This window comes from Malaya genurostris, chromosome 1 (genome assembly GCF_030247185.1).
Source record: "Malaya genurostris strain Urasoe2022 chromosome 1, Malgen_1.1, whole genome shotgun sequence".
Lineage (NCBI taxonomy): Eukaryota > Metazoa > Arthropoda > Insecta > Diptera > Culicidae > Malaya > Malaya genurostris.
In genome coordinates, this window is record NC_080570.1 from 27,652,708 (window position 1) to 27,796,886 (window position 144,179).

Genomic DNA, 144,179 nt, shown 5'->3' on the forward strand with positions numbered 1-144,179 from the left:
TCCATCTACATTCCCCCAAGAGCCTCGGTTGGGCATCGGCGGCTCAATGATATCATAGAGCTTCTTCCCGCACCGACGTTGGTTTTAGGAGACTTTAACTCACACGGTACGGGATGGGGCTGTCTTCACGACGATAACAGATCAACTATGATCCATGATATCTGCGACAACTTCAATATGACAATCTTGAATACGGGAGAAATGACACGAATTCCTGCACCACCAGCAAGACCAAGTGCGCTAGACTTATCCCTTTGCTCGACATCGCTACGGTTGGATTGCACGTGGAAGGTAATCCCTGATCCCCACGGTAGCGATCATCTGCCTATCGTAATTTCAATCGCCACCGGATTAAGACCATCGGAAACAATCAATGTTTCGTATGACCTCACACGAAACATTGATTGGAAATGCTACGCAAATTTGATATCTGAGAATCTAGAAACAACACAAGAACTTCCTCCGGAGGAAGAGTACACGTTTTTGGCTGGCTTGATTCTCGACACCGCGACTCAAGCTCAGACGAAACGTGTACCCGGCGCGAAAACTAACATCCGTCCCCCCAACCCGTGGTGGGACAAAGAGTGCTCAGAATTAAACGCGGAGAGAACTTTATCATTTGTCGAGTTTAGGAAAAACGGAACACCTGATAATTTTAGAAACTACGCGGCATTAGACGCTAAAATGAAAAGCTTGATTAAAGCGAAGAAAAGCGGTTATTGGCGTCGATTCGTAGACGGATTATCGAGAGAAACATCAATGAGCACTCTTTGGAATACAGCCCGACGAATGCGCAACAAAAACACCACAAACGAAAGCGAGGAATATTCTAACCGCTGGATATTCGATTTCGCTAAAAAAGTATGTCCTGACTCTGCTCCGGAACAGGCAATCATGCGCGTCGCTTCATCAAACAGAAACAAAACACCTTTTTCGATGGTCGAGTTCTCACTTGCGCTTTTATCGTGTAACAATAAATCTCCGGGGTTAGACAAAATCAAATTCAACTTGTTGAAAAATTTGCCTGACTCTGCCAAAAGGCGCTTATTGAATTTATTCAATAGGCTTCTTGAGGATAATATTGTCCCACATGACTGGAGACAAGTAAGAGTTATTGCCATTCAAAAACCAGGGAAACCAGCCTCCGATCACAATTCGTATCGGCCGATTGCTATGCTTTCCTGTATCCGGAAATTGTTCGAAAAAATGATTCTGTTTCGTCTAGACAATTGGGTCGAGACTAATGGCTTACTTTCAGATACACAATTCGGCTTCCGCAGGGGCAAAGGAACGAACGATTGTCTTGCGTTGCTCTCAACCGAAATTCAAATGGCATTTGCTCGTAAAGAACAAATGGCGTCAGTTTTCCTAGACATCAAGGGGGCTTTTGATTCAGTTTCCATAAACATCCTATCTGAGAAGTTGCATCAGCATGGTCTTTCACCAATTTTGAATAACTTTTTGTATAATCTGTTGTCCGAGAAATACATGTATTTCGCGCATGGTGATTTGTCGACAATACGATTCAGTTACATGGGTCTTCCTCAGGGCTCATGCTTAAGCCCCCTTTTATACAACTTTTACGTGAACAACATTGATGAATGTATCAACACATCTTGCACGCTAAGACAACTTGCCGACGACAGCGTTGTGTCTATTATAGGACCCAAAGCTGCCGATCTCCAAGGACCATTGCAAGATACCCTCGACAACTTGTCGACATGGGCTCTTCAAATGGGTATCGAGTTCTCCACGGAGAAAACTGAGCTGGTTGTATTTTCAAGGAAGCGAGAACCAGCACAATTAAAGCTTCAACTAGGGGGTGAAACCATAGCTCAGGTCTTCACATTTAAATATCTCGGGGTCTGGTTCGACTCCAAAGGCACCTGGGGATGTCACATTAGGTATCTGAAACAAAAATGCCAACAGAGAATCAATTTTCTTCGTACAATAACCGGATCATGGTGGGGTGCCCACCCAGGAGACCTGATCAGGTTATACCAAACAACGATATTGTCCGTGATGGAATACGGATGCTTTTGCTTCCGATCCGCGGCGAACACTCATTTCATCAAGCTGGAAAGAATTCAGTATCGTTGTTTGCGTATTGCCTTAGGTTGCATGCAGTCGACTCATACGATGAGTCTCGAAGTGCTCGCGGGCGTCTTACCGTTGAAAAACCGATTCTGGGATCTCTCATATCGATTGCTAATCCGATGCGACATCTTGAATCCGATGGTGATTGAAAACTTCGAAAGGCTTGTCGAGCTCAATTCTCAGACCCGTTTTATGTCCTTGTATTTTGATTACATGGCTCAGAATATTAATCCTTCTTCGTTTGTTTCCAATCGTGCTCATTTCTTGGATACTTCTGATTCTACTGTGTTTTTCGACACATCCATGAGAGAAGAAATTCGTGGAATCCCGGATCACGTGCGCCCTCAAGTGGCCCCAAATATTTTTTATAATAAATTTAGAACAGTCAACTGTGAAAAGGTGTTTTACACTGACGGTTCAAACATCAACAGGTCCACAGGCTTCGGCATCTTCAATCAAAACAGCACCGCTTCTCACAAACTCAATGATCCGGCTTCAGTTTACGTCGCAGAATTAGCTGCTATTCAGTACACCCTTGAGATCATTGAAACCTTGCCCAAAGACCATTACTACATTGTCACGGACAGTCTAAGCTCAATAGAATCTCTCCGGCAATGAAGCCAGGAAAGTATCCCCCATATTTCCTGGGGAAAATACGGGAACACTTGCGAACTTTATCTGAACGGTCTTATTTAATATCGTTAGTCTGGGTCCCTTCGCATTGTTCCATTCCAGGCAATGAAAAGGCAGACTCATTGGCTAAGGTGGGCGCATTAGAAGGTGATATTTATGAAAGACCAATCTGCTTCAATGAATTTTTCAGTATCTCTCGTCAGAAAACTCTCGAAAGTTGGCAAACTTCATGGAGCAATGGCGAACTGGGACGATGGCTACATTCCATTATCCCTAGGGTATCGACGAAACCTTGGTTCAGGGGGATGAACGTGAGTCGCGATTTCATTCGTGTTATGTCGCGGCTCATGTCAAATCACTACACTTTCAACGCACATCTCCGGCGTATTGGGCTTGCGGAGAGCGGTCTCTGCACCTGTGGCGACGGTTATCAGGACATCGAGCATGTCGTGTGGTCGTGCGTAGAGTATCGTGACGCCAGGTCGAAGCTACTGGAATCCCTTAGGGCCCGAGGTAGACCGCCTGAGGTTCCGGTTCGGGATGTGTTGGCGAGTCGGGATAGTTTATATATGCTTCTCATATACCAGTACCTTAAACACATTGATATACAAGTGTAATGTGTTATCCCTCGCTCAGAAAGTATAAACTCCACCTACAGGTTCGACACTAACATCCGCCCGATTCTCTCGATCCCCGTCCCTGTCCACCATCTTCATTGGAACTAACAAGATCTTTTTTTGTCACTAACTTTTTCGTTACCCCTTCCCTGTCTCTTCACCATCTCGATGGCAACTAATTAGATCTTTATCGTTTTCAAACATTTTGTTCCCACATCCCCTTTTTACCCCGTTTCCACAATATTTACTTTTTTTTTTCATTCTCTTCCGTAACATCACCATCATCGTCCACGGAAGGCCGCCCCAGTCGAAAACCAGCACGCGGGCCACCCGCCGGGCCTTCGTAGCCTGGGGGTGTTTCCCGCGGACCCACACGGACCGAATGATGCGGCCAACATGGATCTTCGCCAACGGCATATGGAAGACCCTCATGCAATATTCAATTCACCGGCCACTACCGATCGCTTCTCGAGAATCCGCTACCGCTACATTACATAATGATACTATTCTAGTTTTAAGTTAGTCGTAATTAAGATTAGTAAATACCCTTGGCATCTTAGAGCTTAAGCAGTGTGCCTTAAAATTATATTATAATATTGAATAAAAAAAAACTGAAAAAACATGTATTAGTCAATGATATTCAAACTTATAATGAAATGACCTCTCGTAGCGTGTCAAACACTGCGCGCGCTTGTAGCTTCTACGCACTGTTCGAGGTACTACACGGTGTCATAAAATATTTAATAACTATTTAATAAATAGCGGGCCATTTTTTTTCAGCGCAAAGTTGTTTGTTAGTGTTCTTTTCATTTATGGGAATTTTGTTCATTTTTTAAATTACTTGAGAACGCTACTTTTTTAAATGTTCAATAAATAAACATTGATTTAACATTGAAAAAAACTTTCAAAAAAATCCAAAAAATTCTTATTAATAGTGAAATTTAATGCAAACAAAATGGCGTTGGATTTATTAAAATTGAATAATTTGTTCGAAAGTTATGAAGTTAAAACAAAAATTTGTATGAAAAGCTTAATTTTTCATAACAGCAACAAAAAAATTTGTAGATCAAAATTGTTTGATATTTTATGTTTTTACGTAAACCGCTATCAAAATAACAACATTTCACTGCAATTCACAATGCTGAGGTTCAAAGGTGGCCCACTTGAGAAATTCTTACCCAGAGGGCAGAGATGGCATTTCACCAGAGTGATACACGCTGGAGTCAGATTCTTGTCCACACCGAGGATGCAAAAAACGAAGCACCGCACAAAGAGGAAAGCGCACTTCTTCTCAGTGTCGAATAGACAGCATTTGAGTGTGTGCTTGTGGTTAAAGCATCTGGCGCGAGTGAAACACATTCTCTTCGCATGAATCGCTCACACGCGCTCTCGTCTAAATACACCCAAGTGACCACTGGCGCGTGATGGTGAACGAACACTTCTGTGAACTTCAATTAATAGAGAGTAGATCTGGCCTTGCTATGAAAAATTTGCTTGGAAAACCGAAAATTTTACGATAAGTTGTTTTATTTTGCTGATTTTGCGTGTCCACGCTTCTTCTACGCAAACCATACAGCAAAGTGCTCACCGGCGTGTACACCTCTGTGAAAGTATCTGCATCCACCTCAGAGAATTTATTAGCTAATGCTCTAGCACTTTGGTGCGATTCAGTGGAAGAGGTAAAAGGAAATAAACAAACGCACTCATGATGCGTGCACACTTTATACAACAGTGGTGTATAAATGTGAAAGAGAAGAGCTCTCGTTGAAGTTGTCAGTGCGAGGGGAGAAATTTTGCTTGCTCTTCGTCACACAGAGGAGATAGACATCTCTGCCAGAGGGTAAATTTTGAAAGTAAAGTAAGACGTATTCATGTCAAAATGGGAAACCCATGAGCCGTGCAAAGTTGATCATGTACGGAAGCTCTGCGCAATTGAGTTGCTTTGATCCTGAGTAGATCCTTTGGTCGGAAAAATGGACTTTCCCGAATAGGAGAAAGCGAATTTCTTTTTCTGACCTTTTCTCCTTTGGATACTGATTAAAAGTTAAACGGCATTATATTGATTTCAATAGAAATATTCAGCAAATTTTCATATATCCGATTCCTCGAGGATACAGATTTTTTTTTCATATATAACAAAAATGTTACACAAATACACCGAAACGAACTTGATTTCTTCCTGCTGTCTAGGACATTCTACAATCCTTCGACACGCCCTTCAGTTTGCTACGTTTATTGGTTTGATTTGCTAGTATTAATTCGTGTCAGTTCCCGGAAACAACTTCCAACGGGAGTGAAAAGATCGAAACAAAAACGGAACTCGGAAAAGCACTACGTAAACCGGTTTACTTCTGGATACTATAGAAATGGGTAGGTAATTTCATTGCGAAAATATATTGCACCGGTGAGAATGCCGTGGTGTCGTCGATGCGGAATGGAGTGAAAACCAAACAGTATCATGAAAATTGAAGGTAGGAGCTATCCACCGAAAAGGCGGCAAAATGCTTTCCGTGCAAAGCTTTTATTTCTACCAACTAATGTGGATAGGTATTATTGTCTTAGTTCAAATTTTGTAGTGGAATCAACAATCCGATCAAAGCCAAAAATTATTCGACAAGATTGCAATACCTAACCGAAAACTAGAACTGTCCTATTTTTGGAGTACTTTGTCGAACGTCTAACTTTTGCTATGACGAGCAGCCAATTTTTAGTTAATTAAAAACTGTTCGCAGCTTGTTTGCCTGGTACGCGCCCGGTACAATCGACAACGCCAACGTCGAGCGCGCGCGAGTTGAATCTCGGCATCAGTTGGACAGTTCCCTGGTGTATGTCAGCAAGTCGATGATGGAAACTAAAATAGAAAAAAAAACAAAAGCGAAACTACTGGCCCGGGTGAAAAAACCACTCACTATCGGTTATTGAACGCTCTGAAGGCCCGGTCCATGCACCATGCACCGAAAAAGCCGTTTCTGATGAGTTTCCATTTGAAAACGTTTGCCAATGTCCTACAGGTTAGGTTAGGTTCTCTTCATGCCTCCGTACCTTTACACTGCGTTAAACTATGATTAAATGGAGTTCGCCGAAACGAAAAATTCACTCCATTATGACGATTATTATCCTCCAACCAGTTCTGCAGTCGAAGGTTTTTTTTTTTGATTATGTTTCAGCATCCAGCTGACTGCTGCAAGTGTAGATGTTCGCGTGGTACGTTTTCGTGATCGTTATCATCAAACTGAAACAAGAATTATGAAACAACATCAGAGCAGCAATATTTTAGCAATCGTCTGGTAGTGCTCCAACACCAACATTAGGTTAAAATCACAATTATACCTTTCACTCGTTGTAATTCGATTTCAATCAATTTCAGATCGACTAAGAATAAATTCAATACAGCCATGGTTTACTTATCTTGAGGTGTTTCGTTAAATCTAATCACTCTAACGATAAAAGTCAAAAGCTGAGTCAGCTGAGTTTGGATCTGGGATGATTACAGAGTAATCTCTTCAAGCTGTTTTGTTTCTTGTTTTTCAATTTTTCACTTTCCCAGTGTTCAGTCATGCCATACAAATCAAGATTGATTTCGATTTTGTCAGTCGGCGGACGTCGCTGACGAACATTGCTTCACGAGAGTTGTACTCAAATTCAATGGCACACTCTTGGAAAAAATGAAATTTACGCTCGATGTAAATTCAAGCATGCCGTAACTTCTTTGGTGATGACAGAATATTAAAGGGTGATTTTTTAAGAGCTTGAGAACTTTTTTAAACAATAAAACGCATAAAATTTGCAAAATCTCATCGGTTCTTTATTTTAAACGTTAGATTGGTACATGACATTTACTTTTTGAAGATAATTTCATTTAAATGTTGACCGCGGCTGCGTCTTAGGTGGTCCATTCGGAAACTCCGCTTTTTTATCGACAAATTTTGTTCAGCGATGAGGCTCATTTCTGGTTGAATGGCTACGTAAATAAGCAAAATTGCCGCATTTGGAGTGAAGAGCAACCAGAAGCCGTTCAAGAACTGCCCATGCATCCCGAAAAATGCACTGTTTGGTGTGGTTTGTACGCTGGTGGAATCATTGGACCGTATTTTTTCAAAGATGCTGTTGGACGCAACGTTACAGTGAATGGCGATCGCTATCGTTCGATGCTAACAAACTTTTTGTTGCCAAAAATGGAAGAACTGAACTTGGTTGACATGTGGTTTCAACAAGATGGCGCTACATGCCACACAGCTCGCGATTCTATGGCCATTTTGAGGGAAAACTTCGGAGAACAATTCATCTCAAGAAATGGACCGGTAAGTTGGCCACCAAGATCATGCGATTTGACGCCTTTAGACTATTTTTTGTGGGGCTACGTCAAGTCTAAAGTCTACAGAAATAAGCCAGTAACTATTCCAGCTTTGGAAGACAACATTTCCGAAGAAATTCGAGCTATTCCGGCAAAGATACGCTCGAAAAAGTTGCTCAAAATTGGACTTTCCGAATGGACCACCTAAGACGCAGCCGCGGTCAACATTTAAATGAAATTATCTTCAAAAAGTAAATGTCATGTACCAATCTAACGTTTAAAATAAAGAACCGATGAGATTTTGCAAATTTTATGCGTTTTATTGTTTAAAAAAGTTCTCAAGCTCTTAAAAAATCACCCTTTATATCTATCAACATGTAAAAACGATTTCGGCGTCTGTATCGATGTAAACTTCTACAAAATTAATTGTTAAGGTAAAGATATGACTTATCTTTACATGATTTAAATTTTAAATTTAGGTGAATTACCTTTTACCTTTTATGTGCATCTATAAAGACGTAAATTTACATGATTTTTTTTTTAGTATAATGTATACGCTCTAATAAATAATGAAATTTGCGCGTGACATAAATTTAAGTATGTTATGATTTCTTCGGTGATGATACTAACATGTAAAATTAAATTTTGCGTCTGTATCGATGTAAGCTTCAGCTAAATTAACTGTGAAGTTTTATTTATCTTTACATGCTTTGAATTGTGAATGTAAAGACTGTCCCAGAAAGTATGGACGCACTTTGATTTCGCTGTAAATAATTCACAAGTGTTAGATATTCAAATTTTATTTGATGTACTGATAATATTAGACTACAACAACAGAATATTATTCTCAACATTTGCTAACACATGGATCAATAAGTCCCGAGACTAAAGCAGAGATGGCGCTCGTAGTAAACCAGTAACCGCGTCTTTCTAGAGTACTAATCTTTGCTTGAAATGGGTCGAAATTTTAAATCGATCCGACCAGAAACAGCTGAGTAATCGAGGTTGGTGTAAAGTCGTTTTGTAGTTTGTTTAAAAAATGGAAAAACCGAGTTTTGTGTTTTGATAAAACATTGTTTTTTAATGGGTAAAAACACCGTGCAAGCGAAACAATGGATTGAAAAATGTTATCCGGACTCTTGTCCATCAAAATCAACGATTTGTCGGTGGTTCGCCGAGTTTAAACGTGGTCGTACCGACACAAATGACGCGGAACGCTCGGGTAGACCTGTGGAAGCCGTTACACCGGAAAATGTGAGTGAAGTGACAAAAATTATAATGAGAGATCGTAAAGTGAAGCTCCGTGAGATTGCTGAGATGACACAGATATCATATGCAGGTGTATTTACTATACTTCATGAAAAATTGAGCATGAAAAAGGTTTTTTCCAAGTGGGTGCCGCGATTGCTTTCGATGGAACAAAAACAGCAACGAGTCGATGATTCAGAAAGCAGCTTAAATTGAACGAATTGGGCTTTGATCTGCTTCCCCACCCCCCATACTCGCAAGATTTTGCCCCCAGTGACTACTGGCTCTTTGCTGATCTTAAAAAAATGCTCCAGGGAAAAATATTTGGCTCAAATGAGGAGGTCATCGCTGAAACTGAAGCTTGTTTTGAAGCGAAAGATAAATTTTTTTATAAACATGGTATTGAAAAATTGGAAAATCGTTGGAACGAGCTTCACGTAGGTTTCGTCGTCCATGATTATGCAGTTCAAATTTACTGCAAGAATCGGATTGTACAGCTTTCGAATCCTCGGCCTGATCGATGCTTCTTGTTTCGGACTACGTTTTGGTTGTTTCTGCTTCTCATAGGTTCGAAGATTCAAACGTGCTTTAGCACGAAGAACATTTGACTTCGAAGTGCCCACTTTTTTGGCCACATCCCGAACTGAAACCTCCTTCTTTTGCTTGAACGCCTTCAGTATACGTTTATCCAACAGATTGTTAGTAGGACCTTTTTTTCGACCCGTTTTCGGTTTATCCTCACCGAACTTCCTGATTGCATTTCGCACGGATTTTTCACTTACTCCTTCCATTTTTGCTATCTTTCTCAGTGACAGTCCGCGTTCTGTGCACCATTTGTACACAATTTTACGACGTTGTTCTGCTGAAGGTCCACGCATTTTGAAACAAACTAATGAAAACGAATAAACAACTGCACAAGTGGTTGCGAAATGGCAGCGGTTTGTTTCCATGTGCATCTATTGAGACGTAATTTTAAATGACTTTTTCGTTGTGTGTGACCTCTCTTCTACCGATCATTGGATTTCAGCGTTACGTATTGAATTTGAAAAACCAACGTTACACATGGAAAAATTATAAAATTCAAAGTTATCAAACATACACTCTTAGAAAAAATGAAACTTACACTTGACGTGAATTCAAGCACGCCGTAATTTCCTAGGCGATGACTGAGTATTACATCTTTTAACATGTAAAAATACATACATATTACTTGCTTTGAGATGTAAAATGAAGTAAATTGCGACGCTCCTTTTCTGTGCATCTATAGGGACGTAAATTTACAGGATTTTTTCTAAGTGTGTACCAAACCTGCACATGAAACATTACATGTTTCAACATGTAAATATAAATCAAAATGCTTGAAAACCTAAACTGACCCAAAGTAGTTTCATCAAATGAACACTTTTCACGAAACCGTGTTGGATTCGCACTTAGATTCGAAACTGGCTGGAAACGCACTAGATTCGAGTCTGGCACCAGGTTGCAATCTCATCCTTCTGAACAGAGCCTCAAAGAAGTCTCTTGGGGTCTCTAATATTTGTTTTATTTATCAACGATCCCGGAGATTGGAAGTAAATAAATAAATATCTTAAAATAAGACGGAATCGGTGCGATATAATTTTTCAATTCGAGGACAATAAACAAACAAATATATTATGTAATCTGTTAATCTGTCCTACATCGACAACACATGTGACGTGCACGAATTGATAGTGCTTTGCCATCAACAAGTATCGATGACAAACAATTTTCGTATGCAACAATTGCATGTCGCTGAAGCACGAGGAAAGGATACCGTCTGGTTGAATCGAGTTCAATAGGTGCAATAGGAAAATTCAATCTGGTAGGGCACCCTGTTTTCTTCTACCAAATTCATTAACAAAGGCATATAGCCATCATCAAAGGAAGGCGCTGAAATCAATGAAAACTGCTGAACCTTTCGTTGTTTCGCAATTGGCTCATTTGCTTTCTTGCGTTTATTCACTGCAGCTCGTACCGATCGCTGCAGTACCGGCAGTAACTAATATCTGTTTTCTTTTCCCTTTAATATAAATGTTTCGTTCAATGAAATGCAGTAGTTTACTTGACGATCAAACGCCGGTTCGACAACAGGTGCCTGTCCGTGGTGTACAATAACAGTGATGGTGATGGACTGATTCTGTCAGTCAAAGGCATGCTAGTAGAGAACCAATAAAGTGTGGGCGTCACGGTCCGTGGTAATTCAGTTTTGTTTTATGGGAAGTGTCTGCTGAAATAGTGCTCTACACGAAAACAAAAAAAAAAAACGCAAATACCGATGTGATACAAAAATGAAATTTGAATTGAGTGCAGCTGGTGTCAGGTCTTTTTGTGCAAGTGATATGCAGTTCCGTTTGATTTTAGTTTTTATTGCTTTCGGTGCACTGGTGGCCCGAGCCGATCCAAATCCCAATCCCAATCCCGTTCCAGAACCAGATCCGGCCCGAGTGATCGGAAAGTATTTGTTCTCGTACAACCCGGGCGATGGCGAGTATCAGTTGTCGAAACAACCGCTGGATTTGACAAACATTCCAAACAGTGAATATTTCGATGCTGATACAGCCGCCAGTCAAATCTCGGAATACTCATCATCTTCTGGGCCCGGTTCGACTGGGCACATGACAAGTTATATCACTTCAACAAGACATGGGAGTTTCAATACTGATTCTGAAGATAGCGACGAAAAACCAACCTACTACCACCGCAAGCGGAAGCCGATCATTCCGATTCTGCACCAGTACAGTGTTATTCATACTAGCAACGGCAACTCCGAGCTGACCAACGGTGGCAACAACGCCAGTGATGATGATGACGATGAAGAAGACTACTACGAAAACAGTTACAAGCCACCCAAAGTGATTCACACCAAAGCGAAAGCTATCCCGATTAGTCAGCACATCGAGGTGGAAAGCCCATTTCCGGTTCCATTTATTAAAAAGATTCACGTGCCCGTACCGAAAGGAGTAAAAATCAAGATTCCGCATCCCGTTCTAGTTCCTGTTCCGCAACCGTATCCGGTGCATGTTCCCGTATCACAACCAGTGGCGGTAGGTTAAAGTGCGGTGGTTTGGTTTATTTGTTTGTTAAAAGTGCATGCAATTTGAAGGAAAATTGAGATATTTTAAAAACATTACCGTGCTAGTGGAGTAAATTGAAAACTTATATCTTATTCAACTTTATGCTAATTCCAATGCACATAAATTGTCGGCCAAAAATTTAGGCACTAGGCTATTGAATGGAAACCATCGTTCCATCAACCGGTTTCGCCGCAAAACGATGGGTACATCTGATGTATTTGATCAATTTCAAAAAGTTGCATGTGTGTGTTTCGTCTATCCCAAGCCCTATTATTTGGCAGCGGTGTACAGAAAACAAAAGTGATGTTTCGAATGTGTTGACTCATTTCGTACACAGAGCAAATTGAGTCCCGAGGTCACCATTACATCGACCAGCCCTGCCTCAATGCAAAGTTTGTATCAAATAGTTTCAAACGCTACGGAAAGACTTCTTTTAGTTTAAGTTATTCTGTTTTGTTGAAAAAATTGACATTTTTCGATCTTACCAATACTCAAATTTGCATTCCATGTTACATTTATTTTCAATAGTATTCAAACATTCAGTTTTCGGAACCATCCAATTAGGACATAGTATCTTGAGATATATTGAGCTAGAGCTTGAGCAACCCGTCCATGCTGGCTACTCCGTTACTGATCCGGAACAGCTGAAATTGTACAAAGAAATCACAGATGATCAGATCTGAGACTGCCAAATCATCCTTTAACGTACAGCTTCTGGTAACCACAGAGTTTCTTGTTTATTCAGTACTAAGGACTGGGAAGAGATGTTAGTCCAACACTTGTTGTTACTAGATATACTACTGCGCACTCCACAAATGTCACGGGACAAGGATATTTGTTAGTATAAATTTCAGAAATGCTAGTATTCGCATGCGACTTGGTATGTTCCGATTTCAAGATGCACGAATGCACCACCAAATGCATGGACTTTCAGAGTGAAAAATTTACAATATCCGATTCTGAAGTCCCGGGAAGTCTTGACTATTCCTGGAAACTGAAGGAATATTTTAGATACTATCGCTTAACGAATAAAAACTTCCCTAGATTTACCTTTTTTGTATAAATATAAAATTATTATTATTATTCGTTTATTTAGAGCCTCGGCTTTAACCGTTTGGTCATTCGCCGAGGTGAATATATATATAATATATATATATAATATAAAAATATAACTATAGAACTCGTTTAAACTTCGCCTAATCATTTCTGAGATTCGAGGTCGAGATCTCCGAGATGAAGTTTTATGTCAACGTTTTTTGACAATATCTTTCACAATTGACTTGAAAACAGAATATGTGTTTAGACTTAGATTCCGCATGGTAATAGCTATTCAACAAGCCAAAGATTGTTAAAATCCGTCTTTCATTATCGCAGATATCGATATTTTTGTATAATCAATTTTTTGCCTTGACGATAAAGTGACGTTTCGGAGCAGGCCCGTACCCAGGATTTCGTTTCGGGAGGGGCCCAAAGATAAAAAATAATGTTACTGAAGATTGCTTATGTACCTAATTCTCGGTGTGCCTTTTACGGGTTCTTTTAACAGACACTTTAAACTTTTCCACTGGAACTGTTATTGTATTACATTTCTTTACGTTTACTGTCTTGTTATTTCTGCAACACATGTCTTAGACCTTCTAAATAATTATATATCTGATTTTGATTTCGGGAGGGGCCCGCGCCCCTCGGGCCCCCCCTCTGGGTACGTGACTGTTTCGGAGCAAAGTTAAACACGATTTTCATTACTGTTTTATGCAATTGTTTCTTAGCACCTAAAAGACTATGCACATCCTCCTTTTTCAAGACGTTTCGATTTTAGCACGGTTCTTTTTTAGCAACTTAAAAGGTCTTATGGCATGTTTAATTATACAATTTTCTTGAATTTCATTTATATCCGGCTTGCGGTTCCGGAATTATAAGGAAATATGTGCAAATTTATGAAAAAACGCGCATTTAGACATTTATTTATCGATTTAGACAAAATAGTGGATCCATTGTAGTGACATATTCTATAAATTATATCAAATTTTTAATATTCTATAAATTATATCAAACATTTTAAATAGTCAAACAAAGGTCAACAGATTTCACGCGCATCTTGATTGTCTATTGTTTTCACTTTATTATTTACCGCGAAGAAAAATGATGAGATGAATATTTTTGAAAATGAAACGTTAAAGAAAAGCGGATTTTTTTAGAATAAAGTAATCAGAAAGAAAGGAAGGAAAAAAGAAACCGCTGCAATTGTCGCCTTTTACGACATGAAAGCAAGATCCCAGTGGACCTATTTTTGGTTAAGTTTTTTTCTCCGCCGGATTCCACACGGCATCTTCTAGGCTGGTCCTGTTCGGAGAAAAATAATAGGTACTTTCAATCTCCTAGTGGACCCAGCCCCCATGGTATATCATTTCACACATCTGAATATTTAATTATAGACACACCTACATAAAACACTAATAAAGCTTGCTTCATTTAGAATTGGAACAAACTTTTGCTCATATTGTGGCGCTCCTGGTGGACGGATTTGGAAGTTCTTGGCGCCCACGTGTCGGGAATTTTGTCAGCTTCACGTATGATTTTTTAAAATTCCGCAAATCTACTGTACTTTGTTAACAATCAACAAGGAAGCCGAAAGAAGGGAAAAAATTGTGCACAGTTATTTGCAAAATCCATTGTGGTCTGCAACTAGGCTAGCTAAACAGCTGAAATTGCCCAGAAATACCGTATGGCGCGTTATCAAACGGTAGAAGGAAACATTGACGACGATTCGGAAGCCTTAAGCTAATCGTCGGAGTAGAACTGTCGACCGGAAACTGCGTGGTAAGATTTTGAAGACGATTAAGAGGAATCCTAATCTGTCGGACCGTGATTTGGCCAGAAAATTCGGTGCTACTCATAGTACCGTGAGAAGAACTTGACTCCGGGAAGGAATCAAGTCGTATCGAGCTAGCAAATAGCCAAATGGGACCAAAAAAAAAATAGTGTGGTCAAAATTCGTGCTCCGAAACTATATGACCAGGTGCTGACCAAGTTCGACGGGTGTCTTCTGATGGACGATGAAACCTATGTCAAGGCTGACTTCGGACAAATCCCAGGTCAAAAATTTTACTTGGCAACGGCTCGGGGGGATCTTTCAGCCAAATTTTAATTTGTTTTTGCCGACAAATTTTCAATAAAATTTATGATTTGGCAGGGCATTTGCAGCTGTGGCAAAAAAAAACGAAAGTTTTCGTTACAAATAAGTCAATGACTTCGGAACTATACCAAAAACGAGTTTTGCCATTCATTCGATCCCACAACCATCCCGTAATGCAAAGTCGTTCAAGAATGGTATGCAGAGAAAGGGGTCCAGTTTGTTCCGAAAAACCTTAACCCACCCAACTGCCCCCAGTTTCGCCATATTGAGAAATACCGGGCAATCATGATTAGGAGACTCAAGGCAAAGGGAAAGGTTGTCAAAGACATCAATCAGATGACGACCAGCTGGAATAAGATAACTAAAACGATGGACGAAGATAGTGTGCGCTCCTAATTAGTTTCCCGAATCTATTCCTTAATTTATTAATCAAACTTTGCGATTAAAGTCAAGAGCAAACTTAACACACTAAATGCTAAGGTTCGCTTTCCAAATAGTCACTACCTGCTTCGCGCGCGAGACTCAAACGTTTGTAGACTGCTCATTAATTTTAACCCTCAAGCAAACTAAAAATCCATCATCATCATACCGAACATAGTAATTTAATACGTCTCACAATAATATATATAAACAAAAAAAATACAATCTTCGTAATACGTAAAAAAAAATAAAAAATCTATAAAAATTTGAACTAACTAACTAAATATTTGCTTACAAAGCGTACTTTATGTGTGAAATACATAACTTTTTGAACTCCACCAATGTCGTTGCGCTTTTGATCTGTCTTGGCATCGAATTGAAAACCCTTATTTCCCTGTACAATAATGAGTTTTGCATTTTGGCTAACAGAAAGTTTGGTGTTCTAGCATCAGATGCGTTTCCAGTATTGTACCTATGCAAACCAGTTCCTCTTACAATTGGATCACACAAATATCGAGGCAGTATGCCATTTAATATCATGAAAATAAATACCATGGTTAAGTAGTAAATTCTCTGTTTCCTTGAAAGCCATTGTAATGCGTTCAACAGAAAATCTGAGGAGGTAACGCCTATAACTCACGAAAAAATAACGCATGTAACGCTTCGTAACGCCTATAAAACATGAAAAAGTAACGCATGTAACGTTTCGTAACGCCTATAACTTACAAAAACATGCATGTAACACTTCGTAGCGCCTGTAAGTTACAAGAAGTAACGCTTCGTAACGGTCCGTAAAAAGAGCGACGTATATAACACTTTGTAACACCTGTAACTTCCTTAAACGTGACGCATTGTAACTCGTTTATCGCAAGACAACATTTTCTAACATTCAAAATTTCCACAAAATAACTCATATTAGTTGTAACCATCAATTTAAGAAAATTATAGTATGGAGGTTCTTTAACTTAACGTAACGATTATATCGAGTGAAACACTTTGTCAAATGGAACATTTTTTCATATTGGGGACGGGTATAACGTGGCTGGTAAGTCGATGCCTTCCACGCAACTCGCCTGGGTTCGATTCCCAACCCCGCACATAGGGTCAGAAAGTTTTTCCAGCCCGAAGAAGCGAATAACCGTACATACTTAAAATATATTACAGAGCTCGGTACTTTTTTACCGAATTTTCAACAGCTGAACGTTCTGGTAATGATTTCGGTAAAAATGTGCTTACCGAAATAATTTGTAATCTGAAAATAGCTAAGGTGCCATGATTACCGAACATTTCAGTAAAAGTAAGTGTCATATGAAACGTCAACTGTACAGAAGTGTTTTGTAAATAATACAGTTAAATCTGTAGTTCGAAAAAAGTGAAGCTGTCAATGTTACCGAACATTCCAGTTAAAATTAACGTCAAATTTATCGAATCGCTCTGTAAAATGTATACTGTAAACACTGATTTTTTAAACAGATAAAAAAATCTTTATTGGTTTTGTAAATGCTTCACAAACTAATAACAAAATCAGTAAGCCATAGCGTTTAATTATGAAGTCCATGTAAAAATTTTGTTCCAGTGGTGCCAAGTGCACCTATTCCCAGTACAACACTGAATAAAAATAAAAAATCGGATTTATCGGATGGCGCCGGTGGAATATTGAAAACAATGTATGTTTCCATTAATATTTTGAAGACTGATCTCAACTCTAGCAGAACAGGAATACTGTGCATTCCAATGCATATTGTGCAATCGTTTGAATCCTGCAAACAGGAGCCTCGTACAAACAGTTTAGGGGAAAATTCTTCTTTTGGTAATTCGTCTTCTGTCTGTAAAATAAATAATACAGACTAATTTATATATGTAATTTCATACATAACTAACTTAGATAGTAAAACTCCTGATCTTTCATGCGTTGAATGATGCCATCCATTTGAACGCTTACAGTGAAGTTTACAGAACTCATTGATTCGATAGATGTTTTTAAAAAAATCGCAAACCCTTCGGTGTTTTTCGTATAACTGGTTATATTCGGTAATTTGTTTTACCGAACTCCGTATGATTTTTAAATGTGTAAGGTTAAAGCCTCTATAGTCGGAACAAAAAAAAATCCATAGTTCCTTCACTCAGGCGTAAACTCAGGTAGGCTACGAAAAACAAAATCGCTTTTTCACTTCAAATGAAGTTCTTGCACTGAACCCTTCTATGGTTGGGAAAAACATTAAAGTTGAGGTTTTCCGATTTTCTACACAGAAAGAAATAATGAAATTTACACGAGATGTAAATCAATAGTAACATGGAATAGACATGGGTTGAATCGAAATTTTGATTGAAAACCTTCATCGATGCAAAACTAAATTGAATTGCATTGAATTTTCAATGAATATAACTGTATCTTTCAATTAACGCTTATTTTGCGATTAAATTATATTGAAACGTACAGAATTGTAAAGTAATTTTATGTTTCATTAACTGCTCCAAATATGTGCATGAAAATAGATGTAAATTCACAAAATATTTTTATCTGTGTAAGCTGTCGCAGTTTTGAAGGTGATTCTGTTCGTCAGCAATGCTCAATCATTTATTTCGAACTCAACATTCTGCTATTATCAGTTTGAAAACAAGGAGTTTGTGTGAAGTTTACTGATTCTCAATTTTCTTACTCCATAACTTTTGAATGGTTGCTTATATTGTAAAACTTAGTTGAGATAGCTAGAACAAAATAAGTGAATTTTCAAGAGCCACCCTACTTTTACTTCTAAAACTTGATGTAGCTCGATCATAAGAAAAGCTAGGAAGGTGACTTCTTCAGCAAAACTGCCCAAAATAAAATTTTCTTTAACTTTGCTGTAAAGTGCAATAATTTTTAAATTCAATCAAGAAACTTCCAGATTTAAATCCAAACATGAACATTTACATTAAAAGATAAAAAACTACATAAAAATAATGAATATGATTGTGATATGAAAAAATAGAAACGGATAACATTTTGTCATACATTATTGTGATTCCAAAACGAGCGAAATTTTTAACATTTACAAACCCCTTTCTCCGCAGATTCCCGTAATCAGAGAAATCACCATCCCGATTGAGAAGATTGTGCCCTATCCGGTGGAAAAGAAGGTACCGGTGCCCATCGAAAAACCGGTCCCGTATCCCGTGGAAAAACACATCCCGGTGCACATTCCGCAGCCGTACCCGGTGAAGGTGCCAGTCGTCAAGACCATCGTACACAAGCTGAAACCCCCGCGAACCATCGGCGTTGGCAGTGTTACCTTCTAGTCGAGGAAATTCGCGACCACGTGGGCTCGCTGGAGGGTAAACATTATTATTGTAACTTAGTTTGCATAGCATATCGAAACTAATGTGCTCATTTTCCTCATTGTAACCGTCTGCCGTTGGTTTTATTGTTATTGGTATAACTTTATTACGATCGGTACTCCCTCCAGGTCAGAGGGAGAGTACGAGTACAGAAAATAATAATAATCGATATAAATTATGTATAAAAAAAACGGTAGAAGAAGTGCGACAAACGCAGAAAAACAAAACTTGTTAAACAGATTTATTTGCATGTAAATTCTCCCCCTTGCTAGAGAATCCAGCGTCCGACCGGTTCCGTACAGTGGAACACAAAAAGCAGCGGTTGTTAGAAGTTAGGATAGGGCCTACCAGTTTCCACAAAACCACCACCAAGTTCGGTCGGGAGTTATTAATTTATTGCTTCGCAATTACACACTTTGTACCGTAGCATGAAACCCGACTAAGTGGGGGAGTAAAACGAACGAACAAGACAAGCAAGAGTGCATGTGATGGTCGGTTACATCACAGGTATGTACACGGTGCGAAAGGTACCTTTTCGTAAACCGTGAATATGAGCCAGCGGATTTCCTTCCTTATGCCAACACCGAAAACGAATGCGCAGATAGGTGAGAAAAACAAACTAAATAAAAAAAAATACAACATTACTACAAACAACTTATTTTCCTCGTGTACGGCATTTTTGACGGATACTTTGTATGTGTGTACTCTTGCTACGAACCTCCCCCTTGCCTTGCTACAGATGTTTGGTTGGTTAGTTAACAATTGTGTTAGTGTTACAGGTTGTTTCAGTTCGTACGAGCATAGTACGAGAGATAGTTGTTGTTAGGTTTGTAAAAACTGTTTGTCCAGACTTGTTGAATAAAGTTGTATATTTTTAACAATTGTTTTGTGTGTTGCGTTTTTTTTTCACGAATTTCGAAGCCTTGTAATTGGTCTTGTTTTTCATTGTGCCTCGACAGTTTCTATACGATTTTTGTGATATTTCTATACTAAAGCATAGGCGTTTGAGTCTTGTGGAACTGAGTTGGAGTAGACCGCCAGGAGTTACACGTCACGGAAATCAGCATAAATGGCAGTCTGCTGTATGCGTAAACTTCCAAAGAAAGTATTCAACTTTGTAGCTTTAGGTAACACAATACAAATACCAGGTCAGCTTTTAAAGTCTGCAACATTTGTTAACTTTATAGAAATTTGCAGAATATCTGCGAAAATATTGGAAAATTTTCAGACGGATAAATGTCTGCAACCCTTTATAAGAAATCGATAGTCCCACGACAAAAGGGCCTAACTGAAAATGACAGTTTCTTTTTGTTTACATTCTCTTTCACGATTTACCGCACTGATTCTATATTTGACGCCTCACTCTTCGCAAAACTTTCAAGGTAAAACCGCAAGCTTTCGATTTATTTTGTAAACTTTCGATAAATTGCTGTAATGGCTCCGTAATAATCAAAAGAGAAAGTAAACAAAGAGAGGGTCTCATTTGCAGTTAGGCCCTTTTGTTGTGGGACTATCGAAATCTGCAAATTTACAGAATTCTTCTAAGGGGGAAGCTATAGAGTATCGGGCAACCGTCGTGTCCCTACCCTGTAATTTCGAACATCATTTCCTACCCTGTAAATTAGAACATCCTGCATGAAAGTTCTTGATTGCATTTCGACCAAAAATTAAAGTTAACAAGTGTGTATTACTAGAACAAAAGACTGACTAGATACCAAAGTTTTCCTGGTATGAATGACCTTAAGGTTGAAGCCTCTACAAACGAAACAAAAATACTGTCACGCAGCGACAGATAATATAAGGGTAAAGCTTTTTCAGGTTGGCGCGGTTGATGCGAATGGTGCAGAATTGTCCGATGACGGTCCGATTTCAGCGCTACGATTGGACCGATATCGTGCTCAATCGGTCCGATAATCGGGCCGATGATCGGAGCGAAGCGGGTCGATTAAATTCACTGGGTATCTTCTCCACACACCGAAAATAAATTGCACGCTAGCATCATGTGTAAAGCATTCGATCTGTCACTGCTTGTAGAATACATGAAATTCATGAAAATAAACACTTAACTCTTGAAATGAGTGTAAAAACTGTTGATATTTAGTGGAAATCATGCTAAGTTTATATGAAAGGCACTCAAAAACGATCAGATATATCGTTACTCTTTAGATTCTATATGTATTTCATAAGGATGTCACATAGTTTTCCACATAGATTTCAATTGAAACAGAGTTGATTGATTCAAATGCTTTCCACGTACATTTGTGCTGTACTCATTCCCACTAGAAAATGAAGTTTTTAACTCATGTAGTTCGATTCAATAGCAAAAGACATCACATCCAAAGGAAAAACACATCAGAGCTAAGTGAAAAATAGTCTAATTCCGCAACTTGGTGAATTTGCACATAAAATCTTTAAACAAATCGCTTTGGTTATGTATTGATATGAAAAAGCATATTAAATTGAAGTGGTGTTTACATATGAATCGATCGTCCAAATTTTTATCAGTGCACGTCTATCTTCGTGCACGAATCGTCCGATGTTCGAATTTATGTACGATTCAGACGGTCCGTCTCCTTCCGTCACCGTCAACCTCCATCACAGTCACCGTCAAAATTAATAACATGCATTCTCATGGAGACATTCACACATACCGTCTTGACGGACGGAACGTGTGAATGTTCCGGTAAAGAAAGTATCTAACTAATTTTGACAGAAGCTGACGTTCCGTTAACGGTGACGGAAAGAGACGGACCGTCTGAATCGTACATTACTGAGGAGTATCACAGCATTGCCAGGAATATTATTCATATGGAAGAGATGGAAGAGGATCCCGATAAAAATGCGAAATGGAAGAGGATTCGGATGAAAAATCCCAATTTGTATTGCAGTCTAGATCAAGAAGACGTAGTCCTACGTGAACACCAGCAATCGACAACATCGTGGGAGTGGGTTTGTAAGTTTGTTAAAACCGACATAGTTGAAATATGAATATAAATCAGAAAAGCAATTATTTTCGTTTTGTAGTAAAAAATTGTAATCAAAAAATGTTTATCGCTAATTTTCAAACTACCTACACTTCTAGAACTCACTGTTCGCCTTTTTAAAAGTCGAATTTTACACACTGAGAATCAGACAAGGGGCGAGTCGCTTAAGGGCTGAGGACAGTACCGTAAAGTGGTAGGTTTTTTGCTATTTTTCCGTTTCAAATTAAACTTTCTTGGCTAGGGGACGGGTACTGCGTGATGGGTAAGTCGATGCCTTTCACGCAGCCCACCTGGGCTCGATTCCCAACCCCGCACATCGGGTTAGAACATTTTTCTGGCCCGAAGAGGCGAATGTCCTTAAGGTTAAAATCTCTATAATCGAAACAAAAAAAAATCTTTGAAACGGTGCAGAATATAGAAAAACCCACCTGACAATGTCTTCGAAATTTAGTTGAGAATATTTTGTGAAATTTTCAGAATGAAAGCGGTCGTGTTGTACTTTTTTCTGACTAAAGAACTGCTGAAAAATTGGAACGCTCGGAAATGCATACCTCTACTTGTTCATCGAATATCTCGGCTTTGAAGGCTTGTATCATAAATCTACCGTGAATATGTCTAGATAATTTAGTTTAGATGCGATTAGTACATAAAAACATATATGTTATCGCCATAAAAATAGTCTTGTATTTTTCTGTGAAACAAAGTCAGTTTCAATGCATTCGCCATTTTTTTTCGCTTTGGTTTCCTGATAGCATTCTGAAAAAGGAGAGAGAAATAAAATTGGCTCGACAAGGCTGCCAAACACACAGACATTCAATCTTTGTGAAAGTTGAATATTTTTTCATTATTCATTGGAATCCATGAAATGTCCAACCCATACGATAGATTAATGTGATAAAACTTCTCATCAAAATAATAAAATGTATGCTGGCAATCCGGTATAGTTTGCTCATATACGAGAGAGTACAAGATAAATACGATGTGCAAAGGGAAATGAGCGAGCCACGTGGTCGATTTAAAACTCAACACGTGGCCCGCTGTCCTCAGACCTTAACACAAACTATATTGTGCCTCTAAAAAAACACGTGATATACTGTGAGTCTAAGTGTGCCACGCTGTTCCCCATGACACAGCTACTTGTCAAAACTGAGCCGTTTGTTTGCCGCAACTGTGCAACTGTATGGAAACGAAAGTGCCAATATTGATAAGTGCGCCAACGCATTGTGTTAATGTGTGATTGGCACATTGTTCTAAGCGTCCTCCCCTTGGAATCAGAGCTTAAAATTTTTTTCTCAATGAAAGAAACCATTCCAACAGTCTCATTTTCAATGTTTTACTGTCTCATTCGTAAATGGCCGACACCAGAACAAACGAAGAGAGGCGAAGAATTTTCGTTTCTCACAGAAAAAAATGAGAGAGTATAATTGACAACGTCACTTTTTCCTCTATGACAAGACGAAACCAAACTAACGTCTTCAGGGAGCATCAGCAGAATTTCAATTCTCATTCTTTCATCGATGTACTGAAAGTCTGTGACGCTTGGCTATAAAAAATGACTAAAATATGGCAAATCGAGGTAATTACATCGCAGAACCTCTTTGGAAACCACAACTACAACAAAATCGTGCACTAACAGGTGAAAGTTATCGTGAAAACTTTTTCTGTCATTTTAAATTCTCACAGCTTCGGTTGAGTATCGACACTGTATACTATGAAATTTTCACTGAAAACTGCAAATGACTGAAAGGGCAAATGAAAGAAAAAACACAATTTTGAAACTACTGTCCCGCTTATGTCATTGACTGGACATGGATTTCGTTCTCATAGTTTGCAAGTGACAGTAATTTCTCGTCATTTAGGTCTATTTTTAGTAAATGAAAATGACTTTTATGAGCTCTGCTGGGAATTCACGTAGATTGACGTTCAGTCAATTCTCGTAAACCTTATGTGATAATTCTATTCATTTTTTTTTTTCATTTTCGACACTTAGATTAATTCAATTTGACATTTGAAACCATTTTACGTGATTTCGATAAATAGACACTGCTTTTCTTTCGAAGTACCCTTTTTGTAATGCATAGATAATTTTTGAGACAAGGTGTAATTCAAAATCAGAGGTGTTTGGTTCCTTTTAGTAGATTTATTTTTAATCGTTTACTATCGATGTAGAACTCAATTTCGACTTTTTTCAATGTTTTCATTCTAAAATGGGTTGACTTATTATGGCAGTCATTTATAGGCACTTGTAAAATTTATAAAAGTAGTTTGATCCTTTTACAAAAGTTCAAATTTTCCAAATTTCAATTTACATAAAGATCAAATTTAGGATAAACAAAATATGCTAAGGGCCATATTCAGGAGTGTTCTAGTTTTAGATGCACAATTTATGTTACTTTCAAAACCTAAATCTGGAAATTGTAACTTAAAAACTGATTACCCCAGCACCGTATCACTCGTGTATATAAAAAATACCCTTCTTAATCCACCTAATGGTGTGATAATGCCTTTTTATTACCATATTAATACACACTTACAGTTTTTTCCCGAATCTCGGCAAAACAAACAAAAGCTCGGCAAACATTAAAAAAACTGAAATTTTCGGTATTTTTCGGAGATTTTCGGTCTCGAGAAAACTATAAATTACTGAGATCTTCGTCGCTTTTGAAAACAAATTATCGAAATTATCGGTGTTCAAGCATGTGAGCTAATGCCGAGATTATAAGCAATTAAGAAAAATAAAATGTTAAATATAAAATAGACATTCCATTTGTAATTCGTTATCATTGATTTATTTATTCAAACATTATGTTGGCTGTTGCCCTAATAGGCTTGGAAATGTAAAATAAAAAAAGAATATGTAATCGATGCGCTTCCATGTTATTTACAGTATTTTCCGCAGAAAATCCGATTCCGGCTACAACGAAAGTAATGGCTTAATAAAACATTGAATATTTAAAGAAATATAACATACCAGAGTCCGATCAATTTCATGCAGTAGATTAGCGTTGCGAGAATCTTTATCCTGTAAGTACGCTTAGGGGGATTGCTTGTCAAGAATAATCCTCGAACATTGAACAAATTTGTTCCTAACATCAAGGAACATATCGCTATATTCGGATTCAATTTTTATTTGAAACTAATTCCACATATGCACTTATTTACATCACTCAGTTTTGCACTGAAGAAAACTGGTTACTTTGATGAATCACCGAATTTCGGTAGTTTAAAAATTTGTTTACCGAGATTTCGGTAAGTTGATATCATTAATTTGCTGATTTCGGCAAAACGACCAATTGCTGGTAAACACAGTAATTTACAAAACCAAATATCAGTATAACATTTTGAATTGCCGAGAGATCGGAAATAGTAAACCGAGAATTTTGGAAAAAGCTATCTTAGCCGAAATTTCAGTAAAATATCGCTTTGTCGTTTGTTTTCAGTATTTTTTTTCGACGAGATCAAAATTAAGTTTTAAGTGTGTAGTCTCATTAGAACATTTGTAATATTTTGCCCTCGTCCATTGGTATTGTGAGCTTATCAAATAACCTAATAGTAGCTTCCAAATGAGTCTAAGTCTTTCGAAATCGATTCTTTTATCTCCGAGAAATTTTGTTGCATTGAAAAACACTGGGATTTTTTGGTTACGTCACATATAAAATTGCATCTCTCGAACTCGAAATGTTCACCATTACCCTTGCAAATTTGATGGACATTGTTAGCTTTCAAATAAGCCTAAGCTTTAGGGATGTCCGATGCCGAGTCGATACTTTGAGGTATCGATACTTTCTATCAAGAATCGGGTATTTTTGGTATCGATACCACATCAGAGCGATACTGTTAGTATCGATACTTTTGGTCTCGATACTTACAGTATCGCAACAGATTAAAGTCAATTCCCATTACGACGGAATATTTTTTATTGGTTTCAATTACAGAGGCATTAACCAGAAACATTTCAAAAGCCTGTGTGCGGGGTTGGGAATCGAACCCAAATGGGCTGCGTGAAAAGTATCGACTATACCTGGGTGAAGGGTATATATTATACCCGTCCCCAATGGAACATATTTTTTTCTTCGGCTTCGACGAAGTGCCAGGCCCGTGTATGGATTAGTATGACGTGTACTAGCCGTCTTTGAAACTCGTTCTTGACAATCTCGCTTCGTCCCACGAATGCACTGAAAGAGAGTTCAATGAGAGAAAACCATCAACAAAACACGCACATAAAGGCCATATTCTCAGAGGATTCAATAATATAATTTTTAACACTCATATCACTTTCTCTCAGTGCGCCTGTGGGACGACGCGAGATTGTCGAGAACGAATATCAACGACGGCTAGTCCACGTCATACCAATACATGCGCGAGACTGGTGCTTCCGTTCCGTCCGTCCCCGGTCCCGTCGTAGTAGCAAAATTCGGAATTGTTCGGAAATCTTCGCGTGTCGCCTTCAACTCATCAGTGGCTTGCGGAAATTCTTTGACGTGGACCAAAAGTCGTGAGAGGCAATCTATGTGGCAAGAAATATACGTATTGTTCGGATACGCGCGAAAGAGACTAAAAGAAAAAAAAAACTGTTGAAAAGAAATTACATCCTTTCTCGCACGTTGCTTATTTATTCTAATTTTAAGGGCATATTCAGGAGTGTTCTAGTTCTAGATGCATAATTTATGTCAGTTTTAAAATTTAAATCTAACAATAATAACAAAATAAACTGGCAGCCCCAGCAGCTTTTTATCTGTGTTTCAAATATAGAAAAAATAGAACGGCAGTGCATACCAGTTTAAAATTTGGCAGTAGAACTGTTCGAATAAATAAAACCAAAACGGCTTGCTGGGGATACGTTTGTTTTAGTTTCAGTTACATTATAGACCACCCATTTGAATCTTGCAGCTGCTGAATTTGCTCTAAGGGCATGTTCAGGAGTGGTTTAGTTCTAGATGCATAATTTATGTCAGTTACAAAATTTAAATCTGACATTTAAAAAAACAAGAAAAACTGGCAGCCCCAGCCGTGTTTTACTCGTATTTCAAATATACAAAAAAAAAGAACGGCATCGTAGATCAGTTTTAAATTTGACAGAAGAACTGGTCGAATAAATAAAACTAGAACGGCTTGCTGGGGATACATTTGTTCTTGTTTCTGCTCTATTTCAGATCTTCCATATAGAACTTCTAGCTGCTAAATTTGCTCTAAGTTTGCTCTAATAACAGTGTTGGCAACAACAAAAGAAGAAAATATGAATGTATTTTATGTGAAGGTGAGAACATCAGGGGCTCACCGTTGGTCGTAACACGTATACTGGTGATGCAACAAATTTATGGAAAACATTTTTCTGTACATCATTAAATAACTCCACAGTCGACAATTTTATTTTATTCCGAAATGATTGCTGCCCAAGTATCAATTGATACTAATTGGTATCGATACTTTATTGCCTTTTGATACCTTGTGTCGATACCCAAAATTTCGGTATCCCGATACCCTAGGTATCGATACTTTACCTTCCGAATACCATCCCTACTAAGCTTATCGAAATTTGTTGAGTCATCTTCCAGAAAATTCAACCGATGAAAAATGTGCAATTATTCGTATTTGTCCTGTATACTATTATATCTTAAGATCCGGAACAACAACCATTTGTTCTTCGAAATTGTTGCACAATTTAATAATAGCTTTCTAACGAGCGTAAAGTTGTAAAAATCGGCCAAGCCATCTCTGAGAAAATTGAGCGGTAAAAAAAACAATGCATTTTGTCGCTTACGTCACTTATACCATTATATCTTCGGAACCTCAGTGCAGAGCTGCAAATTGTCAGTCATGTCAAATGACCTTGACAGACTGACTAAAATCATCGTCAACTGTAATCGGTACGATCAAAGTGTCTGTCAAATGAGATACTCGATAGTTCAATGACCAAGTAGAAGTATACTCAGTCAAAGACAGATGACGCATTTTGTTCTCTCTCTCTCATTCTCCTATTCCCTGTTGACGTACAAAAATTCCATGAGAGTACTAACATAAACATAAATTGATAAAGTTCATTGTTCTTTGCAAAAAGTCATTGGATTTCGTAGTTTATTGGTGTTCATGAATTTAATTCAATGTTTATGCTGCTCGATTAATATTTAGTCACATCGTAATCAAGCGGTGACAGGAGAAATGAAGATAATATCAATCGCATCGACAATCAATGAGCGTCCTGGTGAGTATAATACCAAGAGAATTTAAGTTATGACAGATCGGCTCTCAGGCACTCAATATATGACGATTGGTAGAGCCTGGTTGGCAGTTTATGTCCAGTGACATAAACTTTCCAATCTTCGTCGTGCAAAGTTGCTCGTTGATAGTGACATTTAGCAGCTCTGCCTCAGTGTTAACAGTTTCACCACAAACGAATATCCAGACATCACAGTCACGATCTTTTTTTGGCGCACATCTTCGTTCCTCCGTGAAACTGGCACCAATTGCGAAAAATTGGTTGCACTGCTGAGTTCCCATCATACATTCATAATGCAAATGTCAAACCGTGAGAACCCTTTCGATTCGGTAGCTCATTTGTATATATTGAGATTTTATGGCACACTTTGGTTGAAATGATAACAATGCAATTAATCTCGCGCTCCACCAAGCGGTGAGTGCGGTCATTTCAGAAGGTACCGGGAACGAACCACATTTTTCAAAAATATTTATAAGCACATACATGTCTTTATTATTTATCTTTGGTTTCACGTTACGTTCACGTTTCGTCTTCGACTCATCAGTGCATTGGCAGATGAAAAAAGTTATTTATTTTTAAGGGGACTTTGAAAAATACGTGAACAATAATTTTTCAGTACTAGTTTTTCAGAAAACTAAATATAAGTAGCTCTTTTTAATGTCCCTTTTGTTTATAAGTGCCACCAATCAAATACCGTTTCCGATGTTCAATTATGATTGCTAGTATACCACAAGCTAAATTGTCGCAATGAAAGTAGGATCCTCGTCGTAATTTATTGAAATTAATCAACAGATCCGGTCAAACGAAATGCTAAGCACATCATTTAGCATAATTCATTCCAAAAGTTTGACAATTAAGTAAATATGTTTCCTCGTTAATCTTCTCAGTGTTTCCAGAAAAAAAACACTCTCCCAATCCATTAGATTTCAATGTATAAACCTAAACTCATATTATGTCAAACGAAATGTCCTCACTGTGAAAAGTAAACGGTGTCAAATTTACACCGTTCTCCGGCGCCGTGCGATTCGTTCCCACTGGGACGTTGTTACAGAGCTGCATAAATAAAGGAATTAAATGTTCTCTAGTTTGCTCGCGCGCGTCTCGCAAATAAAGCGCTTCAAATTCCAAAGCGGTAACTAATCCCTTTAACGGTGTGAAAGCGCATTAGCAAAAAAAAAAATAGAAAAAGATTCTCCGTTCGTTCGTTCGTTTTTTCCCCTTGCACAACTCCTTTCGGGCATTACAATGAAGCGACCAGGGAGAGTGGATAATATATTTTCCACATAATTGTGTGTTGCTTAGCTATTCATTTGCACCTCTTGTTCCGGAAAATGGACGGCCCCGGACCACATTCGTCACTTTTTTCCCCCTGTACGCAGCAATGAATTGTAATGGGCAACAGCGTGAGTGAACCGGCGAATGGTTTTCACCCTCGTTCACTTCAAGTTACCGGTTTGACAGTGTCTCCATTCTCAAGTGCCACTTTTCCCACGGCTTTCGACGACGGCAAAGTGGCTGACGCTGTTCAATCTAGCGAAGTGCATTCGGGTGCTAAATTTAAAACTGACCAACTGCGTCGTCGGGGTTCGATTGGTCCTTCGGTAGTAGGATTGCGTCAAACCAAGCACAATACGTACCTATAGTCACCGTCCCTTTCCGTTGTTGTGGTCCGTCTAACGACGGTTGGTGTGCCTTCCGGCTTCTTAGTTGTCACCTTTTTACCGGTAGCATTATTGGATTACGGTAAAAAGATTCAGTCTCTTGGTCGTCCATTTGATAAGGGCAGGAAAACCAACACATTTGTTTCTTTAAGTGAGTTTCCTTGAATGGAAAGACGAACGGGTTAGGACGAAACCCACGCTCTTGTCCTCCACAGTGAAGTTTTCCTTTCGTGTAGTTTTTGCTACACAAGGAAACTCGTGTTTCGATAAATTTTCAAACTATATCTTAATAATCAGTGCGCATAATTACATTGTACATAGGTTTACAGAGCCTTGTAAACTGTTTTAGTTACGGCTGTTGTTCAAAGTTTTTCAGTCGGCTATCGCTGTGGGGAATGTTGCTTGGATTAGGCCACTAACGAACAAACAACCACCCATCTGACACCGGTATGTGAGCACCAGCCATTTGAAAGTATACCGATTACGTCGAGCCCCAAACATTGCGATGTTTTGATATTCATCGCGACTCTCAAATTGTGAAAATTATCTCCACTTGATGTCCCAAAACACTGTCTGCTGTATTCTAGATAAACCGACCAGTTGTTGTGAGAGAATCGACCCAAAATTTACTAATTTTCGTGCACTAAACAAGGTAAACACGTAAAACAAAAGTATTACTGTTTGTTTGTTTACGTTGCAATCAGCTGATTTTGAAGTTCCGATTTTGATCTCATCAAGATGGCGTCGTGACAGGAGGCCGCAAACAACCGAATCAGACCCGTACATTTCATACGACATAAATCGAAGCATGCCGTATTTTTTAAAGTGATGAATTTACATCACATCCCATAACGTTTAAACGACGACACGACCTGCCACTCGTATATTAAAACTGTATCACAAATTTAACTACCCCTCAGTAACTCGTAATGTCAAAATGAAATCGTTCGAAAAATATGTGTAACTGGCCACCAAGACTAAACAACTGTTGTTTTCGAATAACAGTTACCTTCACCGTGGCTACCGATAAAATGAGATGAGATTGTGTAAATATCGATCTGCACATAATTTTTATTGTAATTTGGAATTCTTTTAACACATACATTCACAGTGAACCTGTATATCGATCGAATCAGAAATTTTCATTTAGTCTTTCGATCGAGTTCGAGTTTTTCATATAAAAATAACACACGATTGAAGTATATGAATTGAACTTCACATTCGATCGAAATGCAGAATCGCAGTAAATGTATGTATTTAAAAATGCCATATTGCGTGAAAAATAATTGACAGGTCGTTATTGTATGTCTGGTAATCATCTCCCGTTTATTAAAGAAATTTATTGTTAAGGAGTTTGTGTCCATATTCCAATTACTGCACATATTTGTTGGTTTTATCATGAACAATTTTGTATGAAACATTTATAATATTACCAGTAATAATAGTATTTTAATTCAATTTCTTAATTTTTATCATTAATCTCTTTCATCCAATATTATTTAAATGTAATATCATGTTATCAATTAATATTTCCGAGTAGATTTCATAATTAATGACGAGTTACCTAAGATGATATTTAAGCTATAAGAGAATATGTTTTAATAAATTCAAAACGTTGTGACTATGTTAGAATTAAATTAGGATAAGAATATTATGTAAAAGTGATGCTACGGCGAAGAAAAACTTATGTAAACTGCCTTAAGAAATAAACGTATTTATGGAAAAAAAAAATCATGTTATCAAGAGAAAAGTTCTCGTATTTCAGTCTCATATGAAAAATCGGTATTATGCGGATATCCATTTCGAACTGATATGCTTTAAAGCTTATTTTGATAAAAGAAATTACGCAAAGCACATAATTTGGATTACTTTAAAATCCGAGATTTTATCAGAAGTTGCCTAGAAAGTTTTAAAAAGAAATTATACGTTTGAATAATGTTGATGTTTGATGCTATTACCTACGGGTAATTTAAGTACCGGATTCTGATTTCTTCTTTTAGAACAGTATGCAAATACACCATACAATAGACCTCTTTTCACAAGGAAACTTGTATCGTGGCTTGGAAATCTGAGAGATAGTGTTAAATTGTCGGTCACTGCTAAAAAATTTATTTACATAGCATATGTTATCAATCCAATGGATGTAAGGCTTGTCTCCAAAAGATCCGTTAATGGAATATTACTGATGCAATAGTCTTCGATAGGATCGAAACTGCTAATTTGTTGAGGTATCCGGCTGGATGACGATCCCTACCGAATTTGAACCATCTTCCGCAATCGAGTAAACAGTCAGTCGAATTTGAATGATTTATGTTAAAGAAGAAAATTGAACATTTCTTCTCTATACTTGTTTATGTTGTTTATGTTTATTTGAACTTTTGAAGCGCCTTGGTAACAAGCTCGTAGCAACCATGGCAGTGTTGCTCCAGAAGATTATTTTTATCATTACCAAGGGGTGGCTCAATTTATGATAACTGAGGTTGAATTGTTAACGGACACTTTTAATACTGATTTTTCTTCGGAGTGCCTGGTCGTGTCGTCGGTTTAAATCTAAATTTTCTTTCTGCTTTGATGTCAAATTCAGTAAAAATAGCTGTGAAACTACTGATATAACACATTGTTGCATCTTTTGGGTTGCAAATTTGAGGCAATTGCGAAGCACCATTTAAGTGCATCTATCGAGACGTTAATTTACACGAATTTTTCGCGCTGAGCATGCTTCATCCACAGCGGCAGTAGGCAAAGAAAGTACTGGTTATATATTTTTGTTCAGGGAATGCATTCAATGCATTGCTTTTAATCGATTCTTGCAAAAATATTGTAATATCAGGTGTACAACTTTGCTTCCACCGTTTTCCGATAGGTGGATGTTCCGGCTGAGGCTGGTTAAAATACATAGATGATAATGCCTTCAAGGTGAGTGTTTACAGTGCCTAACGAATTGTCTTCGCCGTTTCAGTGACAGTTGTTCTTGTTTTCGTATTATTCACGCTCGAAAATGTCTGTTTATGTGCCCAATTCGAAAAAAAATGCAACTGAAGCGCATCGAATGCTTTCAGAAACTTACGGTGATGCTGCTCTGAGTAAAAGAACGTGTCGGGAGTGGTTTCAACGTTTTAAAAATGGTGATTTCGATGTCGAAGACAAACATGATGGTGGAAGTCCAGTTCGGGTTTACATCTCATCCAAGTCAGTCGATAAAACAAAACCGCTTACATTGGGGACAGAAGAAACCAAGTACAGTATTGTGTAGTGAACTATAGAACGATCTCGAAATGATTGAACCAAACGAACAAAAGCTACCGCCGGTACGAAAGAATACAATTATTGTTGACTTCAGACAGTGCAAAATTCGACCTTCGATACGAGAACTTGAAGGTTTGCTTAAGGAGCAAATGCATCTTGACATTAAACGTGTGCATTTACTTCAATGCAATAAGACCAATAATGTTGTTTATATCCAGTTCTATAAAGAGTTGGATGCAATTCAATTCGCTAAAGACAATAATAATGTGCACTATGTGGAGCATGAAAATATCAAGTACAACATTCCAGTATATATGGAAGATAGTGCTGTAGAAGTGCGTGTGCATGATCTTCCCTCAAGCGTCATCGATCCTTATATTCGCAACATTATGTCCCAATACGGAGAGATTCTCTCTATCGAAAAAGAAAAGTGGAAGAACTTTTTCCCCGGTATTCTAAATGGCGTACGTTTGTTACGCATGCGCTTGAAGAGGCCTATACCCTCTTATGTGATTTTCGGTCAAGATACAAGAATTCCGTGCAAATCAATTGTTACCTATGACAATCAGATGGCCACATGTCAATATTGCCAAAACGCTGTTCACTACGGTAAGCCATGTGATGAACCGGACAAGGAGACAACTATACCAAAGGACAACGGTGCTTCCTTCACATCAACCCTAAGCAACCCCAGTACACCTGTGACAGTCACCAACAACAGGGAAGTATCCCCTTCAACAAAACCATCCAGCGTAACCCCTATAGAACAAAGTACACCACCTGCAGTTAACAGCTGACCATCCAACCAACCAGCAACTGCAAACAATGTACAAAAAGGCGCATCTACAGCAACTAGCAACGAAATCAACAACAATACCACGGCAATGGATGACGAGACGAACCACGAACAAACTGCCCCTCAATCCTCGCAGGAGGAAAATGGAAGCTCCTCTCCCCCTAGAATAAGGGTGACAACGAGATCCAATACAAAAAAAAATTATCTAAAACTTCAGCTAAATCGGCCACGTAAAGCTTGTACGCAAATAGGCCTGAATAAAATATCTTTGAAATAAAAAAAAATGATGATGGAAGAGAAAAAACCTTCTAAGATGAATAACAATTTACTACGAGCTCTTAAAACCGGGTGAAACCATCACAGAAGATCACTACCGAACGCCACAGTATCAAGAGCGACATGACAAAGTCATCCTCCAACACGACAATGCTCGGCCTCGGCAAAAGTGGTCAAAAAGTACCTGGAAACGCTGAAATGGGAAGTCTTGCCCCACCCGCCCCACGTCCCGGTTAGGTGGTTCAATGCATAGGACGCTGGTCTTACAAGCCAGTAGTCGTATGTTCGTGCCCCGACCTGGAAGGATTCTTAGCGTCAGTAGGATCCATAGTACTAGCCATACAATGATTCTGTACGCTATATGAATCGGCTGCGAAGTCTGTTGAAACAGAAAGGCCAAATTCCACAAAAGGAATGTAATGCCAAGACTTTGCTTTGCCCCACCCGCCGTATTCCCCAGATGTCGCCCCTTCTGACTTCCACCTATTCCGTTCGATGGCACACGGCCTGGCAGATCAACATTTTCAATCCTTCGAAGAGTTGGAAAAATGGATTGCTTCATGGATAGCGTCAAAAAAGGACTCCATTTTTCGAGCCGGGATCCGAAAATTTCCGGAAAGATGGGAGAAAGTTGTCGCTAGCGACGGACAATACTTTGAATAATACATCTGTAAGCACTTTTTCGCGATAAAGCTTTAAATTTTGGTAAAAAACGGCGGAAGCAAAGTTGTACACCTAATATAAATAACCAAAAAGAAGCAGTCACTTGCTGTTAGACCCTTTTATAGTTATAAGATCCATTATTCGTTGAAAAAAAAACATTTTTGCCTTTTTCATATGCGCACTCAATTTTCTCGAAAATTTCTTTACCGATTTTCACAAACTAACATGCAAATAAGTCTTGAAATCTCAAAAATCTTGATTCAAATGAAAGATCTCATTGTCTTGAAATATATTGTGCAATTCCATCCAGATACGACTTCCGATTCCGAAATTATATGGCGATGTGTGTAAAAACTTGCAACCGTTATACAAAATGACGATGCAAAACCGGCGCGCATTGGTGTTTGCACAGCTTGCTTTGTTAAACTTCATATAGCGTGCAGGGTTGTCACATTTAAATCTGTATTTTTCAGGAGAAAAATTTGTGTCGAGAGATCATAATTCTGTACTGGAAATCTGTAGATGAAATGAAAGTCATTAAATCGAATACGAAAATGACAGCTACTTTTTGCTTAGAGGTAACGTTTATTGTGATGTAATTAACAATCATTTAATTTTGCTAGCTTACATTATGACCAACTCCACCATCTTTCCATATTATCAGAAGAAGATTTAAAAAAGTTCGGGTGTGTAATGTCAGAGATATGACACGATTTCTTTATACTTTCGAATTCGAATTGAGAGTTGATCGATTATGTGAATTGTGAAACTTTCCTCCTTTTCACTACTAGAATTTTAAACGATTTTTGACGTCGATTATATCATTTCGGATTTGCATATTTCATTGAAAGAAACTATCAAGATGCTGTACAGGATTCATTTCTGCCTTTTAGAAGGACCAAATTGTGGAATTCTCTACGATATTTAGCACAGTTCGGAACATTTTTCTCGAACAATCTTCGCACAGCGAAAAGTGCACGAAGCAAATCAAATTATTTTGGATTTTCACTAAACTGATGATTTTTACCTTTGATTTGCAAAGAAGTAATCTTAGTAGTTCTTTAGATAACATTTAGAGACAATAGAAAGGCAGATTTTGTATGTTGTCCACTTTTCGTTTTCTTTCTCTCCAATTCAAACGACCAACAGCTCTGTTGTCTGATGCAATCCCTCTTGCTTGAATTGAAACTAGCTTTGCGAACAAACCGCAACACATCGGCTTGGATTTCCAAATGATGCAAAACTGGTTTAATGCGTCTGTGTGTAAAGGGGTAAAGTGTGTTTAAAATTGCCCACCGTCGTTTAGAGCGACGGTGCGATAGATTTGGCTAAAAACTGATTTAATTTGTAGGCTATACTGGTTACTAACTAAACGAACCAATATCGGCTTTACCGGTTTCCCAGTTATCGGTTCTGAAGGTACCGGAAATAGTGGTCAATAGCTTCTAAATGGAACTCACTTAATTTTCTTAAAGATTTCTGAAGCTTAGGCTCAAATAAAAGGGGATCCCATAAGCTGCAATTTAATTTCACACGGATCCGACTCACAGTTCCGGACCTAGAGCGTTAAGTGTGCTGAAAGTTTATGCCGTTTTTCATTGAAAAACACTGATGGCGTGGATTGCTCTGGTTTTGCACTTTCGAGCAGAAATGCAACATTCTGACGGTGTTTCATTGCGATTTCTGCTCGAAAGTGCAAAACCAGAGCAATCCACGCCACCAGTGTTTTTCAATGAAAAACGGCAATAAACTCGTCGGGAAGTTTCTTCTTCATTTGGCATATTTTTACAAACTTGAAAGGTTATACTACTGTGGGCAAAAGTAGTAAGACTTTTGAATTCTATTTCGCGCGGAAACCTTACTCGTCGAAATGTTTTTTCCTAGGTTGGTATGACTGTCAGTGACATCTGTGCCGATTGTCATGCCAGAATGTTCAATAGTGTTTAGTATACGTCTGTCTTTCTGAAGTATTAAAAGATTTTTACGGTGAGCGAAATTATTCAACAAAGAAGTTCCATTAAATTTTATGTACGGAATCAAATTTCTGGTGCCGAATCGTTCAGATTGTTACAAAAGCTGTTCGGTGATATGTCTATTTCTGAAATTGACTTTAACAACTGTTTCGATGATTGGTAAAAACGTTAGCACAAGTGCATTGTTCCCAGGGAGGATTACTTTGAGGAAGACGAACTAGATTTGGAAGAATAAACAAAGAATTTTGAATTAAACTTTCCAATTTTTATCTAGTTCAAAATATTTTTGTTGGAAGAATCGTATAATGATATTTATGAAAACATAAGTTACTAGTTAACCCACACTCACTTCAGCCCACAAAAAAAAAGAAACATCACCAAAAATTAATGTTAAAATGTGAAATACTTCTGTTAAGTAAAATTTGAGCAAATGAACAAACTGTCATCTCAGGATATAATTACAATTTATGTTTAGCCCAAGTAACCAAAAGTTTGTAAAAAAAGATTTGGATTAAGCTGTGTACAAAGCATTCCGAACAGTCCGTTTTTTGAGGAATTACCCATACTTTAATGTTCACCCGACGCAACAGAACAAACTTTGAAGCACTTCCTTGTACAGTTTTTAAACATCGAGAAAGTTTTCTCAGAACTTGTTCCGTACGTTCAAGTTGCCAAAATGTGCCACGCATACTTTAGAGCTCTAACAAAGTGGATATTTTTAGGTACTAAGGAACTTTTGATGACTTGGAGTAAGTTGATATTGATCTTACTAATTTGAGCATTCTTCTCAGCAAGGATGGCTTTTATCGAATCAAAGAACGCTCACTAGCAACTCTTCACACGATTCAATCAGTACCATCAAAGAGAGACGAACATCATCGCAGCAACAAAAAACCGGCATTACAGGTTAGCACGCTGCTCTGGGGATTCACTCTGAAGCAAAAAAAACGGTCGCTCATTCTCGTTACGGGCAGTTGATAATTGCGATAGAATCATTTTACTATTGCCGCTTATTCTAACTATGTGCATATAACATTTGTATGAGTATGGCCTATGAAAATGTCTGTGAATGCTGCACACAAGGGTTTTGAAATATTGCAACCAAGTATGAGAATCATCAAGTCGAATCATCGATTCGATTTTCAGCGATAATTGTCAGCAATCAAATCAGCGAAAAAACAATTGTGAAACTCATGGGAACTACTACGTAATAAAAACAAGAATTGAATTGATGTTTACCAAAACATAGCAAACATAATTTCTAATGAATAAGTTTCACATTTGATTTTCTATACAACTGCCCGTAACACAAACATGGAGCTTTAAAAATATTCTGCACACAAATAAATGGTAATACTACATATTGTAAAATTGATCTTTTATGTTTTAGTAAATAGAAAATCGACAACGAACTGCATTTTTATGGTGAAACATGTCTTCGTACGCCTTAAATTTTCAAGCGCCTTTGAATGTACGAGTTTTGATGATTGCACATCAATTTCTATGAAAATACCAATCTATTCTTTTCAATGAATATGATCGGGAGAGTGTTTTAAATATGTATAAGAAAATTATCGAACATTCATACACCTTTTCAGACGATTTTAATGATATTGATGTTTCAATTAATCTGAAAAATCTTGAAATGAATTTTCCAATATGGCATCGAGGGTAACAGTGTGTTGAAAAGAAAATGGTTCACCCAACGTAATGATTTATTTTACCTAAATAAAAGGAAATATGAACATGTAAATATTGAAAAGAGAAATTTTCGTTTTTATCAAACTAGTTGACTTAAACAACGATACAGTTTAGTCATTCATCTTAGTGAACCCTACATTTGTGATACGCACTGTAGGTATTATTTTGGTGAGCCCATGTGCTTAAGTTGCAAGAACAAGTTGCTCAAGCGGTAATATATAACTATGAGAGTAACTATGATGAACGTAACTTTTCGTTCAATATCTTTGAAAAGTGATGTCAGGTCTGTTCATTTTTTTCGCGTGATGAAAACCGAATACAAATTAATTGATCGATTTTTGTTTTCATTGAGTATGTAATGCTGTATTTCTGAAACTTTTATGATAATATTCTCATGTCGGCAAGTTTTACGTTCATTTCAAGCAGATAAATCTGGTACAACTTATTTGCAAGTTTCGAATTTTTTTCCAAAAATGAAGAAAACTGCACACACTGACCTAATACTTCATGAGGCAGTCTAGAAAATGCGGACTCGGCAGCAAAATAGTTTTTACAGCGAGGTTTTCAATTCGGTTTATCAGTTTTTGCCTTGCGGAGAGCATAATTACACTATTTTTTTCTTCACAAGAGATATACAACCATTTCGGCATATATTGAGTCCGATACAATTATGACAGCCATTTGGAAAATTTTCGATAAGTTGAAGAATTGTTTTAGTTACTTGGTTTTTACATGACGATGTGAAATTTTTTACCGAGCTTCTATAACTGCTAGTGCAACGTGGGCAAGTTGGTGATTTGCTGCACAATTGTTTAAGATATACTTAAAATTTTTCTATAGTGATTTTTTCGGTATAACCGTAAAACTTAACAGGTATAAGTTGCACAACCGATTTTAATATATTTAAAAATCTTTTTGAACTTATCTAACATAAAAAACAATTCTAAGACAATTGTAGAACCTCTTGAAATTTCAGTAAGTTACATTTACTACTTGGGTCTCTTGGTAAATCCTACACAGCGCCGATCATTGCAAAACTGTATCTATTTTGGTAAGGGCCGTGAAATACTCAGAGTATGAGGTGAAATACTCACGGTTCATGCATTGAGAGGCAGCGAGCTCATGTACCAGATTGACGATGTTGTATACAATATAGAGAAATATGGAGCCGCTCTCTGTCAAATTATCGGCAATCACCAACACTGCTTCTCAGAATATGAAATAGTCTCAATCCATCTTGAAAATTGATATCTAATTGCCACTTATTATGTGCGCTCTGTGTAATCTAAATCATTCGAAAGCAAAATGCAAGAAAATTCTCTTAGTTTGACCTGAGTGCCAATACAGCACAATCTTTTCATTGATTCACAATGCCCAATATTTTTCTCTTGACTCCATTACACACTTGTGTTTACTTGATGAAATTACCCTGAGTCAGTTTCAGTTTTACCGAGCGAAGACGACATTAGTAAAGACTGTCCCAGAAAGTATGGACGCAACCAAAAACCGCTGGCATTTCGCAATGGTTCAGAATCTGTCAATTTTTATGGCTGCGTCCTGTTGTTTACACTCTTCTCTAACCACTTGTGCAGTTGTTTATTCGTTTTCATTAGAGTGTTTCGAAATGCGTGGACTTTCAGCAGAACAACGTCGAAAAATTGCGTACAAATGGTGCACAGAACGCGGACTGTCACTGAGAAAGATAGCAAAACTGGAAGGAGTAAATGAAAAAGCCGTGCGAAATGTGCAATCTGGAAATTCGGTGAGGATAACACCTTTGAGGATAAACCGAAAACGAGTCGAAAAAAAGGTCCTGCTAAACCTCAGTTGGATAAACGTATACTGAAAGCGTTCGAGCAAAAGAAGGAGGTTTCAGTTCGGGATATGGCCATAAAGTGGGGACTTCGAAGTCAAATGTTCTCCGTGCTAAAGCACGTTTGAATTTTCGAACCTATAAGAGCAGAAACAACCAAAACGTAGACCGAGGGTTCGAAAGCGGTACAATACGATTCTTGCTGGATATTTGAACTGCATAATCATGAACAACGAAACCTTCGTGAAACTCGATTACAAATGCTTGCCGGGACCACAATATTATACGGTGCGAGAAGGGCAAGTGTTAAACCAGTCCGAGACATCGATTGAAGTCGAAAAATTTGATAAGAAAGCTATAGTCTGGCAAGCAATTTGTAGCTGCGGTAAGATTTCGAAACCCTTCATCACCACTGCTTCAATGAACAGTGAAATATACATCAAAGAATGTTTACAAAAACGACTTCTATCCATGATTCGAAGCCACAAGGATCCTGTTGTCTTCTAGCTAGATCTTGCTGCTTGCCACTACTCGAAATCAACGGTACAATGGTATACTACAAAAAATGTCACTTTCGTCCCAAAAGACATGAATCCACCAAATTGCTCACAACTTCGACCCATTGAAGAATTTTGGGCATTAACGAAGGCACATTTTAGGAAACAGGTCTCGGCAGCCGAAACCATTCAACAGTTGGAAAAAGATTACAAAAAGTGTCAAAACTTGTCGCCAAGAAGTCTGTACGGAATTTAATGAGGAACGTTTGCAAGAAGGTGTGCCAGCTAGTCTACAATGGCTAAGTAGCAAATGTTGAGTATAACATTCTGTTGTTGTAGTCTAATATTATCAGTATATCGAATAAAATTTGAATATCTAACACTTGTGAATTATTTACAGCGAAATCAAAGTGCGTCCATACTTTCTGGGACAGTCTCTGAACAATAATTTTCATACCCAATGCAAAATTTTAGCTCGATCGGAGAAACTATATTTTCGTGCACGAGGTTTAAAGTTTTTATTGGATTTAGTATGGAGAATTTCACTTTTTACAAAAAAAATGGCTGGAGATCAACCTATGAACTCTAAAAATTAGTGCATCTATTATTATCGTAGGAAATTTAAAGAGGAAGAAAACTTCAGAACACCGCAAAACAATCCGACTTTTGCAGAAAAAGTTATTAAAGGAAAACCGGCACAAGGTCCGAACAGTGGTTCATTCCTTAATACATCTAGCACCACTGCTGCTAGTGGTGGTGATATAATTTTGCTTTCTTTTATTATTCTATAACGGTTTATTTGAGTTGTTTGTTGTCTTCACAACTTCTCAGCTTATTATGATGATTTTTTTAAAGTGACATGTCAGATTAAAAAATCACTGTAAAGACACAAAGATGTCTAACATTTTAATTTGACGAAATAGGTTTTTGAAATCTTCTACATTATTTTAGATAAACTCAAATCCAATAACTTTGCCAAAAATATAAAATCTCTATCTCTACAAATTTGGAAGATATAAACGGTACTATTTTATGCAAACAAAAAAATAATTTACATGACTTTTTTGTGCCTTTACAGTAAAGTTTGGAGCATCGTTTCTCTCTTAAAAATAATTTTCATTTTTTGCTGAGTAAGTATCGTGAAGATATCACACAACTCGGATCAACCGTTATAGAATCACTAATAGTACTGTTGTTGTACCGTTGAATTCCACTATATCACGTCATTACACTCTCACAAAGTCACTATTTTTCCGAAAGTGTATCAAACGGTATAATACAGATACGTATTTCGGAATGCTATTTGCATCCTTCTTCAGTGTATCGGTTTTAAAAGTTTATTGAAAGAATGGTGCAGTGAAGTTCCTTTTATACAAACGTAAGTAGGTAGAAACGTAAGTAGGTAAACCACAAAAGGGACAAAAAATTTGAAAAGGTAAAAACAGGTGATAGAAAACTGGAAGAGTTAAGTGTTTTCTATGTTTGTTTTTATCCCCAGACTTTTTCAAATTCTCTGTAGGATCTTTTGTAAAACCTAGTAGAGTTCTCAATCGGTAGTTCATACTGCTGAACACTAAATCTAAACCAAATTTTCTTAGTTTTGATTTTAGTGAGTGTGAAATGTTTCGATTGAAGTCCACCGATATTCTTTTAAAATTTTCAGAAGGGGGGGTCAAAGTTGTAAGTGATTGTTTTTTCAACAGTCTTAATTTTTTATCGAAGATGGTTTGAATTGTATGCTCTGGATATCCATTGAACTTTCCAATTTCGAAAATAAAGTTTTTCTCTTTTATCGCTGCATCTTTTCTAAGGGGCAAGGATAGCATTCTGTGAATCATATGGTGGAATGCTGCCATTTTGTGTTGATGGGAATGATTAGAAGTATTTGGTATGACACGGTCCGTATTGGTTGGCTTCCTATATATTTCGAAAGTTAAGGATTTTGCCTCCCGGACAATAAGAATGTCCAAGAAAGGTAAACTGATGTCTTTCTCTTCCTCATAGGTGAATTTAATATTTTTATGTAAATTATTAATTATTTCTAAGAAGTTCGATAAATCGTTGCGTTTGACGATGCAAAATATATCATCTACGTATCTCCACCTGCGATTAGGTAATAATCCCTGCTTATTTAAAAGTTCTTCAAGGTTTGCCATGAATAATTCACATAAAAACGGGGAGAGTGGATTGCCCATTGGTGCCCCTTGTAATTGTTTATAAAATTCCCCTCTGAATTTGAAATAATTTACATTCATGCAAAGCCGGGTTAGAGTAAGATAAGACCGTACTTTGCATTTCCATAAACTACTACTATTTTGTTGAAGTAACCAATCTTCCAACAGATTGATTGAGTCCTTCACTGGGACACTTGGGAATAAGGCGGTTACATCGAAAGATACCATCATTTCGTCATCTTCGATTTCGCCTGAATTCTGAAGTTGAGTAACGAATACCTGTGTGTTAGGAACTGATTTACTGAAGAATTTTTTTGGCATAGATTGGAATTCTTTTACTAGCCAATTGGATATTTTTTGAGTTGGGGCCCCTACTGAAGAAATGATGTCCCTTATTTCGTTACCAGGTTTATGAACCTTTGGTAGTCCTTTTATTTTGGATAAAGAGGGCTTAGAAATTTTGAGACTACTGAGATTGATATCGAAGTTTGGGTTGCATTCATGAAGAGTTTTATTTACATTTTTAATAATATCTGGAAGGGGGTCGGCTCTTTGTTTCCTATAAGGGCCATCATTGATTTTTTGGGTTTCCCTTATCAGCCTTAACATAAAATACAGGCTTTTCCCGCAATTGTTTCACTAGTTCTTTATCACCCATATTTTGTTGATTTTTCAGTGAAGTATATTTAATGATATCAGCTACAATAGTTCTGGCATCATTAATTTGAGAAAAAGAAAGATTACAGTTATTTAGGCCTGTTTCTACGTCTATAATAACTTGTTCGAGGTTTACTTTAGAAGAAATTGCATAATTTAACCCAAGATTGAGAAGTTTTGTTTGTTCGATGGTAAAATTCTGAGATGACCGATTGATTAGGAAGTCTTCTGAAAACTGTATTGGAGGTTTTGGGGGGCGGCGTGCGGAATTTTTGAAACGTAAATTTTCGAATTTCTTGTGAAGAAGAATTCGTTTACGCTCAGATTCGCAATGTTCTGCAAATTTAACTTTGCTTAGGAAAATTTCGAAACCTTGGGGATTCAAACTCTGGCGCGAGAATATAGTTTTTCCGATTGAGCTAAAATTTTGCATGATGCTCATGGGACCCAAAAGTAAAACGAAAAATTTAGTGAAGCGAGAAAATAAAGCTTTTCATATTTTTCCCATACAACCTTGTCCCACCCTATTGCGCACCAAGTACCTATCGATGATCTAGCAAGCATAGGCGACCTTTTTAACGGAAAATTCCATTTTCCATACAAAACAACTTTAAGGATTTTTCTCACTTTTTCGGCAAATTTTCTTAATTTTTTTGATGTATAGAAAATAGAAGATATGAGAAAGGTATCCTTACACCTCTATGTAGAATAAAACAGGTTTTTCATAAATCCATTTGCATCATTCGCTCTGGTAACTCTATTTACACTCCTTTATCGTTTCTCAGTTGTCTCAGAATGGAGTTTAGTACCAAGACATTTTTTTCCATTAAACGTTATGTTTTGTGTCTTTTCAACCATGTTTATTTAATGACATGACTGAAAGCAACTTAAATGACTGTTGTGGATTTGTGCTTTGCAAAAACTTATCCACTTTACCGATGATTTACTCCCGCAAATATAATACTGTTCCGCAAAGCGTAGTTGAATTTAAATATGCGTCAAAAAACTTCGGGGTCGACGAGAAGCGACACAAAACAGACGAAGCGTCGGGAAAAAAATACCCCTCCTAACTCATTTAGTATTCTGATTTAACATTCAAATGCCATGTGACAATTTCTCGACGTTCTTAACCTATTCAAAACAAAAACCCGGCCCGGAGAAAGGTACCATCGCGGTGCTCGATGATAAATCGATTGAATTATGCTCGATTGAAAAATGTACGCCAAATTCAATTATTCAGGACATGATTGTGTCCCATCAAAACAGTGCCGCCATGATTTTGCGGGTTCCCTCTCATTGGAAATTCACTGCAAATCTGTGCCTGAAATTTTCCCGTCATCGCATGGATAAATAGGTGAACCGAAAACAACAATAAAAAAAAAAGACAACTGTTTCCTTTTGCGCAATGGAACTGGTGAAAGGGAATGCAAAATTAGGCTCCGATATTTTATTATTGCATAGTAATACAGGCACGTTTCCGGGTTGTGGCATTTTTTTTTTCAGCCTAAACAAAAACGACAAAGATTATTAATCGATTGGCAGTTTTCCGTGCAGAGATCGGTTTGGTTTTCAATCCGCGTCCTGAACTGGAAATACCCGAGACCGGTTTGTGTCACGAAGTGAGCACAGCAGCATAAAGCAAGTTTCATGCAGTGTGTGGAAAAGCACTATAATTGAATTTGCCACATTGCGAATGGACGTTACGTGACTTTTTTGTTAGATGTAAGCGAGATGAAGTTTGATTTGTGTACCGTTTCCATAACGGGCACCACGACGGAATGATGGATGCAACAGCAATATGGGGGGGATAAAATTGAGTGGGGGTAAAGATTTGATCAAACATGAATTCAATTTGGTCTGTGTTTACCGGGGACTCACGTACGCACGTAAGCTGCTCGATTGTTGTTCAATTGAGTCCGCTATTATGTGTTTAGAATAAGCTCGAACATTTCAATCGGAACAATTGAAACGTGTCATTTACAGATGATTGATAATTTATCGGAACAGCTGGGTAATGAACGGTTACGATGTGATATGTAGCAGTAGGATTATGCGTTCACATTCGCGGTTTTCTATAACATTACTTTTAATTTGATTCTATAGGATTATTTGCAATCGAATGCATCAATGAAAGTCTGATACAAAAAAAAAACGCTTTTAACACTCCAAATACCAAGCCTCAAAAAAAGTTGGAACGGTAACTTTGAGCAGTCATAGCTCAGCTGTTTTTCAACGAATCTCAACAAATTTTACACCCTCGAACTTTGTGAAGTTCGTAGATTGATTCCAAAACTTTGTAGCAGACGATTGGTAAAGGAAAACCAGTGAAAATTTGATTTTTCCCGTTCCAAGTTTTTTTCGCGCGCCCAATATGCCCTATCTGCTTTGCAATTTTCTTTCCTTTGGCATAAACGTCGCATAGAAAATATTGAATACTTCAATTTTACCGAGTCATAACTTTGTTGTTAGTCAACCGATCTTCAAAATTTGTTCTCCATTGGAAAGGTACCATTTTCACAAATAAAATTCACTAAAAAAAACGAAAAATAGGGTTATCTACCCAAAGTTATAATGAAAACTGTAGATAGATGACCTAAGAAAAGATGAGACTTTTTACAATGATCGTAAATATCTCGAAATTCAAAGCGATGACCTATATATTTTTATACATCATTCGATTGCTAGTGATACCAGCTACAATATTCGCTCAACTACCATTCCTGCACAATCAAAAGAAAACATTAAATAATCGATGAATTTATAAATATATATGAATTTTTCATTTTTTTTTTCACATGTTTGTATATAACTCAAAAATTAAAGCGATGACATGTACATTTTTTTGATTCAAAATATTGGAATCATTACCAGAAACAATGTATTGATGATCAAAATTATATATCCGTTCGAAGAATCTCAAAAAAAATGGTACAAATACAGAGAATTTCTATAATTGAGAAAATTTAGCGAAACAAAATCAAATCAAAACTTCTAAATTTTATGACATATATTTTGTTATTATTTTAGTTGGAAATTTATTATGAACAAAATTTACAAAAAAAAAGCTGAAACTTGGATTTCACTGAAAATCTTAAAAATTTTGGTAAATATACCTAAACTCTAAAAATAATTATGTTTTTGTATTGGACAATTTTTATGCACAACCCAAACGAAATTGACAACTACTCAAATTAGGTTTTTTTGTTTTAGGTTTTTCGTAAAATCTCAAAAAATCGGTACAAGATCGGAAATTTCAAAATTTCAGATATATTTTGCGTTCCAACGTTTCTGCAAATCAAAGTGAAAATATTGGAATCCGTTTTGATTTCATCTGTTTCAAAGAGACGTAGAATTTGCTTTTTATTATTAAAATAAATTTTGTGACAACATAAAAATTTTGAATTATTACAATTGTCTTGTACAATAAGAAATAGATTGTAAAATTATATGAATTCCATATACTAACCCATGGCAAAAGAAACCAACAACAATTTGAAAAAAAATTATTGCTTGATTTTTGTTTTACAAGCAATTAAGAACAAAAACATATATCTTCAATTTTTCGCTATCCTAAACGACATCATTTATAATCGATAGAATATTAAAATTTAAATATCAAAAACTTAGAATTATTTCGGAATGTATAGAATTCGAAAATCATTTGAATTTTCTATTAGTATACAATTCAGAAAAAGTAGAATTCCGAATTTAGCACAAAAAACTACACGAAATTAAGTAAAACTTGTTTTATCCACTTAGTTGTGTAATGATGCCTTTCTCATATCTCTTTTATTCTCATATAAAAAATGTAATTTTCAAACAGTTTTGTTTGATTTTTGAAAAACATGAAAGCTAGTGCATGAACTAGTGTAACCTACAAACTGAAACAGTTCTCAAATCGGTTAGGTCATCTTTGTCAGTGAAGTGAGTTCCACTATTTCAGGTACGTATGAAACTGAAATCACCCCGAATATTGGCTTTGCAGCAGCCTTTGCGATTAGCACCAACCAACCAATCTATTTGCAGCTTACAGTTATCTTCGTCTCGTAAAACAACCTCTTCATTTGAATGCTATTCACTGAATGAAACCTTACACCTATGTTATCAGAACTAACTGGCTCAAGTGGCATGTTCCCCTAGTTATTTGGAGATTTGTGCCTTGCCGTTCAACTTCCTGATGGGAAGAGAAGGATAAAAGGAAAATGGAAGGAAATTGGGAATTGGGTGAGGTGGGAAAACAGAACAAAACATAATGAAATAAATCGTCCTGCATCCCCGAAAGGATGCTGAACGATCTGCAGGTACCAAAATGCACGTTTGATTCCCAGAATAATGCAGAACGATTTCTTTCCGAATATGCACTTGAATTAATTTAACACTTTAGAAGACAAAAATACCTTATTTTCATATTTCTATATATATAAAAATGCAGAGATCATTCTTTGTAATCGCATCACGTAAGAACGGATGGACGGATTGAGATGCTTTTTTTTTTGTTTGATCAGTTTTTACCCCCACCGGGTTCGTACATCAAAAAAATTAGGAAAACTTACCGGAAAAGTGGGAAAAACCAATAAAATTATTTTGTATGGACAATGGAATTTTCCACTGCAAAAGTCGCCAATGATTGCTAGATCTACAATTGATGTTTGGCGTGCAAGGAGATGCTCAGTATTTCGCCGTTGAAGAAAAGAATACTAGATCTTTGGAAAATTGTTTGGCGCGCAGCGAGTAGATTTGGGTGGAGATTTTACATGCATGATTGATTCGTCATTTGGAAACACGTGCTTAATAGGATATCAAAATCATTACTTGCCAAATGACTGTTTTAGCTATACCGTAAACAGAAACACAAGTTTTAATGTCATTTACCAGTAGATGTAGTTAGATGAATTATGTTGGCCATCGTGGGCGTGAGTTGAACAAATAAAATTATGTAACGATTATTTTACGTATCAATGTTAGGATTCTGCTGCTGAAATAATGAGTTCAGATGAAAATATTTTCCTTGCATTTAGCATGCTGAAGTTTGTTCAGCCGATTCGGGAGAGTTTTCAAGAGTGGTTTACTTCAAAACGGTCTGATTAGCATGCTATTCATGACATTTGTAAGCAGCTTAAGCCAAATCATTTCATTTTTCGAACTTTTAATTACTTGACGAATTACCTTATGCAAATCATGAATATCATATCTGAAGGAGCAATCGTGGCATGTAAGAACCATTAGTTGTGAGATCTGCTGTTTTATACATTGGCTTTAACGATAAGAAGAATACTGGTATAATCACTCCTCATGTTCACTCCGCTAGAACAGAATATTGATTCTCAGGACTGAATACTAAGCAAACCGATGTGGTGGCTCGACGAATGAGAGGCCTTTTGATACAATTCTTGAACGAATATAGCGTTCATGTCAAAGTTAATGGACACAATATTTAATAAAAGGGTAATTTGAACTTTCGAATGTCCAAGTATTTTTCATTTTATCGCTAATTCGTTAATCGAAAATTGATCCTGTCATTATCCTGCTACGAACATTCATCAAACACGACTAAGTAATATCACTAGCGGTGAAGTAGGTTATGGACAACCGTTCAAAATTTGCTATTAAATTTTAAACGTCTTCAGTACAAATAAGTCTTAATATTCAATGATAAACAACAATCCCCGAGGACTGCTTTTGGAAATTTGTGGGGTCAATTTAAAGTATTTATCTTGGTCATCTCTTTTTCATCCATCTGTTAATTTATTTATTTGTTTATTTAGGAGCAAGGGAAAAGCTTGCTGGAGCTGAGATTTTGGTTCTCCTTCTCCAGCAGGCATAAAACCTTCTCATCTTTTGTATCAACAAATAACATTTGACCAAATGATATATAACGAAATCTTAAATTACCCTTATTTAAACTACAAAGCTAACTAACAACTATTCATATTGACTAATTATCATAATAAAACTAGCGGGAAAATATTTGGAGAAAACGGGATTTAATGGCGTTACGAGATAAATTGAAATTAAATCCATCAGAGCAAGTATTGAATACGCGACATATACTCGAAAACGGTTCAATGAACCCATAGTTAGTTCTAGCACGAGGAATTCTGAGAAAGGGATTAAACCGCAAATTACGCCGAAGAATGTCAAAACTTAGCTGTTGTAGGAGATCTGCACTATCAATTCGAGATTGGATGAGGTCCGCGACGAAAACAGCTTTTTGTGTATCACGGCGGACAGATAGCAAATCGAAGTGTATGTCTACAACGATTTTCGTAGCTTGGAAGATTAAATGGATCCCTCCAGGGCAGGCGACGCAAAGCAAAACGAATGAACTTGCACTGAACAGTTTCAATGCGTAGCTTATCTGTTTGATAATATGGTGCCCAAACAACAACAGCATACTCGCGAACTAGAGCGCAATATAACGATTTCAGGCAGTATATGTTATTGAAATTTTTTGAGATGCGAAAGATGAATCCTAGCATCTTTAATGCTTTAGAGAGGGTATATTCTATGTGATCTTTGAAACTAAGTTTTGAATCCAATAACACTCCTAGATCCTTAATTGATGTCTCCCGTTTTAGTACAGCTTGCGAAATAGTGTAATCATACATGATCGTGGTTCGTTTACGAGAGAAGGAGATAACGAAGCATTTGAAGGCGTTGATAACCATTCTGTTGACGTTGCACCGGTTAGAAAATACCTCCAACTGTAACTGCAAGAAATTTGAGTCTTTCAGATCTTTGATAAGATGAAACAGCTTGAAATCGTCGACGAATGATAACTTCATACATTGCAATGCGAAATTCAGATCATTTATATATAGCAAAAATATGAATGGTCCTAGATGGCTTCCCTGAGGAACGCCAGAGCTCACGATGAATGATGGAGTAACGCAGTCGCTAAATTTCACGGTCGTACTACGACCAGTCAGATATGATTTAATCCAATCCATCATCCCACATGTCAAATCTTTAGTTTGAGAGAGATCTACAATCTCTGTTTAATACACTGATTCGAAGGATGAGATGGCAAACGGTGTATTTGTTTAGTTTTTGCGTAACAAAAGCATTGAACATATCCACAATAATTCTTGATAATATTTCTTCTTCGGGACGAAGTTATTGTGTTGGATATGAACTTGTCGTAATTCGTTTATTGTAAGCCAAGTAATCAGTAAAATAATGGAAAGAAACATTAACGTTTGGCAACTCTGCTGTTCGAAAACACAAATTTAAAAAAATAATTTCAGGCGAGACGAAGTTCGACGGGTCAGCTAGTAGCTAATAAATGACTTACATGATACGAATATATTTTCTGTCAAATACAAGAAACGGATTTTTTTCGTTTGCCTCAATGTTAGATATAGCAGTTTAAAAATAACCTTTTTTTTAACTAGTTTTGCTCATAACTTCGGTTCAGAAAACGCTACCTGAATACGCTAGTCATTAAAAAATTGGTTTTAACCAACTCTAAAAGATGTTCAAAGACACCTATACGAAAAGAGAAAAATATAAAAGCTAGAACAAAAAATCTGATATTTTGAGGAACACCCTAAGTTGCTCTTTAAAAATAGCTGTAACACTAAAACCGTTGCAGATACTACTATGGTGTCCTCAGCAAAGCTGCTCGATATAAGTTTTTCAACAATTTTGCCGAAGAATGCAGTCCTCTATCTCAACACATCCGGAAAATAAGTTTTGGATTACCCTAATAGTAAGAGCTACCCTACTACCATGTACATCGACATATGGCTTATCTTCACTGATCATTTGTTTTGAAGACATCATAGCTCTAAAGTATAATAAGGTTAAGCCACAAATGTTTTTGTCCCCCTAAATTGTGGATCCGGACCACTGTGCAATGCAATTTAACTCGGAAATTTTAAAATTTCCGATTTTTTACCTTTTTTTTGAGATTCTACGGTCAACCTACAACAAAATCAGAATTTTAGTAGATATCAATTGCGTTTGGGTTGTGCATAAAAATTTTTAAATTTTTCAGTGAAATCCAAGTTTCAGTTTTTTTTTGTAAATTTTGTTTATAATAAATTTCCAACTAAAATAATAAAAAAATATATGTCATAAAATTTAAAAGTTTTGATATCATGTTGTTTGGCAAAATTCTCCCAATAATAGAAATACTCTGTATTTGTACCAAATTTCTTGAAATTCTTTAAACGGTCATATAATTTAGGTCATCAATACATTGTTTCTGGTAATGATTCCAATATTCTGAATTAAAAAAATGTACATGTCATCGCTTTAATTTTTGAATTATATACAAACATGTGAAAAAAATGAAAAATTCATATACATTTATAAATTCATCGATTGTTTAATGTTTTCTTTTGATTGTGCAGGAATGGTAGTTGAGCAAAAATTGTAGCTGGCATCACTAGCAATCGAATGATGTATAAAAATATATAGGTCATCGCTTTGAATTTCGAGATATTTACGATCATTGTAAAAAGTCTCATCTTTTCTTAGGTCATCTATCTACAGTTTTCATTATAACTTTGGGTAGACAACCCTATTTTTCGTTTTTTTTCAGCGCATTTTATTTCTGGAAGTATTACCTTTCCAATGGTGAACAAATTTTGAAGATCGGTTGACTAACAACAAAGTTATGACTCGGTAAAGTTGAAGTTCTCAATATCCGATTCGCGATGCAGGTGCCGCATGAATGCAGATAGGGCACGTTTTGAGCTTGAAAAAAAAAACTTGGAACGGGAAAAATCAGATTTTCATTAGTTTTTCCTAAAAGATCGTCAATAATGATATACCTAAAATAATCTACAAACTTCACAAAATTCGAGGGTGAAAAATTTATCGAAATTGGTCAAGTAACAACTGAGCTATGATAGCTCAAAGTTACCGTTCCAACTTTTTTTGAGGCTTGGTGCTTCGCGTAACTTTTTTAGGCTTGGTATTAGGAGTGTTAATCCACCCAGTGGGGACTTAATTCTAGCAATGCTATCGGAACAAATGTCGGTATCCAGCCAGGCTTTGTGCCGATTTCAAAAGCAAACAAAAAGTTTCTCATTTGACAAGCAATCAGTTGCTGCGGACGGCACTTTCCTTCATAACTGCTCAAACCATGAACCGGGAAAAATTGTCAAATAAACTATCTTCGGCCAATTCAGTTGAAGCAGTAAAAAGCTGATTGCCATTTCTGGTCCTACTGGAATAGTGTCAACACCTCCCCTCGATTGCTAGCTTTCGTCTCCTAAACCGTGCAGAGAAACGAAATACTTACGGTTCTGAGTCGGTGGATGAAAAAACACTATCCAGTTGTTTATTCATGCCCGCCTTTTACTTTTACACCTGGCATAAATGTTTCATCCCTTCGCTTAGTGTCAAATAGCATCTTTCATTCAAATGTATGCTAGTTCTCTGTCTCGCTCTGTCTGCTAAAACCACTTAATCCTATTACGTAAGATTCTCAAAAGTGCTAAACATATGTGCCCTATTTCGTAGTGTTTTTTTTCGGTTGCACCGCGTAGTATTTATTCGTAAGTAAAACAGTCTTGCTGTAACGTTTCCATTGCCGTTTGCAACTGTTCTGCTGTGCCTTGTGTGCGATCCATCGGATAGACAAAAAACCATGCGCCGGTCGGGCAGTTGGCTAACTTTTTTTTTCGGCAATAGAACTTCTCGTCCGACAGAACACCCCAGAACATATGGGGCATCGTTATGAACGGCCACTGGAGGATTCTCAGTCTTGAAGGTATCCGGTGGCTCTATTTAGAATAACTGCTTTTTCTGCTACTTCCGTTTTTTTTCGCAACCGATCTCGGTGATGAAAAAAATGGGACATAATGCACTGAGTAAGTTTTAAAACTGCAATTTTTTTTTCGTCACTTTCCGTGGTCAACCACTGAATCAACAAAAAACCACTCCGTGGTTAGCATACCAATACGAACTATTGAAGGTGAGACCGGGGCCAACAGGCCCACGGAACAAATGTGCTTACCGCTTTTGTTTCTTTAAAAAAATCACATCATTGATTAGATTGTGATTGGAAAAAAATTAAATGAAAGCAGACTTGTCAATATTTTAGTTCCGTTGACTGGAAAAACCATTCATAGTCTTCGTTCCACGTTACCTTTTACCTTTTACCTTTTACATATATATATATATATATATATATATATATATATATATATATATATATATATATATATATATATATATATATATATATATATATATATATATATATATATATATATATATATATATATATATATATATATATATTTCTGATATTACAACTTTTAAGATTTTATCTGATCAACAATTCTTCTCCATGTAACTCGATCCATGGCTGCTTGCCTCCAACTACGTCGGCGCCCGATACTATCCAGGTTTCGCTCCACTTGGTCCAGCCACAGTGCACGCTGCGCTCCTCTTTGTCTTGTACCTGCCGGATTAGAGGTGAACACCAACTTGGTGGGGCTGTTGTCCGGCATTCTCACGACATGCCCCGCCCACCGTACCCTTCCAGCCTGGGCTACTTTCCGGATACTTGGCTCACCGTAGAGTTGCGCTAGTTCGTGGTTCATTCTTCTCCTCCACACTCCATTCTCCTGCACACCACCGAAGATCGTTCTCAGCACCCTCCTTTCGAAGACTTCGAGTGCTTGCAGGTCCCCCTCGAGCATTGTCCACGTTTCGTGCCCGTAGAGAACCACCGGTCTTATCAGTGATTTGTACATGGTGCACTTCGTGCGGGGGTGAAGTTTCCTGGATCTCAATGTTTTGTGGAGTCCATAGTAGGCACGACTTCCGGATATAATGCGCCTCTTGATCTCCCGGCTGGTGTCGTTGTCCGCAGTCACCAGTGAGCCAAGATAGATGAACTCGTCAACCACCTCGAACTCGTCGCCGTCGATCGTAATACTGCTGCCCAGACGTTGCCTATCGCGTTCAGTTCCGCCAGCCAGCATGTACTTTGTCTTGGACACATTTATCCTCAATCCTACTCGTGCCGCTTCGCGCTTTAGTCGGGTATACAGATCTGCTACCGTCTCCTTGTTTCTACCGATTATATCCACGTCATCAGCGAAGCACACGAATTGTCCGGATTTCGTGAAAATCGTGCCCCGCATGTTGAACCGCGCTCTTCGCATAACTCCTTCAAGTGCGATGTTGAACAGCAGGCAGGACAACCCATCACCTTGTCTTAATCCCCTACGTGATTCGAACGGTTCCGAGAAACCGCCCGCAATCTTGACACAACACTGTACACCATCCATCGTAGCCTTAATCAGTCTTGTCAGCTTCCCAGGGAAGCCGTTCTCGTCCATAATTTTCCATAGCACTACACGGTCTACCGTGTCGTATGCGGCTTTGAAGTCGATGAACAGATGATGCGTCGGGACCCGGTATTCCCGGCATTTTTGGAGGATTTGCCGTATAGTGAAGATTTGGTCGTTTGTTGATCTGCCGTTGATGAACCCGGCCTGATAACTCCCGACAAATCCATTTACCAGTGGTGATAGGCGCCGGAACAGGATCTGGGATAACACTTTGTAGGCGGCATTGGACACTGTGATTGCCCTGTAGTTTGCACAGTCCAATTTGTCACCTTTCTTGTATATCGGGGTGATGACCCCTTCCTTCCACTCCTCCGGTAGCTGTTCTCTGTCCCAGATCTCTTCGATTATTCGGTGCATGCATTCCGTCAGTTTCTCCGGTCCCCTTTTGAAGAGTTCTGCTCCTAGACCATCCTTACCAGTTGCTTTGTTGTTCTTGAGCTGTTGGATAGCCTCCTTGACCTCGTTCATAGTGGGAACTGGTACATCTCCGTCGGCTGCAACACTGACATAATCTTCCTCCTCCAACGCCTGATTGTCCGCCTGTGCACTATTCAGATGTTCATCGTAGTGCTGCCTCCACCTTTCGATCACCTCACGTTCGTCCGTCAGGATGCCACCTTCCTTGTCTCTACACATTTCGGCTCGCGGCATGAAGCCGTTGCGAGAGTCATTCAGCTTCCTGTAGAACGCCCGTGTATCCTGAGAACGATACAGCATCTCCATCTCCTCTCTCTCCGACTCTTCCAGGTGGCGCTTTCTGTCCCGGAAAAAGCGAGTTTGCTGCTTTCGTCTCTGTCGATACGATTCCACGTTCTGACGGGTGGCTTGACGCAACATCGCTGCGCGTGCTGCATTCTTCTCGTCCAATATCTCCTGGCATTCGCCGTCGAACCATTCGTTCCGTCGACTCCTTGGCACGTATCCCAGGACGCTCTCCGCAGCATTGCTGATGGCTGCTTTAGTTCTGGTCCAGCAGTCCTCCAGGGGAGCATCATTGAGCTCCTCCTCCGCTAGTAACACTGCTTCGAGATGCCGCGCGTAGGCAGTCGCGACCTCGGTGTCCCTCAGTCGGTCCAGATTATACCGCGGCGGGCGCCGGTACCGTACGTTATTCACAACGGACAGTTTTGGACGCAGCTTAACCATCACAAGGTAGTGGTCCGAGTCGATGTTAGCGCCCCGATAGGTTCGTACGTCGATAATGTCCGAGAAATGCCGTCCATCAATCAGGACGTGATCGATTTGTGTCTCCGTTTGCACGGGTGATCTCCAGGTGTATCGGTGCAGGAGGCGGTGCTGGAAAAAGGTGCTTTTTATGGCCATGTTCTTGGAGGTGGCAAAGTCGATGAGTCTTAGGCCGTTCTCGTTCGTTTGCTGGTGGGCGCTGAACCTTCCAACCACCGGTCTGAACTCCACCTCCTGGCCAACCTGAGCATTGAAATCGCCGATGACGATCTTGATGTCATGTCTTGGGCAGCGATCGTATTCACGTTCCAGCTGCGCGTAGAATTCGTCTTTGTCGTCATCGCTACTTCCGAGGTGGGGACTATGCACGTTAATTATGCTGATATTGAAGAACCGGCCCTTGATCCTCAACCTGCATATTCTGTCGCTGACCGGCCACCATCCGATCACACGCTTTTGGATCTCCCCCACCACCATAAAAGCTGTTCCCAGCTCGTGTGTGTTGCCGCAGCTCTGGTATATGGTGTGGTTCCCGCGAAAGACCCGCACCGTAGACCCCTTCCAACACACCTCCTGCAGCGCTACGATGTCGAACTTGCGGTCTTTCACTATATCGGATAGTATACGCGTGCTTCCGATGAAGTTGAGAGACTTACAGTTCCACGTACCGAGTTTCCAATCTCTTGTCCGTTTTCGTCGCAAAGGTCTGAGCCGATTAGATCCATCCGAATTTTCTTGTTGAACTTCCTGAGCAAGCCCTTTTTATGGGCGGCTAGCTAGGCCTGCGCCAACCTTGCAGTAACGCTGAAGGACCGCGAGAAGAGAGAGATTTTACCTTTTACCTTTTACCTTTTACCTTTTACCTTATACCTTTTACCTTTTACCTTTTACCTTTTACCTTTTACCTTTTACCTTTTACCTTTTACCTTTTACCTTTTACCTTTTACCTTTTACCTTTTACCTTTTACCTTTTACCTTTTACCTTTTACCTTTTACCTTTTACCTTTTACCTTTTACCTTTTACCTTTTACCTTTTACCTTTTACCTTTTACCTTTTACCTTTTACCTTTTACCTTTTACCTTTTACCTTTTACCTTTTACCTTTTACCTTTTACCTTTTACCTTTTACCTTTTACCTTTTACCTTTTACCTTTTACCTTTTACCTTTTACCTTTTACCTTTTACCTTTTACCTTTTACCTTTTACCTTTTACCTTTTACCTTTTACCTTTTACCTTTTACCTTTTACTTTTTACCTTTTACCTTTTACCTTTTACCTCTTACCTTTTACTTCATTTTTGAACCTCGGCCATTGTATTCTATAAGCATTATTGTCTAGTTTAGAAATGATTTTTTAAAACCTGTATGTATTTACCCTCGTTTGCCCTACCCCTATACTAATATCAACTGTCAATGTGTTAAGATTGCATGTTTTATTTCAGTATTTTGTTAAATGTTAAATTGTACAAGAACGCATTAATGACACTCTAGTTGAGCTTGAACAAACTGCAGATTAAGTGTCAACATTTCAAAGCACCTTCATTAGAATTTTATTTCGCCTTCAGTAATTATACGAATTCAGAAGACACCGGAAGCATTCTAGCTTTCAAGTCCGAGCCATTAACGGATATATTAATGATATGTTTATCTTATTCCTCGGCTAGATACGGTCCAGACTGTTGCATACCATCGTTTCCGTGGGCGTTGTTCGGTGTATTTTACTTGCTCAGCGTCGTTCCCGCACCAGCAGAACAGCCGTCCGTCCGTCCGTCCGTCCGAGGAAAGCTCACTTGTATCCGGGCTTGGTAATTAGCACATAATTTCATTGGCAAACATTTGTGTTTGTCATAATTTTGACATCGTAATCAAGAACGCAGCTCGGTCTGCCTTTGGTCTGTATGTAAGCGCACTTTTTTCATAATTTGTCCATATTTAAGATTTAAATAGGAAACTTTTTTTGATCGGGTGCCGATGTAAATCCGTCTGTTGATCTAGCGAGCGAGTTGTTTGGTTTTGAACAAATTTTGGTTTGACAAGAGAAACATTTTTTTTTTCTTCTATCCGGGCAAAGTTAGCCTACTGCAATATGGACGTCTCTGGAAGGCTGCGAATTTGTTTTGGTAACTCGTGTAAATGCCTAATTTCGATTAATGATCTTTCCTGATGAGCGAAAGAAACTTTCTGTCGGAAGAAAATTACTCCGAAAACGTGTTCATTTAGGAACGTTACGTTTCAAATTGCTCACCTTCACTCAATCCTTGTTTTTCAATGAGAAAAAGTGTAAAACTCTATAACAAAATAATTTCTTCGACATGACTTGCCTAATTCTGGAATATCGGAAAAGGTTACTATCTGCTTTAGTGCACAAAATACTGGCATTCGCTTGATGTTTCTGATCGATGGTTATTTCCCGCATACGCGAAAAGCAAATTTTTTATTATTTCGAAACCGGAAGAAATAACTGATTAACATATATTACGCTGCTAAAGACAACATAAATCAATCTGTTAGTTGAACAGCTGTGCGCTGAATTTTGAATTTCAAAACGAAACCAGTTTTTCTATATCTTTCCTTCATGACTTTGGATGTGGAGATCATATCAGTTCCAAAAACATCCAACGAAAAAGTCACATGCAATAATTTCACTAAGGGTACAAATATCGATTAATATTTAAAAGAGGTATGATGTATCGATTAAATATATTACTGAACAAATCAGTGTATTCAAAAAAGCAACAATGAACTGCTCTCACCGTCATTGTTTCCCAGACGGAGTAAGTGAAGAATTCTTACTCGACTGATCGTTTTTCCATGCTCTATCAAACCTGAGTGACAGTGACATTATAAATCTAATGACACTTTAGCTAGAGCAATGGACGATGTACACCAATGTAAACCGTTTTGTTGGTTTTCAACCAATTTTCATGGTTCGGTATTGAAGGGAAAATAGGTTCTGTATTTCCGTAAAAACCTAAAAATTTTTTATGATCGGGTGTATAAATAAGTTCGTGCCCTTTTCTTACAGATGGTGTCGCCAGAGTTGCCATGTTATTTTTTCAAACTCAAAAATTCATCTGGATTTGTCTATCTCACCATATTGTGTAAAATCTAGTAAAATTTGTAAAATCTGGTAAACTTTGTCAAATCTGGCAAAACAGATCTGGTTAGTTAGAGTGTCTGGCGAAGCGAGATAAATCTGGCATTTACCAGATGAATCTGGAAACCTAGAAACGCTGGGTGTAATTTGATTTTTATTCCAGTGATTTACCACTTCTAAAATGCGTTGGAAACCCGAGCAAAGTCAAACATCAAAACGAGAGCAAATCGAAATCTTATTAAAGCTTGCTTCATTTGGAATTGGAGCAAACTTTTGTTCATATTGTGGCGCTCCTGGTGGACGGATTTGGAAGTTCTTGGCGCCCACGTGTTGGGAATTTTGTCAGCTTCACGTATGATTTTTTTAAAATTCCGCAAATCTACTGTACTTTGTTAACAATCATCAAGGAAGCCGAAAGAACGGAAAAAATTGTGCACAGTTATTTGGAAAATCCATTGTGGTCTGCATCTAGGCTAGCTGAACAGCTGAAATTGCCCAGAAATACCGTATGGCGCGTTATCGAACGGTATAAGGAAACATTGACGACGATTCGGCAGCCTCAAGCCGTCGCACAGTGGTTCGAATCAATAAAAACGTGGACATAAATCAGTAGCTTCCAAACCGTTCTTTTAATGTATATAGTTGCTTTTAAGAAATTATTTACAAATATATACCGCGTAATTTGATTCTATCCCTAATTGTTCATGGCATACTTTGACAAAAAATATAACCATAACTTTTTTTCTGAAGAGATAGAAAATTATTTTCTTCGACAAACTTTTAGAACTATTAAAAATAATTTACTTTGTCAACTATACCAAACGTGTAGGTCGCACCGTTTCGGTTATACAAAGCGTTTTTGTGGCAACCCCCTTAAAATAATTTTTTTATTCATAACTTGTTTCAAGTTATTTTTTTATGCATACTTTGTTCGGAATAATCGAAGAAAATAAAAATTCTCATATTTTTGTTGAAGGTAGTGCATAGGTTTGTTGTTTCCTGGCAAAGTTATACAACATTTTACCTTTTTTTACCTATGATAAAACCTTACACCGATGCGAAATATGCAACTTTATGCAGCTGATTTTTACAAAATTTATAGGAAAAGATATGTCCAATACTATAAAAAAAAACGTGATTAATCCACCTAGCAGTGAGATGATACTTTTTTTTTATCAATCCGCATGTGTTTTTTTGCATGGATATTCTTAGGTGTTTTAGTTCTCATGACATTATTTTAATTATCGTCGTTTCAAACGGCAAATTGAGATTTTAATCACTCATTACCCCGTAATTTCGAATCTGCAAATCGAATTTCAATCTTAACGTGTGACATTCGTTTGAACATTCCATGAGATGTCGAAGTAAGTTCCACTTTAGAGTTTTTCGTCATTATTTATGGTACTTCCAGAGCTGGTATTCAGGAACTAGCATAACCCAAAATGATTCGAATGGCTATAAATTAAAACGCCAAACAATTTACATCTTCTATATCGGTATGAATTTTAAAAATTCATCATCTGTAATTCCAGAATCGGATAAAATTCACCAATTTTGTATGGGACCTTAAGTCCTTTTATTTGAGTTTTTGTTTTTGAAGTTCGATTTGGCCTTTTTGAAAAAATGATTAAACTTTGAGAAACGATTCGAAACTGGATCCGGAGTTCTAAGATCGGTGTAGCCGAAATCAGATGAATTCACCTGAGGAGTGTGTAGACATCTTTGAGAAATTGTAGTGCGAATTGAATTTGGGGGTACATTACGAATCCAAAAAAGAATACCACTTAAACTGAAATAAATATATTTGGTAATCGACTATCCAAATTTGCAAACCCGATAAACCTGATTAATTTATGTGAAATGGACATTTTTATACTAATCACCCTGCATTTTCTAAACCAGAAGTCGGATCTGACTAAAAAGTAAGAGGTTTTATAGGATTTTAAGACCTCTCATTTGAATCATAGATCGGTTCAGCCATCTACGAGAAAAATGAGTTACACAGTTTTAATTTCGTTTCACATATCATCCTGTGGTTCCACAATCAGAAGTCGGATCCAAACGTAATTCAGGAACCTTGTTTGGGAGTATACGACTTTTCATATGAATCTGAGTTTGTAGAAAACGGTTTAGCCATCTCCGAAAAAATTGAGTGAAATTATTTGTCACACACGCATTTGCTGATCTCGACGAAATGAGTCGTATGGTATATGGAAGTTATGTTCTTCCAGCTTTTTTTGATGTAAGTAGTTTAAATCAATATAATTATGGAATTACTTTCAACTCGAAAATGCTGATATCATCTGGTTTATAAATGCCATATTCGAACGATTATGTTGCCAAAAACGAACCGTGCTAAAATCGGTCCAAGGCAAATTGTCATGAAAAAGGATGCTGTACACAGTCTTTTGGGCACTTAGAAACAATTGTATATCACAGTATAAAAATCGTGTTTTCCGTTGCTCCCAAGCATTTCTTTGTCATACAGTGCTCAAAACTTCTACTGCTGGAATAAAGGGAAAAGTCGTTTACAGAAAAATATTGATATCTCCGTTAAAAATGGACGGATTTTAACAAACTATGGCTTGTTGGATAGCTATTACCGTGCGGAATCTAAGTCTAAAAACATATTTGGTTTTCAAGGTCAATTGTGACAGATACTGTCAAAAAACTGAAAGTTTTGACATAAAACTCCGTATAACTCAAAAAGTAAACATCCTATCTCAAAACCATTCAATAGCGTTTTGGGTGACGGGAAGACCTTTCATTTGCGACTAGTTTGATCAAAATCGGTCCAGCCATCTCTGAGATCTCGACCTCTTAGTTGACAACACACATACAGACACACACACATACACACACACACACAGACATTTGCTCAGTTCATCGAGCTGAATCGATTGGTATATGATATTCGGCCCTCCGGGCCTCGGAAAATTTTTAGAAAGTTTGAGCGAATTCTATACCTATTTTTTATATATATAAAAAACGTGTTTAATCCACCTAGCAGTGAGATGATACCTATTTTTATCAATCCGCATGTGTTTTTTGCATGAATATTCTTCGGTGTTTAAGTTTTCATGACATTATTTTAATGACCCTCGTTTTAAGCGACAATTTGAGATTTTAATCACTCATTACTCTGTAATGTCGAAACTGCAAATCGGATCGAATTTGAATCTAGAAGTGTGATAATTGATTAAACATGCCATGATATGTAAGTTCCACTCTTGAGTTTACGGTAATTTAAGGTACTTCCAGAGCCGGTATTCAGGAACCAGCATAACCCAAACCGATTCGTATGGCCATATGACGAATAAATTACAACAGTTTTGAGTTCAACTTTGAAGCTTTTCGGGATTGTCATCTTCTATATCGGTTTGAATTTTAAAAATTCATCATCATGTAATTCGAGAACCGGAAGTCATAATTGGATAAAATAATTAATTTTTGTATATAAGTTTGTTTTAATTAAAATTTTTGTTTCTGAAATTTGATTAGGCTTTTTTTGAGAAAACGATTGAGCTTTGAGAAACGATTTTATACTGGAACCGGAATTCTAAAAGCGGTATGGCCGAAGTCAGATAAATTCACCTGAGTAACTGTACACTTTACATTTGTTTCAAAACATTTGAAAATCAGTTAAGACATCTTTGAGAGATCATAGCACGAATTAAATTTTTAGGTGCCTTCTGATCGACAACTGAATACCACTAAAACTGAAAAAAGTTAATTTTTTTATCGACTATCCAAATCTGCTAACCCGATAAACCTGATTAAATTATGTGGAATAGACATTTTTATACAATCCCCGAAACCGGAAGTTGGATCTGACTGAAAAGCAAGATGTTTTATAGAACTTTGAAACTTTTCATTTGAATCTTAGATGATTCTTAGATTTCATTTGCATCTTAGATCGGTTCAGCCATCTTCAAGAAAAATGAGTTACACAATTTTGATTTCGTTTCACATATCATCCTGTAGTTCCGAAACCAGAGGTCGGAACCAAACATAATGCAGGAACTTTGTTTGGGAGCATACGACTTTTCGTATGAATCTGAATTTGTAGAAAAGAAATTTTCCGAGAAAATTAATTGAAGTTATTTGTCACACACGCATTTGCTGATCTCGACGAACTGATTCGAATGGTATATGGATGTTATGTTGTTCCAGCATTTATTGCTGTAAGTAGTTTAAAACAAAATAATTAAAAAAAATTCTGCCATCATCTGGTTTATATATGTCATATTCGAACGATTATGTTGCCAAAAACGAGCCGTGCCAAAATCGGTCCGAGGCTAAATGTCATGAAAAAGAATGCTGTACACAATCCTTTTGGTTCTTAGAAACAATTGTATGTAACAGTATAAAAAATCGTGTTTTCCGTTGCTCCCAAGCATTTCTTTGTCATACAGCGCTCAAAACTCCTACTGCTGGAATAGGGGGAAAAGTCGCTTACAGAAAAATTTCGATATCTCCGTTAAAAATGGACGGATTTTAACAATCTATGGCTTGTTGGATAGGTATTACCGTGCGGAATCTAAGTCTGAAAACATATTCTGCTTTCAAGGTCAATTGTGACAGATACTGTCAAAAAACTGAAAATTTTGACATAAAACTTTGTATAACTCAAAAAGTAAACATCCGATCTCAAAACCATTCAATAGCGTTTTGGGTGACGGGGAGACCTTTCATTTGCGACTAGTTTGATGAAAATCGGTCCAGCCATCTCTGAGATCTCGACCTCTTAGTTGACAACACACATACGGACACACACACATACACACACACACACACACACACACACACACACACACACACACACACACACACAGACATTTGCTCAGTTCGTCGAGCTGAATCGATTGGTATACGTCATTCGGCCCTCCGGGCCTCGGAAAAATTTTCGAAAGTTTGAGCGAATTCTATACCTATTTTTTATATATATAAAAATAGGTAAAAAGGTAAAATTCTAAGTGGAACTCGATGGAACTTTTTTTTAGGCTATTCCAAAGTTAGTTTCAGTTATTGAATTATGATAACCCCCTTAAAACTAGTTTTCTAATCATAATTTGTTTCAAGTTATTTTTTTTACATATTTTGTTTGGAATAATTGTGGAAATTATAAAATCCCATGATTTTGTAGAAGGTATTGCATAGGTTTATTCTTTTCTGAAAAAGTTATACATCATTTTACCTATTTTTACCTAGGAAGCCTTATACCGAAGTGAAATATGCAACTTAATGCAGCAAACTTTTACAATACTTTTAGGAAATTATATTCCTAATCCAATTTATTTTATAATAAGAATATCCTGAGTACTATTCGTGTGACTCATTTTCACTATGGCCGTACGGAGGGTGTCACGCGTCTGTTATTTCTGTAACTCACTTTGTCAGTGAGCGTAGAGATGAGCAATTCGTTCCTGAGCTATTCCAGTAAATCGAATCTTTAAAAAGAGCTGATAGCTCACAGCTCTTTTTAAAAGAACCGCAGCTCACCAGTTCACCGCACTGGTAAGCAGGGATGCCAGGTTCACAGGTTAATCTGTGTTCCACAGATTTTCAACCTTTTGCACAGCATTAAAAATGGCACAGATTTTCACAGATTTCTGAAAATGGTCACAGATTTACACAGATTCTGAAATCGATCACAGATTTTTGAAATTGATCACAGTTTAGCATCAAAAATTACAGAGCGTTAGGAAATAGTGAGACCTTTTTTTTATCTTACCAAAATGATTCCGATCAGCTATTATGGAAACGGGGAAACGTGCACAGATTTAGCACAGACAGGTTTTTGGCTTCATCACAGATTTTTTAAAAAACGACCTAGCATCCCTGCTGGTAAGGTGGAAACAAGCTACAAGCTGAACGGATTTTCGGCTCTTGAAGAGCGAGTTATAAATGAGAAGCAATGTGTGCAGGAGCTTTTGTTCGTTTTTCCAAATGTGTATTTATCCTTCTTCAACAGATTGAATGAGCCGTTGTCAATATGAAATCTTATCTCTCACTCAGTAGGCTGAGGTACATTCAGGGATGCCAATTTTGCAGATATTCTCAAATATGACATAATAATAATTCGCAGACAAGTTAGTTCGCATAGCATTGTTCTTTGTGCATCAATTATTTCGATCATGCATATGAAAGAAAAACGGCGCTCAAAACAAACCTTCAGTTCCATTTAAATGAGCTGATGAGCTGATACATTGAATCTATTCCCATCAGTGAGCTGATCGGTTCGGAGCTGCTCACCAGTATGAGCTGCTTCGCACATCTCTAAGTGAGCCTCGAACGACCAATATATCATCTTAAAAAAACGTGTTGCTTCGCGATAACTCAATTTATTTACACGTTTAAAAATGAAATCTCTTCGTAAAGGTTTGTACTTTTGCAATACTTTTTCATATTTTGATTGGAAAACATTTTTAAATTTTTTTAATATGTGTTGAACTTTTGATAATTTTTCGGATTTTCAATATATAAAACCCACTTTGAAAAGGCCTAAAAAAATTGCATCGAGTTCCACTTAGATTTTTTTATAATATTGTTAATTGTCAAAAAGTAAACAAAATAAAAATCCCAACAATTTGCTTAAGTTGCGCATGCAAGCATAAGCATGTTTATGCGTGTTTAAGCGCACTTTGTAGTAGATACTTAGGTAATAGAGGTAGATTCTACGTAGATAAATCCAAAAAAATTGTTTTTAAAATAAAGTGAATATATCTCAAAAAATAATTTTTTTACACTATTTATATCTTCAACAAAAATATTTCAAATCTTTTTTTCTGCAAAATAAAATAGAAAAAAAAAATTTTTTTTGAAAAAAAAATTATTTTTATTCGAAATTGGTGCTACCTTCTTAACAAAATTTAAGGTGCCACTTTCAAAAGAAGCGTAATATAATCTTGTAAAACTGCTTCGAAGATACGTTAGCTCTCAAAAATCAGTGAAAGTCAGTACAGACTTTTGACCGTCTTTTTCCAGTTTTTGACCACTGTGCTTCGGTTCAAAATTCGGGTTTCACAGTAATTCGATAGTCTTTCTAGATGAGAAAGGGAGAAAACAAAAAAAAAACATTTGTTTCTGGCTAAGATTTTATCCGGTTCTGACATTCACAGTTTTTGTCCGATTATTGCGAAAAAGATGTTTCCAGACGATTATTGCATTGCGAAACTCGTCACCGCTTTTCGCACTATACAAAATAACCAGATAAAATGTAAATCAAGCTTCAGCTAGGAAATCTTATAAAAAAGGAAATGTGACGAATTTATATTTTCTCAAGAAGGCTGCTGCGTTTTGGTTTATTCTTACTCAAAGTGGCGTTGTTGGCTTATCGATTGACAAAATATCAAGACGAATGAAATTGAGTTTGAAAATCTCATGTAGCAAATGAATAAGTGCTAACAATTTGTTAATCGATATTCTTTAAAAAAAAAATGATTCCATGATTCTTTCCACTACTCTGTTACAAGCTACAATTAGGATGAAAGTTCAGAACACTGGTACACGGAAGCAAAGCCCGTTACGCTGTCCACATTTCACTTTAAGCGCTAAGTTACTTCATTCACGATATAAGTGCTAATAATAAAATTAACTAGACAAAGCTATACAGCCGACCAATCCACCGAGGCCAACGTGGTCTTCATTTTACGCCGAGACGAAACGTCGGCAGAATGTTTAGATAATAAATTATCCGTATTATACATCTATTATGTTATGGCACATCGTCTAATCGGCACTCGAGAAGGCCCACATCCCTCGGTACCGCGTCCCTCAGTGCCCGTGTCAAAACCGGCTGAACCCGAGGTGTATGACTTTGTGAAGATTAATTAAATTTTCGTTACATTCTATCTGTGCAACCGCTGGTGGCCGGTTTGCTCTCGAACGATGAGTACTTTATTCGTACACAGCTTTCGGACTCTTCCGTCACGGATGTGACACCACATGTAGGAGTCTGAGCCTGTTCCAATCCTACCGAGTAACTAGTGACTAGTAACTGCTAGGCTGTATAAAGTCAAAGCTAGGTGCAAATAGGCTCCGCACCCCGACGTGGAACTTTACTAACCGGAAGAAGTTCTCGGTGTTCTGTCATAACCACAAAACGTAATCTCTTGGTGTTGGCTTCTCAACTTTCAACGGATACGGGAACCCATCCTGACTACAATTCTTGCCAATCCTCCTCCTAGCGTACATACGTGCAATACGTACACTTGAACCAAAGTGGACGATTATGGCATGTAAAGTTTTTCATCGGTTTCGGTGGTGCTGAACTGAATGGTAAACCGCAACCGGCGACGAAATTAGAAACTTTCCAAACAGATTCTCCACGGAAGGCAGGAAAACGGAACGGTTCTTCCGGACATTGGTGGTTTACGCTTTGAAATTAGTTCCATTCAAAACAGCTCGCGTCACCAAAGAGATTTGAGCGATAAAATTTTAATCAAGGATGGTCATTCTAAATAAAGCGAAAAATCAATCAAGGAATGAATCATTTGGGTTGGGAATTTGATCAACTAGCGTTAAAGTTATTTCAATTGCTCCGTCAAACAAAAACTTTTACCAGTTTCCATTTTCTTCCTTTGGTTTCTCGTATCGGTACATTGACAAACATTTTCCAAACTAATCCTTTCGAAACACGCCATCCATCCTTTGACTGTTGACGTAAACAGATCCATCATGCCCCATTCAATTATACCAATTAATCAAATACATGACGAAGCACTACGTCGGGGTACCGGACTGGGTCGGGTTGGTGTCACATGCATTTTTCCAAGTTCGCAAGTCCCAGATGGAAAAAGTTTTCTTCAGCGTTGAAACACTCGTAGAATCTACACCGTATGTGACTTGTTTAGTTGGAAACTTCTTTCCAGGACTTTACCTACCACCGCTGCTCTTCGTATGATTTGATTTGAAAGTTTTCCCCAGCAGCCTCCTGCTGGAAACTTATTTTGCAGTTGTAGTGAAGTTACCTATTCGAAATAATTCAATTACCATACCGGAAGCATTACACAACATCAACCACTCCAAGAGCGTACGAACGTTTCGCAGCTGATTGGAGATGAAGCCCGCCAATGATGCCGGTGCCCGGTGTTCCAAAGGCGGACTTTTTCCCGACAACTAATGGATTAAATGAAAATATTTCATATAGCGAATCGACTCGGTATTTCACCGTTTTTTTTTCTTTCCTCGTGGCTTTCATTAGAAGTTTATTGACGCAGGATTTCGTCTTTGCTCTTTATACGCAGGGGTGCAAATTCAAAATTCGGAAAATAAAATTGAACATCTACAGTTTGATCGATTTTAAACAGGTTAACTATTTAAACCCCCCATCCAGTTTTAACGATTTGCACCCAGTGATGTTCGATAATACCGTAGATAAAGTTGTTGCGTCCAGTGGATTTTTTTGCGGATTTATTCTATGCGCCGTTCGCCTCGCACAGTCCTCTCAAGCAATATTCGAGCAGCTTTTCAATCAGGTTTTTGAGCAGATGTGTTAAGTTTTGAAGCAGGTTGTTGAGTTTTCAGAAAAAAAATTTCGAGCAAGTTTTTCAAGTACTGTTAAGTTTCAGTTTATTTGATAAGTTTTTTAGCTATTTTTTCGAGCAGCTTTTCAACCAGGTTTCTGAGCTAATTTTTTAAGGGTTTTCAAAAAAGTTCGAGCAGGTTTTTCGAATAGATTTTCTAGTGCTGTTGGCGATCAGTTCATTAGAAAAGTGTTTTATCAATTTTTCCGAGCAGCTTTTTGAGCAGGTTTGTTAAGTTTTGAAGCAGGTTTGTTAAGTTTTCCAAAGAAATGTTCGAGCAGGTTTTTCGAGTTGATTTTCGAGTGGATGAAACGAAAACGTGTTTTCGACTATTTCTGCTTAGTCTGCTTAGCGGTTCAAATTGAACTGCCGAGTTTAGCACTAAGCAGTTCAATTTGAACTGCTCTGCACTGATGAGTCAAAGACGAAACGTAAAAATAATAAATTTTGAACTGTTTTTTCGAAGAGCTCCTTGAGCAGTTCATTCAAGAATTTGTTCAAATAGGTTATCCAAGCATTGTTGACGAGCCGTTTATTCTAATGGCTTTTTTAAAACAGTTTTTGGAATCTTCTTTTCGAGCAATTATTTTAGCAGTTTTCCGAACAGCTTTTCTAACAGTTTTTAAGCAGTTTTCATAAACAGTTTTTTTAGGGTTTATCGAGTATTGCTGACGAGCAGTTTATTTTAGCATTTTTTTCGAAAGTTGAGTTCTTGAGTAAATTTTTCGAGTAGTTTTCACAGTTTTTTTTATTGACGAACAGGTTTCTAGCAGTTTTATTCGTGCTACTTTTGCAAGTAAAATTACTTAAATTTTTCAAGCAGTTTTTGCTCGCAAAACGCATCGCAGTTATTTTTTAGAGCTTTTTTCGAGCAGTTTTACGATTAATTTTTATCGAGCAGTTTTTTCGAAGTTTTTAGTTGTTTTTTTATGCAGTTTTTTTGAGCATTGGTTTTCAAGCTTCGAAGGGTGTTGGTGCAAAGTAGTTTTTTTCGAGTGGTTTTCTCAACAGTTTTTAAAGCATTGTTGACGAGCAGATTTTTCTAACAATTTTATCAAGAGCTGGTATGAGAATTTACGACGAGCAGTTTATTTTAGTATATTTTCAAGCAGTATTTCGAGTACTTTTTTCGATTTCTCGAGTAGTTTGCAGAGTTTTGTTGACAAGTAGGTTATTCGAACAGTTTTTCAAACAGTTTTTTAATAGTGTTTCAAGCATTGCCGACGAGCAAATTTTTAAACAATTTTTTGTCTGTTTTTTCGTACAGTTTTACGATTAATTGTGTTCCAAAAAGTTTTTAAGAGCTGTTTTTTCATGCAGTTTTTTGAATGGTTTTTCGAACAATCTTTTTGAGCATTATTGATGAGAAGTTTTTTCTAGTATTCTTGTGAACAGTTTCTTTTAAACAGTTTCCTCTGGCAGTTTTTAAAGAAGTTTTTCGAGCGTTACTGTTGAGCAGATTTTTCAAGAGGTTTACGTTTATATTGATCTATTTATACCCGGCTTGAACTACCTTTTTTGTCAAGAAGTCTTTTATTAAGAGTTCTCTTTAGCTGTGGTTTATCTCGCGGATTATTTTAACTTTAGTTTATAATTTGACGGACTAGTAATTTGTTTTTATCGAGCAGTTTAAATTTGACTAAAACTGCGGTCCTTTTCAAAGTTTAACTGATGAACAATACAAAGTATAATGCAATACAGAGAACGAGAGAAGAACTTCGAGAAAAACTTACCTGATTTCACAATGTATTGAATCTTAAAAACGCTATGATTCTAGGGGATGTTCAACCATCAACGCTGCGTGATATTTACAATCCCTTCCGCAGGCACCCTGGAGCTCTGCAGTACATCAGGGCAGTCACTTGGGGCCGTTAGTATTTTTAGTCTATCTCGATAATTAAATAAGAGTATAACCTTTCAAAAAAGTGCTGAAACGTGAGCCGTTCGTAAAAGACTTGAGCATTATTTATGATGCCAAGTTGAACATTAAAAATCAGATTGATTATGTGGTTTACGAATGAAACGATTGTTTCTTATTCACTCTAGAATCAATGCTAGTTTGTAAGTTCTTGAAGAAAATTTAGCATCTTTAAACTGGAACAAACGTATCCCCAGGAAGCCGTTTTCCATTTCCAGCAAGAATCGTATTGTACAGCTTTCGAACAAACTATTGAAAACGGATAAACAACTGCACAAGTGGTTATAGAAGAGGGTAAACGACAGGACGCAGCCATAAAAATTGACAGATTCTGAACCATTGCGAAATGGCAGCGGTTTTTGGTTGCGTCCATACTTTCCGGGACAGTCTTTAGAACAATTCTTCGAACCTCTCTGCTCAAAACAGCATGGTTCAAAAGCAGCAAAGCCTGACCGGAATAATCGTTCTATTCTGTGAAACACCAACGTAGCTAAAGAAACCATCGTTAATAGCATAGTTTGTATTATCAAATATAACAGCATTCCGTTTGTCATGGGCATCAGCCGGTAATCATAACATTGTCGGAACGATGTTGTCCCCGAGTGCATTGTAGGTGTGTAACGCTTTGAATAGATTTCCGTTCAATAAACATACATGATGCACTGAGAAACTGCATATACATACTATCTTCGAACTGAATTCCGGTCCCTGGTGCACGTGCACAGATCCACAAACACATAAACGAACAACACACCCGTTAACAAGCGGTTGTTTACACGGAAGGATCTTGAAGATGATCTTAATTCCGATGTGTACCGCCTCTTCCAGCGGTAATAGGCAACTTGGTATCGCAGAAATCGGTCATCCTTTGGCCCGGACAATATGGACATTTAGATGCAGCTGAATTCAACATGCATATATGTTTAGTCCAACTTAAAATATACCTACATTGCACGGGACCTGTGCTGGTACGCACAAGCACGGAAAGTTAATGTAAACTAGAATGTTATCAGTGCCTTGCTGTTACAGCAAAATTTCAGCTCGAAGCAACAATTATCTAGTCTAATATGCCAAGACTGCATGTAGTCTAGTTTGATAATACTGAAGTTACTTGAAATTCAACTCTGTAGTTTGTAGAATTAATGCGTTTACTGGCATTTCTGATGTTCGAATAGAACTGAAACTTTGAATTTAATTTCTTCTATAGATTATCTAAATAAGCAAAAATGTTTCAAACTCAATTCAAACTAAAACATTGATTATAATTTCAATAAAATATCTTTCAGCGGTAATTCCATTTCGAAACAGATTTACATCCCAGTCAGCAGCAGGGATTTTCACGAATCATGCATACTGTAAAATATTTATCGGTCTGCTTCAAACAACTAGACAACATGGCCATGTCGAAATTTGAACCGAAAGTGATCCGTTGTTTTAGTACTGGACATCCAAAGTTAAATAATCCGAAAGATAATCCGGATGTCGAACAGAATTATGATTATGTAGAATGTTTTCATCCGATGTACATTCTGAGCGACAAACAAACTGTCGTGATGTTTTTTTTAAGGCGAACAAGAAAATATTGAAAAATCAGTCGTTGTTGAACAGTCGCACTGTGGTCCAAAACTGGAAGAAGACTTTCAAAAGTCTGTACTGACTTTCACTGATTTTTAAGAGCTAACGTGTCTTCGAAGAAGTTTTACAAGATTATAATACGCTTCTTTTGAAAGTGGCACCTTAACTTTTGTTAAGGGGGTAGCACCAATTTCGAATTAAAATAATTTTTTTTTCACAAAAAAATTTGTTTTTTCTATCTCATTTTAAAGAAAAAAAAATTTGAAGTGTTTTTGCTGAAGATATAAATAGTGTAAAAAATATTATTTTTTGAGATATATTCACTTTATTTTAAAAACAATTTTTTTGGATTTATCTACGTAGAATCTACCTCTATTATCTAATTATCTACTACAAAGTGCGCGTAAACACGCATAAACATGCTTATGCTTGCATGCGCAACTTAAGCAAATTGTTGGGATTTTTATTTTGTTTACTTTTTGACAATTAACAATATTATAAAAAATCTAAGTGGAACTCGATGCAATTTTTTAGGCCTTTTCAAATATTGAAAATCCAAAAAATTATCAAAAGTTCAACACATATTGAAAAAATGGAAAAATGTTTTCCAATCAAAATATGAAAAAATATTGCAAAAGTACAAACTTTTACGAAGAGATTTCATTTTTAAACGTGTAAATAAATTGAGTTATCGCGAAGCAACACGTTATTTAAGATGATATGTTCATCGTGCGACGCTCACTTAGAGATGTGCGAAGTAACTCATACTGGTGAGCAGCTCACTGATGGGAATCGATTTAATGTATCAGCTCATCAGCTCATTTAAATGGAACTGAAGGTTTTTTTTGAGCACCGTTTTTCTTTCATATGCATGATCGAAATAATTGATGCACAAAGAACAATGCTATGCGATTTAACTTGTTTGTGAATTATTATTATGTCATATTTGAGAATATCTTCAAAAGTGGCATCCCTGAATGTACCTTAGCCTACTGAGTGAGAGGTAAGATTTCTTGTTGACAACGGCTTATTCAATCTGTTAAAGAAGGATAAATACACATTTGGAAAAACGAACAAAAGCTCCTGCACACATTGCTTCTCATTTATAACTCACTCTTCAAGAGCCGAAAATCCGTTCAGCTTGTAGCTTGTTTCCACCTTACCAGCAGGGATGCTAGGTCGTTTTTTAAAAAATCTGTGATGAAGCCAAAAACCTGTCTGTGCTAAATCTGTGCACGTTTCCCCGTTTCCATAATAGCTGATCGGAATCATTTTGGTAAGATAAAAAAAGGTCTCACTATTTCCTAACGCTCTGTAATTTTTGGTGCTAAACTGTGATCAATTTCAAAATCTGTGATCGATTTCAGAATCTGTGTAAATCTGTGACCATTTTCAGAAATCTGTGAAAATCTGTGCAATTTTTTTAATTTGTGCAAAAGGTTGAAAATCTATGGAACACAGATTATTCTGTGAACCTGGCATCCCTGCTTACCAGTACGGTGAACTGGTGAGCTGCGGTTCTTTTAAAATGAGCTGTGAGCTATCAGCTCACTTTAAAGATTCGAATTGCTCATCTCTACGCTCACTGCCAAAGTGAGTTACAGAAATAGCAGATAGTGAAAATGTGTCACACGAATAGTACTCAGGATATTCTTATTATAAAATAAATTGAATTAGGAATATAATTTCCTAAAAGTATTGTAAAAGTTTGCTGCATTAAATTACATATTTCGCTTCGGTACAAGGTTTCCTAGGTAAAAGTAGGTAAAATGATGCATAACTTTTTCAGAAAAGAATAAACCTATGCAATACCTTCTACAAAATTATGGGATTTTATATTTTCTACAATTATTCCAAACAAAATATGTAAAAAAATAACTTGAAACAAGTTATGATTAGAAAACTAGTTTAAAGGGGGTTGTCATAATTCAATAACTGAAACTAACTTTGGAATGGCCCAAAAAAAAGTTCCATCGAGTTCCACTTAGATTTTTTATTATAGTATTGGGCATATCTTTTCCTATAAATTTTGTAAAAATCAGCTGCATAAAGTTGCATATTTCGCTTCGCTGTTAGGTTTTATCATAGGTAAAAAAGGTAAAATGTTGTATAACTTTGCCAGGAAACAACATATATTGGATTTTTTATTTTCTTCAATTATTCTAAACAAAGTATGCATAAAAAATAACTTGAAACAAGTTATGAATAAAAAATTGATTTTAAGGGGGTTGCCACAAAAACGCTTTGTATATCTGAAACGGTGCGACAAACACTTTTGACATATTTAACAAAGTAAATTGTTTTTAATAGTTCTATTGGTATTATTCGCATGGCGAAGCACGATCGAATTTCGTCCATTTAAAGAAAAAAAAAACATGCATGCCACAGTAAACACGATACGTTGCGTAGTGACTTTCAGCGCAACAAGCGACCAAGCACCACGTGCAAAGTTTTTCACGCAATCTACGAGCGAACAGAGGTTGAATTGATTTTTGCCATGACGGAACAAGATAATTCGATTGATGTTGAAGCGCTAATCGGTGCTATTTTAAAACGAAATACGCTCTGGGATCAGCGATATCGTAATTACCGGAAACAGGTTCCTGTGAAGAAGTTTTGGAAATATTAGGAACTACTGGTTAGTATAGTCATGAAATTTTTCGAGAATCTGTGAGCAATTCTTCATACAGATGGTGATATTCACCGAACTTTCTACTGTTTCGATTAATGGGATGAATTCCGAACTCTTTTATGATTTCCGAAGAAATAGTTGCGTGCGCCCTCGGACATAAAAAACTCTTCGTCCGAATCCATTCTTTTGAAACTTTAACAACGAATAAAAATGTCAATTTTTTTCCTGTGATGCTTTTGAGCATCACTTCTAGTTGCTTTTACTATGGCTACTATGTAGCATTGAAAATTTTCTAGTTACGCATCGCATCGCTTCGCGTCGCTTGTCGTCGCTCCCACTCTGGCTTCACCCTTACAGTTTTGCTTTGATCAAATGCAACTAGCTCGCACGCGTGCCTCGACGCTTCGCGTGACGCTTTCACTCTGACAGCAATCTAAGCTTGTTGAAATCCTTGCTTGCAATCTTTTTTGGAAATTTAGTAACTCGTTTACAACTTCGATTTGCATCGCTTTGATAAGAATATTATTATCCTGTTACGTATTAAATTGACATACTCAATTCAATTTGGTGTAGAAAAAAAAACGGTTGCTGTCACAGCTCTAAAATGGGAACTTCCAAATTGGTATGATTTGTATTGAAATAAGTTTTCCAATTAGCAAAATGTCCAGAAACTCATGAAATCCGACAAAAGCTATATTGTGACAGTTCTGTTTAGCAGTATTCCATTCGATTCGATACATTTCTAGCCACAGTCCACATGTGACAGTTGACGTATTTTAATTAACGTAATTGTTATTGTGTACGCACAATCTATTTCCCCTCTCGAAAACAATTGAGCTAATATGAAACACGCTTTCTGCTATACCTTTGACGGATTTACCACAAGTTCAGTTCTCATTCACCGAATATATGTGTTTGGGTAGAGGGTTTGATGTATTTCATCGAATCAAGTTGGTAAATATTTACCGTGCCAATTCGTTAGTGTTGTATTAAAATAAATACGATATCAACCTGTTCGGTCCGTTCGAAAGCTCTAAGGATTAGGCCGGCTAGAAATTGCACCTTCTTTATTCGGGATGATCAGACAGACATTTTCGGGTGTGCAGAATAGAACTTCGATTTTCCTATTTGGTTGATTAAAATCTTAACCCAACTCAAACGATGGATGGCGACGGGTGGGGAGGCGCAGTGGCCAAGGGAATACTATTGTCCATTGGTTATCCGGGCTACCGGTTGGAAGAAGGAAGCAAATGATTTCATTCATCTGAATGACTCACACAACGAGTCGGTCCTCGCTGAGTAGAATAAGAAAATATTTAGTAATATCATATATCACTTTGCAAATTGCAATTGCCTTAATCAAAACTAACTTACTGATACAGTCAAAATATAATGTGATTCCTCATGAACCTTGAGATGACGCCAAAGGATCTATATTTCAAACGTTAAAAACCGAAGACGGAATACCAATGCAAAATTTCCGACGAGAACCCGCCGCTTTTCCCCTCTTTTATGACTCTATAACTATATCGCATCTCATGCGTAGCCACAGAATTGAAACCGCATGATTTCAGAATAGACCCTGAGACTGAGCTACCAGGTACGCCTGCACACATACCGGATCCGGGAATATCCTCAGCCGATGAGAACCGTTGGCTGCCCGTGCGGTCAGCGTTTGCATTGGCTGGCTGACTGGCGATGGCTGAATAAGTTGCATTTGCTGCGGATAGGAAGTGATTATCTGTCATGAATTTGTGATAATAAGTCCATGAATAAATCATTATCACCTCGTGACACACGTGAAGCGACGCTTGTTCGGAACTGCATATGTGTCCTGTCTGCGAGATTGAAACACTGGACCGTCAACCGTTTTGAGGGTCCGTGAATATTATGAGGTGGTTTTTGGCGAATCTCCCTCCCAGACCGTGTCCGTGATGAATAATGTAGTGTTTTTTTGGAAGGGGGCAGGAGAGGTGGGGGGGAGTATTTAGATGCACTGTCTATTTCGTAAAGTCAGTGTTTTTAGACTGTTCGACCATGGTCGCTATACAAGAAGCTGGTGATGGGAATCCGGAAAACGGGTTGCATCATTGTTGGTTTTAGACAGCGATTCCTGAATAAATGATATGCATTCGTTCGTAAGCTTATTAGTGGCATAATTAAGTGTGTCACATGGAGCGTTTATTTACGTAGTAGCTTTTTGTTACTACATTTGCGTCACACTAAGTCAGATTAAGTCACCTTTCGGTTTCAGTGCTTGCTGTTCAATTTTATCTCCGCCATCATACATTCGAAACAAGTCGAATATTAAATCAGTGTTTACATCATTGAAGCATCCTTACAATTAAATTATTCATTTCTTTCGGCTCATTGCGGGCTACGTGATGCCGACTCGTCACTAATGTTTCGCAAAGTTTCGTTTAGATTAAAATAAGACGGGTGAGTAATGTCAGAGATATATGTTCAAGCCTTTAGGTTGTATTCTGGCAACCACAGAAAACGGATTTCAAACATCTCTTTCTACCACCCGTTGTTTCTTATCATTGTTTCGTAGTAGCTTGTCGTTGGCTTCAGGTAGAAATTATCAGAGATCGGAAAAGATCGGTCATGTATATTCACCACTCATGATTACCAGTGTACAATATAGCGAGATGAGTCAATTGAAATAAATCAAGCGTAGAAGAAGCATCACACCAATTTACTTAAAATAAACCAATTGAGCACTAATTAAACCGAGCACAATTTTTGGTCCTTCAAAAATTCTTTCTTTTTCTGTGGAACAATATAAATCGATGTCGTCAATACGAATAAATCTGAAATGTTTTTCCACACTTCGAAAAGTTGTTCCTTAGTTCGAGCGAATCCTATACCTATTTATTATAATAAAAAGTAAACAAACACAATAGAAATACATTTATGTAGAATCTAACCAAAATTAATAACTATTTGAAAAACCCTCTCGAGAAAACTGCTCGGAAAACTGCTCAGAAACATTGCTCACCACCAATGCTCGTAAATTGCTGGAAATCACTTAAAAAAAAGCTGCTTGAAAATAACTGCTCGAAAAATTGTTTGACAAAACTGTTTGACAAACCTACTCGAAAAATTCTTAAGAAAGCTTCTTTAAGAAATTGTTCGAAAAAATTTCTGAAATAAGCTGCCCCAAAGAATCTGCTCAAAATATCTACTGGAAAAACTACTCGTAAATTTTTTCGAAAAATTACTCGGAAAAATTGCTTGACAAAATTGCTCGAGAAATGCTGAATGAAACTGCTAAAAAAATTACTGGAGAAATTTGATCGAAACTAAAATACTGATAAAAAACTACTCGAAAAAACTGCTTGACAAAATTGTTCGAAAATACCTCAGAAAAATTGTTAAAAAAATTACTCGAGAAATTTGATCGAAAAATAAACTGATCGAAATTACTGATAAAAAAGCTAATTAAAAAAAAATTCGAATAAACTGCTAGAAAAAACTGGTCCAGAGGCTGCTTGAAGAACTTATTATAAAAGATACTGACAAAAATTACTACAAAAATGCACGTTGACAATGCTCAAAAGTTTCTCGAAAAAACTCAAGAAATTGCACAAATATTGCATGGAAAAACTACTTGACAAATCTCAAACTTTCTCAAAAACAAAACTGCTCGAAAAATTCGAAATTTAGAGAAAGAGTTGTTTGAAAAATTGCAAAAACTACTTCAAAACCCTGCTCGAAATAGCTTAAAAAATTTCGAAAAAATTGCTTGAAAAACCCAGTTTGGAAAAATTACTTGAATAAACTACTCGAATAAACTGCACGACAAAATACCTGGAAAAAAGCAATAATATTTGCTCAAAAGCTTCCTAAAAAGCTGCTCGAATATACTGATTTGTAAAGTTTGTGTAAGAAACAGATTTAAAAAACTTCGGGAAAACTGCTTGAAAAAACTGGAAAGTTCGAAAAATTGTTCGAGAAAACTTCTTGGAAAAACTTCTCGAAAAAATTACTCGAAAGATCTGTACGAATAACTTATTGAAAAATTGCTCCAAAAACTTTTCTGAAGACTTGACCTTAGAAAACTGCTCGAAAAAACTAAAACTAAAATTGTTTGAAGCAACTACTCAGAATAGCTGATCAAAAAACTGTTTAAAAACATTGCTAAACAGTAATGTTTGAACATTTCTCAAAAACACTTCAAGAAAAAGCTGCTAGAAAAAACTCCTCGAAAAAACTACTCGAAAAATTCTCAAGGAAGCTGCTTCAAGAAATTGTTAAAAAAATACTTAAATAAACTTCTCCAAAAAATCTGCTAAACAAACTCAAAAAATCTGCTTGAAAAACTACTCATAAAATCTGTTCGAAGAACTACTCGACAAAACTGCTTGACAAAACTACTCGAAAAGTTCTCAGAAATTTGTTTTTAAAAAATTACTCGAGAAATTTGATAAAAAACTGATCGAAAAGTCTGATAAAAAACATATTGAAAAAATTATTCACTGCTAGAAAAAATTGCTACAGAGCTGCTTGAAAACACTTATTCAAAAAAATACTTCCAAAAACTACTAAAAATTGCACGTTGACTGCAAAAAAAAAATTTCGAAAAAACTCAGAAAACTGCACAAATATTGCACGGATGAACTACTTGACAAATCTTTTCAAACTATCAAAAAAAAATCTGCTAAAAAAATTCCTGTGCTAACTTAGAGAAAAAGTTGCTTGAAAAAAATGCAAAAAAAGCTACTTGAAAAAAACCTGCTCGAAATAGCTTGAAAAAATTTCCAAAAATGCAAAAAAAATTGCTTGAAAACCCAGCTCGAAAAAATTACTCAAATAAACTACTCGATAAAACTGCACGAAAGAATGCCAGAAAAAATTGCACCAAGAGCTGCTCGAAAACTCTCCAAAACGCTGCTCGAATATACTGCATAGTAAATATTCTAAAAAAACAGATTGAAAAAACTTCCGGAAAACTGCTTGAAAAAACTGGAACGTTCGAAAAATTGTTCGAGAAAACTTCTTGGAAAAACTTCTCAAAAAAACTACTTGAAAGATCTGTATGAATAACTTATTAAAATTTCTCCAAAAACTTTTCTGAAAACTGGACTGGAGAAAACTGCTCGAAAAAATTAAAATGAAAATTGTTTGAGGTAACTACTCAGAAAAAAAACTGATCAAAAAACTGCCTAAACACATTGCTTAACACTAATGCTTGAAAATTTCTCGAAAACAATTGAAGAAAAAGCTGATAGAAATAACTACTTGAAAAAACTACTCGAAAAATTCTAAAAAAAGCTGCTTCAAAAAAATTCTAAAAAAGCTGCTGTTAGAAAAAAATTTTGAAATAAACTGCTCCAAAGAATCTGCTCAACAAACTGCTAAAAATCGGCTGGAAAAACTTCTCGTAAAATTTTTTCGAAAAACTACTCGAAAAAAAAAGCTTGAAAAATTGCACGGAAAATACTCGAGAAATTTGGTCGAAAAAAAACTGCTCAAAATTCAGATAAAAAATTGAAAGATTTATTCGAATAAACTGCTGGAAAAAAATTTCTCTAGAAGCTGTTTGAAGGAACTGCTAAAAAAGTACTCACAAAAACTATTGCAAAATTGCACGTTGACAATGTTCAAAAGTTACTCGAAAAAATCATAAAACTGCACATATATGGCACAGAAAAACTGTTTACAAACCTGTTCAAACTTTTTCAAAACAAAACTGCTCGAAAAAATTAATTAAATAGCTTTAAAAAACATAAAAAAAGGAAAAAATGCCTGAAAAGCTAGCTCAAAAAATTACTTGAAAAAAACACTTCAAAAAGCTGCTTGAATAAACTGCACGAAAAAATGCCCGAAAAAATTTCACCAAGACTTGTTCGAAACAGAAACTACTCTAAAACGCTGCTCGAATATACTGCATCGTGAAATTTCTATAAGAACTATATTGGGAAACTTGGGTTTAACGAAACTACTCGAAAAATTCTCAAAAAATCTCAATAAATTTACTCAAGAAATCGTTTGAAAAAAAGGCAGAAATAAACTGCTTCGAATAATCTGTTCAACCATGTGCTCAAAAAATCTGCTGGAAATACTGCTCGTAAAATCCGTTCGAAAAATTTAACGGAAAACTGCTTAGCAAAACTGTTCGAAAAATTATCAAAAAATTACTTTAAATCTTACTCGAAAAATTTGATCAAAAGAATGTTAAAAAACAGCTAGAAAAATTCAGATAAAAACTCTATTTGAAAAAAAATATTCAAATATACTGCTAGAAAAAATTGCTCCAGAAGCTGCTTAAAGAAACTTATTCAAAAAGATACTAACAAAATTTACTACAAAATAGCACGTTGAAAGCGCTCAAAAGTTTCTCGAAAAAACTTATGAAATTGCACAAATTTTGCATGAAAATATACTGCTTCGTAACATTTCTGTAAGAAACAGATTGAAAAAACTTCCGAGAATCTTCTCGAAAAACTACTCGAATACTACTTCTGAAAACTGGACTGGAGAAAACTGCTCGAAAAAATTAAAATGAAAATTGTTTGAGGTAACTACTCAGAAAAAAAACTGATCAAAAAACTGCCTAAACACATTGCTTAACACTAATGCTTGAAAATTTCTCGAAAACAATTGAAGAAAAAGCTGATAGAAATAACTACTTGAAAAAACTACTCGAAAAATTCTAAAAAAAGCTGCTTCAAAAAAATTCTAAAAAAGCTGCTGTTAGAAAAAAATTTTGAAATAAACTGCTCCAAAGAATCTGCTCAACAAACTGCTAAAAATCGGCTGGAAAAACTTCTCGTAAAATTTTTTCGAAAAACTACTCGAAAAAAAAAGCTTGAAAAATTGCACGGAAAATACTCGAGAAATTTGGTCGAAAAAAAACTGCTCAAAATTCAGATAAAAAATTGAAAGATTTATTCGAATAAACTGCTGGAAAAAAATTTCTCTAGAAGCTGTTTGAAGGAACTGCTAAAAAAGTACTCACAAAAACTATTGCAAAATTGCACGTTGACAATGTTCAAAAGTTACTCGAAAAAATCATAAAACTGCACATATATGGCACAGAAAAACTGTTTACAAACCTGTTCAAACTTTTTCAAAACAAAACTGCTCGAAAAAATTAATTAAATAGCTTTAAAAAACATAAAAAAAGGAAAAAATGCCTGAAAAGCTAGCTCAAAAAATTACTTGAAAAAAACACTTCAAAAAGCTGCTTGAATAAACTGCACGAAAAAATGCCCGAAAAAATTTCACCAAGACTTGTTCGAAACAGAAACTACTCTAAAACGCTGCTCGAATATACTGCATCGTGAAATTTCTATAAGAACTATATTGGGAAACTTGGGTTTAACGAAACTACTCGAAAAATTCTCAAAAAATCTCAATAAATTTACTCAAGAAATCGTTTGAAAAAAAGGCAGAAATAAACTGCTTCGAATAATCTGTTCAACCATGTGCTCAAAAAATCTGCTGGAAATACTGCTCGTAAAATCCGTTCGAAAAATTTAACGGAAAACTGCTTAGCAAAACTGTTCGAAAAATTATCAAAAAATTACTTTAAATCTTACTCGAAAAATTTGATCAAAAGAATGTTAAAAAACAGCTAGAAAAATTCAGATAAAAACTCTATTTGAAAAAAAATATTCAAATATACTGCTAGAAAAAATTGCTCCAGAAGCTGCTTAAAGAAACTTATTCAAAAAGATACTAACAAAATTTACTACAAAATAGCACGTTGAAAGCGCTCAAAAGTTTCTCGAAAAAACTTATGAAATTGCACAAATTTTGCATGAAAATATACTGCTTCGTAACATTTCTGTAAGAAACAGATTGAAAAAACTTCCGAGAATCTTCTCGAAAAACTACTCGAATACTACTTCTGAAAACTGGACTGGAGAAAACTGCTCGAAAAAATTAAAATGAAAATTGTTTGAGGTAACTACTCAGAAAAAAAACTGATCAAAAAACTGCCTAAACACATTGCTTAACACTAATGCTTGAAAATTTCTCGAAAACAATTGAAGAAAAAGCTGATAGAAATAACTACTTGAAAAAACTACTCGAAAAATTCTAAAAAAAGCTGCTTCAAAAAAATTCTAAAAAAGCTGCTGTTAGAAAAAAATTTTGAAATAAACTGCTCCAAAGAATCTGCTCAACAAACTGCTAAAAATCGGCTGGAAAAACTTCTCGTAAAATTTTTTCGAAAAACTACTCGAAAAAAAAAGCTTGAAAAATTGCACGGAAAATACTCGAGAAATTTGGTCGAAAAAAAACTGCTCAAAATTCAGATAAAAAATTGAAAGATTTATTCGAATAAACTGCTGGAAAAAAATTTCTCTAGAAGCTGTTTGAAGGAACTGCTAAAAAAGTACTCACAAAAACTATTGCAAAATTGCACGTTGACAATGTTCAAAAGTTACTCGAAAAAATCATAAAACTGCACATATATGGCACAGAAAAACTGTTTACAAACCTGTTCAAACTTTTTCAAAACAAAACTGCTCGAAAAAATTAATTAAATAGCTTTAAAAAACATAAAAAAAGGAAAAAATGCCTGAAAAGCTAGCTCAAAAAATTACTTGAAAAAAACACTTCAAAAAGCTGCTTGAATAAACTGCACGAAAAAATGCCCGAAAAAATTTCACCAAGACTTGTTCGAAACAGAAACTACTCTAAAACGCTGCTCGAATATACTGCATCGTGAAATTTCTATAAGAACTATATTGGGAAACTTGGGTTTAACGAAACTACTCGAAAAATTCTCAAAAAATCTCAATAAATTTACTCAAGAAATCGTTTGAAAAAAAGGCAGAAATAAACTGCTTCGAATAATCTGTTCAACCATGTGCTCAAAAAATCTGCTGGAAATACTGCTCGTAAAATCCGTTCGAAAAATTTAACGGAAAACTGCTTAGCAAAACTGTTCGAAAAATTATCAAAAAATTACTTTAAATCTTACTCGAAAAATTTGATCAAAAGAATGTTAAAAAACAGCTAGAAAAATTCAGATAAAAACTCTATTTGAAAAAAAATATTCAAATATACTGCTAGAAAAAATTGCTCCAGAAGCTGCTTAAAGAAACTTATTCAAAAAGATACTAACAAAATTTACTACAAAATAGCACGTTGAAAGCGCTCAAAAGTTTCTCGAAAAAACTTATGAAATTGCACAAATTTTGCATGAAAATATACTGCTTCGTAACATTTCTGTAAGAAACAGATTGAAAAAACTTCCGAGAATCTTCTCGAAAAACTACTCGAATGATCTGCACGAATAACTTATTAAAAAATTGCTCTAAAAACTGGACTGGAGAAAACTGTTCGAAAAAACTAAAACGAAAATTGTTTGAAGCAACTACTCAGAAAAACTAATAAAAAAACTGCCTAAAAACATTGCTTAACAGTAATGCTTGGAAATTTCTCTAAAACACTTCAAGAAAAAATTGATCGACAAATTGATTGACCAAACTACTCAAAAAATTTTCAAGAAAGCTGCTTCTAGAAATTGTTCGAAAAAAATGCTTAAATGAACTTCTCGAAAAATTCACCCTCAACAAACTGCTCAAAAATCTACTGGAAAAACTGCTTCTAAAATCTATTCGAAAAACTACTGGGAAATACTACTTGACAAAACTGTTCGAAAAATTCTCAAAAAAAAATGTTTGAAAAAATTATTTGAAAAATTTGATTGGAAAAAAATGAAAAAACTGTTCGAAAATACTGATAAAAAATTTTCTCGAAAACACTCATAAAACTGCACAAAAATTGCACGAAAAAACATTCTCAAAAAATAAACTGCTCGAAAAATTTTCGTACAAACTTAGAGAAAGATTTGCTTGAAAAAATTTCTTATGAACTACTTGAAAAAAAACTGCTCGAAATAGCTTTGAAAAACTTTAAAAAAAAAAAACAAAAACAAGCTTGAAAAGTTAACTAAGAAAAATTACTTGAAAAAAAAACAAAAACATTATTTCGTGCTTTACAAAACTTCAGAAAATGCAAAAAATGCTTGAAAAACCAGCTTAAAAAATTACTAGCAGCTTACTGAAAAAAATGCACCAAGAGTTGCTCGAAACAAAAACCGCTCCTAAACGCTGCTTGAAGAATTTATATAAGAAACAGATTGAAAAAACTTCGAGAAAACTGCTTGAAAGAAATGGGAGGTTCAAAAAATTGTTCGAGAAAACTTTTTGAAAAAACTTCTCGAAAAAACTACTCGAAAAGTTTGCACGGAAAACTGATTAAAACAATTGCTCGAAAAAAACTATTCTAAAGACTACTTGAAATGTTGTTCGAAATAACTGCTCAAATATCCTGCTCGAAAAAACTACTCGAAAACAGTGCTTTAATAAGCTGTTCGAAAAATAACTCGAAAAAACTGTTTTAAATAATGGCTTGGTAAAACTATATGATGTATCTGTCCGAAAAACCTGCATGAAAAAAATGCTCGAAAAAACTGCTTGAAGAATTCTCAAAAAAATTTCTCAAGAAAAAAAATTGCTTAATTACTGTTATTAAAAAGCAACTACGCAGGCTAAAATGAATGAAACGTGTCAATTTTTACATTTTATACCTACCCAGTTGGTTAAAAAAAATATAAAATATAAAATTCACTCAAACTTTGGAACATTTTCCTGAGGGCCGAGCGTCCTATACCAATCGATTCAGCTCGACGAACTGAGCTAAAGTGCACATAATAAAGTGACGTAAATCTTATAAATGGTAGGGCCGTTTTTGATCGGACTAGTTGCAAATGAAAGGTCTCTTTGTCAGCCAGAACGTCATTGTTTTCGATCAATGATGCATTGTTTACTTTTTGAATTATAAAAAGTTTAATGTCAAAATTTTCTGTTCCTTGACAATACCTGTGTCAATTGTTCTCTAAAATAAAGTAGATTACAAAATTTAGATACCTTCCTGTAATACCTTTCAAACAAACAATGGTTTGTTGAAATCCGTCTATTTTAAACGGAGATATTGAAACCAACATCAAACTTCTCAATTTTCTCAGACTACTTAACCAATCAGATTCAAATGAAAGTCCTATCTACAAGCTTAGACTCATATGAACAGTCCTACGCCCCCATACAAGGTTTCTGTATTTCATTTGAATCAGACTTCTGGTTGCGGAGCTACAGAATGATATGTGTAACGAAAATAAAATAATGATACATTATTCTTCGTAAATTTTGAATAGAAGAAAATGTCTTGTTCTAATCAGTGCTAGTGGAATAATACCTGCGCAAAGACCCTGCATCAGATTCACTGTTCCTTGACACTTTGAATATCAAATATTTTGCTGGAGGTGCAATAAATGTAAGTTCTAAATAATTTAAGTTTGGAGACGTGGAACTTCCCGGCTTCAATGACATCCATTTACTCCTGGTAAGAACCTCTCAATTCGATTCCTACGGGACGCAGATGTATCGTTGAAGTCTTCGTGGGCAGCAGGGTACTCTGGTCTGGTCGTAATTTTCTGTCATGCCAGTAAGACTAATGTGGCAGATAGAAATCATTTTCCAGCATGTTTGAACAAAAACCGAAATCGGTCTGCGACACGGTAACTTTGGAAGTACTACGACCGGTCGATTGCATAATAGCTCATGTGTGAAGCGAATGGTTTCCGCCCGCGGGCTCTCGAGTTCCACCGTTCGACATTAGATTCCGGTGCGAATTTATCCCTGTACAGATTCAAAATGGAACCTGATGGTTTTTTTCTATACGTTTCATTACCAGCACGGTTGGTTTGGTTTCTTAGGTTACAGGATACATTCGGAGTGGTGTTCGTTCAGACGATTGCATGCGAATTCCGTTGCCCTGATAGGTAGTTGGAACGGACGGACGGACGGAGAGAGGAATTGAGGTTCATAAATTCTCTGATTACTGTGAACGAATCAATACGCCTTCGTAGACAGAATATTTTTAGAGCTAACCAGACTGAGAAAATTGTGTTGAATGCTATCGTTTGAAATGCAATAAAAATTCTGAAAATGAATGAAGCGAATTCGAGGAAGACTCTGTGTAATCGATTAAGTCTAAAACAGATTCACGGAATCATTTTCGATTATTGAGTTTACATTGCGGTTGTCTTGTATCATTGTATCATATTTCGAACACTTTTACTAACAACATTTGGATGATTTAGTTTTAGGTAAGACAATACCTTAATTAAGTATTTCTTGTATTCAGAGTTATAACAAGCCAATACATTACATTGAATTCGTTCTTTCTCGTAGCCAAACTGTCCCGAATCCAGCAACATTACTTATGCATTCGTTTTTCTAGTTCCATTTAATTAGAACAGACAATCATTTGAAACGAAATCGTTTTCACCAGCTCATTCTGTTTGTTTGAGTTCCTAACCTACCGTAATCATTCAAATGGTGGGCGAGACTCTTCCTTTCTTTTTCTTTCTTTTAGGCATATTGTCCAGCAGAAGAAAATCCCCGCATGGGAGAGTGCGAGAGCGAAGAGTATCGAATACAAATTTGGCTGCTGAGAGTGAGATCTCATCGTTGCTGTGTATGTTGCATGATGTGACATAAAGCGTGTTCGAAAAATGTTGCATTGGCTCGTGAGTGATTTCGCGCACGTTATCACGTGGTACGTTCCGGATCAAGAGAGGGAGTGCCCTTACTCATTGTACGTGTTGAATCGAGCGAAGAAATCTCACTCACTCTCTGTGGGCTTTTCACATTGACAACTGAACACCGAGTGACGCTTGTGCTTTCCAGTAAAATCCAACTTCGAAAGGATGACAGTTTGCATGACATTATTACTTTAATTACAAGGCTCTTCCTGGGGCAGTTGATGGAAATTGATTGACGCTCAACCAGTAATTATCGGGTAACTGTAGAAATAGAGCTACGATGAATATTTACTGCCACTCTGTTGCTTTTGTAGTGAGCAACAGTTGAAGTACATCAGAACGGCAACCGTCCATCGGTTCCTGTTTTCCCGGTAACGGAAAGCGTTTTCATCGATTGATTAATCCCTTTTCTATATGTCTATCGAAAAGATCGAAAGGATAGTCAAAGCATCGTCGTTGAGGGTGATGCAGATCGAAGCTGGCACTTACCTATCTTCTCATCTTTCTTTTTTCGAGCCATTAGATGAACGTAGAGTGGATTTTAGCTTCTGTACGATTCTATTATCACTTCGCAATTCTTGTCGCTGTACAACTTACGAAGGGGCAGAGCCGGTGAAACATGTTAAGCCCAGGTGGGTAATTTCTCGTACCAGGGAGAACGACCCACTATTTTGAAGTTTTATTTAGTCGATTTTTAAATTATATTTTGTTTCGATATAACTTTGCATGAGACGCGTGAATTCGAAGCTAGAAACGTTTTCGATATTTTGTTTTTCTGATTTTAACGTGACCAAATTAAGCAGTCATCCGGAAAAAAATGTGAGCAAGTTATCAAAATCGTTATGGATGAACACAAAATCAAAGTCCGACTGAAATGGAAGTGCTTTTATGGTCGTATGCGAAAATCTGGGCATGAAAAAGATCTTTTCCAAATAGGTGCCTCGTTCGCTCACAATCTATCAAAAGCAACAACTCATCAACAATTCAGAGAGCCTTGTCGGCACTTTTTAGTCGCAATAAAAAGGATTTCTTGCGTTGGTATGAAACAGTGGACGAAACATGGATCTATCTTTTTTCTCCGGAGTTGTTTCAACATTTGGACGGGGAAAACGCAACAGGTAGCTGCAACAAGTATGGCGTCAGTTTTTAGATGCTCGAGGTATAATTAACGTCGACTATTTTGGAAAGGAAGTACCAACAAAAGTTTTTAGTTATTAATGCGTTTGAAGTATGGAATCGTAAAAAACGGCCCCATATGACGCAGAAAAAATCATTTTTAACCAAGACAATGCACCGTGCCACTAGTCAATGAAAATAATGGCCAAATTGAAAGTATTGGGCACCGATCTGTTTCTTCACCCACCATATTCTCAATAACCTAGCCCCCAGCGACTACTTGTCATTCGATGATCTGAGAGACTGAAGCCTATTTTAAGGCCCTGTAAAAATCATTCTATAAGTATGATGTAAAAAATTTAGATAATAAATAAAGAAATTTTGTTCAGGAAATGTTGTTTTCCTAGTTAGTTCCTGAACTTTTTGGACGCTGAGGAAGCAACCTTCTCTACGGCAGTATCGAACCGCACAAAGTGCAAGTCGATTCGACACTGAATTTGGTTTTCTGTGAGTAATTTTCTCAAATGCGAACGCACTCATTGAAGAGCAGAAATCATATGGAAACCGTGAACTTATGAATACGAAACCGTCATATCAATTAGAGGAATGACAATGGTTTGAAAAAAAAACAAGGAGAATTGCACATTGTTCGTGTTTGAGTTGTAGATGTTCAAAACCTAACCACTGTCTATATGGTTTTACTTCTATGTTTTGAATTTGTACCCCGGTATAGACTCAATCCTACACAATCCTACGTCAAAAGATTTTGAGTGATTTCATTTATGTGAAGATAAAGAATGGAAACGCGAGATGTGACAAGGTTGATTTCAGTAAACTGTAATCTTTTACTAACTTAACTTTCGCAAGAGGAGTTAAACTTAAGCGTCTCATCAATGCAAATCACTCGAGTCTCTGGTATGCCGGAAAGTACCGATAAAGGTCTTTTACCACCAACTATCTGAACCGACAAAAGAATAGTTATCAGAAGTTGTTACTTTCTACTTGCGGCTGCATTCTCGTACACAATTAATTCTTCGCTATCTCTAATAGTGAAAAAGTAAAAATAGCATGATGGGTTTCCATCAGGTAGCGGTGAGTGCAGCGCTACTGAATACCGCTTACAACCTAGGCTAAACAGCCAGCACGCTGTGACTCTGGGGGCTTAAGCAATAGTTCGAACAAACCTTTCATTCTGATGTTCAACTAGCTGTACAGAGATTGAGAAAAATATCCATACAGTGAAGAACTCAATGAGTATAAGAATGCTGTCGCAAGTAGAAACTGACAACTTCTGGTAACTTTTCTTTTACCGGTTTTTCGTATAGTAAATGGTAAAAGACCTTTTTCGGTACTTTCCGGCATCCCAGAGGCTCGAGTGATTTGCATGAATGAGATGCTTAAACTCGACCCCTTTGGTTGAAGGTAAAAGTTAAGTCACTAAAAGATTTCTGCTTGCTCAAATGACCATTGTCACGCTTCACCTTTTTGTTGTATATCTTCACATCCTTGCTCTACCTTGAGTACTAGCATTTTATAATTCTAATTTTATCTATTATTCTCAGTTATAATAAAACTACTTTTATTGTTATAAATGATACTAATATTACTATTATTTTTCGTTAGATATTTCAGGTAGGCAATTACCCACCTTTGGAATTTTCGGGTGGGTAGTACTACCCACCCTACCCACCTCTTTCACCGGCCCTGCGAAGGGGTGCAAAACGTCTACGAAAAAAACACATTTTAATTTTTAATAGGATCAATTTATTGAAGCAGAAGAAGTTAGAAAGGTTTGGAAAAAGTCGTGCGTAACAAATAGCAACGAATGGTATTGCAAATTGCTTCCAAAGTTGGTATTTTGACACAGTTTTTTTTTGTTTTGATTATAGAGGTTTTAACCATATTATTCATATTATTAACTAATTACCTAAAATATTTGTACTCTCTTTCCAACATAGCGTAGTAATTAAATTGTGGATCCCTTAAAAGGAAATCTTTTCCACTGGGACTCCACTTTAATAAATTGCACATCAAACCATGAATAAATAGAATCTCAGCGGACTTTGTATCAAAATTAAATTTGTATTTCTAGTATTATTATTGCCAGTGTCTGTTTGTTTCTTGTTTTTCCGCTGAGACTAGTTGCGTCCACTACCAGGGGGCTTCAAATTGAAGCTTTTTGGTGTGGGGGAGTGTGGTGGAAAAAAAAAACCATAATGTCATTCGCCTCTTCGAGCCAGAAAAACTTTCTGACTCTATGTACGGGGTTGGGAATCGAACCCAGGTGGGCTGCGTGAAAGACATCGACTAACCCATCACGCTATACCCGTCCTCCTTTGACACAGTTTCCTAATCACACTGTTTTTTTTGCACAAACATGTTTGCCGAAAATAAGTTGAGGAAATCAGCGGAAAAAAAAATTTTCCTGTGGAATTTTCGTGAATATCTGCATAACTGGCAACGCTGCTTACGAATTTGATAACGAGCAGAAAAGAATCAAAGTAAAAAAAAAGAAGCATATCAGTCGTTTTTCTAAGAAGGGCGAATCTTACATTGACAGCAAATGGAGAAAAACGGCGATGGATGTTTCGACTTTGGTTTCAAATCCTAATTAGAAACTATCGTATGTTCTCAGATAAATTTTTGATTAGTCGATGAACTGTTGGTTTCTCTTTGAAAGGCATGCAAATTTTACCAATTTTTCTTTGAAAGGCATGTAAATTTTACCAACGAAAACTGCCAAATTTGCATAGCATAAAGATCTTACGAAAAGTTAGTGTTAGTGGTAAAGCTTAAAAAGAAGTCTTGAATTTTTAAAAAAAGGAAGGGGGGACCGTTTTAGCCAGTAGGAGCAGTTTATAATACTTTCCCCTAACACTAGGCTTACGTGAGTCTGTTGATCAAAGAATGATGCTCAAATCAAAGCAGAAAGTTTGAATGTTTGCTCTAGCTTCAACGGAAAGGTTTTTAGTGGTTTATTTAGGTCTATCGCTATGACGTAAAGTATTTCTAGTTGAGGGAAATCGGGGCCAGTCCGGACACGGAGTCAAACCAGACAGCTTAAAAATCTTCTAAATCAGTAATTATTTCGATCTATGGATTGACTTTGCAAACGCACTTTCATGTGATAGCTAGACGTCAGCTAGCTGAATGAAGCTGAGTCAATTCAGTTTGGCGTCAATCGTGCTCGTGTCAAAAAGTGTACGTTTTTACTGCTTTACTTTAAAAACTTTCTGATTGGGGTATATTTGATTATTTTGGTGCATTGTAACGACGGTCTGGTGAACATTTCGTGCTAAAGCCAGTGATGAATAGGTGCTTCCAACTACGTGGAAAATGAAATTAATACTGTGTCTTTTAAATAAATTGTCTGTGCGGGGCTAAGCCGGACAAAAAAAAATCGGGTTCAATAGGACACATAATGTTTGACTTAAAATTCTTAACGGATTCTTGAAACATACCTTAATATTGATATCTATATTTCTATTCCAATTGTTATCACTTATTTCCATATTTATTTATTTATTTATTTGGAGCAGGAAAATGCCCGATGGAGCTGGAATATCACAATCTCTCATTCCAGCAGGCATAAAACCTCCTCATCGTTTATATTTAAACTAGATTTACTATAAATCTAAGTAAAACGTTCATTATATGCAGCGGAACAAGCAAATGCTCTTCATTAAAAAAACTAAAGTCACTTTCAACATCAATTATTTGCTTCTGTGTTTGCTACTGTGTTTGCTCTTCATATTTGTGAGAGACTTCAAATTCCGGTTTAGCCCCGCGGTTCCTAAATATTGGATTTTAGGTTAGTCATTGCATGGTGACTTGGTACAAAAACTAATGCATGTTTCTCCAAGTCACAAATTGTGAATAGTAACTTAAAGTTAAAGTTACACAACTGTATAGATAAATTGAGTAAAAACTTACACACACACAATTGAATTTTTCATGAGAATTAATCATTCATACAACGTAATTCTTAAAGACCTAATGTGTCAAATGACTGAGATATTTTTTTTTCCGCCCGTGCTTAACTAGGACGGATGTAAACATAGTTTGGACTGCAAGGAGAACCCCGTTTGGTATTTATTTTTGTTTTGGTTAGAGAGTAGGTACTTTTTTTTATTCCATGATATAATATATTTTTAGCCACACTGCTTAAGCTCTAAGATGCCAAGGGTATTTTCTAATCTTAGTTAACGACTAACTTAAAACTAGAATAGTATCAATAGATTACGAGGTCTGTTCAAAAAGTTCCCGGAATTTTTTAATTGCGCGCGTCTGGAGAGTCCGGTGGTCAAAATTTTTTTTATTGTGTTGGTACATATGTCCCTAATGTATGGTGAAATTTTCAGCTGTATTCATTGTTTACATTCTGTCTTGTAGCGGCTAGTGTAGACGTGTTTTTTGAGCTCGGCGATTTTTGTTAGTTTAAACAATGGAAGAATTGAAGAGTCAAAGAATTAAATTTTGATTTAAATTTAAATTTTGCGTGAAAAATGAAATAAAGTGTAACCAAGTGTGCGAAATGTTACAGAGAGCCTACGGTGAGTCTGCTATGAAAAAAAAACAAGTGTTTACGAGTGGTATAAGCGTTTCCAAGATGGCCGCGAAGACGTTGAAGACGACGAACGTTCCGGTCGACCCAGCACGTCAATAATCGATGAAAATGTGGGAAAAGTGGGAAAAATGATTATGGATGATCGCCGAATTACTATTAGAGAAGTTGCTGATGAAGTTGGCATATCAGTTGGCTCATGCCATCACATTTTTTCAAATGTTTTGGACATGAAACGAGTGGCAGCATAATTCGTTCCAAAACTGCTGAACTTTGATCAAAAAAACAAACGCATTACCATCATTTAATCATGCCCCAACCTCCTTATTCACCAGATATCGCTCCGTGTGATTTTTTCCTGTTCCCAAAGTTGAAGAGACCCATGAAAGGACAGCGTTTTTCATTGATTGATGAGATAAAGGCAAAATCACTGAGAGTACTACAGAGCTTTACAAAAAGTGACTATCAGGGGTGTTTCGAAGACTGGAAAAAACGCTGGCATAAGTGTATTATATCTAGGGGGGATTACTTTGAAGGGGACCATATAGATGTAGACGAATAAATAAATATTTTTTTAGAAAAATGAAAATTCCGGGTACTTTTTGAACAGACCTCGTATGTCGTCTCGGATTTTCGAAAAGCCAGCTTCGGCAGATCGGCAGTGGTCGGTGAGGTGAATATTGCATGAGTCTTCCAGATGGCGTTGTTAAATATCTATGGCCGCTTTCTTCGGTTCGTGTGGGTCCAAATTGTATAAAAGGGGGCTTAAACATGAGCCCTGAGGAAGACCCATGTAACTTAATCGTATCGTCGACAAATCATCCCGAGCAAAATGCATATGTTTCTCGAACAATAGATTATACAAAAAGTTATTCAAAACTGGCGAAAGACCATGCTTATGCAACTTCTCAGATAGGATATGTATTGAAACTAAGTCGAAAGCCCCCTTAATATCTAGGAAGAATGATGCCATTGGTTCTTTACGGGCAAATGCCATTTGAATTTCTGTTGAAAGCAGCGCAAGACAATCGTTCGTTCCTTTGCCACGGCGAAAACCAAATTGTGTATCTGAAAGCAAGCCATTGGTCTCGACCCAATTGTCTAGGAGGAAAAGAATCATTTTTTCAAACAATTTCCGGATACAGGAAAGCATAGAGATCGGCCGATACGAATTGTGGTCGGATGCTGGTTTGTTTGGTTTTTTAATGGCGATAACCCTCACTTGTCTCCAGTCATGAGGGACAATATTACCCTCAAGAAACTTGTTGAATAGATTCAACAAGCGCCTTTTGGCAGGGTCAGGCAGATTTTTCAACAAGTTGAATTTGATTCTGTCTAGCCCTGGGGCTTTATTGTTACACGACAAGAGTGCAAGCGAAAACTCTACCATCGAAAACGGTGTTTCGTTTGTATTCGCCGCCGCGACACGGGAGACCGGAACAGAGTCGGGACACACATTTTTTTTTTGGCGAAATCGAATATCCAGCGGTTAGAATATTCCTCGCTTTCGTTCGTGGTGTTTCGATTGCGCATTCGTCGGGCTGTGTTCCAAAGAGTGCTCATCGATGTTTCTTTTGTTAATCCGTCAACAAAACGGCGCCAGTATCCGCGTTTCTTTGCTTTAACTAAATTCTTCATTTGCATGTCTAACGCCGCGTAATTCCGATAATTATCAGGTGTTCCGTTTTTTTTTTCTAAAATTGATATACGCTGCAGATTTTTTAGCGTTTAGCTCTGAACATTCTTTGTCCCACCACGGGTTGGGAGGACGGATGTTAGTTTTCGCGCCCGGTACACGTTTCGTCTGAACTTGAATCGCGGTTCCGAGAATCAAGCCAGCCAAAAACGTGTACTCGTCCTCCGGAGGAAGTTCTTGTGTTGATTCTATTTTCTCAGATATAGAGTTTGCATAGCTTTTCCAATCAATATTTCGGTTGAGGTCATACAAAACATTGATTGTCTTCGATGGTCTTAATTCGCTGGCGATTGAGATAACGATAGGCAACAGATCGCTACCGTGGGGATCACGGATTACCTTCCACGTGCAATCCAACTGTAACGATGTCGAACAAATGGAAAGATCCAGCGCACTTGGTCTTGCTGGTGGTGCAGGAATCCGTGTCATTTCTCCCGTATTTAAAATTGTCATATTGAAGTTATCGCAAAGATCATAGATCAGAGTTGATCTGTTGTCATCATGAAGACAGCCCCATCTCGTACCGTGAGACTTGAAGTCTCCTAAAACTAACGTTGGTTTAGGAAGGAGCTCCATGATGTTAACCCGTGTTGGCGGTTCAATGCATAGGGCGCTGGTCTTACAAACCAGTTGTCGTATGTTCGAGCCCCGACCTGGAAGGATTCGTAGTGTCAGTAGAATCGTAAACTATTCCACGTTAGCGATCAACGTTTCGATGGTTTATTCCTTCATCTTCAGGGCAACTATAGATTGACATGCATAAATTAGTCTCACATTACTTCCACAAGCAACAATATAGCCCCCCCTTACTCGCAACGAATGCAAATATTTTTCCTCATGTAGGTTGCGACGGTCAAAATTACTGATGCGAAAACGACTAATCTACACTAAAAGTACAAACAAATAAACAAATTGGGTTGTTAACATAATTAACATTACTAGGCAGGTAAATTTAAATGTGTTGAATTGAAGTTAAAATCATATCATTCTGCACGGAGAACCCTTCGATCATAAAATTTCGATATCGCAGTTTTTGATTTTTGCGATAGTTGATTTAACTAATTTATTTTTGATTCAACCAATATGGTTTTTGATTTGCATATATTCAAGTAGTTGAAAAATATGTTGTTTTGAATGCTGTCAAATGCCGGAGACAGTTGAAAGCAAAACAATAATCGCCATTCAAAATCAACAACTTTTTTCGTTGAAATCTGTTCGCTTCGCTTCAAAATGTCAATGAAAACAACATCGATGGTTAAAGCGTTTGGTGAAATCGTGTTCATTCGATTTGAGAAAATTATGATAACAAGTGTTTATCTAACAGCGGTGTTGTGATAAAGTTAACCTTGTTTAAGATGAAAAAGATTTGGTGACAAATTAGAAAATGTTAATGAATGATCATCTCGTAATCTTTCAGGTATGCGCAAAAATTTTATGCTTCAAATTCGATCATTGATTTACTTCCAGCAGACTGTTTTACCAGCTGTTTGATACCGATGATGATGTTCATGCATTAGCAATAAAACGCTTTTTGACATGAATTTAATTCATGAAAGTAACAGGAGCGAAGGGTTTCAAACACACAGAACGCGCTGCGATTGAATGGCGCGTTTGAATTGCCGTCGCAAAATTCCAATTCCCAGCGGTTGATGCACTCAAGCTCATATAAATTGACTAAAATTTTCGCAAATCAATAACATTGTTCGAGTTGATTCAACTATTTGCAATGTCTAAAACAAATAAAACCGATTTATTTTTCAAATAACAGAATTTTGTTTCAATAACAACACCAGTTATTTCAACTAAAATATTTGTTGAAATTGAAAGGTATGTGTCCTCACTATTTGACAGCTTTTTTTTCAAGCAGTTAAATTATTTGTTTCAACCATCGTTTCTGCTAATCGAAAAACAAAAATGACAGTTTAGTTAAATCAACAATCGATTAGTTGTACCAAATTTTAACCAATCGATTTCAGAAAATCAACTAATATTCTGGTTGTTTCACGATCGCGGGTGGTTCCGTGTGGTCACAGAAGTACTCTGAAGTTCCAATCTTTTATCGTATCAAAGAACGCTCTCTAGCAACTCTTCACATGATTCAATCAGTGCCATCAAAGAGAGATGAATATCATCGCAGCAACAAAAAATCGGCATGGTTTATTTAACATAAAATGGATACCAGTGCGAGAGCGAATTTCTCGCGATGACCCGTCTGAGCATCACGAGGTAGCACGCTTCTGTGGGGTTTCGCGCTGAAGCAACAAACGGTCGCTCATTTCTGTTTTGCGATCCGATTATATACGGGCAGTGGATAATTGCGGTATAATCATTTTACTATTGCCGCTTATTCTAACTATGTGCATATAACCTTTGTATAAGTAGTGTCTATGAAAATGTCTGTGAATGCTCCACACAAAGGTTTTGAAATATTGTAGTCTAGTAAGAGGATCATCAAGTCGAATCATCGATTCGATTTTCTGCGATAATTGTCAACTTGTGATTCTCTCTTGGTAAACTCCACACAGCACCGATCATTATAAGATCGTAATTTTTTAAGGGCCGTGAAATACTCAGAGTATGAAGTGGAGCAAAGAAATATAGAAAAATTCTCTCATGGTTCATGCATTGAGAGACACGAGTTCTTGTAGCATCTTCTACCGGATAGAGAATGTTGTATACAATATAGATAAATATCGAGCAGCTTCTGTCAAATTATCGGCGATCACCAACACTGGTTCCAATATTCTTTCTGTTTCATTAGTTAAATTTATTATAGTGATGTTCTGATCTGCAGACTAACGATTACCGAGAGATGGATTAGAAAATTCCATCTAACATTTTTAATTTCAAATTGAACAAACGGCTTCTGTTAATATTTCAAAAACTTTGTACCTAAATTTAAAACATTCACAAAGTTGTTCGAAATTCGCTTCGACATCTCCCACCCGTTGACGAGATTTCCATTCCGGGAGTGATTCGGATAGCAGGATCTTAACAACAAACATAAAAACACGCTTCGATTGCCTTTAATGACTCCAATAATTCGGAACAACTTCAAACGTTTATTTATCACATGTCGACCCAGTTCGATTATCAGAAAACGGCTCCAGGGAAGTATCGTTCTATTCTTCTATTTTTTTTTCGTTTGAACTAAGCCCTGCCATCGCGGCCAGTTCAATCTGCCAGTTCATGGGACCATTAACCTTTAGTGGTCCGGAACTTTCTTAGCATCATTTTCTACTGGTGCAGCATCTCGGTATCCTTGCCATCCCAGGACAACGCCTATTCATTTGGTCGGCATGTGCCTTCGCTGATTCCTGCCACTTCTCGTATGGCTGTTGGTATATTTCAATTTCATTTCACATGCAAATAGTAGCTCGTTTTATATTTATAAATTTATCTCGCACCGGGGTCTGTCTGTCTGTCTGCTTGTCTGAATGTCCGTCGTTGATTCGTACGGTCAGACGGTTCTTCCACATCCGTCAGCTCCGGCTAAAAGAAGGAAGCCTACACTCAGGTCTGATTAGCATAAGCACTCATCGAGCATTGAATTCGAGCAGCATCGAGAGAAGGAACCTCCGACCCACCACCAGCCTGGGGTTTGGAAAAGATGACGAAGGAAAAAAAATAAACTCGCACATCATTGAGTACCGTGTGGCCACAATGCCTTCAGCAGGAAGCCTGCAGTTCAGTCATGCGGCGGTCGACTTTTGAAACTGACTTTCACTGCCTACCACCGAGCTCCTCTGTTGCGGTGAGTGCCGACTTGCTGTGGATGAATAGGTTTTGCATTGCCTTTCATACTTGAACTAACCCCTCTGCGGGTGGTACCCCGGCTACACAGGGCGGATAGGACTATCTATCTCTCTCTCTTTCTTTCTCGCAATAGGAACGGTCGTCTCGGAAAAGTATCCAATTGCTACCTTCCGGTTAGCTTCTACCTGCTACGGAAGATATGTTTAGAGCACACTGTCTTCCAGTTCTTTCCCGTACGGGTAGAATGCAAGTAAATGATGCATTTTCCCTTTGCCCCGGGAATCACGCGTAGTTTCCTTAATTACTTGGCCGTTATGAGAGCATGTAGTTACTTCATTGATCAAGCCTCCGCAATTGAGCGATGTGTACCTTAATTAACACGTTCAATTACTGGCTGTCCGAGAAGTCGACTGATGTCGGCTGACGATGTGGCTTAAAGCTAAGTTGTTTAATACTTAAACTATAAATTTCTAGCAAACGAAAACTATAGTAGCATTGAAGTCATTTATTTGTCTCATCATAGCTTGGGGTTATAAATTTAAGAGAACAAATAACATTCCCTGTTATTAGCAGGTAAATCTGTCATCTTCATCTGGTGACAGTTACGCTAGCGTAACAGATAGATAAGTACCTACCACTAATCCTTCAATGCCATTCGCTTCTTTTAGCGAAGTTGATTTAGGTGCAATAACAGAGAATAAAATGATCTACCTTCATCTCTTTCAGAAGCATTCCAAGTTGGATGGCAATTTGCCAAAACTATTATCATGAGTTTAAAATTCAGACATGGTGTCAAATAATTATTAAAAGATTTTAAATTGGAATGTTCGATCATCAAGTCGAGTGAAAATGAATTTTACAATTTTCTCCAAATGTCAAATTGAAAAGAAACCTACGGATTTCTTTGCCATAGACGATGGTTTTAAAGGAGTAAGCGATATAGCAATGGAAAAACATCGCTCTGATTGATCAATCGATGCAAAAACGAAGCTCTTGGAAGCACGCGAATTTGTAAATATAATCGAAATTATAGCTAACGTTTCAGTCTTACGGACAGCATGCCAAAGGATGCCTTTCTCATATTACATATGTTCTGAAAAGATATTTTTTTCAAATTTGAATAAAATAAAAAAAAATTATTTGGTAAAAACTACCATCCTCTTCTCGATTTGTAAACAGCTATGTCAAGTTAATATAGATGTAAATGTGGCAATCCTGCACGCTACACAAAATTTGCGCTAGGTGGGTGCGTTTTCTTCTCCCGTACCAGCACGTACCGATGCGCACCGATTTTGCATCATTTTGTATGACAGTTTGAAAGTTTTAATACTCATTGCCCTTTTAATTTCGGAAATCGGATCTGGATGAAATGGCACAGTGTCTCTCCAGACAATGAGAGCTTTATTTTGAAACAAGATTTGTGAAAATCGGCTTAACCGTTGCTGAGAAATCGAAGTGAGTTCCGGTTTTGGAGCTTTTCTTTACTATTACCGGTGCGTTCGGAAGCGGAAACCGGGCACTAGTAGCCCCATGTAGATTTATATATCCACCAACTCACAGGATCTGCCAGCTAGATGAATTTACCAGAAAATTTTATAAAAACGTCCATCGCTTGTGAAAAAATACTCACGAAATTAAAACTTTTCACTAATCGCATTGTAATACCGGAACCGGATGTCGGATCGAGATCAACTTTGCGGAAACTTTTCTAAGAATTCCGAGACCTTTTATCTGCATCTTAGTTTGCAAAAATCGATTAGGAAATTCTCGAGAAAATTGAATGCGCATTTTCTCATAGATTTACACATATTGCCTTGTAATTCCGGAACCGAAAGTCGGATCGAGATAAAATTCACTAGCGATCTATCGGACCTTTCATTTGAATCCGAGTTTTTGAAAGTCGGTTCAGTAGTCTATGAGAAAATCGAGTGACATTATTTGTCACATACACACACTCGAATGGTATATGACAATCGGCCCTCCGGGCCTTGGTTCAAAAGTCGGTTTTCACAGTGATTGTATAGCCTTTCTATATGAGAAAGGCAAAACCAATTATGGCTCGGCAAAACAAAATTTCAGAATTTTAAAAATGCTTAGTTGTGATAAATTTAATTGCAAAAAATTAAGTGTTCTTAGTTTTTCGAAAATCGGTCTAGTTTTTGAATAATTGATTGAAAACGCGACGAGCGCATTCCGCTACATTTCACCTTAATTGGAATGCGTTATGCGATTTCGGATGAAATTCCATGTTATGTCGTTTTCACTTGAGAAAATTGCAACTACTCCAGGGTAAATTTTGAGTGTTTAAGACTAATATTTAATTTATATTAGATGAACTCGATCAATAAGTTCATAGCTTCAACCGAAATCGCAGAATGATAGTTATGGTAGAGAAACTTAACGCTAAAAAAATTACTGCGTGCATACAAAACTTGAATACAAGCTTGTCGAAGAGATGCTTGATAATCGATATCCGTATCGCACGTATGTACTAAGATATAATTGCATACATTTGGGATACTGATGTAATTTCGTCGGCTACAAAACAAATACAAATCAAGACAAACAGAGTCTATATTATGGGTTCGCGTGCTCGGTGTTGGTTCCTAATAAAGATCAATCTAAGCAGACTCTTGTGCAATTGCCTATTCAAAAGTGTGACGATTTCGAAAAGTACAGCAAAAAGATAGCATAATGTGATATAAATTAAAAAATTCATGAACTGAAATCAAATTAAGATTTCAACGTGATGCTGCTATCGTAATTAGACTTCGATTTGCTCTCGTTTTGATGTTTGACTTTGCTCGGGAAGCTACTCCGAGTAGAGTGTGAGATCAAATAGAAAACTCCATTTGATATCAAACAGAAAGCTATTTTTGCGAACAGCACATCTAACAGAAACGCCTAGAAAAATGAAAGGAAGAAAGAAATTTTCAGTCAACGATCTGGAGGTACAAGTAACCCAACATTCCTGTCTTCCCGGACAGCGTCAAACGAAACAGTTGGCAAAACATAAACCCAACAGCTAAGTTGTGTTGCCCCACACCGCCGTCTCGCTACCATAAAAACGAACCATAAAATCGTGAAACAATTCACTAAATCATTATCAGATTGACAGCTGAAGTCAGACCACAGACAACAAATTTCTCTCCCTCTCCCGGTCCCCTCACCCTCCACGATCGTTTCAGTATGTGACACTGATTGTGTTTACGTAGTACGATTATTTTCACTCCATTAAAAAGCCATTAATCATGGCAGACGACGACGACTGACGGTACGAACAAAGCGAGGGTGGATTGAACCTTTCGCGAAGGTACTATTGGCTGCCTATGGCGACCACGAATAGGATGATGAGTTGGTAGGAGTAGCTGTACACTTCAGTGCATTGCAGTAGAAGCTACTTGTCTAACACCGTTCCACCGTCTCAGACATAAATAGTGCATCATGTCGCTAGCATAACAGTCACTATATTGGCCCGGGTCAGTCGCCAGATGTTGTGTACATTCGTTTAGAGGAGGATGGAGTTAGAAGTATCCATTCGAGTTTAGTTTAACTACAAGAATCGTTTGAATAGGATACTGTCCAGAAAACTGTCAAATAGCTTACTGCTCATAGATTGAAGTACTCAATCGAAGTGCGTTTTGACTCGATGTCCTGTGTTAATCAAAAACCTGTTCCGATAATCAGAACTTACGAACGGGAGCGACATGCACTCAACCATTGGACAATTAGCTATTTGCCGTTTCGTTCCACCTTGCTTGAAATGTAGCATGTTTTCAACGAAAGTCAAAATGACAGCTTACCAATGTCCAATAAGAGAAGTTTGGTGGCGGTGAATGGCCGAATCTAATCGGAATGGGCTAGCAAATTTAGCTCGGAAATTCGAGTTCGTTTCTATTATTAAATAGGGTAACGGTACCCCCTTTCATTTCAGCTCCATTAGTCATTTCATATACGAAAACCATTAAATTGGAGTGAGATCTGTTGTCTCTGATGGACAGATTGATTTTTTTTTCCATAAATACGTTTATTTTTTAACGCAGTTTACATAAGTTTTTCTTCGCCGAAGCATCACTTTTACAAGAAATTCTTCTCCTAATATAATTCCAAAATAGTCACAACGATTTAAATTTATTAAAACATATTCCTCTTATTACTTAAATATCATCTGAGCTAATTTTTCAATAATTATGAAACCTACTCGGAAATATTATTTCAACCAAACGATTAACTTCTATACATTATAAAATAAGCTGTTATTTTCAGACATTTTGCTGACAATTTCATAAAGTATTTCGAGTTTGTTTGTATCATTACATAATTTCTATTCTAATTTAGCTATAGGTTGAACTCATGGTCGCAGCTGGAATCAGAACTTAGTTCTCAAAGGGTTCTTTATTAAATTGAAACTCCAATTTTCTTTATGAAATGATAAAGAAGTTTCATGTATGGAAGGTCACGACAATGATTGACTTCAAGAGTAAGATGAAATTGGTTTCCATTGATACGAAAAATGAAGAACAACTGGTTTGGGAGACCAAAGTCTTATATTCTGAACCTTCCCGAGCCTCTGAAATTTACTCAACAAGTTTCTACCAAACTTTCAAAGTAGGGTTACGGCTCCCTATGTCATTTGAGCTTCTATTTCCATCTCATTACTTTCAACATGAATCATATCTTTCAACGTACCTGAACCACACTGTGAAATGTTCTAAATTCTCCGGTGATCGTTTATTTCATTTAAAACTAACGCACTGTTCAATTTAGGACACATTTTCGTCTCAAAATTTACAGTTCGTCATCGTCATTGATCGATTCGTCTCAAAACATACTCACTAACAGATCGGCTGAAAAGTTCGTATCGTTTCTATGAGAGGGCGCCACTAGAATTAAATCCATACCATTTTCAGTTAGTACCAACCTTCAAAAGACACGTGTATAAATTTGACAGCTGTCTGATTATTAGTTTGTGAGATATTGCATTTTGAGTGAAGCTACTTTTGTTATTGTGAAAAAAATGGAAAAAAAGGAATTTCGTGTGTTGATGAAACACTACTTTTAGATAAAAAAAAAGTGCCGCCGATACCAAAAAATGGCTTGATGAGTGTTATCCAGACTCTGCACCGGGCGAAGCAACAATTCGTAAGTGGTTTGCAAAATTTCGTACTGGTCATATGAGCACCGAAGACGATGAACGCAGTGAACGTCCAAAAAAGGCTGTTACCGATGAAAACGTGAAAAAAATCCACAAAATGATTTTCAATGACCGTAAAGTGAAGTTGATCGAGATAGCTGACACCCTAAAGATATCAAAGGAACGTGTTGGACATATTATTCACGAATATTTGGATATGAGAAAGCTTTGTGCAAAATGGGTGCCGCGTGAGCTCACAATCGATAAAAAACAACAACGAATTGATGATTCTGAGCTGTGTTTGGAGCCGATTTTTTTTCGTCGATATATAACAATGGACGAAACATGGCTCCATCACTTCACTCCGGAGTCCAATCGACAGTCAGTTGACTGCACGCGATGAACCGAACCCAAAGCGTGGAAAGACTCAACAATCGGCCGGAAAGGTTATGACGTCTGTATTTTGGGATTCGCATGGTATAATTTTCATCGACTACTTTGAAAAGGGAAAAAACCATCAACAGTGACTATTATATAGCGTTATTAGAGCGTTTGAAGGACGAAATTTCAAAAAAACGTCCTCATTTGAAGAAGAAAATAGTTTTGTTTCATCAAGACAATGCACCGTGTCACAAGTCGATGAAAACCATGCTGAAATTGAACGAATTGGGCTTCGAATTGCTCCCTCATCCACCGTATTCTCCAGATTTGGCCCCCAGTGACTTTTTCCTGTTCTCAGACCTCAAGAGAATGCTCGCTGGTAAAAAATTTAGAAGCAATGAAGAGGTAATCGCTGAAACTGAGGCCTATTTTGAGGCAAAGGACAAATCGTACTACAAAAATGGTATCGAAAAGTTGGAAGATCGCTATAATCGCTGTATCGCCTCTGATGGCAATTATGTTGAATGATAAAAACGAATTTTGGCAAAAAATGTGTGTTTCTATTAAACGATACGAACTTTTCAGCCGAACTGTTATTTAACAACGTTTTAATGCTACTGCTGTGTTCATCAAACAGGTTTGAAGTTCAAATGGCTGTCACTTATGGTTCCGGCGATGTAATGGTATAAGTGACGTTAAAGTCAAAACTGATTACCACTCAAGTTTCTCGGATATGGATTATCAGATATCAATAATTCTAGGCTCGTTAAGTAAGTTTATTTCGTCGGTCGCATCTAAACTCCATGTTTCGTGATGTATTTGAAATTTATTCTGTAACACCGTCGTGGTGGAGTAAAAATCATCAATAAAAACAGCTAAAATTCTTAACATACATGCTGCGATGAATAATAATGATAACGATAAGAAAAATATGTCCAATCACAAAGTGTGCTATGGAGTTGATGAATATTACCCTATTTAGATTGAATATCATACAACATAAGTAACAGGAGTGCAGGATTTCACTACGCCAATTCAAGCGCACCATTAAAACGCTACGCCAAATGCTGCGCTCCAGTTACTTCTTTGAACCAAATTCATGTCAAATAGCTGGGTTTAATCTAGATAGATAGCATAAACATCATCATCAGCATCTAACAGCTGGAAGTAAAACAAAATCTTTTGTAGCTATAATCACTATTTGGTGTGGTATATTTTCTACTAATTTTGCATTGCGTATTGATATTTCGTAGCGAAAACTGTAAAATTAACATTATCAATTAGATTACGATCCAATCTGATTATTTTTATAAAACTTTCATCCAGTACAAACTCCTTTAATATTCCTTTCCCAAAGATGCCAAATCTGCAATTTTCCATGATTTTAAAAGTCTCATTGACACGCGTTATCCTTAGTTAAAAATTACTATAGGATTACTGTTGTCAGGCCAAAACAAGAGCGCGAAAACTGTAAAACCGGATTCTACAAAATAAAGACGGATGCATCCTGATCGACGACGAAACCTACGCCAAGGAAGACTCTCGAGCGCTGCCCGGACCGCAGTATTATACGAAATCGGTGTACCAGGACCTGGACGACGCTGACACCACGGTGGCGATGGAAAAGTTTGGGCAGAAGGTGTTGGTCTGGCAAGCAATTTGTACCTGTGGGTTGCGGTCGTTGATGTTCTTCGCGAAGGGCACAATTAACGCCAAGGTGTACGAGGAAGAATGTTTGAAGGAGAGAATGCTGCCACTGTACAGAAAGCATAAGGCTCTTCCTCTTTTATGGCCGGATTTGGCTTCAGCCCATTACGCCAACTCCGTTCTACAGTGGTTGTCAAAAAATAATGTACAATTCGTGGAAAAGGACATGAACCCACTCAACTGCCCGGATCTTCGGCCAATTGAAAGGTATTGGGCAATTGTCAAGCGGCACTTTCGGAAGGAAGGTACAGTGTCCCAAAACATGCAGGAGTTTAAAAAAACAGGACAGCTGCCACCAGGAAAGTCACAAAAGTAACTGTGCAAAATTTAATGAAGAATGTCAAGTCCAAAGTGCGAGCGTTTTACAGAAACTAGGATTTTCTCCAATATAATCAGTGAAATGCATAAAAATGTAATTTTTCTGTGTATGTTCTGTTTACGTTTTTTTTTATTCAATAATCCATGTTGCTAACTACTTTTCGATACACTCCTTAATCACCGATCTTTTGTCCAAATGAATGGGAACAGGCAAGGGTGTCGGATCCGAACTACTAAAAGAGTTGTTAACTTTTCGCATATTTCTCCGGTGCAAACCAAACACGTGTTTTCCTGTTTATGCATTGCGGTTGGAAATACAAATACGTTTGAAATCTTGTACCCCACATCACATCAATTTCTATCAAATGTTTCGTAACGGAAGCAGAAGAAGCAAAACAAGATCCTTTGCATTATTTGTCTTTATCGTATCCTGCCCGGTACACCTTCCCTTCCTAGCGAAAAACGGCGGAAAAAGGAGGGTTAGGCAAAATCGAATCTCGCTGTAAACAGAAGAATAACTTCGGCAGCTGGAATGCTGCTTATCGAGTAGGAAATTTTCTTTATGATTACGAGCGGGTTTTCCCGTTTATTTACACTGGTGCCACTTGTTCTGAAATTACCTGGTAATGAACATGTGTTTCTCTACCCCCATTATCTTACCTTACCTGGTGTCAGTTTACTTTTGCCACGGTTCGAGATCTCAGCGAAAGTTTCTTTGAGTGTTTGAGATGTTCTGTGTTTTGTTCGTTGTTTGTTTTCTCGGCACAGTCAGTCAGCCTGTTGTGCTATGTTTATGCAAGCAAATTCAACATCAGCCAGGATTGATGTCCAATTAATGTTTTATCTCGTCATAATAAATTCATCCCACACATTCAAATGATGCGCAAACATTTCACGTAAAGTGGTTTACTTTTCCGAACGCTAAACCTACTTTCATAGTACCGCACCCCCGCCAGAAGCAGCTTCCCGCATCCTATTATCCTTTCGAGAAAGAAAAAACAAAATTGCAGCTATTGCTGATTCAAATCTTCAATTGAATGGAAAAATGCTTTTAGTGAAAAGTTACGGTGACGAAAATTAATGGAAAAGTTGCTCGTTCCTTCAACGGTGGCATGACGCACATGACAAAAAAAAAAGAAAACGAAGGCAACCCCGTTCCAAAACACACACACACGCACAGAAGTTCGCCACGTACCTACATCTCATCCTGAACGGCAAACTTTTATCATTCAACTGATAAAAAAAAATGTAAAGAAAAAGGATGTATGGATTCGAAAGACATCGCGCATTTTATGAAAAGGAAAATTTCACGTGATGACAATGCTGATGACACCGATAACGCCGAAGGATCGGCTCCCATTCTGCGTTCGGTGCTCGGTTTACGTCCTCATCAAGCAATGTGGCGTTTGCTGAGGTGGTGAACCGAAACAATGAACAATTTGGCACATCCGTGCATTATTTTTGCAATATATCAGTCAGTCTTTAGCTAAATCCTGAATGTGTTTCCAATGTAGTTCAGGTTCCGGCGCGTTCCGGAGTAAGCCCATAATTTTAGTAGCTCGACGTCGCCTCGTAAAATGCTCGACGCTTCATGTGCGTCGATAAAAATGATTCTAAATTTTATATCGCTTTGCTCATTTTTGCTTATAAATCTTGCGAGTAAAGAACCTTCCGCCCCGTGAAGGAAATATAATAATTCCGCCGGGGGAAACGAGGATGATTACTTTCGGGACGGAAGTAAAAACTTTCGATCTGTACTCAAATTGTAAGAGACACTACCGCGAGAACTTTCAGAACTTTCCCACCGCCATCATCCCGGGCGGCAGTCAGTAATATAATATGAAAGAAAGAAAGTCAAAAAAAACCATACACTTCCCTCCGCCTTCGTTTCCCGACAGAGTGACAGGAACTGCTAGCGTGACATTTGGAGGTGGGAAATCGAGCTTCTCTTATCAAGTTTATTCTCAAGTGGTTTACATAAACGAAAATTAGCGGAATGGAGAGATAAAAAGCTTTCGAAGAGGCACCAACAGAACGAGATGGCAAAGAGCTTTTCGCTGTCTCGCTGACTTGTTTCGCACATTTGATAGCGATGCGTAAATCTTAACTTTTCCAGCTGGGAAAGTAACTTTGTCGTTTCTAGAGTTGGTTGGTTGGTTGGGCGATCAGGGGTGGGGCGAAGCCGGGATAAGCCGCCACACTTGTTTAATGATGGATACACAAAATGGATCTCGCTCTTGGATTCCGAATCGGCTTCCAAAATTTCGGTGCACCACCGAAGTTGGAACAGCTGGAGGTCGTAAAGTTCACTCGACAATGTCTTTCGCATCCACTCTTGCAGGCAGGTCTCCGAACGAGACACTGCTGCAGTGAAGGGACCTCCCTTTAGGAGCACGGAGCAAACTCGCATCCATTCGAAGTGTGTATCTTTGCTCGGAACCGAATGCTGTTGAACTGTTGCTTACCGGAGTTTCAGACAACCCGTTGGTGAGATTGCGTGATCGAGTTACAAGCAAGATCAAGTTTATACCGTAATAAAATGTCAATTGTATATGGAACCTCTTTCCAATATTAAAGTTTTTTTTTTTTAGTGAATACGTCTTACTTTACTATGAGGGGCCTTTCCAAAATTTACCACCCTGCGAGAGTGATAAGCTTTTGATCGTGAATATCTCTGGTTGAAGCTAACGTATTCATTGATTTGAAAATATATGGATTAGTTTTCGTACCAAGTCACGATGAATTGATCTACCGGAAATCAAAAATTTTGAAAACCGTCGGGCTAAACCGGACAGCCTTTGGGACTAAAAATATTCACACAAAATGTAGAACGAATACAGAAAGGGCGCCAAATCTCAAGATACCTGAAACCATGTTAGAATGAATGGTCTGTTGATTTTATGAGACATGAATCTGCTCGCCGAAAATATAGGTATTGTCAGCCGTCAGAGCGACTGACTGTTCCCTGTCGCAAATTCTTTTTTAATTTGCCTTAAGACTTTACGATTAAAGTTTTCGGATATCCGGGGAGAAGCAAGTAGGGCATAAGAGCGGAAGTACGCTTTTATGCTGGCTACGGTTCTCCAGCGGACTGTACCTGCGAAGGGAAAGGAAGAAATATTTGTTGAAGTAAATTATACTTATACAATTCTCTTCTTAGAGAGAATTACTTCCTGGGCGATGATGCTTCCTTCTAGGGGAGGATGACTTCTTCTGGTGGGGGCTCGTCCGGGAATTTTCTTTCTAGTGATGAATGCGAACGACCGTTTTCTCTGGTAACTGATGACTGCTTTATTTTTTAATTTTCTTAAACTATATATACATGAATCTTATGGTAAAATATTAAAGATGTTGCACGACATGCAGTGCAACATTTATTACTATCTCCCTTTCTCCTTAGATGCTGACGTTACCATTCGTCAGCACGGGTAAATAATTCCTATCTACCTCACTACTACATAGAATTTGGTATTCAATGTTGCGCTTGCATTTCGCGCTATCCTTCTCTATTCCCTATCACGTACCGACGCTTTCAAAACTTGTTGGTTTTTGTCAGCACGGGTAATCAATTCATATTTCTACCAGACTCAAACATGACCGTCGCCAGACTACCTTTCCTTCTTTTATTGCAGTCCTTTCGGGAATTACGTATTAAATTATTTTATTACCGCAACCTTCCGAGAGCTGATTTGACGATATTCATTTAATGTTCCTTTTCGGGCAATTGTTTATGTTTGTCCCTTCGCATTTCGTCATGGTCTTTGCTAATTAATTTTACTATTGCCATCGGCACCAGATTACCTGGCGTCTCGACCCAACTTAAGCTTCCTTTGCTATTTGAATTAGCGCTTATTGATGCACATGGGATGCGAGAATTGATGGAAAATTAATAGCTCTCACGACTGCGCCGGAAACGCCTTATCGGTTCAAATCGCTTCTCGATCATAGTGCTCCTTTAAGCACGTTGTTTTTGTGGTTGATAATTAAATTTAATAATGCCAGTGCAACTGACGCAAGCTCTACGCTCGACATTCCCGGCCCCGTAAATCTTCTAGAAGGTTTACCCTATTTGATAATCGAGCGATTGTCATGAATGAATGATCGTGAATTAATGATAAAATTTGCGTTCGTCCTCTCTGTTAAGTTTATTATTCCTATAAATAATTGCAAAGACCTAATTTTATAACGAACTTTCAGCCGTATTTCGCGGAAGTGGAAACAAACACTCCGCCGGTCTTCTGGAATTTCGTGTTGTATTACATTTTTTAATACGTAAATAGATAACTATTACCACGTACATAATACCTATCAATCCTACACCCATTATTACATATTCAAATATGGGTTCACCTACATCTTGTTTCTTATCATCATTTGTTAATATTGTAAAAATTTTGTTATTAAATGGATTTGCAGGCTTATTTAATTTCGGTAATTCAGTTTTATTCTGCTCTAAATTGAAATCTATTTGAATTCTTTCTTTAAAATATAAGTTTGTTTTCCTTTCTTCCCTATTCACAAATCCATATATAACACTTTTATTACTTTGAATTTTACAATCAAAATCTAACCTAACTACGGCCTCTTTATAGGGTGGCGATATTATTGTATGCTGGCAGTGGATTACGATGCTCGTCGTGTCGCTGGCGTAGTAGAGTACCTGGTTCTCATCCGTGAGTGAAATCATCTCGACGTATGGTTGGTGCATATTGTCCCGGCCTTCCTAAAATCGCATGGAAGGGGGTTAATAGCTCATCATTCACATCCTTTAAAGCTCTATGTATCAAAGGACGTGAATTAACAAACCACTCCGCTTGAATAAAGGCTGATCGCAGCACTTCACTCGTAGGTGTCCTTTTAGACATATCGTCTATCATGACACTAAGCGCCTTCTTTATTATTCCTATTAACCTCTCCCATACGCCTCCAAAATGTGGAGCCGCTGGAGGGTTAAACACCCATGAAATTTCTAACTCTGCGGCTTCTCCTTGTCTCATTCTTGTGTCGAGTTCTTGTAGGAGGCGTTTAAACTCTCTTTCGGCTCCAACAAAATTAGTTCCGTTGTCGCTGTAAAGCTGAGTTACTTTACCTCTGCGACACTGAAAATTCCTAAAGCATACGAAAAAGGCATCGGTACTCAAATTTTCTGCCATTTCGATGTGTATCCCTCGAGTTACTAACAAGTAAAAATAACTACCCTTTTTTGACATTTCTATCTTTTGAACATAGAAAGGTCTAAAATAATTCATCCATTATACTAAAATGGAAACGCGTTTACAGCAGTCCCTACACGTGAGAGAAGAGCTATCATGACTCTAATCTTGGTGTCAATAAAGGGATATAATTTTTGTTTTAACTAATAGTTTTTTGGGCATATAGTCCTTTATCATCCTTCTTTCTTCTAAATAAGGAATGTCTTACCTTAACATGATTTTTATTTCCTTTTAAAATTCTTCTATTTCAGCAATTTTGAACATTAACTTTTTTTTTCTTTCATCGTCCAAGCAGGATCGAAGTTATGTTTGGAAGTAATAAAATTGATATTTTCCATTCAAAATATTAGTCTCTGCATACTTTTCTCCAAACAGAGAATGCCCTGACATCTATAAATTTGATGTTTGAATACTTTGTGCCGTTTTTTTTTTTTGAAAATATCTTCCAATTCAGTCCAATCATTAACGAGCGAATTCTTCAATCGAACATTTTTCCACAGTCGGAGGTGGTTCGCTACCTGGTTCCTCATTCGACACACAAAGGTAGCTTGGGAACCAGTCCTTATTTCTCTTGATTCAGGAGGGGTTTGCGAATTCGAGCGCAATGAAGGAGTTGTACCTGATCGACTTACGGATGCACATACCAACGACACACATGGCGGTGAACTTGTTTCTTTGAGCAGTTTACCCAAATTGTTGCCTGGTAGTGGTTCTGGTATAGGTAAGGAGTTCAGAGAACGTCGAGGCGTTAATCCATATGATTTGGCACTTCGTATAATTTTTTCATCTGATGATCCACCCACGGAATCTTTCTTAAACGTAAAATTATCCGACGTTAACCCCCCGTGTAGTGGCATGATGATATAATTATTTGTATCTTTACTATTGCCATCCAACTTGGCATAATAAACCAATTCCCTTTTCCATTCATATTCAAAGGGTACACTGAAGGCTTCATCGAGAGCATTGACAGGAGCGGTGACTTTTCTCTTAGTCACCATCGTAGACATAGCTAATACTTTAGCGTTGTTGTCAAATGCATTCCCAGGTGCTGGTGCCATACCAACAACAGATTCCATTTTGTTCTGTTCGTCGGTAGATCCTAATGTGGCACTTCTCACCGAGGCAACCACATTTTCCCCAAATGCTTCCGTAGACGACCAAAGATTTGCTTCCAGTTCTTGGACTTTTTCAGAATTTGTGAAATCGGAAATCGTACTTGAGGATCTTGGAGAACTTAACATTCCGTTCTCGCTACCAGCGGCGTCCTCATCGAATCCGGCAAAATCATTTTCATTACTATCACACTCTAACTCTTCAGAATCGCTTGTGTTCTCCTCTGAGCCAGTGGTTATTGTAATTCCAGTTGTTCCACCAGTCGTACTTGGCTGCAGCATATCATATCGGTGCAGCTTTGGTTGCTGCTCCATTCCTCTGGCATTACCGATAATCTTAGGCAAGGTTTCATAATAACTTTTCCATTCAATCGAGTTTCCTGAATTTACTGACATTGCGTCTTCTTTCATGCCCGTATTCTGAATGGAAGTCACGAGGGATAACATGGTCCTCTCGTGTATTCGCATCAGCTCAATAATTGCCCTGCTGCTGCCGATTTTTGCTTGGAGTGCCATATTTGTCACTTCCAAGTCTTTCGTCATTGCGGCGTATTCATCATTCCGCTTTTGACACTTTGCGCAATACCAGGCTTCTGGTCTTGGTGGCCGTTCATCGAGTCCAACACACGATGAATGGAACCACCTGTCGCAATCAACACATCTCAACATTTCGACCAATGCGCGATCTTTCTTCGTGCAAAGGCGACAATGTCCATTTGGATTAGACACAAATTCCATCTTTTGTAATTACAAGAGGAGGTTTCTACTCTCGAATTTATTGACAATATATCCTGTCAATATTTGATTTATTAAATAAACTCTTCCCTTGAAATAGTTTGAAACAACTATTCCCGAGGCTGACTAATCGTAAGTGAATTAGAAGGAATTTAGCGACACGCTCCTCTCTGGAGCCACCAAAATGTCAGGCTGACTAGTAATAATTCTAGTCAGTGACGTTAATTTCAGCGCAAATTTCTTCTAATTTCGCTTATGCTTTGAATTTAGAATTTTTCGGATATCCGGGAAGAAACAAGTAGGGCATAAGAGCGGAAGTACGCTTTTATGCTGGCTACGGTTCTCCAGCGGACTGTACCTAGGGAGGGAGAACAAGGTTTATTTAATTAATTTGAGGATACTTATCCAATTCTCTTGTTCGAGAATTCCTTGGATTTGATGTGCTGGCTTCCTGGTGGCGACGTCCGTCTGGGTGGCTGGTCGACGTCCTTCTGGGGGGTTTCTTTCAAAAACAACAAAGAACTGCAACACACTGTTTTCTCTGGTAACTGATGACTGCTTTATTTTTTAATTTTCTTAAACTATATATACATGAATCTTATGGTAAAATATTAAAGATGTTGCACGACATGCAGTGCAACATTTATTACTATCTCCCTTTCTCCTTAGATGCTGACGTTACCATTCGTCAGCACGGGTAAATAATTCCTATCTACCTCACTACTACATAGAATTTGGTATTCAATGTTGCGCTTGCATTTCGCGCTATCCTTCTCTATTCCCTATCACGTACCGACGCTTTCAAAACTTGTTGGTTTTTGTCAGCACGGGTAATCAATTCATATTTCTACCAGACTCAAACATGACCGTCGCCAGACTACCTTTCCTTCTTTTATTGCAGTCCTTTCGGGAATTACGTATTAAATTATTTTATTACCGCAACCTTCCGAGAGCTGATTTGACGATATTCATTTAATGTTCCTTTTCGGGCAATTGTTTATGTTTGTCCCTTCGCATTTCGTCATGGTCTTTGCTAATTAATTTTACTATTGCCATCGGCACCAGATTACCTGGCGTCTCGACCCAACTTAAGCTTCCTTTGCTATTTGAATTAGCGCTTATTGATGCACATGGGATGCGAGAATTGATGGAAAATTAATAGCTCTCACGACTGCGCCGGAAACGCCTTATCGGTTCAAATCGCTTCTCGATCATAGTGCTCCTTTAAGCACGTTGTTTTTGTGGTTGATAATTAAATTTAATAATGCCAGTGCAACTGACGCAAGCTCTACGCTCGACAGGTATTATCTCGAAACCTGACGTCCAGTTGTACCAAATAATGGATAATAAAACAGACTGTGCTCTTCAAAAAGTATCGATTCCCACCTTTGGTGTATATGCCAAAGTTGGTGGCGATTCCTTCAGTTGTTTCGTAGTTATGGTAAAACTTATATACACTCGCATTCGTAAACAGATAAAGCTACAAGGATCAGCCCCATGTGGTTGTTCGAGCCAATGATGTGGAACAAGGCAACCAAAATTTCTAATGATCTACAATCAAACAGTTCAATCAATCGTCACACTTTTGAATCCGCAATTGCACGAGAGTCTGCCTAGATTGATCTTGATTAGGAACCAACACCGAACATTGCTTGTTTTATAGCCGATGAAATTACACTAATATCCCAAATGTATGCTATTATATCTTTGTACATACTTGCGATACGGATTTTCATATTAAAGCTTCTCTTCGCCAAGCTTGTGTTCAAGTTTTGTATGCAAGCAGTTATTTTTATAGCGTTAAGTTTGACAGCTTATGTGAGTGAAGTGGAAGTAAACAAACAAAAGAAAAAAGTGATAAATTTTTGGACAGAAGATACCATTGGAAATGGGAGGAAACCGATAAATGCGACATTTGTGACGAAACAGAAGATATCAAGCACCTCTTATACTACTGCCCAAAGTACTACTCAGCAAGAAGTAAATACACAGCATTAGAATACTGCAAACCAATAGAAAAAATATTCAGTGAAGAATGTGAGGAAAGCATGAAACAAATTCATCGCTTTATAAAAGAAGTAAAAATTCAAATATAAAAATTCGACAACACTGCAACGACAATCCTCAGGCGAGATGGGCCCATTGTGGCCTCAGCCAATCATCTAATGACAGCGCAAAGAAAAAAACGTACCGTTTTCTTCGATTTTAGTTTTGCTGTTTGAAATGGTAAGTAACAGTGTTTCTTAAAATCTTTGAAGATACTAATTCAGTTATTGAGTATAAAAAAATCGCTTTAAGTGATGTCTATTTTCTCATGTAAAAAACAAATGATCGGTATGCGAAAAAAAGTAAACATAATTTCAGAACAATATTCATGAATGAAAATCTAATGCTATTTTTGAAAATTCTTTAAATTGTATTGAAACTACATGTTTTCTACGTGTGTTGTAATTTTTTTGTCGAAGTGTTCACTTTAAATGTGAAAATAATGCATTTTTCGATTCATCTTCAGGAACCTTCAAAAGGTGTTACGTGCACTGTGTTGATGAACTTATCGGAAGATTTTAGCTACGCTGCCGGAGGAAACCGTTTGGATAGTTGGAGTAGAAGAGATCTACAATGATGGATTTGGCTTATTTTCGACTTGTCTACAGTCATCCTCCAAGTGTCGAGCCGCACACAATAAAAGTTTGCACTAGAAGTGAACGCTCTGCTTGGTTATTTGCATGTACTTTCAAAACCAGTGAAGGAAAATGCAAATCTGTGATAGCTGTTTTGAATCATTTATTGAGGTTTGTTTTTTTAAATCTGTGTTCGAGATCACAAAATTATTATTTTGATTTGTTACAGAAACTCGACTCAATAGAACGATTAACATCCAACGAGATTTAAACGAGCGGTGGTCGGATATTCCGAACCGATAACATCATGTTTGAGGACATTTGACATTTATTCATTATTTATATTTTATTGTCAGATGAATAAATTTAATAAATACATAAATATATCAGTTTACAAATTGACGACACGCATTGAATGACAATCGATGAAATTACGGCTCAACTCCTTAGTAGGGACAGAAAACAACGGGTACAGAAGAAGTCCTCAGAATTACTCGCTTAGTTGGACGGTTCAAACCTGAGAACAGAATACGAATTACAGTTGTCTGAATGTGAGCTAGAACAATATTTAATACTTACTGGAAGGAACGAAATTTATTGCCAGAGAAATGTGAATTGCACTCAAGCAGTTTTCGTTGACTCAATTCTGAATCGTTGAATCCATGTTATGTATCGTTCATTTTACTTGTTTGGGAAGGTTTGAATAGATATACTTAATCTGGAACATAACACACTGTTCTCATCAGTATAACAAACACTGTCATGACATGTTTTTGCAAGCCCTTTCGAGCAACTTTTCAGATCCATGACCTACAATATTCAGAGAAAGAAAGTCTTTAATAAGTCTCAATTACTTTCCTCTGTATCGCAATTCACTGGTTTACCGCATTAGAATAACCAAGAATAGTTGTTTGATCACAAAATTTCAAATATTGTCGTACGTATGGGGATTACTAGTGCGGAAGAGGAGTTCTTTCTCGCTTTTTACTCACGAAATACCAGCAATTATGTACCGCAAAATATGTTTTAATGACTAAATAGGAGTCGTTTAATCTTTTTAGTATTTCAACGCACAAAAAATCAATTGAACAAACAGAGAATTAACTAATTTTACTTGAGTGAAAAAGTACCCTGCTTTGTTTACATTCACTTCACACACAGATTAAACTTTCATAGATAGCAGCACTAGGGTGTCTATAACCAGAGTGACGACATCTTATCCGTAATGTTGGCAACAATTCAAAACATTCCATTGGCTTTACATTGGATTGACAGGTCGTTTGCTCGTTTGGAACTGGTAGCTGTCATTCCAAACGAACAGCTGTCGCCACTCTGATTATAGTCACTCTAAGCAGCACCGTTCTATCTAGGTCGCGAATAAACTTTTTCTCATTATCAATCGAGTTCGTCTTATATAAATTAGAAATTAATCATAAAACCTCCTCATCATTTGTATCAACAGATTACAATGATCCAACAGATACATTTAGGCCTAACACTGCAATTAAAACTAACAATTAAAACTAAATTTATAATTAATTTAATTTATGTTTATATGGCAACCCTGTTTCGCATGGCATATTTTCACAAGACCCTATACTAGTATATAGATGTGTACAACATCATCACTTTCGCTTTCGCATTGCCGTTCCTAATTGAATGTGTTAGTGACGGTACAAATTATTTTAATTTCCATCTTGATGAATCTTTTGGTAGGAAATATTGAGATCTGAGATGGTTCTCGTGTGTGTCTTGTTTTGGTAACAGTTGCTCCGAAAATGTTAGGAAAGCCCCTTTGCTAAAATTCCTTTCCTGTTCGCAGAACGGGAAACAGTGAGACGACAGGTCCTCGATGTTGCTCTCGTGTGTCTTGTTTCGGGAACAGTTGCTCAGCAAATGGTAGGAAAAATGAACTACTCAACTTTTTATGGATGCTCTTGTATAGATGCAGACATCTCGCGTTCTGATTAGCTGGTGCTGTCATAGGTTAAATCAAACAGGTTTTCCAATAGTGTAATATTGAAAAACTTCAATGTTGTTGCAATACACGTTCAAGTTGAAAATTTTCGATTCTATTGGTAGTTAGATTATATAAATCCTTCTACAGATCACTGAGCTATGAGCTTTCAAAATACGAGAAAGGCAAACGCGCCTTATGAATTATCCTCTTTGACACTCGTTTATACCAAACATTTCAGAAAAGTTTAATTTTGAACTATTTGAGATTATGTCACACAACTGAAAATTTTATCATAAAATTGTGATCATATTTCCGATGGAATGTCGCAAGAATTATGTTGATTCATTAGATACAACAAGAGATGTTCACGTTTAAAAACTTATCACTCTCTCAGAGGGTAAATTTTGAAAAGGCGCCCCATAGTAAAGTAAGTCGTATTCACGACAAAAAAATTAAGCTTGAATACTCTGACGACATTGAATGGCCGAAACATCGTATCTTACCCAGCAGTTTAAGACGTTTAAGATCAGTCTCATAAGTACATAAGTTGTTCGAGATGGATGTGAGAGACGGTCCAGTTTACAGTATGGAAAATTGAGCTCACAGAAAGAGGAATTGAGTCTGAAACCTTATTCTTACCTTGGAAATGCTGTTAGAGCTAGCCTACTCTGATATTTGAGTGAACACATTCCAGAACATAAGTATGAGACTCTACAAGGGGCAAATCACTCTTAACTTTGTTTGAACTCAAAAAAGTTTTACCGTGAGTAAAAAAGTTTAGCAGGGATTTCGCTGGATTAGAATGGGATTAGAGAAGTTTAGCCGAGATCTGGAAAAGCATTATTCTGACATAAGAAGCTGTAAACGTGGAAGCAGAGATGCCAGATATTTTCATAGAAAATCAGTATCGCTTTGTATAAAAAATCTGTATTTATCTGTATTCACTAACGAAAGGAAATTTAGGAAATAAAATGATGTTTAAAGATGTTATTCCATTAGATTATTGTTATAGAATGGCAGATGCAAGGAGCTTTCCTTTATATCGTAAGTCCTTGCCGCAATGACAAGAACATTCAACGACGAAATTTAATTGTTTTTGTTATCAACCACAATTGAATTGTAAATCCATATACTTTTTTCGTTTGAAAATGATGACATGGAATTCAAACGCCCAATACGCAACGTCAAGTCAGGTCATACAACTTTTCAACTGCACGAAAAAAATTCATTTTAATATTGGCAATCAAACACGCTCAGACAGAAAAGTTTCATTATTTCTTTCTTACTTTTTGTGGTATCTGTATAAATCTGTATTTAATTTGAGAAATCTGTATAAAATCTGTACTCTGTATTACATCTGTATGCGCATGTAAAAATCTGTATAATACAGATAAATCTGTATAAATGGCATCTCTGCGTGGGAGCTTGAATGACAGATACACTTCAAACAAAATCAGGCAAAACTAGGTTGGAATAGTTTTAAATTACCCAAACTTATCTAGACTAGTTGGGATTAAATGAGATTAGAGAAAATTATTTTGGAATGACATGAGTTTATTAGTATGAGATTGTCTAGAGTTTAGAGTGATTTGCCCCTTGAGACTCTATACATGAGAATATGAGCAAATGTCATTCTGATTGGTACACCAAATACCAAACAGACAATAGTTTCAACAAACTTTTCAACCGTTTCATAGCGTACAGAACACCATTTTTTGGCTGGTGATACGATCATACTGACACTAAGAAACCTTCCAGACCTGGGCTCGAACATACGACATCTGGCATCTGCAATGAACCGTCAACCCAGGTCGAATACCCAATACGACTCCCTTTCATACTGTCTTGCAGAACCAGTGAAACATATTAAGCCCAAGTGGGTAATTATTCGTACCGGGGAGAACGACTTCAATATAACTTTGCATGAGACGCGTAAATTCGAAGCTTGAAGCGTTTTCGATATTTTATTGTAAAACAAAATTGCGCACTTGAAGGTTAAACACAATATCAAACTACAAAATTTCTGCCAATATTTGTTTGGAATATTAAGTCAGCAGTCTTTTAGGTTCCGTATAAACTTATTTGCAAATTTTTGAAATTATTTCTTTGAGAATTTTGGTTACCCTGATCGTTTAGTGTGTTGGGGTTGATGATGAAAGATGTCTCGCATGAATCGAAAGCAATGTCTTGGCATTACATTCCTTCTGTGAAATTTGGCCTTTCTGTTTCAACAGACAACAGTGTTTTTCGCAGCCGATTCTTAGCATACAGAATCATTTCATGGCTAGTACTGACACTATGAATCATTCCACGTCGGGGCTCGAACATATGACATATGACTGGCTTATAAGACCAGCGCCGCATGCATTGAACCGCAAACCCGGACGAATCGAACGGTGCACAGAACAAATCCAACCGCTGATGTGCATAGCACATTGTTAAAAAAAGTCTCGGGACCGATTGAGATGACGTTTGTAATGTCAAATCATCATCATCGTTCAGAAGACAAGTGTCAAATTTTCACGTCAATCGCACCACAAACACTAAACTTACCGACATATAAGTGACGTTACTTTTTGATTTACGAAAACTTAAAAGTAACGAATTCCGTTTATTGGTAAAACATTGCTTCCTATAGGAAAAAACCGGGCAAGTCCGGGAATGGTTTAAGAAGTGCTACCCGCACTCAGATTTAAAACAAAGATTTGTGGTATTCTGATTTTAACGTGACCAAATTAGGCAGTCATCCGGAAAAATTGTGAGCAAGTTTTGCTAGTCGTTATGGATGAACACAAAATCAATGTCCGACTGAACTGGAAGTGCTTTTTCGGTCGTATTCGAAAATCTGGGCATGAAAAAGATCTTTTCCAAATAGGTGCCTCGTTTGTTCACAATCTATCAAAAGCAACAACGCATCAACAATCCAGAGAGCTGGTCGGCACTGTTTAGTCGCAATAAAAAGGATTTCTTGCGTTGGTATGAAACAGTGGACGAAACATGGATCTATCTTTTTTCTCCGGAGTTGTTTCAACATTTAGACGAGGAAAACGCAACAGGTAGCTGCAACAAGTATGGCGTAAGTTTTTAGATGCTCGAGGTATAATTAACGTCAACTATCTAGAAAAGAAAGTACCAAAAAAGTTTTTAGTTATTAATGCGTTAGAAGTTATTAATGCGTTTGAAGTATGGAATCGTAAAAAACGGCCTTACCTTATGATCAAAAAAGAACCGGAATTTTCATTTTAAAATTCCCGCGCTTGTCCAAGCGGTAAACTTTCATTCTCTCAACGTTGGCAACACTTTTATTCACATTCTGTCACATTCTGACGCATATCGTAAGATTAGTTTTCCGGACGGTCAAACGGTTAAAAAGGAATATTATTTGGCCGTTATGCGTCATTTGCGTGAGGCCATTCGCAAAAAAAAGGCCAGACTTATGGAAGGAAAACTCATGGATTTTACACCACGATAATGCGCCGGCTCACACAGCGTTGGTTGTGTCGCAGTTTTTGACCAAAAACTCAACCAATATCATCAACCAAGCACCGTATTCTCCAGATATGACCCCGTGTGACTTTTTCCTCTTCCCCAGACTCAAATTGCCATTGCGGGAACGCGTTTTGAGACCACAGAGAGAATTCGCTGCGTGAACTAAAGGCCATACCTTCGGCGGCCTATAAAACTTGTATGGAAAATTGGATCAAGCGATGGCATGCATGTATTGCCGCAGGAGGAGAGTACTTTGAAGGCGATAATAAAGAAATTTATTAAAAATTGAAATTTTGCGTTTTGTAATAAAATTCCGGTTCTTTTTCTATCTTAAGGTATATGAAGCAAAAAAAAATCATCTTTAACCAAGACAATGCACCGTGCCTCAAGTCAATGATAATAATGGCCAAATTGAACGTATTGGGCACCGATCTGTTTCTTCACCCACCATATTCTCAATAACCTAGCCCCCAGCGACTACTTGTCATTTGATGTTCTTAGAGAGTCATCGCCGCAACTAAAGCCTATTTCAAGGCCATGGACAAATCATTCTATAAGTATGATATAAAAAATTTAGATAAGAAATAAAGAAATTTTGCTCAAGAAATGTTGTTTTCCTAGTTAGTTCCTAAACTTTTCGGACAATGTGGAAGCAACCTTCTCTACGACAGTATCGAACCGCACAACGTACAAGTTGATTCGACACTGCATTTGGTTTTCTGTGAGTAATTTTCTCAAATGCGAAAAAATCATATGGAAACCGTGAACTTATGTATACGAAACCGTCATATCAATTAGAGGAATGACAATGGTTTGAAATTAGACATTGTTTGTGGTTGAGTTGTAGATGTTCAAAAGCTAACCACTGTCTATATGGTTTTACTTCAATGTTTTGAATTTGTACCCCGGTATAGGAAACAAAGACGCAATCCTACGTCAAAAGATTTTGAGTGATTTCATTTATGTGACGATAAAGAATGGAAAGACGAGATGTGACAAGGTTGATTTTAGCAAGCTGAAATATTTTACTAACTTAACTTTCGCAAGAGGAGTTGAACTTAAGTATCTCATCAATGCAAATCACTCGAGTCTCTGGTATGCTGAAAAGTACCGATAAGGGTCTTTTACCACTTACTATCCGAACCGACCAAAGAATAGTTATCAGAAATTGTTACTTTCTACTTGCGGCTGCATTCTCGTACACAATTAATTCTTCGCTATCTCTAATAGTGAAAAAGTAAAAATAGCATGATGGGTTTCCATCAGGTAGCGGTGAGTGCAACGCTACTGAATACCGCTACAACCTAGGCTAAACAGCGCTGTGACTCTGGGGGCTTAAGCAATAGTTCGAACAAACCTTTCATTCTGAGGTTCAACTAACTGTACAGAGATTGAGAAAAATATCCATACAGTGAAGAACTCAATGTGTATAGGAATGCTGTCGCAAGTAGAAACTGACAACTTCTGGTAACTTTTCTTTTACCGGTTCGTATAGTAAATGGTAAAAGACCTTTTTCGGTACTTTCCGGCATCCCAGAGGCTCGAGTGATTTGCATGAATGAGATGCTTAAACTCGACCCCTTTGGTTGAAGGTAAAAGTTAAGTCAGTAAAAGATTTCTGCTTGCTCAAATGACCATTTTAACGCCTCGCCTTTTTGTTGTATATCTTCACATCCTTGCTCTACCTTGAGGACTAGCATTTTATAATTCAGATTTTATTTATTATTCTCAGTTACAATAAAACTATTTTTATTGTTATAAATGATACTAATATTACTATTATTTTTCGTTAGAAATTTCAGGTGGGTAACCCACCTCTTTCACCGGCCCTGCTGTCTTGTGTTACGGGAATCCTTCACTTTTGCATATCTACATGATAGGATGGTGAATTTTCATTTTTTCTCGTTGTTTAATCCTATCTATCTCAATTAATTTTATAGCATCGTGAAGTTATCGTCAAATTCCTGGCTCTAGTCAGTCTTCCCTCTAATACCGAGTCACACTCCTTGAACTGACTGAATGACGGATATGCTGGGTTCGGTCATCGGGGCTCTAGTTACACAGCGATCTGAAATTTGAGCTCAAGTATGACTTATGAATCCATCATATTTCTTCAACCAGATAATCCAGTAAGTTAATCCTCCATGTGCACTTTGGTACGGTCGAACTGAACAGTTTTTTTACGATCTTTCCGGAGTACGAATTTTTTAATTCCAGTGAAGCATTGAATTCCAGGTTTGTTTGATCTTAAAACTGAACACGATATGCGATAGAAAAAAAAACATGGTCCGCTATTCGACGAAAAACCGAATAGCGTACTGCCAATGCAGAACTCAACAAAGCGAATAAACGTTTAAAAATACGGCTTTATCCTCGTGTCATTAACCGAGCACGAAATGGTCGTCGTACAGTGGAATACCGACGAATACTCATCCACTCTATTCCAAATCGGTAATAACAGCGCAGAAAACCCGCTTTTGCGAAAATCTGGGTAAAACCGAGCGTGCCACCGGAAGTGAATATGCTAATTTCTGACGCTCTGTTTAACCTCCATCATTTTCGCTTTCATGATTTTCATAACCCCTTAATACAGAAATTCACAGCGGGTGGCGCCCCGTACACGAGCCGAGCCTGTGGTGTTTGTGTCAAGTACCGGAGTATGTAATATTTGTATGTAGAAGGAATAGAACATGCAATTATTTTCCTCAACCGACGGAGAGAAGTTAGTGGAAATTGTGTTTACTGCGCTGTTCTTCACGGTCGGAGAAAATGAGCGTCACATGTATGTACCGACTTTGGTTCCGGTTCGTTGAATGACACACCAAAACGTCTTCCAGTACGTGACACAACACGAACACTCGCACACACACACACCCGTCGATATGTTCGCAATTGAATGGAATCTGGAAATTGATAAAATTGAACTTTGGAAATCATCCCAAATGTCATTAAAAATATCAACAAATTCCGTAGCACCACAGTAACTGACATGCCAATCCCGTCACCCAGAACCGACCGGGACGGTTCCGCTTGGAGCCATTTCCCGTCCTGCTTTTGTTGCCAGTTGAAATAAAAGTTCCGAAAAGGGTGATGCTACACACCGAAAACTACGCATCGCAGCAACCATGGTAGGAGAGGTCAAACTGTCAAACTTCTTTGCTGTTGCCTTTTTCGTTGGTGTTCCTAGCGTTTCGAATGTTGCACACACTTCGGTACGAACCCGCAGGAGATCACATATGAGAACGAGCGAGAGTAATAATTTTAATTAAAATGTTTGCCATAATTAGAAATTTCCCTTGAAAACTTGAAAAAGGTTAAGATCTTAGGGTGAGCCAGCGAAGGTGCCTCTACTACTCGGTGAGACCGAAAGGACCGTGTCACAAACACGGCTGGAAATGCGTGAACGATTCTCGGCTGTCGCCCCGGGGGCGTGCAATTTCATTAAAATGAGCCACACCTCGCAACCGGCCGAGCGTCAACAGCCAGCCGCCAGTCAACCGCCGAAGGATGACCTTCGGGAGTCTGCGAGCCACTGGCATCAAGGGCGGGCATTCGATATCGACATATCAATTCTATTGAGTTTTCTTTGAGTGTGTGTGTGTTGAATTATAGAAAGACAAACCTAAATGCATGCACAGGGATCGAGGAAATGGCTCCCCGAACGCCAATCGCCGGCGGTTAAAACTTGCCATAAGGACGAACGCAAACTGCTGGCTGAGCATTAATTTGTGCGATGGAGTACTCCGGCGGATCGCCCTCTCTCGATTGTACGTACGGCCCTTCGCGCGAATACGGTCCGTTGGCGGCAGTCGGAACGAAGAACAAACGAAGGATTATCGCAAATACTTATGACGGTGTTGTGGTGCTGGAGGAAGTAGAAGGTTGCGCGGAACGATATCTAGTGCTTAACTGGCATGAAATTGTAATTACAAAATTATGAAGTTAACTGAGAAGTCCCTTTCATTTCACTAGCGATTGTGAAACGTACGCATAACGGCTTCCCCCCATAACGTAATGTGTTTCAAGTATTAAGGGTTGGAGTGAGTTCCAAGGTTTGCCATATGTTTGATATTAACTGTCGTTCTGACGATGATGGGATGAGATGCTCGAATGGAAGAATTACGAAATGAATGAAATGCTTTTTCAGTGTAAGTGTTTAATGATTCAGTCAGCCAGTAATTTTCGATTGAGTTTAATGTTACGGAACATTATCAAAACAAAAACCTTTCAATTGTCTGCAATGTTTGACCGAATTGATAGTTTCTTACAATCTTAGATCTTTGCAGTCCAGAGAATTGAATTTTGTTGAGTTTAGATTAAAGAACTGAAGGGAAATAGCAAAAATTAAAGGAAGGCAGAGAAAATTCAAGAATTTGAAGTAAAAATTGAAACGTTAAGAGTGACAATAAAACAGCAAAGAGTAAATCTTAAAGAAAAAAGTGTTAAAATTGAAAAATAAAGGAGAAAAATCGACGAGAAGATTGTATGAAATGAAGAGCAGCGAATAAAAATTTAAGATAACAAAATAAAAATTGATATAAAGATAAAAAATTAAAGAATGAAGCGTGAAAACTGAAGGATAAAGGGTACAATTGAAAAATAATTGAATTGAACAAAAAATAGAAATGAAAATTGAACAGTACAGACAGGAAATTGATGGTTTGCAATGAGATTTGTAGAATAATGAGGTAAAATTGAAGCGTCAAAATCAAACAGAGAACATCGCATAAGAGAACGTCAAAAATGTAGAGTGAAGTGCGAATGCCGAAGAAAACTAGAAGCGTAGCAAGTAAGTATAAAGAAGGAAAAGATAGATGAATATAATTCGATAGTACTTTAAATTGATGAGTTTAGAGCTAAAATTGAGGAGTGAAGAGTAAAAATTGATAGGTAGGCAGTGAAAGTTGAAGAATTTAAAGTAGAAATTGAGAATTAAAGTATATAAATAAAACAGTAAAGACAAACAATGAAGAGTTAAACCTAGAGAGTAAAGAGCGAAATTGAAGAATGGAAAGAAGGCACCAAACTAAAGACAAAATTAAAGAGTAAGGTTTCGTTCCTTTATTTGTGACATTTGGCCTTTCTTTCTCAACAGGCTTCGAAGCCGATTTTTAGCGTACAAAATCATTGCATGGCTGATACTACGATCCTACTGACACTAAGAACCGTTCCAGGGACTCGGAACTCGAACATCATTCGGACATTAAAAGGTAAAACGAAAAATTGATATGTAAAAAGCCAAACTGAGGAGTGAGAAGACAAATTTAGAAACAAAAAGCTAAATAGAAGAGTAAAAATACAATTTTAAGATTAAAAAGACAAATTGATGGGTAAAAGGACAAGTAACAAAAAATTGTAAAGTGCACAGGAAAGAGTAAAAAACAAAATAAAGAAGGAGGGAGTAAAAATTGAAGAAATAAGATTAATAATGGAGGAATCAGTAGAATAAATTTAAGAGTAGAGTGCAAAATCCGAAAAGTGAAAAGAAAAGGCTGAACATACCCCGGTGAACGACCACAATTTGGTTAAATTCGGGGGTAATAAACGATACAAAAAAGGCGGGTGTGTAATGTCAGAGACACAACTGGATGTCGTGAACTGACACTTTTTCTTTATATACTTCCGAATATCAAATAGATGGTTGTTTCTGAAAAGAACCTTTTATAAAGGCGTTTGTGATGGAGAGTGACGAGTTGAGTAAAGTAAGTTGTATTCACGACAAAAAATGAACATTACAGAGTAAAAATAGTGCTTGAGAGAAAAACTGACCATTCAAATATGAATAGTAAAAATTGAAAAGTAATTGAAAAAATTGAAAAGTTTATTGCTATAATCGTGTTATTTTTGTATTATTTTGCATCATTTTTCAGTAATTTTCGCATCACTTTCGTGTCATTCTCGCATCATTTTTGTATCAATTTCGATTCATTTTTGTACAATTTTTATAATGTTACTGTTTGAATCGTTTTTTGTATAATTTTATCGTCACTACTCTGTTATTTTTGCATTCTTTTGTATCATTTCTGAGTAATTTTCGTATCACTTTCGTGTCATTCTCGCATTATCATTTTGTATCAATTTCGTATCGTTTTTGTACGGTTTTTATACTGTTTTTGTTTGAATAGTTTTTGTTTGAATAGTTTTTGTATAATTTTTTCCTCACTCTTGAATAATTTAAAATCGTTTTCGAAACGATTTTTTATCATGTTCGCATAATTTTTGCCTCAATCTTGTAACAATTTTGCATTCATTTTGTACCATTTTTGTTTCATTATTGATTCATCCTTATACCTCTTTAGTATTGCTTTCGTATTATTATTGTACCTCGTTGGATTGTTTTTATATCAATTCTGAATAATTTTTGTATCATTTTCGTATTATATTTGTAGTGATACAAATTGTATCAATTTCGTATCATTGTTGTATCAATTTTGTATCGTTTTTGAATCTATTTTATGTCATACTCGTATTATTTTTGAGTAATTTTCGTATAACTTTCGTACTATTTTTGTTTTTTTTTCTATTTTGTACGAACTTTGTGTGATTTTGTTCCCTTATTTTGTCATTTTTGCAATTAGAACTGAATGAGTTATGTCTTATTTTGTATCATTTTTGTATTATTTGTGAAATATTTTTTGAATGTATTTGTGTCAATTTTGCATTATATTGTTTCCGTATTTACATTGTGTCAATTTTGTATGAATTTTGTATCATTTTCGTTTCATTTCTTTATAATCCTAATATCACTTTCGTATTGTGTCAATTTTATTATTAGATTTCTTTGGATCGTTTTGGTTTCATTTTGCGTCATTTTTGTAACATTTTTGTATCAATTTTGAAACAGTTTTGTATCATAAATGAATCGATTTTTGGATTACTTTGGAATAAATTTTCTATCATTTCGTATAACTTTAGCATCATTTTCGAGTTAATTTTAAATCATTTTGGTACCACATTTGTGATGTTTAGTGGTTCTATTTTGTGTTTTATTTGTGTAGCATTTTTATATATTTTTTAAAATTATTTTGGAATCGTTTTTGTATAACTTTTGACTCGTTTTTGAGTTAAGTTAAATCGATCTCAAAGCGTTTTTGTAGCATTTTCGTTACATTTTTATATCGATTTTGAATATTTTTTGTCTCAATTTTGTATCATTTTTGAGTCAATGTTGAATCATTCTGAATCGATTTTGAATTATTTTTTGTATAAATTCTCTATCATTTCTTATAACTTTTGCATCATTTGAATTGATTTGAAATCACTTTGTGCCACTTTTGTGATGTTTAGTGTTTTTTCTGTGTTTTATTTGTGTATCATTTTTATATATTTTTGTATTAGTTCGGAATCGTTTTTGTATAACTTTTCACTCGGTTTTGAGATAATTCAAATTATTTTCAAAACGTTTTTGTACCATTTTAGTTTCATTGTGTCAATTTTGAATCGATTTTGAGTTAATTTGTATGCATTTTCTATCATTTCGTATGATTTTTGCATCATTTTCGAGTTAATTTTAAATCATGTTGGTGCCACATTTGTGATGCTTAGTGGTTTTATTTTGTGTGTTATTTGTGTAGCATTTTTATTTTTTTTTTTTTGGATTATTTTGGATTCGTTTTTGTATAACTTTTGACTCGTTTTTGAGTTAATTTAAATCGATCTCAAAGCGTTTTTGTAGCAATTTCGTTTCATTTTTATATCGATTTTGAATATTTTTTGTCTCAATTTTGTATCATTTTTGAGTCAATTTTGAATAATTTTGAATCGATTTTGAATTAATTTGTATAAATTTTCTATCATTTCTTATAACTTTTGCATCATTTTAGAGATGATTTGAAATCACTTTGTGCCACTTTTGTGATGTTTAGTGTTTTTTTTTGTGTTTCATTTGTGTATCATTTTTGTATCATTTTTATATATTTTTGTATTAGTTCGGAATCGTTTTTGTATAACTTCTCACTCGGTTTTGAGATAATTCAAATTATTTTCAAAACGTTTTTGTAACATTTTAGATTCATTTTTATATCGATTTTGAATATTTTTTGTCTCAATTTTGTATCATTTTTGAGTCAATTTTGAATCATTTTGAATCGATTTTGAATTAATTTGTATACATTTTCTATCATTTCGTATGATTTTTGCATCATTTTCGAGTTAATTTTAAATCATTTTGGTGCCACATTTGTGATGCTTAGTGGTTTTTTTTTGTGTGTTATTTGTGTAGCATTTTTATTTTTTTTTAAATTATTTTGGAATCGTTTTTGTATAGCTTTTGACTCGTTTTTGAGTTAATTTAAATCGATCTCAAAGCGTTTTTGTAGCATTTTCGTTTCATTTTTATATCGATTTCGAATCCTTTACGTCTCATTTTCGTATCATTTTTCAGTCATTTTTGGTATCAATATTGTATCATGTTAGCATGTAAATTTATTTCGCCTCAGTCTCAACCGAATATTGTATCTTGCACTTGCTATACCAGAAAGGGTGCTGAAAATACACTGCAAAAAGAGGGTGGCTAATATCAGAGACATAACCGGATGACGTAAATTCCAATAAAATTTATTGATGAACTGATCACTGCATCTGTGTTCTGGAACTGAATTTAGGATGGATTTAAGATTTTTTTCTGACAATGTAATAAAACCTATTTATTCGACTGTTCAAATGATTTGTGTTAATCAAAACAACCCTGAGATGGAGCTTATTTCTTACGTCTAAAATTTGTCCCTGCGTTACATCAAGTGATGCCATACAAAATGTAATCTGTAATAAGAGTACGGTTATTGTATCGAAGTTTACGTTTGAATCAACACCATAGGAAACCAAACCGACATCCATGGAAAAAGTTCTGTTTTTTTCCGGCAACAACGAGTCGAGCCTCTTTTCTATTTGATTTAGTTTTCCTACACATCAAAAGCCTCCGTTCAACAGAAGTATTGAATCGCATGAAAAGCATCTAATTAACTTGGAAGAAATAACTGTGCTCATGGATCCGGAAAGTATTTTAGTGTTTCATTTCAATAAACTTAATGAATGTACTTTCTCAATGGGAATCAATAAATTGCCATTAACTTAATATCGAGAATGTAATTTGTTTAGGACCGCAAAGGAATATTTTCGAATTAGGTAACGTGTGTGTGTGTGTGTTTGGCTTTCATCTCGTTAGCCGGAACTGTTCACCTGGAAACTGGACTCCAATCGATTCTACTTTATTCTGGATAGTACAAAGTACGGGAAAAAATAACAATTCCCCGATCCTTTTAATGAAATGCCATCCATAAGGCTGACCTAATCGGGACACGTGCCGTTTGTGCGTCTCCCTTTGCCAACGCCGGAACAACTGGCGGCCGGGCCCATCAATTCGATAAGTGTATGCAGAGACGATGGAATTTATTGAATTAATATTGACTTTTAATATTATTCTGCGAGCCTGCGAGTAAGGCGCGAATTTTTCCGCGATCGGAATATTAAACAAGCCGATAATAGACCAACAGTTTGACTGGGGGGGGTAAACTCTCCGGCCTTTTCGGCGTAATACTGGTGGAACTAATAAACGATTTGGCGATATATTGCTTACGTTTAGTTAGGCTTTTGAGTCTCTGCACACCGCATATTCTACTCCGACAAAGTTGGGTCAAAGTTTAGACAGAGCAATTTCGCTGACGCAGATAATGGCAGTCCATTTCACGAGTGAATTATTCTGGCACGGAATGAAAACTGACATTATGATCACATCAAACACATTTACGGTGTGATGAATATTTAATATGTTAATTTCAAACCTGATGCTCACGGACTGTGGCATGTCTATTTGATAAATCTGCTGTTGAATGTAGACGCGAGCACTATTGATTGATTAAACCGGCTCCAAAACAGCCACGCCAGTCGGTAGAACCGCTTTTATGCGGTGGAAGGTTGCGAATTATTATGACCCTTCCACCAGCAACATTTGAATAATTTCAATTATTCCAACTCAAAGCTCCACACCGAAATCTATTGACTCACGCCGAAAGGTCGCCGGTGCCGCCCCACCCTAGGAAACAAAGCGATAAACTCCGTCGTTGGAATGCTAAACAAACCCAGTAATGAAAAACCTATTAGAGCATAGAGTCTGCTTTGGTGAAAGATACGACCTGCAGCATCCGTGCTTTTCGGGGAAGAGAAAAACAAAGCGACCGGTCCGGTGAAAAATGTCCGATGGGGTGTTCCCTTTTGTTTTTTTTTTGACTTGGAGAGGAATTGCAGCTTCCCGCAGCCGTTCGATCCGAATCAGCAGCGGCGCGGTGCCCCGAGGGAAGGACCGAAATCACTCGCCCCGTCCGGTATCATGTCACCGGAAACAAACCTCGAAAGTCTGGTGTGATTCCTATGTTCGAAGCTTAGCGAAAATACTCTGTAGAACTAGACGTTAAACCCGGGGGTTGCCGTGTAGCAAATGATTCACAAATTTGCATTAGATTAATTGATTTTTTTTTCACTGTTCTCATCTGTAAGGTGCCCATGAACGTGACCGGATTAATGGATTCAAACGGCCCATAAATTTTTCGGTGAAGGAAGGTTATATTAGCAGGAGATTAGAAAAAAAAACAGTACTGGGGAGAATTCGAGAGCAGTGTAGAAACGGAGGAAAAATAGAATGAAACTTCAAATAAAATTTATTCGAATAAATTATACTGTTTGCAAGTAAATGTGATGTTACTCAAACTAACAACAAACTTTTCTCAGTTACTTCTGGTTGTTTTAATGTTCGACTAATCAGTGATAAGGTGACGATAGAAGTGAGCCACAACTGAGATTCCGGTTACCATCTCACTTCTTCCGTCCTTTCGCCTTATCCTCTATTTGAACAAAACAAAAACTCTCCATAAAACACATTTTTCTACGGATAATTCTTAATATTACTTGAGGAAAGTGGAGAATTTCGAATCACACTTTGATTCAGACTGAAAACTCACCAGAAAGGTTAAAGTAGACGTCAAATGCTCAGTTTTGTAAGTTGCAGATTTTGAAAATGCGTATTTAATTCAAAATCATAAGTATAAATCATAAAACACTCGATATCCAGGGTTGTTATGGTCGCGTAAATTTCGCAGGGCCAAGAAATGTAGCTATTTGTAGGCCTTTTTGTCGAAGATTTGTCAAGAGAAACCTCAATGAGCACTCTTTGGAATACGGCCAGACGAATGAGGAATCGTAACGTAGGAAATGAGAGTGAGGAATACTCGAACTCGATGGATTTGATTTTGCGAGGAAAGTTTGTCCAGATTCTGTTCCTACACATAGCTTCTCCAAACAATGGTACCATTGATAGCCCCTTTTCGAAGATGGAATTTTCCATAGCACTCATGTCTTGTAATAATAACGCTCCTGGGTTGGACAAAATTAAATTCAATTTGGTGAAGAATCTGCCCGACCTCGCAAAAAGACGGTTATTGGAATTGTTCAACAAGTTTCTTGAGCAACGTATTTTTTCACCTGACTGGAGGCCGGGGAAACCAGCTTCCAATCACAACTCGTATAGACCCATTGCAATGTTGCTCTGCATCAGAAAATTGTTCGAAAAAATTATTTTTCGACGTCTTGACAATTGGGTCCAGATGAACGGTTTGTTGTCAGATACTCAGTTTGGCTTCCGTAGAAATAAAGGGACGAATGAGTGCTTTGCGTTACTTTCGTCTGACATCCAAATTGCCTTTGCTGAAAAACAACAAATGGCAACTGTATTTTTAGCCATTAAAGGAGCATTTGATTCAGTTTTCATTGGTGTTCTTTCAGACAAGCTCCACCAACATGGACTTCCAGCGGTTATAAATAATTAGTTGTGCAACCTTTTGTCAGAGAAATGCATGCATTTTTCACATGGCGATTTGGCAACATTCAGAATTAGCTACATGGGTCTCCAGCAAGGCTCATGCCTCAGTCCGCTCCTCAATAATTTTTACGTGAATGACATTGACAGCTGTCTTGTAACCCCATGTACACTAAGACAATTGGCAGGTGATAGCGTGGTTTCAGTTACTGGATTCAAAGCTACTGATCTGCATAAACCATTGCAAGATACCTTAGATGACTTGTCCGTTTGGGCTGTTCATCTTGGTATCGAATTCTCGGCGGAGAAAACAGAGCTGGTCGTCTTTTCAAGAAAGCATGATCTCGCGTAGCTTCAGCTTCATATGATGAAAAGAATGATCCAACGGGTTTTGACTTTCGAATACCTCGAGGTGTGGTTTGATACCAAATGCACGTGGGGAAGGTACATTAAGTAGCTGATCACAAATGCCAACAAAGAGTAAATTTTCTTCGAACAAAAACAGGATCTTGGTGGGGTGCTCATCCGGAAGATCTAAACAAATTGACAAGACAACGATACTTTCAGTGATGGAATATGGATGCGTTTGCTTTCGCTCCGCTGCAAACTCTCATATTATCAAACTGGAGCGAATTCAGTATCGTTGTTTGCGAATTGCTTTAGGTTGCAATCATTCGACACTCGCAATGAGTCTTGAAGTTCTGGCGGGAATTCTTCCATTGAAAGATCGTTTTTGGGAGCTTATCGCGACTGCTAATAAGATGTGAGGTACTGAGTCCCCTGGTTTTTAATGACTTCGAAAGGCTAGTTGAGCTTCAATCTCAAACAAGATTCATGACAGTATATTTTAACCATATGTCACAGGAAATCAACCCTTCAAGATATATTCCTATCCGTGTCAGCCTCCTAAATGTCCCTGACTCCACTTTATTTTTCGACACATCCATGCAGCGTGAAGTGCGTGGAATCCCGGAACACCTACGCTCGATGGAAATCCCAAAAATATTTTCAAGTAAGTTCAGGCATATTGACTCTGAGAAAATATTTTACACGGACGGATCACGATTCGAAGAGGCCACTGGGTGTGGTATATTCAACAATAATGTTTCGGCTTTATTTACGCTTCAAGTACTTGCATCTGTTTATATAGCAGAGTTAGCAGCAGTTCATTACAGTTTGAGTGTAATCGTCACATTATCTCCAAACCATTATTTTCTCATCACAGATAGTCTGAGTGCAATTGAAGCTATTCGCTCAAACGCTGCTGGCAAAAATGAACCGATTTTCCTGACCAAAGTAAAACAGTGCCTGAACGTCATATTGAATAATAATTATCAAGTCACAATAGTTTGGGTCCCGGCTCATCGCTCCATTCCAGGCAATGAAAGAACCGACATTCTAGCCAAACGAGGTGCTATTGAGGGTGAAATTTATGAGAGACCGATTGCTTTCAACGAATTATATAGCGCGTATCGCCAACGAACACTTGCCAGCTGGCAAGCATCTTGGGATAAGGATGATCTGTGTCGGTGGATGCACTCAATTGTGTGATGTCCAGTTTCATATCCAATCACTACACGTTATATGCACATCTCCTTCGAATTGGACTTTCCGAGACTAATCATTGTGCTTGTGGCAAAGGTTCGTTTGGACATACGTGGAGTATCGTGATGTCAATGTCCCAGTTCGCGACATTCTTGCTTGTCGTGACTTTGCTTACATGATACTCCTTTATCATTTCATCAAGACCATTGCACGGAACCACCCGCGATCCCATTTCAACCAGAATATTTGTTGATTTTCTGAATTCGATTGGTTCAAATTTGCAGTATGAGCAAGATTTTTTTCCGAACCGATTGTAGATAAAACTTCATTCTAGTCTAATAGTACTGTACAACGTTGAATTCCACTATGTCACGTCATTACACTCTCACAAAGTCACTATTTTCACAGTCACTATTTTCACGAAAGTGTATCAAACTTTATAATACATATACGTATTTCGGAATGTTATTTACATCCTTCTTCAGTGTATCGGTTTTATAAATTTGAACTTAGCTCTAGTCGAGCTCTGTGTCCCTTTTGATCAAAATTGAACCGGACTGGTCCATTTATTCCACGCGCGTGAACCCAACCCAATTTTTTCCTAGATATTCTAGTTTAAACTAGTTTAAACGGGATATGTCAATTGGTGTGAGTTTGGCAGCTGTTTGTTTACAACACGAAAAAAATGTGTGGCTATTTTTACTATGAAAGAAAGTTGAACAACAAGTTTGCTTGAAATTTTATGCTTTAAATGGTATTTCGGCTACGAAATCATTAAAATTGTTGCAGACGTGTTTTGGGAATTTGTTCAGATTCCTGATTCCTGAGGGTCATGAGATCGTAGAAAATTTGACCAAAAACGAGAACGTGTAGATGATTCTGAGCAGTACATGAATTGAACTTCGAATTGCCTCCGCATACACCTGATTCTCCAGATTTGGCTCCCATAGACTACTGGCTGTTCGTTGATCGAAAAAAAAATGCTCGCCGGTAGAAATTTTTGCACGAATGAAGAAGTTATCGCTGAAACTGTGGCATATTTTAAGGGCAAAGATAAATCGTTCTACAAAAGACCACTTTTGTAGAACGATTGAAATGTTAGAGCGGTGCTGAAATGATTGCGTTGCTCTTGGTGGAAATTACATTGATGAATACAGTCATTTTGAACCAAAAAAAAACGTGTTCTCTTTGTTCGGCCCGGGACTTTTCAGCCAATGTGTTATACCCTTTCTATTATGAAAAACCCTTCTTAATCCACCTAGTGGTGTGATAATGCCTTTCTCTTATCGTTTAAATAGTCTCATTAAATCATTTGTAAGATTCTATCCTCGGCCATTACTATTATGAGTTTATCAAATCAAATAAAAAAGAGGAATAGTTTAGATGTAGTATTTAGATCGGAATATTCTACCATTTCTCGTGAATATCTGAAGGAAGTATTGATACCTTTTGTTCACGTTTGGCGATGCGATTGTCAATAAATTATAGTTGTAGAATTCTTAAAATCCAAGATGGCGGCTTTCAGTTTACTTTCGAATCGCTATATAATTATTTTCGAGACGGGTTCAACAAGTTACTAAAAATAATGCCATATTATTTCTAAAACTTAATTTAGAATTATTATTATTGGCTCCAAACGAATTGTTGTGGATTTTTCCAATTTTGAAATCTACGCTGTATTTTTGCTGGTTCCGGAAATATAACAGTATAAGTGACGTAACCGACAAAACGTACATTTTTTTTCTCCGCTACGTTTTCTCAGACTAAACGGATTTCTAGTAGCTTGGACTCGTGTGAAAGCTACTCTTGGAACATTGATCATTGTATGGCTAGTACTACGATCCTACTGACATACATACTTCCAGGTCATGGTTCGAATATACAACAACTGGTTTGTAAGATCAGGCCCTATGCATTGAACCACCAACCCGGGACCCAAAGCATTCACTCCTCCTTTATTCGGGCTTGTGGCTGGCAGTTCCATTTCTCAATAATTAAAACTTTCCTTCAAATTTTCGTAATAGTAGAAGATTTTAAATATATTCTGAGATATGTATACTGGCGGAGTTACATGCAAGGGATCTGACTTGAGTTGCTACTAAACACAAACTTAGTTACAACTTAGTTTGGGCCTCGTTCAGTTGAACACTTGAGCTAATATTGAATAATTATGCCAATATTCAGCCTCTTCAACACTACGCGCAGTTAGTCCATTCTAACAATGGAGGATTACAGATAGGTTCATCTCTGAGAAAATTGAGCGCGTAAAAATACTACGCTTTTTGTCAGTTACGTCACTTATGCAATCATATCTCCGAAACCAAAAGTCACAGCCATTTGATATTTGAACTTGATCAATGGCCCGACAGTAGCTTTCAAACGAGCCCAAGTTTGGTAAAATCGGTTCAGCCATCTCTGAGAAAACTGAGCGCTATATAACACTATGGGTCTCCGAGGCTCTGTTCGAAAGTCGGTTTTTTCAGCAATTCTAATACCTTTCTACAGAGAAAGGCAAAACATACATTTTCCGAGCTCGAACAACTGAAACTCGCCCCTCCAGGTCTCGGTTGACACGGCGATTTTTACAGTGATTGCGTGTACTTTCAATATGGACAAGAATAAAGGATACTCACCCGATTCCACTTCTTGCATCCCTTTATTCATTACACCAAATAAGTGACAGCATCAATCCATTTTCCGCATAATACAAGTGACAAACATTCAATCCCGACCTAATGAACCCCTCAAAACGATAGGACATTGGAACACACGCACACAGTGCGTGTGAATTGATGAATCTATTTCTTCCCCTAGAGCCATAAATCGTCATAAATGGATGAGAAGTACTCTTTATGGTTTGTGAAACGGTGAAACGTGAAATGTTTGGTCCCGATGGCGTCCGACAAAACCGAACCAGCAGCGCAGCACTCTTTGATGTGTCGAAATTAAAATATCACAAAATCAGGCAGCCGGTGAAGGCAGCAGCCGGCGGCGATAAAAACGGCGGAATCCTGACTTCACATACCGAACAAAAAGAGAGAAAGAGAGAGAGAGAGAGAGATAGAGAGAGAGAGAGAGAGAGAGAGAGAGAGAAAGAGATGCTGGCAGAGAAACAAAACAAAAAAATGGAAACAACCCCGAAATTCAATTTACGCGTTCATCGGTGTTGTATATATATTTTTTGTCCCTGCAGAGTCTGCAAATAACAATAACAACTGTTTGTCACTTTGATTAGAGAAAATTGGAATTACAGTCCCCGAGAGCGATGCGAGGAAATCAATCTAGAATTGTTGCCCTCCTTCGGCGAAACTGCTTCCTACAAGCATCCGGAATAGCTGTTACCCTTCACTGTGGAAAATGAGTGAGATGAGTGGTTACCTCATAAATTAAAAGGGTGTTTTAGAGAACTGGCACGAACAACAAATGGTCCCCGCAGTTTCTCGGTGGGTTGACAGCAATTCTGTGTGTGTTTTAGGGAAGGAAATTAGCATACCTTCTGTAGGATCGGTGATAATACGTAGTGTGGATTTCAATCCAACTAGGATTTCTACGTTCTCGGTAGGAATTTCTTCTATTTGCTAACGATTTGGTGTGAAGTTTGTTGAGTATAATTATAATTTGTAACACGCAGGTTGCGTTCCTTGGAGGGGTATTTGGCAAAGTGTTTCATGTTTGTGTTTTTTGTTCTTGTTGCTCTAGACTGGACAGAATCTGTAGAAAATTTTACATTATACACAGCACAGTCAAAAGTTGTAAATATATGTCATGTCGTTAATGAGTAATTCCAGAAATGATTAGCAAGTCACATGCTCCGATTCGGATAAAACTTTGCACACGTTTTCAGTAAGACAAATCATTTATTTCGCACGGATGCTGAGACCGATTCGACTCAAGACTGATTTTTAGAAAGGGCGTATGTCCTAAAATCGTGGATACTCGGAAACTGTGACTTTTACAAAAATCCAATGGTATCCAAGACGAAATTACTCTTAAAAATTAGAGGGTTGTATTCAAGACACGACCGAGCACAATAACATTAAAAATGAAACGTTTCTAGGGTCTTCATAATAAATACAAAAATAAAGATAATAATGATGATGATACACTAAACTTCACTACACTTCAAAGTTACTACTTGAAAGCTCAATTTTAGATACAAACAACCTAAAGATTTAAACCTGAACAAATAAAACTATTTCATTTCATGATGATAATTTTCGAGAAACGTACAAACTAATTAATTTGATTCGATTTATATCGTTTATTTACCCCCAGTTTTAACCTGATAATGGTCATTCACTGGGTGGACTTATTAATTTTATAAACAGTTTATCGATCCAAGAGAATGTTGTACCAGTAATCTCAGTAATGGTGTAATTTTATTAATCCTTCAAAGTCGTCGATAATCTTCGGAAAGTGTCGGTAAATAAAAAGGCAACAATACGAGGAAGAAAACATATGAAACAGTCCGCATAAAATATTTAGTTACATACATTGATTTTAGCTTTGGCATATTAGGAATATACGGAATGGATACGCAACAAAATTCCGGAATTTTGTTCATATTGTAACTTGATGTTATTAACACATGAATGGACATTGTCATAGTAACAACGTGTGTAGCCACCAGAGGCTTATTGTTTTGAAGCAAATAATAATTGAACTGAAACTGGCGGTTAACCAAACTCTACGAGGGTTCCTATTCAAACGATACATGTAAAATCGCAGGTAAACTTACCTTGAGTTTATCTTTGATACTATATGATATTGCATCTAATTGTACAGTATATGTGAGCCTGTGGAACTCATTTATACTACTAAACCGTGGAGGCCGCTTTTAGATAAGTTTCAGAATTTAATTTTGAATCTTTTGAACCGTTTAATTTCTGGTGGGACAACAACTTGTTCAGTAACATTGTCACGTTTTATTCGTATGGGAATGGAGATTTAAGTATACAAATCGATCCGTTGACAAATTAAAACATTTTTAAGCTTACAATATTGAAGCTTTGGAATCATTTAAATTAGGAAAATCCATTACCAAATCATCGAGAAACAAGCGCTGCAAATTAGATTCAAAAATCTATCGCCGATAATTCTAAATTGGCACATAGTTACCAGAGAACCAAAAAATAAAATACTCAATTCAAACCAATTTTTCAATGGTATGCAATTGAAATATTCAAATGACGTTGTCTCATAAGTTTAAGTTAAATGTTTCCGAATCGATTAGTTGTTGAATTAAATAAATCCATCAACAAATGACTGAGTTATAAACGTTCAAAATTATGACAGAAAAATGTTAAGCGATTAGTTTTGCATCTTTTAAATTGACACCCAGCCTCGGGAAGCGAAGTGTAAGGCATTTTTAATGGCAAAATCGACCAAAAATTTGCTAAATACATAGGATATTTCAAAAGAATCGGTAACCACGCTGATTCGGTTTTTCAATAGCTAGATGATATATAAGATACTGAAGCGAATACGGTGTTGCACAGACAACAGGAAATTTCTCCAACACATACCTAATGCAAAAGCGACAATCCAGCAAGTGAACGCATGTACAATCCAGTCATCAGCTCACTGGACAAGCTACTTGTTTCATTCACAGTCAAACATCAACTAGGCAAAGAAATATTGTGCAGCCTATATTTATAGATTTCTCTTCATACTACGCATAACGATACGGTGTTTTTTATGCATGACGCAAAGCCTCCTATGCCGAACAAGAAGTTGACGTCATTTTGTACAACAGGGATTGGTGGATGAAAACATGGGTCGATTCCAACCATTTTTTCAATAGTATGCTATTGAAATACTGAAAAGACGTCGTCGTACATGTTTAAGTTAAAAGTTTCTGAATCGATTGGTTGTTAAATTATAACAATCCATCAACAAATGACCGAGTTATTAACGTTCAAAATTATGACACAAAAAGGTTACGCGACTATTTTTGAAACTTTCAATTGACACCCGGCCCCATATAGTGAAGAGTAAGGCATTTTTAATGCCAAAAATATGCACTGTAAAAAAAATTGAATGCTTTTTCAAAAATTAGAAAACCAACCAAAAACACTAAATAAAATCGTTTCTCTAAAATTCTTTTTTAATAATTTCATTTTTATCCTTTACTGAAACCTCACATTTTGGTACAAATTTGGTTAGAGTGTATTGAAAAATGACGAAGTTATAGCTGATATAATTTTCCAACATTTGCAAAAATTTATGTTAAGTAACGGCTCCCTATTTCATCTCATTTGTAGGGAGCCACTAGAATCAATATATATAAATTTCAAAAAAACCCCCGTGTGTTTTTACATCAGATATGTTCACTACTCTGCTCCTAATTTCATCACAATGGTTTTTTATTCATCCTATCGTTGGTCCTTTATTCATCTTACTACATTCTCAGGTTCAAAAGGTAAGAATTGTTCTTAAAAAGGGCCTAATACCAACTATGAGACGCGACACACGATATGTTTAGAACCAGTTTGGAACCATTTCGACGTTAAAAATTTTTCGGGTCCTTTCCGTTTCCTTTTGTTTGACATTGACAATTTTACTATAAAGTTAATCTGATAAATTTTAAAAAATAAAAAAAAGGGAATTGTTGCTTTTCAGGCATTAGCCCTTCTGCAAAAAATGCAGAGCCTGAGCTGCCATTTATACAGATTTATCAGTATTGTACAGAGTTTTGCATACGCATGCTGATTCAAATCAGAGTCCAGATTTGGTACAGATTTCCTAAATTTAACACAGGTTTGTACAAGTTCATGAAAAGTAATAAATAAAAAATTATACTTTTCTCTCTGAGCATCGATTGGTATTTGATAGCAGTGATGAGTTAAAAGTTTATTTAGTCAACGGACAAATCACATATTAAAACGGAAATCTTTTGTGCAGATATTTGATGATTAACACTGACAAACATTTATTTTATAATTTTAATCAATTGTTATTGACAAGAAAAAAATCCTCGTTGAATATTCTAGTGAGCGCGGCAATGACTTACGGAGATATGAAGAATTATCTTTAAACGTCATTTTATTCTAGAAATTTAATTTTATTTGTGAAAACAGATAGAACAGATATAGACATTTTATGCAACGCAAGACAGATTTTCTATGAAAATATCTGGCATTTCTGTACACAGCCGATGAAACGCACACACTTCACAGCGTTATGTTGACATATATCGGAATGAAACCAGTGCTACTAGATTTTCCACAATGATTATTTCATTAGTATTTAACACGCTCTTTCTGATAATATTCGAAGCCGAAACATTTTTAATTGTATATAAATATCGAAAATATAATTAAATTAATGTCACGGATGCAAAAAAAAATTAATTTAAAGTAATTTTAAGAAAAAAAAATCTTTTTTATTGAATTATGAGAAAATTTTTAAACCTTGCGATACGAAATAAGATGGAAACAAAGTGCAATCAAGTGAATTTAGTGAAAATTTTCATCTCGTATTTTTTAAGACATTTTTTGCTTATCAAGTAATTTTAAAAGTCTTTAACCGTTGATTAAGGATCAAGAGTAAACCAAGTTAACTTGTGTTGGTAATTTGTGTATTACGTACATTTTATTTAGTACGTATGTCATAAATCTATGTTTTCATATATGCAGTGCAACCAGTTTATCGATGTGGCTTGCACGATTGAGTGTCAAACAATCATTTTTTAACAATAATTCATTCTCAAATGAATGTTAAGCTTGATTTTTTGGACGAAATATCAGTTTTGATCAATTTTTCACCAACGTTTGATAAAAAATTGCTTACATTTTAAGAATGTAGATTTTAATTCCCTAATAAAAAAATTAGAGGGTTGTATTCAAGACACGACCGAGCACAATAACATTAAAAATGAAACGTTTCTAGGGTCTTCATAATTAATACAAAAATAAAGATGATAATGATGATGATACACTAGACTAAAAACATATTCAATTGACTAATTACAAACTTGCTCTAGTTTAAGCGCTGAGATTGTTAGCGAATGATAAAATTGACAATTAGAATCTTTCTTGATTATTGATTCTATTCAATTTTGATCCCTTTCCACAAATTTTTACACTGTTAAGTTTTTGAATAACGTCCTTTAACTAGAAGTCAATTATGATGAATTCAAAGTTACTCGAAAGCTCAATTTTAGATACAAACAACCTAAACATTTAAACCTGAACAAATAAAACTTTTATTTTATGATAATAATTTTCGAGAAACGTACAAACTTATTAATTTTATAAACAGTTAATCGATCCAAGAAAAGATTTTATTTATTTTAACGAAAGATGTTGTACCGGTACACTCAGTAATAGCGTAATTTTATTAATCCTTCTTCAAAATCGTCAATAATCTTCGGAAAATGTCGGTAAATAATATGGCAACAATACGAGGAAGAAAGCATGTGAAACAGTCCTCATAAAATATTTAGTTACTTACATTGATTTTCGCTTTGGCATATTAGGAATATACGGAATGGATACGCAACAAAATTCCGAAATTTTGTTAATATTGTAACTTGATGTTATTAACATATGAATGAACATTGTTATAGTTACAACGCGTGTAGTCATCAGACGTTTATTGTTTTGCAGCAAATAATAATTAAACTGAAACTGGCGGTTAACCAAATTCTACGAGGGTTCCTATTCAAAGGATACATGTAAAACCGCAGGTAAACTTACTTTGAGTTTATCTTTGATAGTATATGATATTGCATCTAATTGAACTGTATATGTGAGCCTGTGGAACTCATTTATACTACTAAACCGAGGAGGCCGCTTTTAGATAAGTTTCAGAATTTAATTTTGAATCTTTTGAAGCGTTCAATTCCTGGTGGGACAACAACTTCTGCAGTAACATTGTCACGTTTTGTTCGTATGGGAATTGAAAACACCGATCCATCAACAAATTAAAACATTTTTAGACAAATTAAAATATTTTTAAGCTTACAATATTGAAGCTTTGGAATAATTTAAATTAGGAAAATCCATTAACAAATCATCGAGCAACAAGCGCTGCAAATTAGATCCGCAAAAAATCTATCGCCGATAATTCTAAATTGGCCTGATAGTTACCAGAGAATTAAAATGAAATACTCAATTCAAACCAATTTTTCAATGGTATGCAATTGAAATATTCAAATAACGTCATCTCATAAGTTTAAGTTAAATGTTTCCGAATCGATTGGTTGTTGAATTATATAAACCCATCAACAAATGACTGAGTTATAAGCGTTCAAAATTATGACAGAAAAATGTTACGCGATTAGTTTTGCATGTTTTAAATTGACACCCAGCCTCGGGAAGCGAAGTGTAAGGCATTTTTAATGGCAAAATCGACCAAAAATTTGCTAAATACAAGAGATATTTCAAAAGAATCGGTAATCACGCTGATTCGGTTCTTCAATAGCTAGATGATATATAAGATATTCAAGCGAACACGGTGTTGCGCAGACAACAGGAAATTTCACCAACACATAATGCAAAAGCGACAATCCAGCGAGCGAACGCATACACAATCCAGTAATCAGCTCACTGGACGAGCTACTTGTTTCATTCGCAGTCAAGCATCGACTAGGCAAAGAAATATTGTGCAGCCTATATTTATAGATTTCTTCTCAAACTACGCATAACGTTGCGGTGTTTTTTTATGCATGACGCAAAGCCTCCTA

General features: G+C 36.9%; 3 protein-coding genes across 3 annotated transcripts; 1 reads left to right on the forward strand and 2 right to left on the reverse strand.

Annotated features, from left to right (window-relative positions):
• Window positions 1-10,949: 10,949 nt before the first annotated feature.
• Window positions 10,950-19,739, forward strand: LOC131435678 (uncharacterized). The gene is made up of 2 exons (XM_058603824.1): window positions 10,950-11,954; window positions 18,595-19,739. The coding sequence occupies exons 1-2, from the start codon at window positions 11,199-11,201 to the stop codon at window positions 18,817-18,819; spliced, it is 981 nt and encodes a 326-aa protein (XP_058459807.1). The 5' UTR covers window positions 10,950-11,198; the 3' UTR covers window positions 18,820-19,739.
• A 6,374-nt stretch (window positions 19,740-26,113) lies between these two features.
• On the reverse strand, window positions 26,114-106,659 carry LOC131428017 (craniofacial development protein 2-like). Its single transcript, XM_058591688.1, has 4 exons — window positions 106,628-106,659; window positions 55,727-56,725; window positions 26,193-26,396; window positions 26,114-26,132 (listed from the first exon to the last, which is right to left on the reverse strand). The coding sequence occupies exons 1-4, from the start codon at window positions 106,657-106,659 to the stop codon at window positions 26,114-26,116; spliced, it is 1,254 nt and encodes a 417-aa protein (XP_058447671.1).
• A 2,312-nt stretch (window positions 106,660-108,971) lies between these two features.
• Window positions 108,972-114,364, reverse strand: LOC131435689 (uncharacterized). Its single transcript, XM_058603834.1, has 2 exons — window positions 109,178-114,364; window positions 108,972-109,104 (listed from the first exon to the last, which is right to left on the reverse strand). The coding sequence occupies exon 1, from the start codon at window positions 113,071-113,073 to the stop codon at window positions 111,559-111,561; it is 1,515 nt and encodes a 504-aa protein (XP_058459817.1). The 5' UTR covers window positions 113,074-114,364; the 3' UTR covers window positions 108,972-109,104; window positions 109,178-111,558.
• Between the last annotated feature and the right edge of the window lie 29,815 nt (window positions 114,365-144,179).

Excerpts from the sequence above, each read along its gene's own strand:
- LOC131435689 (XM_058603834.1), bottom strand. The coding sequence starts at position 113,073 with ATGGAATTTGTGTCTAATCCAAATGGACATTGTCGCCTTTGCACGAAG.
- LOC131428017 (XM_058591688.1), bottom strand. The coding sequence starts at position 106,659 with ATGGGGGTAGAGAAACACATGTTCATTACCAG. Across the intron at positions 56,726-106,627 it reads AAACACATGTTCATTACCAG|ACCTTTGCGACGAAAACGGA; the intron begins GTAATTTCAGAA and ends TAATCGGCTCAG. Across the intron at positions 26,397-55,726 it reads AGGAGTCGACGGAACGAATG|TCTCTTTCGCGCGTATCCGA; the intron begins GTTCGACGGCGA and ends TTTTTCTTTTAG.
- LOC131435678 (XM_058603824.1), top strand. The coding sequence starts at position 11,199 with ATGAAATTTGAATTGAGTGCAGCTGGTGTCAGGTCTTTTTGTGCAAGT. Across the intron at positions 11,955-18,594 it reads CCGTATCACAACCAGTGGCG|ATTCCCGTAATCAGAGAAAT; the intron begins GTAGGTTAAAGT and ends CTTTCTCCGCAG.